We start from the raw sequence: 144,179 nt of genomic DNA on the forward strand, positions 1-144,179 counted from the left end.
GTTGGAATATACTGAGCAGAGAGAGCAATCAAAGCAAAGTGTCAGATGAATTACAAATTTCAAAGTTTGAAGTGTGTTATGAGCCATTTGTATAAAAATAATGCATAACAATAAATACAATGTTTATGGCAGTAAGGGAGGACTATGAAGTTGAGTGAGTAGTTATGGACAAGGTCATAGAAAGCCTTACATACCAAACTAAGAAGCCATGTGCAATGGGGAGCCACTGAAACATTTGAAGTAGAGGAATAGATAGTCAGACTTGATTTCAGATCTACCACTTTATTTGTTGTGGGGAAGATGCAGAACAAAGTAGAAAAGCCTGGAGGGAGGTAAATTAGGAGACTATTCCTTCAGTCCAGGAAAACAGGAAGGACCAAACTGGATCAGTGAAATAAAAACAAAAAGTGGCTAATATATACAAGAAATAATCAAGAGAAAATTCTATGTATCAGGTGATTAACCACATGGTGAATGGTGAAGAAGAAGGAGTTAGAAAGACAGGTTTTTTCATGGAGATTGAAGAAATGTTTATGTTAATATCTAAGAGGGGAGTGAGATGTTTTGGAGATAACTATGAATCCTGACTAGGATATGCTGATTTTAAAATGACCATGAGACAGCCAACATCATATATATATATAGCAGTCAAGTGAATATGCAAATCTGAAACTTAGAGGTAAGGAGAAATAATTGTCCAGAATGGACCCTGAGGGAAAATTAGGATTTGAATAAAATAGAAGCCCATGAAGGATATAAAGAAGAAAATGTCAAATAGATATGGAGAACCAGGAAAGGGACTAGAATGTTTGATTACTCATTGAGAAGACAGTAGAGCTAAGTCCCAAGAATTGTCACATTAAGATGTAGGCTGAAACATGTCTACTGAGTCTGGGATTTATGGATGACTTGGGCAAGAACAGTTTTAGTTGTAGGGGTAGAAATGGAAGCTAGATTATAATGAATGGATTACATGAAACAAAATATAGAAAAATGAATACAGACTATTCAGGTAAGCGGTTTGGCTGGCAAGAAATTATATGAAATTGAGTTTTGGTTAAGAAGGATTTCAATATATAAGCATCCTGCAGATGAGGAAGCCATTACTTAGTAAGGTTAAGCAATTTATCTAAGAACACCTGATTGTAAGCATTACACTCCAATACATAACTTTGATTCCAAAACCTATCCTTGGTTTAAACCAAATAGATGGCACAACATCAATGACATAAATAACAAAGTAATTAATAATATCATCACCCTAATCATCTCCTTTTCCCACTATACCACACTCCATTATAGCCTTAGTCAAACCTTGTTTTAAAATGATAATTATGGGGCTTCCCTGGTGGTGCAGTGGTTGAGAGTCCGTCTGCCGATGCAGGGGAGACGGGTTCATGCCCCGGTCTGGGAGGATCCCACATGCCGCGGAGCGGCTGGGCCCGTGAGCCATGGCCGCTGAGCCTGTGCGTCCAGGGCCTGTGCTCCGCAACGGGAGAGACCACAACAGTGAGAGGCCCGTGTACCACAAAATAAATAAATAAGTAAATAAATAAATAAATAAATAAAATGATAATTATGGCAACAAAGGAGAGGATCGTTCAAAGAGGAGAAGCACTGCAGGAAGTAAAAAAGGGGCAGAGTGGAAGAGTTATCAAAGATGATCTCAGGGTTTGTAGCTTGGTTGACTGAATTAATGATGATGCTGTGAAAAGGAAAAGACAGCCCCAGAAAAGGAACTGTATGTTGGGAAAGGAAGGAGGAAGTGGGTGTGATGGAGAAGATTGTGGGAATAAATTTTTACAGTTCCTTGGCATTCGCCAGTCTTGATATTCTTATCATACACAACAATGCCTTTGAGAATTGTAACACTTGACTCATTTTTCATTAGTGAAATGAATTTCTATAATCAGTGTTGCATCAATTACAATATGAACAAAAGTCTAAATTTTAGCAGAGAGCGGTTAATTTGAGACCAATTTAGTTGGTTATTGGTGTCATTTTTTAGCTAAAATTTAAAGTGGTGGTTAGTTCTGAAGAAAAAAAATTGCAAATGAAGTGTTTTTCTTATACATTTATTGAAAGAGAAATTAATGAATGGCTTGGTTGAAACCTTTGGGGAAAGCTGTGTGTTGTCTAGTTTTATGTGAAAACCTTGTTTTTCCCTCTAAAGAGAAAACCTTGATATTTTAATCATCATGTTTATCAGAGTCCAACTATGACATGAAACTCCTTACTTGGAATTAGTCTGGGTGGCAGTGGGAAATTTGCAGAAAACTGTTAAAGAAGAATGAAAGATAACTAAAACCATATAATTTGAACCCAGTCTTAATTTTAGAGTTTATACCCATTCTTTTTTTTTTTTTTTTTGAATTCGGAACCTTGGAAAATAGTTATTAATTCAAACCCTTTCATCTAAAAGCCTGAATAAGGGAGCCCAAAGAAGGATATACATGGCCATTAAATTAAAAACTAAATTAAAGGGCTTCTCTGGTGGCGCAAGTGGTTGAGAGTCTGCCTGCCGATGCAGGGGACACGGGTTTGTGCCCCGGTCCGGGAAGATCCCACATGCCGCGGAGCGGCTGGGCCCGTGAGCCATAGCCGCTGAGCCTGTGCGTCCGGAGCCTGTGCTCTGCAACGGGAGAGGCCACAACAGTGAGAGGCCCGCGTACCACACACACACACACAAAAAAAAAACTAAATTAAAAATTAATACTTCTGACTTCATGTCAAGAGCTCCATTAATAGTTGCTTCAGAAATCACAAAACAATAAACTAAAAATATAGCATTAAAATTAAGAATATTTGAAATTCATATTTTTTGCATTATTAACTTTAATCAGGGAAATGGTATTTCAGTACATGTGTTACCCACCCTCTAGAGTTGATCCCCAACAAAGGTCCTCCTGCTCTGTGTTCCTCGAACCAATAGAAAGAGGCTCAGTTCGGTTCTGAAGCAAAGGAAAGCTTTATCTTTGATCAAAGAACAGAGAGGTCGGAGCTCTCTGCTCTAAGTATGCACTCTTTCTGACAGGCTGTGGGCGGGGCGGCTGTATAGGGTTCTGTTCCAGGCAAGGGGGCGGAGCTCTGGCAGAGCGGGTGCAGCTGCGCTGCTCAGGCTCCAGATTCCAGTGCTGGGAGCAGCGTGTCTGCACGCGACCCACCGCCGCCATCTTGAATTGCAGTGTCGTGCATGGTGCTTCTGCTCACAAACTGCTGAGCTGAGGTGTTATGTGCAGTCGTTTCCTACAAGGAACTCTGGTACGAAGGGCCAGACGAGTGCAAGGCCTCTGCGCGTCATACTCTATGAGCAAGTGAAACTGGACTAAGCACAAAGGAAAAGAAAAAAAAAAAGGTCAGACTTTGTTACCCAGATTCTATTGTCATTTCAGGGAATTGTCAATGGGCTTTGCTGGTGACACGTGGTTCAGACATCTTAGGTATGAGTTTGAATAAGTCCCAGTGTTTTTCTTCTGTTTTGTAAAGTGTTTATAGATCCTGATGGCAACATTCACGCTCATGATTTTATTTCTACTACCTCAAAGAATTAAGGCCAGAACAGTGGCAGAAATCATTTGTAAGGCAAAAACCTAGGTTTTAAAAAATCTCAACTCTGCATTTGTTCTCCTGATATTCTTCCTTAACAATCGCTGTGACAGCTACCAGTAAAGAAAGGGTCAGTATTAATTACAGCAGGTTTAGCTTTTCTGCATATTGCATGAGACGTGAGGATAATAATAGTCTCCTATCTCGGTACTTTTGCATTATGTTAATGATCGTCAGGAAGGCAACGTGCCAGGAAGACGACCCAGGCTTCTGTTTCTGCCTGAGGTATCTGCGTTTTAATCCAAAATATCTATGTTTAAATTCAAGTCCCCGAAGAGACTCAAATGAGTCTACTCTGTCTTATGAAACACTTCCTTGTGCCAGGGAGTGGATTTTCACGCTGTGATGCAGTCAGACGTACTCTATCCAGTTCTATAGCAAGTGTTCCTTAAAGAGAAGCTTCTGTACTTTGCTTCTTCACTGGATATAGCTTTGGCAATGGTCCAGTGAGACTGAGAAAATACTCTCAAATTAGGCATGGACTGGTGATAATTGCTAATTATTGAATGCCAATGGATGAGAAAAGGAAAATCCATGTAATGGCAACGGTATGGTATGTAAAAGTACCAGGAACACTGTCATAGTATTCAAACCATCAGTCTTATAAATAGAGGGCAAATTCAATTAGGCTAAGTAGATGGTTATTTAACAATAGTCAATAAAATATTTCTTAACCGTATAGTAAATGAGGCTTATATTTAACCACAGCTTAGTATATTCCAGCGTTAATACCAGGGCAATTTGTTTTCATAGCTTGATCTAAACAGCACTTTATGTTGACACTTCTATTGCATATTAATGAACTCATATCAAATATGCATGGCAAATAAATACTATGTTCCTGGTAAACCTTTATTCTTTCCCCGCTCTCTTGATCTTTTCAAGTGAAGTGCTCTTTTCACAATATATTTCTTCTCTCATAAAAATGCATATCACAACATTGCAGCTAAATCTTATTTCAATATTTTTGCAAGACAGAAAAGAGAAATCTAGATCAGCATAAGTGCAGACTTGCTGCTGTTTTAAAATGAAGCTTGCAACTCTACCTCAGTTGGCCTCTGAGCAGTCAGTTGACTGAGAAGGACCCTCTAACAGAAAGGATTAAAGCTTCCTGAAAGTCCTTAATCTGCTGCCCATATGGAAAAAAACTGTGGCAATGCATACAATGCCACCAATCAGAATCAGGCCTGGCGGTGATGGCTGCTCTTGGCTTTGTATGCATGAGAGCATATAGGAAACAGAGATGCAGTGTGATGGGGCATCTGGGCATGGCAGCAAGGTATTGTTAATCTCTCCCAAGAATAAAGTAAGGAATATTACAGACCAGAAATTTGGGTGGTTGGATGTGCCTTCACTGTTATGAGGTCGATACAAAATAGTATTACAAGTGACTTTGATTTCAGAGATTTGAAAGGGTCATGTATTTGGCAGGTCCTTAAATCTCCTATTTAATCCATACTAAAAGCACAAGTAAAAACTGAACAGTGGAAAGAAATTGGTGAATACATGCACAATATACTGCCTAGTGATTTTTGGCAAAATCATGTTTAGACTGTGATGTTGCCATGAGTGTCACTTTCGCTGATGGAGCAGAGGATCACAAGTTGCTCCCCAGGATTTTAGAACTGGCATGTGGTTCAGCCAAACAGAGAGGAAAATAGTGATTTCTTCCTTTCTCTGCTGACAGATCTGAAGATAGAAACTGCTCTGCAGTGTTTGTCCTGCCCAGAGACAGAGTATGCTGTCTATAAGGGTTTTCCTGGTAATTAAATTTTGAAAAAGCTATGAATCTCTTTATTTATACTGGGTAACTTTTGAGACCAGAAATAACAAATGTTTGATTCTTTAGCTCAATGGACTTTGAAATAAATGTTTATTTTTGTTCATCTCCAGCTTTGGGTATTTTTTGAAATGCAGCTTTAAAGCTAGCCTTCCTTGTAATTCACTATGGGATGTCTTTATACACTGCTGACAGTAATACAACTCATTTTGGGTGATTAACTTAACCCTCAGTATTGCAAGTGTCGTGCTGCATTAGCATATGTTTCAAGGAATAGTTGCAGTGTGAGAAAATTGCCTGTAGGATTATTTGCAACTAGGAACCTGTGAAATGTAAAATAAAATTGAAGACTATAAAGTAAAACATCAAAGCTACCTAAAATATTAATAGCCAGCACTCTAAAATGTAATTTAGAAGATTGCATGAGGTAGTGAAAATTACTAATTTAAAAACAGAGTTAAAAAAAAACAGGCAGGAGTTTAGAACACCAGACAATAGAAATTCATTTTGTTCATACTATAAAAGGAGTTCAAGAAATATTGAAACCTTATCAACTGAGAGGGTCCAAAGTTCGATATTTGACCATCCTGAACTTAAAAAAAATATGAAAGCAAAGCTGACATTGTCTCCACTTCACAATTCAAGGGAAAATATATTGTACCCATAGTAAAATATTGTAGTGGATCCAAAGAGCATTTTCAAGCCCCCCTGGAAATTTTGTTTCATTGAAGCATTTGTTTTTTAACTTTCTCTGTGATATCTGCCTATGGTCCAGAGATCATTTCACTGACTATGTCTTAGATATTTTCTAGGTACAAAGCTAATCTTTGAGTATTTGTCTTCTCACTAGATTTTTGTTTTGAGAGGAAAAGTGTCAAGTGACATGGTGAATGTACTTTTCTTAAAATATAGAATTGGTTTTCTAGGCAGAATGCATGGATTTTGGAGTCATATGCGATCTTGTGCATGCCACATTCTGTGTGACCTTGGGTAAATTATTTAACATCACTAAGCCTTAGTTTACTCATTGTAAATAGGTTATAAAGTTACCTCAATGTGTTGTCAAAGATTCCATGAGATAACACATATAAAACTTTAAAATTTTTTGCTTGGTAGCAAATATTTAACAAATGGTGATGACATTTATGATTCATCGTTCAAGATAATAGTTTCAGAGGTGGCAGACAAGGCTCTGTACAAGACGGCATGGAGCTCCATGTGAAGATTATGATGTGGCAGACCTGAGGGCTTTTTATGGTACTTTTCCACACTGGAAAAAATGTTCTCTGCTTCGATCTGTGACAGGTCTAAAGGGAGAAAGGGGAATTTGGAAGAGAAGAGATGAATGGTGGGAGAAGGAAAGAGAATTACACTTCTTGCATCTGGGGACTCAGGGCTCATGCTCTGTGCCTAAATTTGTTGTTCCTCTTTTAGATGATGCTTATCTCATACAGGAAAAAAAAAGTAAAACTGAGCATGTATGTAAAGCACATTATGTTTCCAAATATTTTAAGATGTCTAATGAAGTACAGGCTATACTCAGAGTGAAGAGTGAAGAATGATTGGAGCAAGTGAGCACATTAAAGAAAAAACAATAGAAAGAAGGAAGGAAAGATTTTGAAAAAGGAAAGAAAGCACACATGTGAAAGAGGTTAAAAAATAACTAAAAGAAAAAACCAAGAACAAAAATGATAGAGATAATCATAATGATGATAATACTGTTTTATGAACACTGGCTATATGCCAGGCTCTGTACTAGGCATTTTAGTTTAGTTTTTTTTTTTTTTAATTCTTGAGTTTTGAACAAAGATCTTATTATTTCCATACACAAGTAGGTGAGTAGGTTCAGGAAAGTTATGTAACTTATTCAATATACATAATATTTAGAAAATCAGGATTTTAGGAAATATGAGGAAAAATGATTTTTAATCATAGGTATCAAATGAGATCATGTTATATGACTTGAAGAAACCAGAATATAATCATAGGAAAAGTCACCATGAAAGTCATTGTAAAGTTTAAATTAAACCATTGAATTGTGACAGGAGTACTGTTATTATAAAATATATACTATCATTTCATACATGTCATGTAAATCATGTTTATATGCTATTAATTTTTCAGATTATTATTATTATAGCACAAAGATGGCATACATTGAGTTTAATTACTATGCACATAGAATTTTTTAATATTAACTGAGCAATCTTTAGAAGTGTACAACTTAACAAAACATGCTGAAGATTTAATAATATGGTGAACACAATACCTTCCTTTTTACTTTGGCATCAACATCTAGTTTCTAGCAGGTTGTGTTCTGTGTTCAGCATTGTACTAGGACTTTGTGGACCTAAAGGAAGAAAATTTGTGTATTGTCACTGAGCTTATATAATAATTTAGCTAGGGACCATGAGAGACATGAAATGCCATAATATAATATATATTAAGAAAGCCATAATACTGCCATACATATATACAAACATATTGCTATAATATTAAGAAAGCAAATAATTATAATAAAATATGTGGATCAATCAGTACTGGTAACATTCAGAAATAAGTCATTGTGGCTGAAATATTTGGGAAAGATTTTAACAAATTTTAGAAACTAATTTTTAAGAGGTCATATAAATTAAATACTAAAAGTACTAAAAGGAGACATTGGGAAAATCCTTTATAAAAGTAGGAAAGGCCTAACCATTATTAAAAATCTAGAAGTCAAAAAAGAAAAGATATACTGTATAAAAATAAAGATCATCTGCTGAGTTAAAAAAATGCCTTAAGCAAGGGTAAAACTCAATCGGTAAACAAAAGATCAATGCAACCAGTATATGTGACAAATGGGCCAATCTCTAAACTACATAGGTAGCTTATAGAAATTGTTAAGAAAGGGATAAACAATCCAAAAGAAAAAATGGACCTGGGATATGAAATGACAGTTCATCAAAAAGAAATTACAAATGTTTCTTAAGCATATGAAGATTTGCTTCACCTGATTCATGACATGCAAAATGTAAAATACTTTGCAATACTATTTTTTACTTATCTAAACTAGGAATGGAACCCCAAATAAACCACATGAACTAGTCAGGAAGGCAGATTCTCCAGAGGAATTTTGATGTAATGTCGTAGCATAAAAAGAGAATGCTGGGTAGCAAACAAAATAAAATATCTGGTATAAATGCTAAAACTATAACATGCCATCATTTCATCATGAGTACTTTATGCCATGGGTGTTTCTAATGAAGAGGTTATGTATTCTGGAAAGGTTCAACATATTTTGTATACTCAAATATGTTTTAAGACTGTTGCTTTCAATCAGGACGGAGTAAAAGGACATCAGATTTAATCTGTCACTTGAAATAAAGTGGACAAAATATATTAACTAGAGTTTTCAACACACTGAACATTAGAGAATGAAGAACAGTGATCCTCAAGAATTGGGAAACAAATGAGATAAGCCCTATAATTGCCCCAGTTTATTGCCTTAAGAGAATTTTCAGGTTGCAGTGCATGGAGGGAGAACCCAGGCAGTGCCTGGCAGATTTCCTGAGTTGGAGAGAAGCAGCTGAGAATTTAGGGAGACCAAAGTGAGCAAAAACCAACCAACCAAACAAAACATACTTCTAGATGTCTTCAGGGAGTCCTCCTTGAGTAATCAACAAAGTTCAGCAAATATGCATGAGCAAACTGCTGGAGACCAAGGAAAGAACTACCTGATAGCATTAGAAGCAACAGTACTCAGAGCTCACACTGGGCCAAGAATATTGCTTATTCCCCTGCCAAACTGGAAAATCATGTAGTTCACAGAGTTGGATAAACACTCAGAAGGGTCTTGCCTCAGTAGAGGGGGAAAATTAGACATAGATTACTATTTTACTTTAATTTAACGAATCTTAAAAGCAAGACCCAAAAGGATCAAGCTGTTTCCAAGTTACTCAACTGAATCCCAGAAAAAAAGCCCAAGAATTTTTGAAAAATTTAAAAATATCCAGCACCCAACAAGGTATGATTCACAATTTCTGGCATGCAATCAACAAACTATCAGCCATGAAAAGAAGCAGGAAAATGAGATCCATAATGAGGAGAAAAATTAATCAATTGAAACCAACCCAGCTCTGAAACAGATGTTAGTATTAGCAGACAAAGACATTAAAATAGTTATTATAACTATACTCCGTATATTGAAAAAGCTAGAGAAAAGATTGGAAATGTTATATAGAGACATGGAAGATATAAAAAAGAAGGAAAACCAAATTTCTGGAGATGAAAACTACAATGTCTGAGATGAAATGTACACTGGATAGGATTAATGGCAGATTAGACATTGCAGAAAAAAGAATAGTTAATTTTAAGATCTAGCAGCAGAACTTATCTAAAATGAAAACCAGGGGAAAAAGACTCAAAGAAAACAACAACAAAACCAGGTTACCAGGGAGCTGAGGGACAACTTTAGACAACGCAATGTATGTATAATTAGAGTCCCAAAGGGGAGGAGGGAGGAAAAGGGTCAGAAAATATTTGAAGAAGTAATGGCAAAAATTTCCAAATTTGATGAAAACTATAAACCCACAGATCAAAGATGCTCAATGAACCCCAAGTAAAAACTATATCAACACACAAACTAATCTATTTACTTAAAATGAGTGATAAATGAAAATATTGAAAGCAGTCAGATAACAAGATCTGATGTACAGAGAAACAACAACAATAAGAGGATTTCAGGCAGATTTTTTTTTTTTGTCAGAAACAATATAAGTGAGAGGACAGTGGAGCAACATTTTGAAAGAAAAAAAACTGTCGAGGATTTCTATAACTAGGTCAGCTTCTATTTCACCTTTGGAGAAGGAGACATCTGGAAAGAACCTTGTAATATGAAAAATACCAAACTGCAAATTAATGACTTTTCTTGAATTTACCAGAGAATTGCCATGGGAAATCTTGGGAGTAGTGAGGCATTGGCAGAGAGAAATAGTATCCAAGCATTTGTTTACCTGGGGCAGATATCACTGGCTGTTATAAAAGCTAGTAAGAATTTACAGCTAAAACTTCTTAACAAATTACTAAAGGTGGAATGTGGGCTGACATGAAAGTGGAAAGCCCCTAGGACTTCAAATATTACAGTGTTCTCACACTCTTTCCTTAACCCCACAAGACACTAACAGGGATGATGGGGCAAGTCCTGAGATGGGTTTACTCATGGTGCTCTTTGGGGAAAGAGAAGAGCAGTCACTGCCAAAACTTCACTCAGAACATTTTTCCTATTTCTCTTTCAGATCAAAAGACTTAATCTTTGAGGGTAGGTGCTGGTGATGAAGAGCAACAGAGAAGTGTTCCTTTAGGGTGCTGGTGGAAACCCATTGTAATTTAGGAAAGGGAATTTTTAAAAAAGTACTACCCATGGGGAGGAGCAGAATATGTTCCAGGTTCAACACTACAGTAGGAAGAGGGGCAGGAGGCTTGTGAAGGATACACCCCGGCTGGACTCAGACACTGTACCAGCCTAAGATTGTCTTAATCAAAACTTTAGAGAATGACCCCTTACTTCCCCCACACTCAAGCAGGCTAACAAATGTTGAGTGAAAATAACAGTGGAATACAGCTGAAAGAGCAGCAAGGAACAGATTCTCTCTGAAGAGAAGTGCACTAGGAAAACACAATATGAAGGTGGGAGCAAATACTTTAAAAATCATCACTGGCAATCATCCCACACCATAAACCCAAGTTATCACTGAGGGAATTTGAAGCCTGTGGTGAACCGAGGCCAGTCATAGCAACAGCAAATCTCAAGCACAACCCAACTTCTGAATAGATTAACATAAACCCTTTGCTAATAGGCTATCAGAAAAAAGATATGCACATTTCCAAGCATAAAAATATTTATCTCAGTATCTACAATCCTACACAAGATGTCTGGCTTTCAGCAAAAAATAATGAGGCATACAAAATGACAGGGAAAAACATTTGAAAGAGACAAACCAATCACCAGAACTAGTTATGTTAGTTATAACATAGATGTAATTATTTGACAGAAAAATTAAAATGACTAATATGTTAAAAGATCCAATAGAAAAGTTAGATTGCATGCAAGATCAGATGGGTAATTTCAAGAGAGAGAAAGAAGCTAGAAATAATCAAATAGGAAATGCATGAAATAAAAAAGCATGCTGACACAGATGAAGAATGTCTTCCTTGGCCTCATCAGTAGACTTGACACAGACAGGGAAAGAATCAGTGAACTTGAAGAAAGGTCAACAGATCATACAAACTAAAACAGAAAGTACAAAGAGTGGAGGAAAAAAAAAAAAAAGCCACCCAGAACGGAGCATCTAAGAGCTGCGGGACAATATCAAATCGTTAATGTAGGGCTTCCCTGGTGGCGCAGGGGTTGAGAGTCCGCCTGCCGGTGCAGGGGACACGGGTTTGCGCCCCGGGTCCGGGAAGATCCCACATGCCACGGAGCGGCTAGACCTGTGAGCCATGGCCACTGAGCCTGCGTGTCCGGAGCCTGTGCTCCGCAGTGGGAGAGGCCACAACAGTGAGAGGCCTGCGTACCGCAAAAAAAAAAAAAAAAAAAAAAAAAAAAAAAAAAAAAAAAGGTTAAAGTAGGCACCATTGGAGTTCCGGAGAAAAGGAGAGAGAATGGAGTAGTAGAAATATGCAGCTGAAAGTTTTCTAAAATTATTGACAGACATTATGCAAACTAGTCCAAGAACATAAGAGAACATGAAGTATGATAAATACCATAAAACCATAGCTAGGAGTTTCATATTTAAAACACTGAAAATGAAAACAGAAAAATAGTCTTGAAGGCAGCTAGAACAAAAAAGATACATATGTCCAGAGGAATAAGATAATAATTACAGCCAACTTCTCATCAGAAACCATGAGAGCAAAAAGATAAGTAATATCTTTAGAATGCTAAAAGAAAATAAAAACAAAAACAAAGCCAGTCAACCCACAATTCTATGCCCAGAAAATAAATCCTCTAAAAGTGGAGGAGAAATACTTTCTCAGACACATAAAAATGGAGGGAATTCATTCCTAGTAGACGTACTCTATAGAGCATTTTAAAGGAAGTTTTTCAGGCAGATATTATATCAATCAGAAGGAATGAGGGGTTTTGAAATGAATAAATTAAGGTAAAATTTAATTTACATAACTATGTATTTTATAGCTTAATATCTCTAAGAGATACTGATTGTTCAATCAAAAATACTAATAATATAATGTGAGTTTAGCGTATATGTTAAAAATATGACAATGGTGCAAAGAATATGAGGGAGAAACTGGGATTGTATTCTTAAGAAATCCTAACACTATAACCGAAGTGGTGTGTTATTTGAACGTAAATTCAGATAGTTTAAAAGTGCATATTGAAAAATCCTATGGCAACCAATTTTTAAAAAATATAAACAATAATTCAATCAGAAAGATTTAATAGAATCATAAAAATTGATCAGTTAACCCAAGAGATGGCAGAAAAAATAGAAAAAAAGAAATAAAGGACAATATGATCCAGCCATTCCACCTCTTGGTATTTATGGAAGTAAAATGAAAACATTTGTCCATAGAAATATTTATATACAAATGTTCATAGCTGCTTTATTTATACTAACAAAAACCTGGAAACAATCCAAATATTTACCAACAAATAAATGGATAAGCAAATCATGTTGTATTCATACAATGGAATATCACTCAGCAATCAAAAGGAATGAACATTTTGATTATGTATACAATGACATGGATAAATCCCCAAATAATTATGACTAAAAGAAGTCAATCAAAAAAGGAGTATGTTTTTACTTGTATAAAATTCTAGAAAAGGCAAACTAAGCTATAGTGACAAAAAGTAGATTGGTGGTTGCCTAGAAATGGTGGCATGGGTGTGTAGGGTGTAAGAGATTATAATGCAGTAGAAGAAAACTTTCAGGGGTGTAGGATATGTTTATGGTGTGATGGTTTTATGAGTGTGATGGTTTCATGAGTGTACATATAGTCAAAACTTAAACTATTAAATATGTGCACTTTGTTGTGTGTTAATTATACCTCAGTGAAACTTGAGAAAATATGACTTAGGCAGATATTATAGTACCTTCTGTTTTATAACAACTGTAATTTAATTTTTCCTCCAACTTTACTGTGCTTCTATGAATTTGTTCTCCTACTTTTCTCATTCAGAATCAGAATATCATGACTAACTTCACCTATGCAAAAATTATGGCCCAAAACTATTAAAAACTTACTCTACAGCATACACTACTTAGTAGTACCACAAAGTCTAAAATTATGACTTTTGATTTCCATCTAGTGTTCTTTCCACTAAGTCATTATGTGGCTAGTTGCTCACCAAGTCTCTTTCCTCTTCTTCTTAGGCACATAGCTATATTTCCTGTATCCTCCTTTGCATTGAGATGTGGCCAAATAACTGAGTTCTAGCCAATGGCATGTAAGCAGAAATGATAAGCATGACTTTCAGACCTGATCCTTAACTGTCTCTTGTACATGGCATTTCTTGTCTTTTCCCATTGTCTGGCTGAAAGAGGACCCTTCCAAGACCCTTGGAGAAGGCAGAGCCTTTGTCTCTAAAAGTTCTAAAATGCCTTTGTCTCTAAATTAGAAGGTGGAAAGCTGCATGCTAGCCAGGAACAGTGGAATTAGACTGTTATGTGAGTCATGAATTAAATTTTATTGGGTTAAGTCATAAAATTGATGGTTTGCTATAGCGTCCATATTATCATAACTAATATATATTGTTAATATTACCACCATTAATAGAGGTAATAAAGGGAACCCTTAGGATGGCAGTGTTTTTCCCTGGACAAGCCTTTGATGAGCTGTATTCACACATGTTACTCTGGTGCCATATTCACAACAGATATATAATAAATGCTTTTTAGCTTTCTTGACTTACTTTGTTCCCTTTTCTTTTTGGAATACAGCAACAATGAAACAGAGAATATGCATTTATTTGTTTTAATTAGCATTTCTTTGTCACAAAATTAAAAAGTAAGTTTTAGAAGTTTTGTCAATACAGTTGTTTCACAGTAGCTTTTTCTATTATCTGTAAGAATAAGAATCATGTAACATTGTGATTGAGAGAAATAATTACTATTGAAATAGAATGCATATAAGGATTTGTAGTTACTTTCAGAAAACTTATTCATATTTTTGATCAAAATTCCATTACACAATTCCAAATTATGTTTTCAAAAACAAATTACAAAACAAAATACTCTTCTTTACTGCAAAATCATCTTGTAAAAGGATTATTTTCATGAATAGGGGTATTTCATTTCAATTTGTGGATATTATTTCTAAAAAAACCTCTTAAGTGGCTCTATTTCTCTATAGGATTTACTAAAACAAACTTGACTGCATGAATACAGAAGGAATATAGCCACTTGATTCTACAGTCCAACTAACTGGTAATTGTTGAAAAGCCTACCCCATGGTGTTCCTTTTCTGGGTAGATTTGGAGCTTCAATACCATCTCCACTAGGCACTCATACCACCTTGCATGCAGCATAACCACAAGCTCTAAAGTCAACAGCACCCCAGACGAGGAAATAAAGGATTCTTTTCTCAAATTGTAAGAAATAGCCTTTCCAGAGAAATTACTACAATCATAGCAGAATTGCAATTCCTTTAAGGAATAAAAAAGGAATGCATGTTATACAGTTGGGAGTCTATGAGTTTAGAGTGGGAGATGTGAAATGGCCACTCCAAGATGTAGAAAGCCCTTTGTATGCAGCACATAAGGCTTGTTGAATCAAGCCCTTACTTCACAAGTACAGATGGGTTCAGAAAAAAATGTGAGCTAACTCAGTTCAGAGGATAGTGTTACCTGGGGGCTATGTACTTTATACACTGAGATCACAGATGTTCAATGAGCATTGAGATATTCTTGATGGAGCTCTGTCCTTACTACATTGTCTGCTTATTTATTAGCGATACCTATTAATTACAGAAGTAGACACATGTTTAGTAACAAATAGACTCATTCCATAAGTACTACAAGTGATATCTTCATCGAAAGAGTGGAGAGTTTAAGAAAGAGCTTGAATAGGTTGGGAATACTCCAAAGAGAGGTTGAAGAGAGAGCCTTGAGGCAGTTCACAGGTTACAGGCCTTCAGATGAGTGAGAAGCCGTTCAAAACCCTCCTCTATACCTTATTCAAAATATATCAATGGACTTAATATGAATAAATCAACTCCATTCCTCTGCCCTGGAAGATCATAAATAGAAAATCAAAGATCTAAAATCAGAGGGCTATAAAGGACTTAGAGAAGTAACAGAGTCCACCGGTTTGCCTCCCAGCATAAGATGGCATCTAAGTCTAACAAGGTAGGTGATGAATATTCTTAAAGGTAGCTGGTATTTCACACTGTTCGAATGCATGTCCAACTACCATTTATTAAAAGAAAGAGCTTTATTTCCCCCCCATACTGATACCAGTGGCAGAACCATTCTAACTAAAATATGTGTTAAATATCAGAAGCTATCAATGTTCTTATAGAGGTTTATATTTCTTGCACTTCTCAGTAACATTAGGCAGCGTGATTTAAAATTGTGACTTGTAAATCATTTATCTGTGCATTTAGGGGACAGACTTTTTAAAATTACACTGCTTTTACTTTTCTCCCTGTCCACCAGCAGTTATAGCTGGGATCTTTTACAATTTTTCCTACTTTCCTTTCCTCTGCCTCTGTCTTAATCCTAAGGCCATGATTTGGAATTAGGGGAATTTGGTATAATTGAGCAAACCTTGGACTCCTGAGACTTGTCTGAGTACCGGAGGAGCAAGTAAGCTGTTTCAGGGTAGTGTGGTAGAGGCTTTCACAGAGTCGCATGCAGCAAATCACTGATGGGTAAGTTAATTTTTATTGGAGAGTCAGGGAAAGTAGTGTGGAAGTGATTTGGCCAAGAGGACAGAGATATGGATGGGTGAAGGAATTAGCTACCAGGAGTCCCACAAAGGCTGGAGGGGCTGTTATGGACATAGCTGGAACCAGAGTGATAGATACACTGAGAAAAGAGGAAATAAAGCTACTTTTATAACCCACCCCAACTGTCCCTTTCTCTCAGTGGTGCATTCTGATGAGCCATCCTGGGGGCCCAGAATAGCCATCATCTCTAAGGTTTAAAAAGCTATGTCTCTAGTTTAGATTTTGGTGGCAAGACCAACTTTAATTTAGGTCAAAAGTTGACCTAAGTTTAGGAGAAAGATACACGGTTGTTAGTCAATCAGAAGACTAGGTGGCAGAGTTCTGTTTTCACACAGGGCGATGTCCAATGGTTTAGATCCCAAGCCATCCAGGAGTCTCCGTCTACCTGCTCCCAATCCAGTGCAGTGCATTATTGCATCACTTCCTTAATATGCTGATGAGGTTGCACAGTGCTGATATATTGTCTGAACTGCCCTTTCTTCGAAGCTAATCTGAGCTACAGAATTAGTTCCAAAATTATTGGAAGTTGTCTTGAGTTGCAAAGTCAGTCTCCCTTAATGATGATTTATTAGGACAGCATTTATTCCATAAATAAGAATAAGAATAAAAAAGGAAGTGGAAGCCCAGCTGGACTCCTTCACTGTTATCAGAGCAGCAGACATGTTGAAAGTACAGGTCACTGTGTCAGTTGGTTTCCACCTTGTATTCATGTGCATCCCAGGCTAGTGTCAGAAGGAATCTGTCTCTCAGGCTAAGCAGGGATGTGAATAGCAGGGAGGGGTACAATGTCAAGACTTGCCTGGCTCTTCCCTAAGATTTGCATTTTCCCAAGTACAAAAGTGTTGTGCAAGTCCGGCTTCAAGGCTGATAATGAAAATAAAACTGACTCCTGTCTTAAAATATAATAAAAAGATAAACAAACAAATTCTCAAAATAGAGAAATAAATAAAGGCAAGAACCAGGTCTCCAACCTGAATCCCAGACTTCTACTGAGCTCTAGTTTTAGGCCAGGGTTTCTGCTTGAGCATCCATCCTAAGAAGATGTTCTCCTTGCCATCTTCCACTACACATGGAGAGAGCACTTTTTCTTCATCTTGGATTGTCCCTAAATGTGTAAATCATAACAGGATAGGAATGAACTTTCATGACAATGGACTTAGCCTGTGCAGCTAAACATTTCTTACCAATTAGGCCTGCTCACTAGTTCTATTCTTATACAGCTATAGACTCTTCCCCCATATATATAAACTCCTTTCTGTGAATATTTTCCAAACCTCTCTGAGTCTCCAGAAATAATGAGTATGTGTAATGGTTGGTGTGAAAAGGGGAAAAGCCTGGTTTGGAAGAGAAGGTGTTCCAGGTCAAGAGTCAGTTTGAGGAAGCTCCACTTCATTTTTTACCATGTAAGCATCAGGACAATGAATTTTTTTTGAAGTTAAAATGTATTGTCTGAAATCTACTTCATACAAAATGATTCCATTTAAAACCATATTTCAGAGGTCTATTGGCAATTTAAACTAATAATTTGTAGATGATTTTTCTAGCACTGTAGTTCAAGGAACAACTCCTGTTATCCATCTTTTAATGGATATGTCGTGTTCTGCGATACTTGATTTGTAAGGAGTTATTCCCATATCGTTGTAGTTTTCTTCTTTAGACATAAGATCAAAGTAAAATCCTTTAATCTTTAAGATTGTGGTTAGTTCCATTAAGATTTATTGAGTTAGTTTCTAGGTTACTCTTTTTGTTAATATGACTTTTCACAAACTAAGTGGTCTGAAAATAACTAATTATATAGTGTGACAAAAGAAGTTTATACAGTTCTCACTCAAAAGTATTGTGCTGAAAGCACAGTTTTTATTTTATTTTTCACAATGTAAAAATTAGAGGCAGATTTTAGGACAAATAACGGCCTCAACTTCATATAGCTTTCTTCTCTTTTTGGGGCTCTCATTGCCTTTGACAGATGATGTTGATTCAGTAGGAGAGTTCTGTTGTTTAATTTGATATCCTGACATTATAATGTTTTCATCACGACATCTAGTTGTCCCAGATCTCTTCATGCTGTTTTCTGGGAATGACAGAGTCAAAAAAAACATGCCTCTTTAAGCTGTCATTCTGCTTAACTCCTCCTCTGCAATTACATTTGCATGCATAGTACATCATAACAAATTGGATGTTGCAAAGACTCACGACAGGAATTATGTGAGCTTGTGGTAAGAGATGTAGCTGATGTAACATGAGAGGCGGAGATTGGAGGGTGAAAGAAAGAAGAAAAGAAAACTAATGAATGAAAACCACCATAGAAGATGGCAACTAAAATCTATCTTCTCATCTTTTTAAGGCCAGTGATCAATTGCCAGAAAGTAAATGAAAAGAGAAAATGCAAAACCAATTTTGTTGCTACCAGTCTGCTAAGAGATTAAAGTTAAACAATCTATTTGTTTCTAGAGGGGAAGATATTCATCAGTTTTTAGACAGTAAACGTTACTATGACATTGAGGAAATCTCTTTATTTCACATGTTAACCTGAAAAAAAGATGGAGTGATATTGAGGTTGTAATTCAAGCTTATTGGAAGTGTTTTCTAGTAGACTGGAAGCAATCTTCTTGACTGAATGAAGCTAGGCTGAAATTACAGTTATCCCCGTAAACACCTCAGCTACTCTGTTCTGCTCCTACCTTATAATGACTGGATTAAAGTGTTTTTCTTATGTGATTGTATGTCTTCTGGCCTCCTGACACATGAAATTGGCCAATTTAGAAGCACTGGTACCTGCTGGTCATCGAAAGGCCATTGTCCCTGAAGTGCTATTCGTACATGTTGTACCTTGGCCAGTAACTGGGGCAAAGACCAGGTCCTTCTCTAAAAGGTTTGAATAGCCACTTTCAATATGATGAGGGTCAGCCAATATCTGCTGCTGATTTTAAATGTTTCACTTAGTCTGACAGAAGCAGAAGAAACAGGAATTGGACTCCTGGTCCCCTCCATTTTTGTCTTTTTTTTTCTGTCTCCATTTTTTTTAACTCATTTTTGATCTGTTTTCTACAAATATATAAGGGAAATAATAAATTTTCAGTAACGTAGAAGTTGGATTAAGTTGAGGAGAAGCTCAAAATAAGAAAGTGGTTATGATACATGCTACAAATCTTTGCTTTCTGTGCTGCTCTCCTCAGCTTCTATTTCCTTTGCTTCCTCTCAGTCCCATTACTTCTCTTCTCATCTCAGGCCAGGCATCCCACTCTGCAAGGAGAAATGTAACAGATTGCTTCAGTGAAGCATTTGCCATTCTCCAGGTTTTTTCTCATCATTCTCTTACAGCCTTTTTCCAAAGCTCCTGACAATGTGGAAGAACTCCCCAGCCAAACATTTTCTGGCATTCCATTGGTTCCATGGCAAGGTCTGAGGAAGCCGATCAGCCTCTGCTAGGATGATAACCGTCATTGCTTATAATGTGTGCTTCGGTATTTCTCATCACAGCATGCATCTGTTGGGGAGATAAAAGGAGAGATTTACAAATATATAATCAGCAGATACATGAAGACTGTTGAGGCAAAGTAGACTAAGAAGGAAGCAGATCCATATTTTCTTGGGGGTAAGAGTAGATAAATATGCTGGCTTTTGTATGATTAGGTCATTACTAACCTGGAGGCTGTGTCAGTCCTTGGAGGAAAACCATGGAGAATATTTGGTAACGAACACATTTGGTTCACAGAGGGGGTGATTCTGAGCCAGATTGGAAAACATTTTAAAATGGAATATTGCCTGCATAAAAGAGGCAGAAATTTCAGCTTTGCTGCATAACAGGAGTTCTCTAGTGGATCCTTCTGCATAATGGAGCTGTATGGTAGGTCTATGGAATATCACACTCTGATGTCAGGAAAGCATACATATCCTTAGCCAAATGTTTGCATGTGCATTCGAGCATGTACTGTATTATTTAATCATTTTCTCCTGGGCCCTTGTGCTCCACAGCCCCAATTGTATAAGGAAACTCACTTTAAACCAGTGGGGTTTCTGAATACTAATGAAGAGTTAATAACTTTAGTCCTTGAAATACTGTTTGAAGTCTATCTTTTATTAATCATTATCATTCTCTTTCCCTACTCCCTAAATTTCCTTCATGAAAAACATGGGAAATTTTGGAAACCTTCAGAATAAATGTCAAAATAATCTCATATTTGAGGCTTTCCTTTTACCTTAACTAATGTAAAACTGATAAATATTATTGTGTCTCCACATCAAACACATTTTATTGATGAATTTATCCAGCATGTTTTAGAATCCATAATTCTTAAGGAAGGGAAAAAAGATCCTAAACTTGAGGGGAAAGCAACAAATACCAAGAAATTAATTACCTATCCTTTGTCTGACAACAAGAGAAACTCAGTGTAGTGATTTCTCACTGTGGACCCAGATTTCTAGAAAACTCCACATAACCAAGAGAAGCTCTGTGGGTCACACTAAGTCATCAGGATATTGGAAGGTTGCATTAGGATGACACTGTCCAACAGAGAGGAATTGCATGCCCTGGTAAGAGATTAAAAATTTAATACTCTAAGATATTATATCAGTCCGGGCCTCTCTCTATTTCTTTCCACTTTCTCTCTCATATTGCCTAGTTGTTTTCTCCTTTCTGCTCTATCTATAGTGAATATCTTGTACTTAAAAAAACAACAACACATTTTTTAAAGGAATTTTTCAGTCTTTTCTTTTGTAAACTGATTATTTCTATGGGCTAAATTATCTTAAACATGAAACCTTCCTTTCTATATGCTGGAATTAGAGGAAGGAATTAACCTGGGTGCTAAATACTGTGTTTACAATAAAGCAAAAGGCATTGGTTTTTTGGATAGAATTAAACAAATGGTTAGAGACGCTAAAATAAGAGTGGCACAGAATAATGTCAATACCAGCATCTGACATGCAGGGTTCCTTGGTTTAACATCACCTAAGCTATTTTAGGACACAGCTACATGTCTTTAATGATTACAAATCTTCTTTCATCTCTAGAGTGAGATGAAAAAGAAATTATATCTGTTTTTCTTCATTGTCTAAAAGGTATACACGTAATCTATATGATAAACATGTGGCAAGCAACTGGCAAATAAATAATTCAGTAATGTTGAACAGGAGATACATGACAGAATGCCATTCCCCACATCCCTCCTCACCCTTCTCCCTTTCCATCTGCAGTACTCGATACCAGCATGACATCCATTGAGTAGGTTTGTTCAAGTTGAAATTTAGGAAACTTCTCAAGTTCTATTATAACTCCAGAAACAAAACAAAACAAAATGAAACAAAACTTGCTCTTTTGCTTTTAAAATACTATATTCCCTTTTTGAGAGACAAGTTTAACCCCTCTCCCAGTCAAAAGATTTTGAAATTCAGATAAAGCTGAATTTGGAGGGAATTCCTCTCTCCCTGCTTACATCTCACTTCTTAGAATTTCCATGAGTCATTTATTGTTTTAAGGGTTCATAAAAAAATACACTTGGTATTGTACCAATTTAATGTTCCAAAGGAAACATTTGCCCTTGAGATTCTTCTAATATGCTTCAGTTGGAGTCAATGAGAGAGTTTATGTGCATAATTTTTTCTGTCTTTATGGGATTTTCTCTGTGTTCTGTCTTATAGCAATTTGGGAATGAGAAAGGAAATGACAATCAATATGGTATTATCAATTTCTGTTAATCACCATCAGCCTTCTGTCCCTCCCTCTAACTCTTGCCATCCTCACGCACAATCTTTTATGACACTAATATATGATAACACTACTTCACAGCCCAAACATAGCATCGTGGAGGAAAAGAAACAAAAAGAAGCCACTTTAGAACAACTATTTGTTTTGTAGCCAAACCTCTCTTCAGTTTTTCATGCAAAAAAATACAAATTATGGCAGTTCAATTTTTTTCCGTACGGTCAATAGCTAGTCACATTACTAATTTATATGATAGATGTGCTTATATTTATCTGATAGAAATGACTTTTCAATTCTTAATTTAGACATATTTTGAACAGTGAAAAGAAAGTACTGAAAAGAGTCAGAAGTTTATAATATTGTAACATCTTATATGCATGCAGCTTTTCCTCTGTGATGGTATTGGTGAGCAGATACTAACAATAACACTTGGAGAACTTTGTTATCCAATTTTGTGTGCATTCAACAGGATTATGAGCTTTTGATCATACAAATGCAAAAGAGATTTGGCAGTAACAGGAAACAACATAGTTCTAGAAGCACAATTTCCATTTTATTAATCTGAGATAGAACTACTTTTTCCAAATTGCTACACAGCTTGAATTATCTGTTCAGCTTTCTCTGTTTATTCCTTGCACCACTAACCTCAGAATGTCAGTGGTTTACATAAATTCACAATCCTATGAAATCTGAAGGGTCTGGAAGTCTTTGGATGCTATCCACACAACTAAGTTGGAGCCAATAAAATTTTTAGCTTTCTTTGTGGGTGGTCTCTGTTAGTCTTCATTAGTGACCTGTGTAAGTTGGAAGCGATGAAGAAGACTCTTGAGATTTATTTAAGGTAAATAATTTTAATAGCTCACACATTTACTAGAAATCTCTCTAATATGCCTTTGAAATCCGTGCTAAAATCCTCTTTTTATATGAGAAACTCTTAAAAGGAGCTGTCTCAGTTACTTCATTACTTCAGCAACTAACCCTCTTGAAAGGACCCATCCAATTTTTAATTCTACTCCACTTTATAGTGCAGTGGATGACAAGGTCCAGGGTAGTAGCCATTACGAAAAGATGCAGGTCTGGGATTTGTTCACAAAGGGCATTCTCCCACCTCTCCCACTGCCTCTTTAGTGCTATGTCACCCTGAGGCTCATGCCATCTGGATGAACCTCCAATTGTCTTCTGTTATGTTCCAGCTACCACATCTCTTTATTGAGGAAGTTGGCATCATCTGAGTCCTCCTCTCCACCACCACTCCTGTTACTACCATGGACAACTTCAAGCTCCACATGGAAAGTGCACCTGACAACTAACTTCAACCTTCTCAAAAAACTTTTTTCTCTCTCCCATCCTCTCCCATGGCTACAACTGCCCTTTGTCAGTACCCAGGACTCTTCGACTTTATTATCCCACTCACTCACAACAGCAAAACAACCTAGTAGCCCTCCAGTACCTTCAGTCCCTTAAGCCCACCCAAATTTCTCTTCCATCTTATTAGTATCTCCAGTTCTTGGAGAGGCTGTCATTATCTCTTTGACTGCAACCTCATGTTGCAATAACGTACAGGCTTCTTTTGCTAAACCTTCAGACTTTGCTCATCTTGTTCTTTTGACAAATCCATTCAATACTTCTTCAACCTGAAGGCAGGGCTTGTATCTGATTGAATTTTGAATTGAAGGCAAACACTGCAAGTCATAGGGTTACTGCTCAGTTACTGTTTTACTAAACTGAAATGGAAAGCAGATATCAGTAGGAGACTTCAATAAATGAAACGTAAGCTTCAAGCCTTGATGACTGGATTAGTAATGGTACCACTGGCAGAAATACAAACTTAAGAAATGTTGGGTTTGAAAGGGGACACATTGTGGAATTGTGGACTTATTTATCAGATTTGAGGTGAACATGAATATTACATTTGTTTTTTTTAATAAACAATTTGAGTTGAAAGTAAATATTGCATTTGAAATGTTTCTTAGAAATTAAAAATGTAAGACTGGCAATTGCTGGAAAGGTGAGACTGCAAATAGTGATCTGAAGTGTTGGAATAGCTCTCACTTCACAACAACAGCAGTAAGGGAGATTGACTCTGCAATTCCTATATTTAATACTTTGCCATGGGTTCCTTTATAAATACTACCTCATTTAATCTATTTAATCTTCATAGCAACAGAAAGGGAGAATATTATTATTTTCACTTTACAGGTTAGAAAACTGAAGCTTGAGGAATCTATTTATAGAGCTACAAGATATCTCAGTGGAAAGTATAAAGGAACAGAGTCCAAGGGACATAGACAGTTTTAATGTATGAAGTTGCTCAACAAATACTTCTTGTTTAATTGATTTAGTAGACTTGCAAAATTTCAGGGAAAAGAGAATTTGAAGAAAAGGCAGTTTTCAATGCTGAATGCCAAATGTTCCAAGGAGGTAAAAAAAGATGAAGACTAAGAAGAAATAGTTGGTTGTTATTCCCAGCCCACTCGCTGGTAATCCTTGAGAAAGCAAGGTTCAGGAGAGTGAATAGAACTCAAGTTAATCACATGACACAAGAGAACCATAACCTAGAGAAATATGGCAGTGAGTAGATGGAGAGCTTGAAGGGTTAGGAAGTTTAAGTGAAGATTTGCCTTAATTTCGTTCTGTGGTTTGTATTAGTTGATACAGTCTAGGTAGCCCAGGTGATATCTCAGTGGGGTACCCTGTGGTAACAGAAAGGTCACTGCAGGATTGTGAAACCAGGGCTCAGGAATCAGATGAGAGATTGTGTGGAACTTATACCCACCCCTAAGTGTGTCAGATCAGAGTATCTCTTCAGCTCCCAACCCACTGGCCAGAAGAGTCAGTGGCCCTAACCTACCTTCAAGGGAAGCTGAAAAATGTCAGGGGTATGTTCAACACTGGGTGAGCCCACCACTCTCTGCCACAAGAGTGAATTAAGTTATATTGCCTACTGAGATATTAAAACTACAGTGTACAGGTCGGACTTCATAACCGGTCTTGGACTGTTTTAGTGTGAAGCAGGTGATCCTGGAATGACTTCCAAGTTCCATGTGGAAGTTTCTCCAAGTTAGGCTTCAACATGACCTTCTCTCCTTGCTTGCTGTAATGTCTTTCCCCCTTTAACAAGTTAAAACTAGGAATGGTAATTTTAGAAAATCTTTTCCCACAAAATATGTGTTAACATTTGGCAGCCTCAAAAATGTATCATTTGGCATGAGATTGCCAGATTGCTTGCTGGCTTGGGTAGAGAGAGAATGAAAAGTAGCTTTCTACCTGGGATGAAACAGGTAGATAGAAAATAATAAATAGATCAGCAAGATTGGCGCCCTCTGAAGATTCTGGGATTGAATCCTCTGGGACTGAAGCCTTATTCTTTGCCTTCCTTTATTACTGTTTACAAGTTTGCCAAGTCTGCATCCATTTCATATCAGTGTCAGCCTTCATTCAGCTAACCTGAGGAATAGAACATAGTGTGAGGACAGGAGGTCAAGGCTGTGTCTCTTTTGCTCCCTGTGAGCCAGTGCGCGGTCACTCACACTGTGTTTTTCAGTTTGGACTCTGAGCTCATCATCCAGATTTCTCTAGTGTACAGTACATACAACGGTTGATATTCCTCTCTCTCCAGGTCTCGGAACACCATCAACCATCCTGAACAAAGCCCTGGAAGCCGTAATAAAAAGGTTTTAAAACCTCAGAAAGGAGAGCCTGCTGAAGTACCACCACAGTCAAGGCAAATTAGTATCACTCAGTGGAAAAATCAGGCTCTCCCTTCCATAAAGGGAGTACTTACAAGTCTGCCTTCTGAGGCATCACAGATTTCCCAAGGCCCTGTGGACTAGCGAGTTAGGCCCCATTTTAAGACAAATGATCTGATATAATATGATGATCCATGGGCAAGCAATCAGAAGAGAAAACATTGATAAGCTCTTGGAAAACAAAACACCAACTCCTCTAGGCAAAAAGGAAGAAAATGTGGATGAAGGCCATATATAACATACATGAATAACATTACTGCTCATGGAAGATAGTAACTTTCTCTCTCTCCTTCTCTACTCTCCTTGCCTTCCTGCCTTCCTGCCTTCCTTGACTTTGGAATCCTTATTCCAATGATTCTTATGCAGAAGCCCAAAATATAAGCTAAGATTGGTGACAAGGAGTAGGGTGGTTTGTGGGTGGAGCCACATGATGCTCCTGGCCTGGGGTCCTCCCTGCCCTCCTCCCTGCACCTAGCCCACTGCAGACCCCTGCTGAGACAGCTCTGGAGAAGTCTAGGATTCCAGAGAGCATGGTGTGAAAATCACTGATCCAGGGTAAGGGCTGCAATAATACATTCTTACTTGTGTACTTGGATAAAAAGAAATTATTAGTTTATATTTGCAATTCTGCATTTATTTATACCCATATTAATAATTTTCCATTTATTCCAAATCCCTGACATCTAGGTTCCTGTGTGATCTTACCTCTCCCTATGTTTCTAATATCATCTAGCTACATTCTGCACCTTACTTTCTATGTGTCAAGAACTCATCCATGTTGTTTTCTTTGACTGTAATCTTATGCTTTTCATTCATCTGAGTAACTCCTACTCATCTTTTAGGTCTCAGCTAATGTCATTTCCTTAGAGACCTTCACCAAAACCTGAACTATATTTGAGGCCTTGTTTTATGCTCTCAAAATGTATTCTTCCTTTATAACACTTTGTCATGATTTCAGTCATGTAAGTCTTTGTGTAATTATCTGCTTAATACCCAGCTCCCCATTAAACTCTAAGCTCTATGCAGGGAAGTTTACATGACTTATTAATCACTTTTTAACCAGGAATTAACAAAATGGTTCAGAAATGAGAGTTCAGTAAAGACTTGTTGAATGAATGTGTCATAACCATATGAGGCTTCCCATTGGCTTCTCTTTAAGATCAAATAAAAAGTTGCCTTTCTTTCATATATTCTAGTATATGTTTCCAGTTTAAATCTTATAAAAATTGGGGTGACAATACAACAATCAGATTGTTTTGGGCATATATAATGGTCCTGTATTTGGATGGTGCTTTTACTAAAGTGCTTTTTTTGTATGGTAGCATTTAATCTTCACACCAACCCTGTTAAGAATGTAAGCCAGTTATCATTATTTTTTTTAAATGAAGTTCTAATTTTTTAAATTAATTAATTAATTATATTCTTGACTGCATTGGGTCTTCTTTGTTGCACGCGGCTTTCTCTAGTTGAGGCCAGCAAGGGCTACTCTTCATTGTGGTGCACAGGCTCCTCGTTGTGGTAGCTTCTCTTGTTGCGGAGCACAGGCTCTAGGCATGTGGGCTCAGTAGTTGTGGCTCGCTGGCTCTAGAGCGCAGGCTCAGTAGCTGTGGCACATGGGCTTAGTTGCTCCATGGCATATGGGATCTTCCTGGACCAGGGCTCAAACCCATGTCCCCTGTATTGGCAGGTGGATTCTTAACCACTGTGTCACCAGGGAAGTCCTCAGTTATCATTATTATCTTGTGTATGAGGGAACGAATAAATCATCTGAGAAGCTGTATGTTGCCTTCACTTCTAAAGCTAACTAGTGACAAACCTAGAACGAGACTCACAATTCCTAGCCTAGTGATAATTATTTTTTAAAGTACATATATAGGAGTATCCCAACTTGGAGCTTAGTCTATGAGTAATTCAGAAAACCAAATACCATATATCTAAGCTAAAGTAGGTACCATTGATGCATGTCTTCCCTTCAGGTTCTAGCTTATCTAACTGAGTGAACAAACACCTTGTCCTCTAGAGGGTTTCTGGATATACAGTCAAATTGTTATGATATATACATCTTTATGTATACAGAAGTATGCTATTCTCTCCTCACAAACCTAAATGTGGCTATGCAAAACTGGCTCCTTGCTAAAACACGTGGCAATTACAATTGGGACATCTCATTAAACAACTGTATCCCAAGTACTTGGACAGGATAAGACTGAAGTGCCTCTATGAAACTATTCTGTTAAATGGAATTTCAGTAACCAAAAGTCTTAAAATGTGAAAAATATTCAGAGGAAACCTTGTTAAAGGAATTAGTAATGAGATACAGAAACATGTTATCTGCAATTTGTGGGCGTGAATCCGGACTCAATTAATAGTAACCAAAAATCTGTTGCATTCGGGAATTTCAGATACTCTAGTGGAATAATTTAGGATGGCATTCCTCTGCTAAATGGATCATTGTACATTGACGTCTTTGTTTTCAAAAACAACATTTTCTATGTGCATGTGTTTTCTCTTCTGACTCCGTTTACATAATGATGACAGGTACTTCTCATGGCTTACTCTTCTGACATTGTTTCATGCTGAAGTTCATCTGTTCGCAATACATTGAAACTCTACTTTAAGGCTATATGCCTCTGAAAATACTTTCATAATTAAAGTAAATCTTTACAAGATCCCACCCAAGAGAAATTAATTTCTAAGACAGCAATTACTTATTGTTCTACACAGTCTTATTTGAAGAAGGTTCTAGAGTCTTGGGGCTCCAAAGACAGCTTCATAAGAAAGCACCATCGAGTTCTCATAATGCTCTGGAAAGACTGTGGCATATTGAGAAGGAGATCGTTTTGAGCTCTCTCGTATCACCAGGACATACCCCAAAACATTTACTGCTAGGTGGGAAAAGAAAAAAAAAAGAAAGGTCAGAAAGGGAGCTGGGAGAAAAAAAAGGCAAAACCAAGAAGAGAGCTATTGGCCTTGGGTTTGCCCTTGCCATCCTCAACACACACCTCTGTTTTAGTTGGAGGGCATTGAGGAGTCTCTAAGATATTGATGGCTCTAGGCCAAATAGAGAAGGAAATGAGACAAAATTGTGTGAGGTAATACATTAGAGAAATAATATGTTTATTTCCAGGCCTAGATGATTCTGAAAAATTACCATTGCAATTGGTAGTTTTACAGATAATGCCAAAGAATAGACTAAACCTGGCCACAGAGCCTCAGCTTTATTGATCCCTAGAAATAGTGGATCTAGATTAAGCTTAAGGCATACTAGCTGAATTTGAGGAAGTTTGTAATGTCTTAAATGCCACTCCCTCTGTTGCGTCTGTTCACTGGTGGTATAGATCACTTCACTTAGGAAAATAAGCACCTTCCATGAGCACTCAATTTAGTTGTCTGAAAAAGTAATTGGAGAAAAACAGATTCTTGTTCAGTCTGAAATTCAGAAGAAACTCTTGGCAGCTTTATGAATGATGAGAGTTCCGCTTTCCCTTTTGAAATTGCTGGCCCTATTTTTGATATCCATAAATTAAGCAGCTGGGTGGGTGTTGTTGTTTTCTCTTTTGCAATTAAGCACACAGGTCTCACAATGCACAGTAAGTCCCTTAGAAGTGTGTCTAATCTGTCTACTCCCATTAAACAAAACTGGATAGAGGATCATAAACAAAGACTCAGTTACAATACATCTGTACAAAGCTGGAGAGTTAAGTTCCAAGAGGTTTTACATTGGGAAAATCCCCAAAGCAATAAAGAGACAAGCACAAACATGTCCACACTCCAAATCGTGAGGCAAAGTCTGATCTCAAGCCAACATGCCAATTCAAAGGATTGGAAAGCTTTTGTTTAATAAAACATTCAAATAGCTGTGTTCACAGTATTACAGGTTGCTTATAATAATTATTTCACTGAGGAGGGACCACACGAATTTATTTTATAATGCAATCTGCTAATTTAAAATGTCCACCATCTTTCTGTAATGGTTTCATGATTTGAAGACTCTATCGACCAGCAGAATGTTGATTTTTTCCTCACTCCTGTACAGTCTCAGAATAGACCTTTAACCAAAGCTGTGAGATATTAGTTCTTTTACAATAATGATAGACCTCAGTCACCATATTATTCCTTTAAATTTGGGGCAGGAAGCACAATCAATATCTTTGTGCAGGTCTAACTACTTACTTAGAAAAGAATTTACTGCAGTCAGAGTCATCCAGGCTGGGAGTTATGGCACTCTCTGGTTCACCTTCACCTCAGCATGACAGAACAGGCAGCAACCTGGAGCATTCACTGGGGGATGAGGCTTGGCTGTGTTTATAAGTAACACCTGTGTTTATCTGTCCTTAGAGATGCCAGATACTCTTTTGTCAAAAATAGCTAAGCTTCCACAAATATGCTAGTCATTTCTGAGGAAAGCTTATGGCATCATTTTGTTTTCTAAGAATTCTTCTTTCTCCAGCTTTGTACACTTAGTTAGATTTGAATAGAATTAGAAGTGTTTAGAATCAATCATTCTAGGGCTGAGTTTCTAAACCTAAGTGATAGAAATAGCAATTTAAAAATGATAATCCTCTTAATTTATTACAGAAAGAGAGTCCCTTCTTCCCTCCCCTCGTTTTATCTCTCTGTCTCTCTCTCTCTTTTTCCCCAAGCAATCATGCACATGTTTTTGGAGGCATAACAGCTCTAACCCATCCAGAAGCAGATGCATTGAAATGCCTCACTACTGTGATCTCAGTTCAGGGTTTACTTTGGACCTTGAGCTCATTAGGGAAATATTTGACATCTAAACTCCAATTATTTAGTAGTCACCAAGCTGCAAAGGCCACACATAACTGCCTGCAACTGCTTATAATTGGAGAGGATCAGAAGAATGATAGCAGAGGACTGCAATTCTCTTAATCTCCAAAGACAACAATACCTCAGGTCATGGTTCCTTTCCAAAGTATCCTGAAAGGCTGGGAAAGAAGAGAAGTCCTTTCAGATTAGAAGAAACTAAAATATTTCTTCAGATTGTAAATATTGTAAAGTCATCTCAGCAAAGTCTTACAGACCTACTTTTGTCTATTCTTTTTTTTTTTTTTTAACTGTGTACAAAGCATTCTTCTTTTTCTCCGGAAAGATTCAGTTATTGAATAGCTATCTGGCTCTTCCTCTCCTTTGTTCTTCTCTGTCTCTTCCTTGTCCAGTCTTGATTCTGAGTCAGTCTGCCAAAGTGTTTCATTGCCAAGGGGAGACATTTGTTTCCCAAGGGTTTTGTTTGTGAAAACAAATTATTTCTTCACTTATATTTCTTTGAAAATTGTTTTGTCTTTTAATGTTCTGTAGTTGAACTGTTATTATCAATATATTATCTTTCTTTATCCTTCTGGAGGCTGCTTTATCAATACCTTCTTTTTTTTGAATATTTATATTGGGCTATAGTTGTTTTACAATGTTGTGTTAGTTTCTACCGTACAGCGAAGTGGAGTTCCCTGTGCTATACAGCAAGTTCTTACTAGTTATTTATTTTATACATGTTAGTGTATTTAAGTCAATCCCAGTCTCCCAGTTCATCCCACCTGCCCCCCCCCCCCCACTTTCCTCCTTGGTGTCCATACGTTTGTTCTCTACATCTGTGTCTCTATTTCCGCCTTGGAAACCAGTTCATCTGTACCATTTTCCTAGATTCCACATATATGCGTTAATATACTATATTTGTTTTGCTCTTTCTGACTTACTTCACTCTGTATGACATCTCTAGGTCCATCCACGTCTCTACAAATGACTCAACTTCATTCGTTTTTATGGCTGAGTAATACTCCATTGTATATATTTACCACATCTTTATCCATTCATCTGTCGATGGGCATTTAGGTTGCTTCCATGAAGCTTACAATAGTGCTTACAATATTCACCATTGTAAATAGCGCTGCAGTGAACATTGGGGTACATGTGTCTTTTTGAATTATGGTTTTCTCTGGGTATATGCCCAGTAGTGGGATTGCTGGGTCATATGGTAATTCTATTTTTAGTTTTTTAAGGAACCTCCATACTGTTCTCCATAGTAGCTGTATCAATTTACATTCCCACCAACAGTGCAAGAGGGTTTCCTTTTCTCCACACCCTCTCCAGCATTTATTGTTTGTAGATTTTCTGATGATGCCCATTCTAACCGGTGCGAGGTGATACCTCATTGTAGTTTTGATTTGCATTTCTCTAATAATTAGGGATGTTGAGCAGCTTTTCATGTGCCTCTTGGATACCTGTATGTCCTCTTTGGAGAAATGTCTATTTAGGTCTTCTGCCCAGTTTTTGATTGGGTTGTTTGTTTTTTTGATATTGAGCTACATGAGCTGTTTATATATTTTGGGGATTAATCTGTTGTCAATTGATTCATTTGCAAATATTTTCTCCCATTCTGAGGGTTGTCTTTTTGGCTTGTTTATAATATCCTTTGCTGTGCAAAAGCTTTTAAGTTTCATTAGGTCCCATTTGTTTATTTTTGGTTTTATTTCCTTTACTCTAGGAGGTGGGTCAAAAAAGATCTTGTGGTGATTTATGTCAAAGAGTGTTTTTCCTATGTCTTCCTCCAAGAGTTTTATAGTGTTCAGTCTTACACTTAGGTCTTTAATCTATTTGGAGTTTATTTTTGTGTATGGTGTTAGGGAGTGTTCTAATTTCATTCTTTTACATGTAGCTGTCCAGTTTTCCCAGCCCCACTTATTGAAGAGGCTGTTTTTTCTCCATTGTATATCCTTGCCTCCTTTGTCATAGATTAGTTGACCATAGGTGCGTGGGTTTATCTCCAGGCTTTCTGTCCTGTTCCATTGATCTATATTTCTGGTTTTGTGCCGTACCATACTGTCTTGATTACTGTAGCTTTGCAGTATGGTCTGAAGTCAGGGAATCTGATTCCTCCAGCTCTGTTTTTTTTTTTTTTTTCCCTCAAGATTGCTTTGGCTATTCAGTGTCTTTTGTGTCTCCATACAAATTTTAAGATTTTTTGTTCTTGTTCTGTAAAAATTTCCATTGGTACCTTGATAGGGATTGCATTGAATCTGTAGATTGCTTTGGGTAGTATAGTCATTTTCACAATACTGATTCTTCCAGTCCAAGAACATAGTATATCTCTCCATCTGTTTGTGTCATCTTTGATTTCTTTCATCAGTGTCTTATAGTTTCCTCAGTACAGGTCTTTTACCTCCTTAGGTAAGTTTATTCCTAGGTATTTGATTCTTTTTGTTTCAATGGTGAATGGATTGTTTCCTTAATTTCTCTTTCTGATCTTTAGTTGTTAGTGTATAGGAATGAAAGAGATTTCTGTGCATTAATTTTGTATCCTGCAACTTTACCAAATTCATTGAGTAGCTCTAGTAGTTTTCTGGTGGTATCTTTAGGATTTTCTGTGTATAGTATCATGTCATCTGCAAACACTGACAGTTTTACTTCTTTTCCAAGTTGTATTCCTTTTATTTTTTTTCTTCTCTGATTGCCATGGCTAGGACTTCCAAAACTATGTTGAATAATAATGGTGACAGTGGACATCCTTGTCTTGTTCCTGATCTTGGAGAAAATGCTTTCAGTTTTTCACCATTGAGAATGATGTTTGCTGTGGGTTTGTCATATATGGCCTTTATTATGTTGAGGTAGGTTCCCTCCATGCCCACTTTCTGGAGAGTTTTTATCATAAATGGGTGTTGAATTTTGTCAAAAGATTTTTCTCCATTTATTGAGATGATCATGTGGTTTTTATTCTTCAATTTGTTAATATGGTGTATCACATTGATTGATATGCATATATTGAAGAATCCTTGCATCCCTGGGATAAATCCCACTTGATTATGGTGTATGATTCTTTTAATGTGTTGTTGGGTTCTGTTTGCTAGTATTTTATTGAGGATTTTTTCATCAATATTCATCAGTGATACTGGTCTGTAATTTTCTTTTTTTGTAGTATCTTTGTCTGGTTTTGGTGTCAGGGTGATGGTGGCCTTGTAGAATGAGTTTGGGAGTGTTCCTTCCTCTGTAATTTTTTGGAAGAGTTTGAGAAGAATAAATGTTAGCTCTTCTCTAAATGTTTGATAGAATTCACCTGTGAAGCCATCTGGTCCTGAACTTTTGTTTGTTGGAAGATTTTTAATCACAGTTTTAATTTCATTACTTGTGATTGCTCTGTTCATATTTCTATTTCTTCCTGGTTCAGTCTTGGAAGGTTATACCTTTCTAAGAATTTATCCATTTCTTCCATGTTGCCCATTTTGTTGACATACAGTTGCTTGTATTATCAATACCTTCTTTATTTTCATGGAGGAATCCTAATGGTTTCCATACATTTCATAAAGAGGGTAATATTTATTTGCAAATTATTAGTTTTTCATTATAAATATGGATTCTAAAATTTTTTTAAAACTTATTCATTCTACATGATTCCAACTATATTACATTCTGGAGAAAACAAAACTTTGGAGACAATATAAAGATCTGTGATTGCCAGGAGTGGGGGTTAGCGGGGTGGGGGGAGAAGAACAAACAGAGCATAGTGTTTTTTTTGGGCAGTTAAAATATTCTGCATGATATTAAAGTGATGGATACATGTCACTATACATTTGTCCAAACCCACTGAATATACAACACCAAGAGTGAACACTTATGTCAACTGTGGACTTGGCTGATTATGATGTGTCAGTGTAGTCATCTTTGGTGAAAAATGTATCATTTTGGTGAATGATTTTAAGAATGGAGGAGACTATACATGTATGGGGACAGGGGTTATATGGTAAATCTCTGTACTTTCCTCTCAATTTCCTTGTTAACCTAAAACTACTCTTTAAAAAAGTATTTAAAAATTCTTCACTGAACATTTTGTTGTATTTCTTTCTGTATCTTTTTTCCCCCAACATAGATATGTTTCCTTTCCTTTAATGCTATAGTCCAAGAATTTCCCTATCTCTTTGAGAGTACAATGAACTCATGTACCTATGACTCCACTTCAACAGTTATCCCCATTTGACCAATCTTTTGTCATCTCCTCATTTTTAAACCTTGTATTATAATGTAGTAGCTATCATTCCATTTACATAACTCTTCCCCTATTGTTGAATATTAGATTATTTCTAGTTTTCCATTATGAAGCAAAATGCTGTGATAAACCAATTTTTTTACATGCTTTGCCTCCTCACGTTTAGGTTTATTTCTTTGAGTTCAAAGGCTACTTTTCATACTCTTGACATGTATTGCTGAATTACTTTCTAAAAGCCTTGAGCAATTTTTGCCTTCAACCACAATTTTATTTTATGTAATTAAAAAATTATAGGTTAAAGATGGTTTCTATTTGGTTTACTTGGTTTTTCTTTTACTAGTGGAAACCCTGAAGAGTTTTGTATAGTTTTAATTACTTTTCATTCTAGTTGTGCTTCCTCATCTGTGAGCTGTCCTTACCCTTTGCTCATCTATTTATTGGGTTCTCTGTATTTTTCAAATTTTTCATATGAAATCTCTAGATAATAAGGACATTAACCATTTGAGAGGGGTAATTTTTAAAAGACAAACTGGACATTTTTTTTAAAGTGAAAAGCTAATGGTAAGATATTTTAAATCTGTAGAGACTTGACTTGTCAAGGTTTGAACATACCTGGGTGAACACAGTGGCTGGTTTTATGGCCTCAGCAGTGTTCTTAGCAGAAGTATCCTCTAGGGTCGTTGACAAATCTTTTATTTCTTGACATTGGAATGCAGATATATGAGGATATGTGGACAAACTTAGAGAAAACTATGTAGAGAAATTTAACCCCTCAATCTCAGAATTATTAAAATGCATTTTAAAATAATGCATCTCCTAAATAACTATCCTCTATTTTTTCATATTCCTTTTAAATATTGGGTGAATCAGGAGGAGTTTTCAACGAGTCTGTGATAGGTGGTTTATGATTCAGGACCTGTTTTGGTAAGAGCTATGCTAGTATGTCTGGCACCAGTCCTAGACCTGCCTTTGATATTTAGGTGATTGTTTACCCACAAATATGCAATTACTGTTTATAAATGAAAAATGTACCTTTAGCTGCCATTTCTTCTTCACTTGCCCCCTGACCATTAGAAAGAAGAGTGACAGAGAATAGAACTTGAAAGAAGGAAAAGTGACAGAAAATATGCTCTGAACAGCTATGTGTGGTTGGCACCATGAGAAATAGCCCCGTAGGTCTGAAAACTCTGTTGTCATAATGGGAGGCGGGGGTCTGCTGAGGATAAGCTGTTCCTTACACTGTAGAATGTGAAAATATATGTCTGATTACAATGCTACGCAGATTAATGCATTCAGTGGTCATTTCCATCAGCTCTGAGAAGAGCCTTGCGGAATAAATTCAAGTGCATATTTTTGGAATACCAGATCTATGAAGGTTCCTAACCTTTCCCTTTTCCATCCTCTAGTGTCAAACTTACCTGTTCTTGTTCTGGGTGATCTTGTTCTTCAAGGACTTCCTACATGATTATAGTTAATCAGTTAAACAAGACTGTAGAATGATATTAATGGCTTATAATGATTTAATGTGATACATCCCCAGCCTCACTCAATAACACAGTAGTTGTAACATTTTGATACCTCAGCTCAAAAATATGACTCATGGTGGAAGTTTAAGGAACTGTGATATGCTGGTGGTAAGTGTAGTAATGGTGGCAGTTTGCAGTTTGATCAGAATTTGACAGAGGATTTATATCCGTCTTTCGAATTTTCTATCAAGGAGGTCACCTACTTCATCTATAGAGAAATGCCATATATATATATATATATATATATATATATATATATGGCACATATATATATATATATATATATATATATATATATATATATATGGCATATAGACTTTCTCAGAATTTCTCTCCCTCCCTCCTCTCTCTCTCTCTCTCTCACACACACACACACACACACACACACACACACACACGATTTATGTAGGGCTTAAGCTAAAAATGCCTATAAGAAAATTTAGTTTTTAAAGCCACTAAATTGCAATAAAAATTAATAAAAAAAGAAAATTTATTTTTAACTCTCTTTAGCACATATAAAATTTAAAAGATGCTGTTGTTGATTCACATAAAACAGAAAGTTTTATTTATTCTCACTTCAATTCTAAGGCTACTTCTCCATCTTTGTGGAAAAATAAATTTTACTGAAGGGAAAAAGTTGGTCATTCTGCCAATACCTAGCAGTATAATCTAGGCATGTTCCTTAACTTCTCAGAGCCTCAGTTAACTTATCTGCAACAGAGGATCAATAGTACTTATCATAGAAGATTGTTTTGAGAATGAATCAAGATAGAACATGTTATTACACTATACACATTTTAATAAGCTGCTGATGACATAATTGATGCTAGAACTGGATTGTGAGAATTGCAATTTAAAAAAGAAAAGGAATTTGGAAATTCTGACACATTGAATTCTTTTCACTATTTGTTTGCTAGAAATAGTTATATCAAAGGTGATAAAAACCATAAGGCTAGGTTTATGAAGTATACTTGGTTGATGACCTCTAAAAGGTACATTTACTTATTTCAAAGCCTTGAACAAATAGGTTTATATGAGGTTGCATTTCTTGTATTGTATTCTTTGGGATATTGTGAGTTTCTTCTAGTATCTCCCTGTCAGGAGAAATGATTTGTTAACAAATTTCTGGGGCAGCTATGAAGATGAAAGCTGTCAGTAACCTCCCATTAAGTTCCAAGCTTCATCTAGCATGGAGAATGTGCTAGTCTCTGTGATGGATGATCCTTCCCAAATGCTGCATTTGAAATGGCTTTCTATTGTGAATGGTTAATCTTATTGAGTTCAAATTGAGACTTTCTCAGAATTCGCATATCATTTCAGTTTTGAAAGCTAATCCAACTTTAGCTAAGATATTTAGGACTCAATTTTTAAAATCATACTTTTTATACTATTATGGAAGGTATTTGTATAAGACAGTATTTTCTCATTTTGCAGAAAAATTATTAATATGATTTTAGATGAGTGCTTTGTATTCAGTACTAGATCAGTGAATCCATTTTGAGGACAGTTGAAATAATATCAATAGTTGAAATAATGCCCCAAATTTGTGGAAATTTAATATTCCATTTTACTTGATCATTGTAAGTGAAGGCTTCTTAATTGTTTTGGTTAACTGTTTGACATTAAAATAATTTCTGTAAAGAGTTTGAGATCAACTCTTTCAGGGAGATGGTCTTCATTTGAAATTGCATCAGTGGAATATTCCTCACACAAGATTGTGGAGTTTTTCTGTTGCGGTTATGGTTTAATGAATGGGAAACTTTTCAGATATTGGTCTGATTCTCTGCACCAGGTTGATGGAATTACAATCTTTGTCATCTGAATGAAATGAGTTCACCACTTGTGTCCCTTGGAACCTAACTGGTAGAAGGGTTGGGTGCAGCTTTGGCAGTGAGTGCCCTTCATAGGTGGATTCATTTTTTTTTTTTGGCGGTATGTGGGCCTCTCACTGTTGTGGCCTCTCCCGTTGCGGAGCACAGGCTCCGGCTGCACAGGCTCAGCGGCCATGGCTCATGGGCCCAGCCGCTCCGCGGCATGTGGGATCTTCCCTGATCGGGGCACGAACCCGTGTCCCCTGCATTGGCAGGCGGACTCTCAACTACTGCGCCACCAGGGAAGCCCCATAGGTGGATTCTTAAAGCCACCTAGAGGTCAGCTACTTCTCTGTAGCATACAAAGGATCTAGGATGTTCTAGATAATATTTGCCTAAAGTAGGTGGATAAAATGCTTGGACTTACTTGAGGTGATCTCACAACCCTTGACATTTAATAATGGATAGAAAAACATAATGATTAATGACTGGGGCTTTGGACTCAATAGATTTTGGTGCAAATCTTGCTTCTATTGCTCAGTCACTGAATGGCCTTAGGCAAATGTCTTACTGCTCTCCATCTCTGTTTTCATGTCTACAAAATAGAATTAATAATTCCTACATCTGAGTGTTTTTAGAATTATATAAATTCACACAAAGTACCTAGTAGAATTGTAGACTATATTGGCATGTGATAAACTGAAGTTTCTTTAAGTATATATTTCCCTAGGTAAACTTTTTCCTCGCTTAACTATCCTTTCCCTTTCCCCACTATTATGGACTGCCAGAAAGAATGCTATTTGGTGTATAATAGAAAATGTTTCTCGGATTTTTCTCCCACAGAGAACAAAGAATACAGCAAAAGGACCTCTATTCTTGTACCATCATTATTGTCAGTGTCTGACCAATGTGGAGCAAATGCATGGCAATATTTGAATGCCCAGCTATTTCCTACAGCAGCAGTCAAGGTCAGAATGATACTATTGGCCATCAAAATGTGTAATCTGTTGGATCTTAAAGGACTTTAACTAGAAATTCTTCCCCTTCTCATATGCACCATTCTAAACGCCAGTCTCAAAGCTTTCTAGTTTCTCTTTAGACTTTTATTTGTGGTCCAACACACTGTTAGTGTGCCTTGCCTTGAACTATTTGAGGTTCATTGTTTACTTTTTTCTTCTTTGGAGTGTATTTCAAGCATGTTTTGCATAGTGGTCTTTTGTTAAACTTCTCAGAGGCCTTCTGGCTCTAAGACAACAATGAATTAGAATTTAATGTGTTATTATTTTTCTTTGCTGTATTTCCATCTTAGTATCTGAGATGGCTTCACCCAGGAGTGCCAAGGCTTTCAAACACCGGACTCTAAACCCACCACAACACTTCAAATGTCTCTCAGAATTTACAAAGACCCCTAAATGAACCAGCTGAATGATTTTTCCAGTGTTTCAGAGTCTGAAACACAAAGCTTTTAACCCCTGAAACGTTGTACAGGGGAAACATAAGCAGAATGATACATGTTGAATTTTCCTGGCAGAAAATGGCAATTTGATAAATGATGCCTGCTCCTAGATTACTTGTATACCCCCTTCATTTTTTATTTTAGTAAACTTTAACTTTCTCACCTTCCTTTCTTAAAAATAATTCCTTATTTAATGTTTATCTCCACCTACATGTGACTCTAAAGAATGACCAATTTAAAAAAATTATGAGAAACAATGATTATTATTTCCCTTCCAGATTATATATATTTAGTAGCCAAACTATCTGTGTTGAAGAGACATCTAAACTCAATATGGTTTGGTACACTGGATACAGTCAGAGCAGAAACAATATAGCTCATCCCTAAATTATTAGTTTATTTTTTTAAATTTTATTAATTTTTAAAATTAATAATTTAAAATTGTTATTAATTAATTTTGATTAACTTTATTTAAATTAATGCCCTTAATAATGCTACATCTTGACTCAGTTTCTTGGATGGTGTACACTTATTACTGCTCAATTACATCTTTGACACAATTTTTAAAACCTGAGCCTAAAATTCTGTTGATGGATTTATTCTGTGATGTTATACATTGATGAAAACAGAACAATGAGACCCAGAGTGTCCAGTTACCACATTGGTTCCGGCAAGGCAGGAACTGCACTCATGGCCATGCACTGAGAGCACACCTTTTGCATACCAGTTGCACTGATGGATATTTTGGTTTCATTGTCAGGACTGTCAGACCGAAACTCTGATCATGAGTACCAAGAGGCCTTTCAGAGTTATGTTTATAAAATCCTTAGGAACTATTGGATGAAATGTATCTTTGGGTTCAACATATACATTTTACTAAAGAATCTACATCCACAAAATTGAATAGTTCACAACATAAGCAGTGTAGATTATGAATAAATCAATTTCATGTCATAACATTTTACATTACAGAAAGTTACTCCATGCTGGAATACTGTAGCATGTTTGCATTATGGGACTTTCGATTCTAATGGAAGATATTGTGGATAATTTTATGTACTACAAAGTGGCTGAAGTTTTTTTTTTTAAATACTAAAAAAAACCCCTCAGATAAAAGTAGGAGGACAGTTTGTTGTGATTGTGGCAGAAGTTGAGAGATTGAAATTAAAACTTCCCTAATTGTAACTGATCTATTGGTGATGGGTGCAAGGCAACTGTGATTAATTCTTTGCTCTCTTCTAGAACTGCTGCCTTCCTTGCTTCTTGATTTTTAAATCTAGACCAAATGTTCTAATGAAGCTTCTTTTTGTAGTATGTAACCATTGGCCTACAATCCATCTTACAAAGGAGTTTCTACAGGCCTATAAATTACGACCATCAGTATTGGAATATTAGTTATTCATTCACCAAATTGGTTACCTTAAATGCCCTCCCCACCTTCCTAGTTATCTTGAACTCCAAGTCTTGGCCTTTCTTGATAAAGAAATCTAAGTGATAATTTTAATTAAATTTTATACATTCAAATACTGCAGTAGGCAGAGTCAGAGTCCCAGAAACTAGGATTCTTAACAAAGAAATTTGCAAATAATGCTTAGTTTTGTTTAAGTTGATTTAGAGAGCAAAGAAGGGGAACTGTGATGCTTGAAAACTGATGACAAAATAATAGTGGAATCTCATGAAGAATTGGGAAAACAACTCTGTGCTCCAAATAGTTATTTACAAAAGACTATTAGCTGACCTGTTATTTTTTCTTCAATGGTTATACATTGCACTCTACTTTATAAATGAATAAAACACTTGAAGACATACATAGGATAAAAATCATTGTTCTCAGCTTTTACACCATTGTCTAGGCTATTTGAGACTTTGTCCTCTACCTTCACATCAGTCTTTTGTGATCTGTGCCAGGTAAGTAAATTAATTGACTGAGTATAAATGTGTAAAGTTTTTCTACCACCTCTTGAAAACGATGAAACTGCAGAAGACAATAGAACTTGTAGCAATAGCAGTGAAATGGCTTACTGAAGTGAATTAGTAGGTTGCACCAGATTTCATTGAGCTCTTTAACATATGTTCATCTATCCAGCTATCTATTTATCTATCTAATGTGTGTGTTTACACACAATATGTAAATGTTATGCAAAAAGTATGTAGAAGCAGATGCCTTACAAAGATCAAATGTTATTTTTTATATGTCTCTAAAGTCTGTGTCTCATATTAATACAATGGATTGTCAGATTTTTCCATTGTTCCACTTCAAAGCATGCAATTATATTACCTTAATTGAAAGCACTGGTGTGTTTTCACCAAGGATGTTTATTTGTATTCTGACTACTGAGATATAAATATGGGACCATTTGCTATTTTTAGTTTTCTACTAACATGGATTTTTTAAAACCTTTTTGTCTTTATAAACAGACACATTGAGTTTATTGTCAGTTCAAAACTCTGAATTTGAAGTAGAATAATATAAAAAAATCTTACTAGTTGTGGTACTGAAATGAATCTTTATCCAAGGGTTGTGATAATACAGAGCAGAAAGTATATCAGACAAATCCAGGGACTTGCTGACTTACGTATTATGATAAATCCAACTGGCATGGATTTTATCCAACAAGCTTTGGTATCCATTAGACCAGAATATTCTTAACTATTTGGTTATCTCTGATCAATTTGGTCAGCATGAGTTTAAAATGCCTTTTGATAGTCACATGCTGTTAGTGAAAATACAGTTTCCTCCAAAACTTTTTGAGGATATAATCTCTCCAGGGATTTTAGTGGAACAACATTTTCATCTTGTCAGGTAATATCAGTATCAAATTATACTAATTCTCACCAAATAGGAATTACAGACATTTCTTTAACCCTGTGTATGACAGCAGGGCTCTTAATCCAGGCTGCATAGATTCTGCCTTTCCTTACATCTGCGGCTTCAGTGAGATGAATTAATCAGTTAATCTGAAGTTGTCTATGCCTTAGACTGAAGTAAATATCAATTCTGGAAATGATTTAGCAGTTTTAGCACTGTGTTCCAGGTACCACTTCAGGCACTTTACATCTATAAACTCATTTAATCTTTGTAACACACATGACGTACATTTGATTAGTTTTCTCATTTTATAGTTGAGAAAACCAAGGCAAAGGGAGATGAAGGTACTGTGTGCTCTTATAACACTGAGGCTACTGTTCTTTAATTAACAAAAATATCACCACAAATAATTAATATATATTGAGTATTCATTAAAAGACAGTCATAGTACCAACATTTTGTTTACTTTTTCACAAATTCTTTCTTCAACGCTAAGTAAATAATCAATTCCACCCAGTGATTTATCTAAATGGAGAATGCAGCAAAGAGCTTCTTTAAAACTGAGGCAGTGGTGAAATGACCATAATTTGTTCACTCATTCATTCATTCAACAGATATTGTATTTATTATACATCTGCTAGGCTCCAGGCCCTTCCTGGGCATGAGGGATACAAAGATTACAAAGATCTTCAAGGAGATTATATTATATTACACAACCAAGTAAATAAAATCATTACAGATTGTGGTGCATGTCCAGAAAAAGATACAAAGAAGGACTTCCTTTATATGCAGATAGACAGAAAAAGCTTTTCTGAGGAGATGACATTTCAAATGACACCTAAAGAGTAGTTCAATGAAGAGTCAGGAGAAAGGTATGAGCAAAATTGAGAAAGCAAGAGCTCAAAATGTTTCAACTTAGGGAAGGCCAGATGGCTTGAGCATGACAATGAGCATGGGTTATATACATCTGAGATGAAGCTCAAGAGGGTGAAGCATCCAGGTCTTGCCATGGTGGTAGAGACAGCTTGACTAAGAGCTCTGTCAACTGCCCTGATGAGGTCCATCAGCACAACACAACCTCAGTGACATTGACTTTGTTCTTGGTGGAGTGCATTCCATGGCAGTGATGGGAACTAAGATTTACCAAACACATCTTATATGATAGTCCCTGTACTACATATTTTTCTCATTTTGTGCTTACAATCCTATAAGTAAAATGCATCTATATTTACCTAGGAAAACAAACAACAAAGATCCAGAGTAGTTAAGTAACTTATCCAAGGTCACATGGCCATGAGTGAGTAAGGGAGTCTAAACTTGACTCCAAACGCTTGAAGTCTTTCTACTATGCCAAGCTGCTTCCTTGTGACAGTGACAAGGCAGGATTCAGAGGATAAAACTGAATGATCCCACGCCAAACTGTCCAACACAGAAGAGCCAGGAAGTTCTAGGAGGATGTGGTGCCTGCCTAACATAGATTTATTGGACCCTGGGAAGGTGGGGTCTGCATTGGACATTTGTGGAAAGCAGCTGCTGAGACATAGAAAGCAAGGGTCAGAGCTTCTTTGAACCAGAGTGGAGGCTTGGAGAGGACAATTATTTCTCTTATTTCCCTGGGGCATATGTCCCTGGATAGTGTTTATTAGCAACCATGGGGAGGAGTGGCAGGTAGAAATGGGTTATTATCAGTGAAGCTTCAATCAAACCAGTCTAGGTCTCATCCTTAATTTAGTATCTCCACTTCTGACCATGCAAAGTTATGACAGACTTGAGCATAGCCCGAGGCTCAGAGAATGTTTTAAGAGCATGACATTGGTCTGTGTGCAATGACATTCCAAATAGACCTAAAGAGCTAAGTGGGAATTTCTAGTTGGTTTGGGACTGAAAAGTTAGAAGCTCTGTAGTGTCCCCTTGGTATTTACATAATTTCCCCCTTTTGTATTCAAATTACATATGCATCATTAAAAAAAAAAAAATAGGGCCACTGCTTTCTCTCTCCAGAAATCTGAGCACTGATATCATATTGTGCTTAGTTGTTTCATCAGGAAAGATAGTTTATAGGACTATGAATTCAAATAGTGGTCGACTGCTGCTTTTTAAATCACCAGGATCCTGAATATTAACTTCATATGTGCATATCTTTTTTTTTTTTTTTTTTTTTTTTTTTTGGTACGCGGGCCTCTCACTGCTGTGGCCTCTCCCGTTGCGGAGCACAGGCTCCGGACGCGCAGGCTCAGCAGCCATGGCTCACGGGCCCAGCCGCTCCGTGGCATATGGGATCCTCCCAGACCGGGGCACGAACCCGTATCCCCTGCATCAGCAGGCGGACTCCCAACCACTGCGCCACCAGAGAGGCCCATATGTGCATATCTTAAACCATAATTAAGTTGAACAGCAATCTGATGGAAGGTTCCATCTTGTAATGCTCAGACCTTATTCTCAGACTCCTTTGGGACACTACAGTTTTCTTTTTTCTACTCAACATCCTACATTTGATACACCTCTTTTGGGTTATATTTTACCGTGAAGTTATTTTAATTTAGGAAACTTTAAAAAATTGAAATAGGTTCCTCAATTTTGGGGCAATCTAGTAGGATGAAAAAGTTGTGTAATAGAGTGGAATAAGGTGTGCAGTGAGCATTTTTTTTTTTTAAAGTTCCTGGCAGGTGAAATGCTGTGTGGAATTATTTAATTGATTCTTTGTTAATTGATCATCTCTAATGAAAGAAAAGAGGGACTCAGAGAGAAAAATTGTGTGCGATAGTGGTATATTTCCATTTTTTCTTTTTAAAAGAAGTTTTGTGGAGTTATGAATTGAAAAATTCCTTCAAGTAACTGCACTTTCCTGGGACATTGGCAAAATAAACTTCTTTCTCCCCATCTGTCTTGGGGACTTCTATCAGGCAAAAAGGTTTAACATGGGGTGAATAAGTTATCAGAACCTCGCAGTTACTCAGCATTGACCTAAACTAGAGTAGTCCTTCCCAAATAAGGACCACATCTAGTAACATAGTGATCTGGGAGATTTCTAAATCCCCCTGAGACTTGCATGCAAAAATTCAAACTCAGTGGAAATGGGATGTGAGGAGGGTAATACAATATAGACTATACCATGACAGAAATATGCAGAGTGCTATAGAGGTACAGAAGCAAACAAACAAGCAACAACAAAACCCTCCAAAAAGACATACTGAGTTCAGCCCATGGGTGTAAGGGAAGGATTTCTGGAGGAGAATTGTACTTGACATGTCTCTTTAAGAATATGAAAGACTTAGGTGACAAAAGGGGTAGGGAGAGTGCTATGTGCAGAAGTAACTTAATCAGTATGGATGTGGAGGTGTGAAGGGTAACTTATGGATGGGGACATATTGGAGGGCTGTAGTAGATGAGATGGAGAGGTTGGTGTGGGTACCATGAAGAAGGCCACAAGTAACATGCCAGGGTGCTTGGATTTTTTGCTCTAGTTGCTGTAGTCCTGTTGAGTCTGTGCAGGGGAGTGGTTTGTTTAGATTTGTGTTTTAGGTCAATCAGTTATTTATAGTGAGTGGATTTCAAAACAGTGTGCTGGAAGCAAGGAGACCAGTTGGAACACAATAGCCATATTCTGGGCCCTTAATTAGAGTGGGAGTTACTAGAATAGAAAAAGGAGAGGGTTTGAGCAATATTAAGAGGTAAAGTTGTAAGGTTTAGACTGCTTGTTCATTAATCTTTAAATTAATATTCATTGGGTGCCTGTTATGTGCCAGGCACCAGTCAAGGTGCTTGGATACATCAGTGAACGACAGACAAACATCCCTGCTACCCTGGAGCTCACAGTTTAGTGAGGAACATGGGAAGGAACAAAAAGTAAATGTCTAGTATATTACATGGTGATAAGTGCTACAAAGTGGAGTAAGGGAATAGAAACTGTGGGAGCAGTATTACCAGATTTAGCCAAAAAAAAAAAAAAAAAAAAAAAAAATGTGATCCCTGATTAAATTTGAAATTCAGGCAAACAATGTATAAATTTTTACTATGGGTATATTCCATGCGTTTTGGGAGATTTACTTAGACTAAAAAAATATTTATTGTTGATTTGACATTTAAATGTACCCAGGTGTCCTGTATTTTATCTAACAACTCTAGTGTGGGTAGAGGTGCTATTTATAGAGGATAGTGAGTGAGTTCTCCCTAATATATGGTCTCTGAGTATTGCCCAGAAGGAAGTGCAGAGCAAGCCATGTTGCTATGTCTGAAAAGAACATGCTGATGAGGCAAAGGCCTGAATCAGGAGCAGGATGTGCTTTAAAGATTGCAAGGAGGCCAGTATGCAGTAAAGAAAAGGTAATCATAGGAAATATTCCAGACTTCCTGGGGACAGAAGTGAATACAATTATGGGGATTCTCTTTCTAAAAAAGAACGTGAAGTTACAAAAATTTGTTGTGAGTAAATATTTACTTAGAATAAGATAATTTACAAAAATTACAAAATTAAAAACATACAAAATACTGCAAACATCACAATATCCAGAGAAATAAAATGTTACCTTTATTAATTAACTTCCTGACACATATCCCAGTAATACATTTTACCTACATTTTTGGCTATATATGTTATAATCTTCTCTTCTTATTAAAATAATATTGTAATATCATTTTCTGTAGAGAGAGGAAAAACATATAATTCAGTCTTTCCTTTAGCACAGCTGATCAAAATTTTTGCTTTATTATTGATAATTGAGAAATATTTCCTTTAGCTAAATAATGTTGATGTCAAGTAAAGTTTCAGATTTTTGTCAAATTTGGGGAAAAAATCTCTATCAAACTTTCTTCATATATCAGTAGTAAGATTTCAGGATATTTCAAATTTTCTGAGGCAGAGACTGATCTTCGATAGTTTTTGAATCAATAGCTCTCAAGCAGTTTGTTGATGTCCTTGCTGTAGTAGTGTATTATAAATTTTATATTTGTCAATGTCAGGATAGAGCTGCAGCATGGAGTATATTTCTAAAAGAACAGCAGTACTTTGAGTAGGCCTCGATGAGAACTGAATCCTCCATGTATTATATTACATAGACTAGCTTCAGGTTCCATACATTTCAAACTCTTTTTCTCCTCCATCTTCCCAGTGCTCAGCACCCTAGCACCACTTCATATTGCAATAAGATTTCACGCTGCACTTCAGATCATGATACCCAGTGAGTTGGCAGTTAACAGTAATAACGACAGCTTAAAAGGGTGGCTAGCAACATCTTAACGGTACATGGAAGTGACTGCAAACTACTAGAGGAATAAAGATATTCCTCTAAACCCAAACTCTATGTATCCTCATGTCAGCTTCCCCTACAAATATGATTATGTTTAACAAATCATGAAGAGAAATGTGACAGACAATACATGTGAAGTCAGAGTAAAAACGGCCAGTTAACTGGTGGCAATTAAAGTATCTTTTATAATTTTTACAAAAAATGTGATCACATGAGCACTTTGTGAGGTCCTGTCCCAGGGGCTTTGAAGATTCCCATCCTAGTGGGGGGATCTTCATTAATTTCATGGTAAATTCACCTCTGCAATGATTAGCATCTATATGATTCTAATAATAAACATTGAATATTGATCTAACCAAAAAGATATTTTGAGTTTTATTAATTTTACTCTGCCCATTTTAACATATCTAAAAATTAGGATTGTCTTGTAATAAATGATATCTTACAAAATTTTTGGCCAGACAGCAATTCATAATAAGATTGTCATTACCTATGCAAGAATGCACATCAACAGGTGCCTGCATCTTGGTGTACTGGAGGTGCTCTATATATTTGATTTGGTAGTGGCTACATGAATATATACATATGTAAGGAACCAGTGGTATGGGAATAAAGTAAAGTGGTGAACTAGAATTATTTAGTGATATTCCCAAAAAGGAAATGGAAAATCTACCTAGCTATACATAATGCAAAACTGGATTAAGAGACTAACATCACAGTCATTCAGTATTTTAAGAATTATTTTATGAAAATGGCACTATCAACATTATTGATGCTACAGAGAGTGGTAGTCTGGAAAAACAGTAAAACTGCAAGTCAAACAAGTGATTTGCAACAGTCAGATTCTGAATTTGAAAAAATTAGGCTTACCTTAAAATAATTTATTTTGCTTATATTTTCAAGTTGAGTAAGTGATACATGATAAAACCTATGTCTGGTTAATTCTAAAAGACTTCTTTCAGTAGAAAGTCTAAGTGATAAAAAAGTTTTGTGTCATAGTTTAATTGGTAGTATCTTTCTTTGTTAGTGGTACATAAAATGATAGTGCATCTTAAAAAGTGATGGCCTCTTAGATAGATAAAATACAGTAACTATATTCAGAAGATGGGTGGCATAGCTGCGGATGTATGAAGGTATGGATGAGAGAGTGGTGAAAATGATGTAAATTATTATCTTTTTTTAGGATGAAGTCAATATATATTGCCTAAATCTGAAAAAAACAGGAAATGACAATGCAAGTGTATTATTTGGAGATAAATAAGATTATTTTGTTAGTTTGTTAGGGCTGCCATAACAAAGTTTGACCAACTGGGTAGCTTAAGAACAGAAATTAATTTTCTCATAGTTCTGGAGTCTAGAAGACCAAGATCAAAGTGTCAGCAGGGCTGGTTTCTTCTGAGGCCTCTTTCCTTGGCTTGTGGATTATTACCTTCCTATTTTTGTTCACATGATCTTCTCTGTGTGCCTGTCTGTATCCAAATTTTCTTTTCTTATAAGGACACCAGTCATAATTTGGTTATGGCCTACCCTAATGATCTCATTTTAACTTAATTACCTTTTCAAAGACCTTTTCTCCAAATAAGATTATGTTCTGAGGTACAGAGAGTTAAGGCTTCAGTATATGCATTTTGAGGGAAACACAATTCAACAAATATCAAACAATTCACCTAAATGATTAAAAAAATTTTTTTCCACTGAAGAGGATAATACGAGTTACTGTTGTTTTCTGAACAAATTTTTACTTACCATATACAACCTTGATTTAAAAAAATGCAAAAAAAAAAAAAAAAAGAAAAAGAAAGAAAAGCAAAGCAAAAGAGAATCAAGTGTTACCAAACTCAGGTCCAGCAGCTTGCTGCTCGGAAGTCAATATTCAAGAGGCAAGTGCTGGTAGAAGCAGAGGGTTGCTTTAATCAGAAAGCTGGCATTCTGGGGGAGAAGGTTGACTTGTGTCCCAAAACCAACTCCCAAGATTCTGCATAGCCATGAAAGTTTTTTTTTTTTTTTTTTTTTTTTTTTTCTGTACGTGGGCCTCTCACTGCTGTGGCCTCTCCCGTTGCGGAGCACAGGCTCCGGACACACACAGGCTCCACGGCCATGGCTCGTGGGCCCAGCCGCTCCGCGGCATGTGGGATCTTCCGGGATCGGGGCACGAACCCGTGTCCCCTGCATCGGCAGGCGGACTCTCAACCACTGCGCCACCAGGGAAGCCCTCCATGAAAGTTTTTAAAGGGAAAAGGGGAAGTAATCTCAGTTAATCATTGAGATAGGGGATCAGACTCATTGCCATCTCCTACGGCGCACAGGCTTGTCGATGCCTCATGATCTTTCTTTAGATGCTATCTCATTCATACATTTTGCTAGTGAGGTCACTGAAGGGGAAGCTGGTGAAAAGATCTGGTGATCTGTTAATTACTTATTCTTCATTTTTACTTCTTTGCTCTAAGGAGAGAACCAAGAGTTTAGGTAAGGTATTGTGTGATCAAAAGATTTGAGAGGTGTGCTTGGGCCTGAGATGAGTAGAGCATGGGGGTGCCTGGGTTAAAAGTTAGTTACAATATAGCTTTGCTAAAATGACAAGACAAAATAAGTGTCTCCTGCTGAGGGTGGTTTCCTGCAAAGAGCTGCTTATAAATCCCCACTTGTCAGACATCATCCCATTTCTATGGGATCATGGGCAAAGGTCTGTCTTTTGTAACTTCTTCATGTTGACATAGGGCACCATATTCTTAGAGTGGTAGATGTCGATGTGGGTCTGTAGCATCTCTTTGCTGGCAATTTTAGCTGCCTGCTTACACATATGAGCAGAATAAGCTACAATTACTTTGATGCCCACAAAGATATAGATTATTATGAGCAATCGTGTTAACACTCTCCTGAGGCCAGTTTTTGGAACTTTGCTAGCCATAGATTCAGTACTGCTCAAGATGGAGGAGCTTATGTCATGGCTATAGTCTGTCATCATGCAGTTAGCTTTTTTTCTCTCTGGTGTCAGTTATTGTATCTGTAAAACAACTTAGGAATGTGCATCAGACACTGAGTCTCTGACTCTGTTGTCCTAATCATCAACTGCTTGTACCTGCTCTTTTGTGACTCAGGGAGGCCTGGGAGACTTCAGCTTTTCTACAAACAAGGGGCAGGGGACATACAGGGGCCTTTGTGCTTGGTGGTAGGGGAGGGTCGTAGGGGTTTTGCTCAGTTTCAAGAGGAGAAAAGCTGGAGACAGTAAGTAGACTATCTTTTTGGGGAGTATTGTTATAAAGGAAATGGAGAAACAGCAGTAACTGGAGAGATATGTTGAGATAATTTATTGTTATTTTTTAATAGAAGTGTGTGTGTTTATGGGAATAATCCGAGAGAGAGATTGAGCCCTCCTGTTGAGAAGGGAATGGAGACTGAATGGAGTATACAGTGGCTGACTTCAGGGGACTCAAGGTAGGTGGGTCCTAATGTGGAGGTGAAGGATGTGGAGGCAAGAAGTATAGAAGGTCTTTTGGATTACTTCTGTTTCTCAAAGAAATGACATGCAAAATCATCAGCTGAGAAGGAAGACCAGAGATGGGTATTGGTCATCTGAAGAGGGGGAGAAATTATGTAATAGTTATTTGGAGAGAGAATGAACTGACTGGCGAGACACTGTAGGACTGCTGAGAGCACGCTGGAGTTTAGTGGTCATGAATCTAAAGTGAAGCCCGTCAGTATGTGGTGATTGACTATATGCTGGAGATGAGGAATGTTATTGAGGAAAGGAAAGCACCTAGAGTAGCTCCCGAGTTCTTGCCTTGAGCAATGGCAAGAACAATCAGGGCATGCAGGTGGGGACACAGATATGGATTAGAGAGTAGGGACGGTATGAATTCAGTTTTTTTTTTTTGCAGTACACGGGCCTCTCACTGTTGTGGCCTCTCCCATTGCGGAGCACAGGCTCCGGACGCACAGGCTCAGCAGCCATGGCTCACGGGCCCAGCTGCTCCGCGGCATGTGGGATCTTCCTGGACCGGGGCACGAACCCATGTCCCCTGCATCGGCAGGCAGACTCGACCACTGCGCCACCAGGGAAACCCCTCAGCTCACTTTTTAAACAGATCAGATTTAGGCTAAATGGCAATTAGAATAGGACCTAATCCATGAGTACTTCTTTGGTGTAACTACAGGATATCTAACAGAGTCATACAATACAATTTATTTGCACATCACATACTTCATAACACTGAAATCTTGAAATGTTTATAGTTAAAGAATCCAAAAAACAATTATAGAAATCAATAGTGTCAAGATAATGTTTAGGGAATAAATTAAAGCATTCAGTCATATGCCCAATGGCAGAGGAAAAAATGCTTTAAAGGGAACTATATTAATACATTTTTAATAGTATTATACATCATAATATGTAATATTATGAAATTGATCAGATTGACTTCATACAGTAATGCATTTTACATAATTTTATTAAATTATATTCACATTCAGTGCTTTATAATCATTTAAAACAGAGATGTCATTTTAAATTTTATAATGTGCTAAATAGTTAAATAATTCAATATGAAAATTTAATGTACCATTTTGATAACATACCAGGATTTATAGAAAATTAGTTTTTTATCTTTTATTCCTGAACCCCTAAAATAAAGAGTGTCAGCATATGAATTCAATTTGTATTTTCTCTTATAAAGGTTTCCCTTTAGTAGATTTAAAATACAATAGTTTTGGGGAATCTAATAAAATTTTTAGCTTCAAAAATTAAAATGTGGGGGCTTCCCTGGTGGCGCAGTGGTTGAGAGCCCACCTGCCGATGCAGGGAACACGGGTTCGTGCCCCAGTCCGGGAGGATCCCACATGCCGTGGAGCGGCTGGGCCCATGAGCCATGGCCGCTGAGCCTGCGCGTCCGGAGCCTGTGCTCCGCAACGGGAGAGGCCAAAACAGTGAGAGGCCAATGTACCACAAAAAAAATAAATAAATAAAAATAAAAAAAAAAATAAAATGTGTTCACTTAATCACAGTTTTCTGATCAATATATGGATTTATCCTATTGTGCCCTTTTGGAAGAAGGACTTTCTTCCACCTCCAGGATAGGTCATGCACAACAAAGTATTGGAATGTGTAAAATTTCTTGCTTATTTGTTATGTGTTTGCTTGTGTATGTTTGTGTGTGCATAGCTATGTTTAATACAGTTTCTCTAGTCTTGTTTATTTACATCTGGTACTTCACCATCATTTGACAGAGATAGCCCCTGCTGTATTGTATGTATTGTATATGCTATCTTTTTTCTTCCTCCTCCCATCATGCCACCTTTGAATTACAGGCTCTGTGAATAATACTAGGTGAATTCTTTCCTTTGCAGCTGTATACTAACACAGCTAATCATCTAGTAAATTTTGGGTTACTCTATATACTTAAATAGCTTTGCTATTAAGAAGGCAGGATTTATAGCAATTCTGTTCACAAACTTTGGAGTTAGACAATTTGGGGTTCACTCTTCCATTTTCTAGTCATGTGATTCTGAGTAAATCACTTAAGCTTTCTAAGCCTCAATTTCTCATGTGTTAAATAGGATAATAATATTAGCAGATAAAAACTACTGTATATAAAATAAACAGCAATGTCTTACTGTATAGTACAGGGAACTATATTCAATATCCTGTAATAAACCATAATGGAAAAGACTATGTACCTTGCTGTACACCAGAAAGTAACACAACATTGTAAATCAACTATACTTCAATTAAAAAAAAAAGAAAGAAAGTTAAAAAAAAAAAAAGATATGGTCTCTTTGATCAGAGTCAACTGGACTAGGGCTAGGACCTGAGTCAAGCCATGCCAGTCAAGGTCCTTCCCTAAAAGTTTTTAAACTAAAGCAGGAGAAAGAGCTTTATTGGATCTATCTCTGAGAGTGGAGCTAAGAGGTGAGGATCAGAAACTATTGGCAGCTTGTAAAGTACCACATGAAGGGATCACGCTGTTGGAGAATATGGTTAAAAGCAGAAAAAATCATTACTTTAGTCATTTATTTTACGTTTGTCAAGCACTTACTTGCTAGGTAGTGATGAGCACTGAGGACACAATGGTGAGTAGAACCAGACAAGACTCCTCCTGTTTCTTGGAGTGCCTCAGTGAATGAAATGTATAATGTTGGAGACAGGAACTGATGGAATAAACACAACCATGAGTGACTGATTTCACACTAAGTGCTATGAAGGAAGGGATAATGGTCTAAAGACAGCATTGACTAGAGAGTCAGAAAAGTCTTCTGTGAGTAAGTTACACTTGAGCTGATATAAAGAATCAGAGTGGCTATCTAGGCAAAGATGGAGAGGAGTGTGGCTCAGGTAGGAAAAATGGTGCGTAAAGAATGTAAAGAGGAACAGGCAGACTTAAAGATACTAAAAGAGGGCTTCCCTGGTGGCGCAGTGGTTGAGAGTCCGCCTGCCGATTCAGGGGTCACGGGTTCGTGCCCCAGTCTGGGAAGATCCCACATGCTGCAGAGTGGCTGGGCCCATGAGCCATGGCCGCTGAGCCTGCACATCCAGAGCCTGTGCTCCGCAACGGGAGAGGCCACAGCAGTGAGAGGCCTGCGTACCGCAAAAATATATATATATATACTAAAAGAAAACTAAATGATGGAATGATTCAGAATATAGACTATGGGCTCAAAATGCTTCATTTCAAACAGAAAGCATTCAGTAACTAGCTGTGGCTCTTTGGGCAAACTATTTAATGATGTTCTGCATCAACTGCATCAGGTGACACAAGTTACATAGCAACCTCAGTGTGGCCTATGAGGACTAAGTGAAATCATTTAAGTAAAGCACTCAGCACAATGTGTTCAGCATACACTAAGAGTTCACCGTACATTTGCCATCCCAGAGGGTGAGTGATGTAAGAAGAGGCTGAGAGGTAGCCCAGAGCATGAGTTTATTTGATTTCCATAATGGAAAGATCTCAAAATCTGCAGAGTAGAAAAGAGATTTGATGAAGACAAGATGTGATTTAAAAAAAGAGGGAATTCCCTTGCAGTCCTGTGGTTAAGACTCCACGCTTCCACTGCAGGTGGCAAGGGATTGATCCCTGGTCAGGGAACTAAGATCCCACAAAGAAAAAAAAAAAAAAAAGATTAGATGTAGTGAGACAATCGCTATGCTACAGGGCTAGGTGATAGCAGCTTTGATATGGTGGTGGCAATGCAGGGGACAGATTTTAGAATGTTGGGGAAGTGAATTCTACAGGACTTGGAGATGGGAAATGAATGTAAAGGAGAAAAATGTATCAGGAGTACCATGGAAACTCTAAGAGATGAGGAGGTGGAGGGATAGATCATACACATAAGTACAAAAAGATATAATGCAGGATAATAAGTCTTCACCAATGTAGGAACATTGCTAAGTGAGCACAGAGGATGGAACATGTTTGGTTTGTAAACAATCTGAGGATCCTTAGGAATTTCCATTATAGAGTTTGGAAATTTGCTGCTTTTTTTTTTTTTTTTACTTTCAAAATAGGGAGAGAATCATATTAGGATTATTTTCTTATGCTTCCCCCTAAAAAATCAGGTAGTAATGCACCCAAAGCATAACATTTAAATAGCTGTTTGAGTGGTTTGTCTTTATGTTTTATTGTTTTATCACAATTCTCCTATACTTTGAAATACATCATTTAATGCTGATTTCTAAATACAAAACATAATTAGAAAAAGTGAGCATTTCTGATAGACAGATCAGATAATAGATATTGGACCCTTGGATCTCCCCAAGCAGAGATGACTCTTATCTTTTGTGGGGAAAGTAAGCTGAGAAGGGGAAAGGAAGGGAAGTGCTCACTCCATGCTCTTCGTCCTCTTCTGGGAGAGAAGTATTTCCTTCCCTGTGTATGGAAATTTGAGGAAAAGGGATTAGCAACCCCTTCACAGCAGAATGATAGAGCAAGTTAAAACTAAGTAATTGATTGAGTTTCCAGAAATTGAACTTCTGAATGTGTGGGTGCCACATTTTAGTTTTAATAAAACAACAAAGACATTTGGTATAAGAATACTTTCTTCTTTAATAATTTGAATTGTATGCAAACAAAAATCGATAATCAAATTTTAAAATGAATACAAATTTATGTTTCTTAAAATTGATTCAAAATATATATCATTGATGAATAAAAACTAGCTGTGGTAAGAAACTATAGTTTTATTAAAATGATAAAATCCTTTGGAGGAAACAAAAAAGCGGGGAGCAAGATCACACAATCTTTAGGATTTTACAAAAATCCTAAACTGTAAGCTCCATTGCTTATGTTGGATATGCAAACACTTGATTTCATTTTTAAAATGCTATGTCTTTTAAATTTTTTTATATCATGACTAAAGATGTCAATACTTAAAGAATTTATTCTCAAAAAATTTAGAATTTCAAAATTCTTATTCATATTGATGCCATGATGTTCTATTGTGAAAATGAATTTTGATCATCTTAATGTTCACTTACTAAATGTTTGTTTATATGCAGTATAGTATTAGTTTTCTGTTGATGCCCTAACAAATTACCACACATTTTGTGGCTTAAGACAGCACACATTTCTTATCTCACAGTTCTTTAGGTTAGAAGGCAAACATGGTCTCACTGGGCTAAAATCAAGGTGTCAGTAGAGCTGCATTCTGTACAGGATAATCTGCTTCCAGGTTCCTTCAGGATCTTGGTAGAATTCAGTTCCATGCAGTTGAAGGACTGAGGTCCCCATTTCCTTACTGACTTTTGACCAGGAGTCCTTTTCAGCTTCTGGATGCTGACCAAGTACCTTAATCTTCAAAGCTGGCAAAGGTGGGCCAAATCATTTTCAGATTTCTTTCTGACCTCCTCTTTGACCTCATCTCTTCTACTTCTTTCACATTTCTTTGACTTCATCTGGAGAAAGTTCTCTGCCTTTAAAGGCTCATGTGGTTGGACACACTGGGATAATCTAGAATAATGAAAATCTCCCTGTTTTATGGTGCCTAGCCTTAATTACATCTACAGAGGCCCTTTGCCATGTAACAGTGTTACATATTTAGGGGCCTAGGGATTAAGGTGTAGAAGTCTTTGGTGGGGGGCCGTTATTCTGCCACCACAAGTATGTATTCTGAAATAGTTATTTGTTTCAATTTTTGGAGTGTCCATAGAGTCTGAGAAGTTTTTTACTAATAAACAATTAAGAAAATATATATAACATATGTAATGCATTTTTATAAGGAAATTTGTAAATCATACTTATATTAGCTAACATTGTTTTATATCTTAAATTACCATTAAATTACATATGTTTGGTAACTCCCTTTGAAGTAAATGAGCAACATTTATTCTCAATAAAGCTTCCATTTTAACTATTTTAAATATCATTAGCACAAATTCATTATAAATTACATTCCAGATTTCATACAGGGTTTATTTACCCAGCACTTGTTATATATGAAAAGTTAACTAAGATAATATTAATATTAGTTTTAGTAAATGCCCTGCAGTTAACTAGAATCTACTTAATATGAGAAGCAATTCTTGCTTTCTTTTATAATATTCACAATGGACAAATATCAAATCCATGTTTAGTTTATACTTATTAATCTAACCATTTAGACTATTTTATTTTTATTCTAATGATATATGTGAATTCAGAAGTGTAATTTAAAATACGTCGACTTTAAATCTTCAGTGTTTTATGTCATTAATTATTTTAAAAGATACATAAATTCTCTGTAATTATCCAGCTTATCACTATTTTAATGTAACACCCTCTTTTAAAAATGTAATTTGGATTTTTGGCATTAGTCCTTGATTCATATTTTATCCAACCTCCACAGTCTTGGATATCCCCTGCAGAGATGGATCCATTCCTAACAAGGATCTTTTTTTCAGAACTTGGTAATGATTATAATACAGATGACAATCCCTGTCACTCTTTTTAGGCTGTAGTTTTAAGAGACAGAAAGATGCTCCCTGATCCTTCTTAAGCCCCTGTTTAAATGTAAATTAGAAGAGACCAATTTACATTACTTATTCCAGGCATCCATATGCAACACCAGATTGCAAAAAACAATATTTGTAAGAAGCTATCCCTCTATTTATCTTATGACACTCATCACTATGACACTTTAGTGCTTGCGCTGCCAAACTAGAATCATTTCAATTATCTACCTAAGGGAAAACCATCCAAAACAGTCAGCCCTTTGTGTCTTTCAGAGCTAAATTGAGTAAGTGGAGAATGAGTGACTTTTTAGTGTTCTTGGTCTAATTAGATAGCAGTTGGTCAAAGGGGTTATTTGCATCTTTTCATGAATGAGAGAGATTAAATGCCCTTAGCTGGATTTTGAAAGGCAGAAGAGGACCTTAGATGGCCTAATATCACCTTTTCCACTGAAGATTTTAATTTTTAAAAGGTTCCATCTTTAGGTAAATGAGGGGACAGTATCATGGACTGAAGGCAATTATTAGCAGCATTCAAGGGCAAAGAAGAAAGAAAAGTAACAAGACCGTCCCCCCAGCCTTTTAAAGGAAGGTTAGGGCTTCCCTGGTGGCGCAGTGGTTGAGAGCCCGCCTGCCGATGCAGGGGACACGGGTTCGTGCCCCGATCTGGTAAGATCCCACATGCCACGGAGCGGCTGGGCCCGTGAGCCATGGCTGCTGAGCCTGCGCGTCCGAAGCCTGTGCTCCGCAACGGGAGAGGCCACAACAGTGAGAGGCCCACGTACCGCAAAAAAAAAAAAAAAAAAAAGGAAGGTTAAAGTAAAAAGAAAAAAGAGCTTCACCTGTGAAAGGAGAAACTTCCTTTCTCTAAATTTTCATCGAGTTTTCTAGTAAATGTTAAGTTTGGTGATTTTGTGTACTATTAATTTAAAACTGGACTATGGACATTCTTTCTTATCAGCAGAACTGCAGTTATTATCACCAAATATCATTATCATTTGAAAACAAAGAGGCCAGGAAAACAGAACACTCTCCTTGTTGGTTTTAATGAATAAAGCCTCACTGATATCATTTATATAAGGTGTCACCTAAAACTCTTTGAATTGTAATCTTTCTTCATTCCCATTTATAATCTGTGGAATTTTAGTTCCCTGAGCCTCACTGTTCTCAGCTGCAAAAGTGGATCAATATGACTCATTTCATAGGTTTGTTTAAATAGCTAATTGAAATTATGCTTGTGACATCTTTTGCATATATTTATTATCTAAGATGCTATTATTATATTATTTATTTTACTTGATGCTCATAACAAATTTGTGAAATAAGCAAGGAAAGGATTATTATTATCATTTCACAGTGGAAGAAACTGAGATTTAGAATTAGTTAGAGGCTTTTTTGTATGTGATAGAATGTCCACAGTGATTTCCACCACTCATTGCTGCTTCTCAGCCATGCAATTTTCCATATAGATATGAAAGAGACATAATTTAGAGTATCTTCTTGATTTGAAGATGTTCAGTCACCTACCGTCTGCACAGCACACTGCTAAAGATGCTGGAGGAAACACAGAAGCATAATTATTGTACACACTGCCTATTCAGTAGACATGGGGTCTCTTCTCCTGCTTGGTTCATGGTCCTTCCTGGCTCAGAGAGTTCGCTCAAAAGCATAGTCATGGGGTTGAGGTCACCATGAATACAATGTTGCTGATAATGTACATTCTCTTAGAGACTAAGGACTTGGTGTTAAAGCTGGCTTCCTCCTCTATTTGATCTTTAGGACAAAATCTCTTCTCATTGCCCATTATGTTTTCCCTTTCCTATTTTTTCTCATTGAATAGACTTTCATTGGAAGATAAACTGTTAAGCCTGAGCTCTCTAGTAGATAATGCATTATTTCCTCTATGTGTTTGTTTGTTTATTTTTTAAAAAAATATTTATTTATTTATTTTGGCCACGCCGGGTCTTAGTTGCAGCATTCGGGATCTTCGCTGTGGCACGTGGGATATTTTAGTTGCAACATGCGGGCTTCTTTGTTGTGGCATGTGAACTCTTAGTTGCGGCATGCATGCCGGATCTAGTTCCGTGACCAGGGATCGACCCGGGCCCCCTGCATTGGGAGCACAGAGCCTTACCCCCTGGACCACCAGGGAAGTCCTCTTCTATGTATTTATTTTAGTGACTCTGAAAAAATCCAATAACGAGCCTTGAAAGTGTAAGTTTAGATGATTTTTCTTTCCATCTCAGTATTAAAATTAGCCATCATTTGGTATTTACTTAAAATGTCAGTAAGACATTTGAATTTTTCTTCCTTGATATAGAGTTTAACCAAGAATGGTTAATGTTTCAAAGGAAACATTATTTTAAAAAAATAATGGATTAAATTAAGAAGATTGTACATGATATTCTATAAAGTTTTTCTTCTATAGCTTTTACAACATTAAAAAGAGCTAGCATTATCTTTAGAGTGACAAAGGAGATAGCAACCTGAGTATGTTGTATCACATAACATGAATGTAGATCGAATCAAATGTCTACGTATTTGGGTGTTTTATGTGGTGTGTGTGTGTGTGTGGTGGGGGGAGAATTTAGTGAATTAGAGCAGGATGGAATTAAAAGTGGGAGAGAGAATAAAATCAACATAAAATGGAACACACAAAGTATCCAAATGCTCCAAAACCCTAAATCCTGATTTTGGTCAGAATCCAAGGGAACACACACTTTATATGTTTCTTGCTGTGTATTTTCTCCCCCTGCTTGTTATTCCCTTTCTATTCCATTATATCTGGTTTAAATCTGTTGGGTAATAAGACAACTCTAGTGAGCTATATTTTTTCTTCCAGTTTAACTTCTATATGAGGTCTATATAACCAGAAGAATCTGTCAGGAGGCAAAGAGCATGACCCACAGCATAAGAATATTTCTGATTGATAGAGAACCAGGTTTGTTATAGTAAATTCCAACAGCCACTTTTCTTGGGTTGGTTCCTTATAGTGCAGTCTTAAATATGTATGGCCATCTTGCCAAGGAGACGGGGATAGTTCTCTCTCTCTAATTGAAATTGCGTAGGGAAGACACAGGAAATACCCATTCACAATATAAAGGGGAACAAATAAAATATTTTGAGATGTACATCTCCAAATTGTAAAAACTACATGAGATTGTCTTTATTCCTGATTTTACATACCCATTATATTTTAGAATCCCAAATATCTGATAGAGCAGAATGAACTGTTTTTTAAAGATATGTTTATGGGGTTGTAGGGAACATTTTTCTCTCATGATAAACTGTCACCAACCATACATCTGTATTTTAGAGCTGGAAAGTGTCATAAACCACTGAGTATAACCCTCATTTAATAGATATGTAAACTGAATTGTATATGGAAACAGTAACTTGCCTAATTTTGCATAGCAGTTTAGTGAAAACTTCTGAATAAGGACATATTTAGGTTTCCAGGGAATCTTATATATTAGAAAAACCTAAGAAATTTTCAGGAAAAAGAAGAGAAAAAAATCCTAAAATTATTGTTCAGTGAGCAAGATGTTCTAATTTGACTCAGCTAACAATAGGAACAATCTAACTACTCTTTTCAAACCTAAGTGATATGTGGCTTCCTGATAATACAGTTCTTTCAGCTGTACCTACCCAACATGGCTTTTTATGGTGAATGTCACCTCACAGCTGAAGCAAGTTTATGGGGCACTGCAGTTCCCCGGGTGCTCTTTGTTCAGTGGAGAACCAGAGAACTTCAGTCTCGGGAACTGTGAATCCACCAGCTTTCATCAGTCTGAAATGCATTTTAAATCAATGTCAGGCTGGCTGCAAAATTTATGTCGCCAACTTCATAGTAACTCCACCTGCCCCATAGTCCTGTGAGTACCTATGCCAATTACACATGATAAAACATAAGACATAGCAGAAACCACCAGTTTTTTGCTATTTTTGAAAAAAGAGATGAAAATGCGGAATCAAACACAATAATTCTAATCAGTGTCATAGAGCAAAAAAACCCCCAAAAAACAAACAAAAAAAACCACCAAAACTCCTCGGTATGTTATCATGGATGTAAAGAAAGTATATACATATAGAAGCTTTATGTTGCTACACATGCCAAAGTGAAACTATTAAATTTTGGTGTCTTCCCTAAAGAATGCTGAAAATCTTTCATTTTCTTTTGTTTGGTATTTCTGAAACCATCTTTTCTCACATGTGAGTTTGGTTAGTTACTATTTCAAACATTATTATACTGAAAACGTTATTATACTAAAAATTCAAATAAAATGATTTTGCCTTTGGTCTCAGATTCCACACGGGATTCTTCAATCATCAGTGAGGAAGGTTTGATTTTTTCCATATTGAAACCAGTCTCTTTAGTGCTTCAGGACTAGGACTGAAATATCTCTGGTTTTAATTTCATGTCACTAATGTCATCAGAGATGGTATATTTTGTTCTTCATTATTTCCCTGATTGGCAATTACCTGACCAGAAGTGGTAGGTACTTCATGAAGCAGTGCTTATCAGTCATCTGCCTGAAGGTACAATTTTGCTGAATATGGTTTTGCTACAGTGACAAATGGGAACACAACTTAATGGCCTGATAATGTGCTTTGCCTTACTGGCGTTGCTGGGAAAGTTGTAGACAATTTGGTTGTATTGAAAGATGCTTTCATATTGTCCAGATTAGAGGGAGAATTAAGTACTGGCTGTAACCAGAAAAGGGAATAAGGAGAGAGTAAAAAATAAATAAATCAGGAGAAACAAGAAAAGGTGACTGAGAAAGGGAGTGGAAGCCAACTTACACATCTCTCTGTCCGTTGCTTGGGAGACAGAGGGAGGGAGAGTAGGGAATAGAGTTTTATTTAACACATTGGGAAGCGACAGAGGGCGTTGATTAAACATGCAAGTGTGGAGCCAGAATACCTGGGCTTAAAGCTTATCTTTAACATTTCCTGCTGTGGGAGCAGTGGCAAACTGCTTAACCTAAGTAAGTCTCAGTTACTTCACTCCAAAATAGGGCTACTAATAGTACTTACCTTGTAGATCTATTGGGAAGGTTCCATGAGATAAACTGTGTCTTGATCTTTAGTCCAGGGCATGATCCTCTATAAATGTTGGCTGTTATTACTATTAAATCTCAAGAGTGTGTTGTGCTTATGATTCAGGAAGCTCTAAGGAAAACTGTAAAGCCAGAGAAAAAGAATATAAAATTATTTTTGTTGATAAAAGGGATTTTATACAACAAATATATGCTACAATGGCTACAATGTAAACTTGCTGGAAATAACTTTCAAAGAGTGTGGGATTGCAACAGTCAATTTTAAGTTGGAAGAAAAGTAGTTATCACTTTTTAGGTACAGGTAGAATTACCTAATGGATTCCATACATAATGTAAAACTGTATGCCTGGCTTGCTTTCCCTGGCTCCATTTGAATGGGGAGAATGAGAAATCTAGCAGAAGATGACTTGGCATTTGGAGCAGCACAATTTTATACTCATTGTCTCTGGAGACCCTGGTGAGACAAGATACTGTGAAAGTTGCTGGAAAGGGGACACAAGTTTCTATCCATTCTTCTTAGGTTAGTGAAATCTTGAGGCCATAATTCATCACCAGACTAGGCTTAACCTAACGGGAACCCTCTGCTTTGGTGGTTAAACTGTCTGGTGTAGACTAAGTGGTAATGTACAGGTACACTTATGATGGGGATAGATGGGCAGGTTTCCTTATGGGTTGCAGTTTCTATATTATAAAAATTGTTATAAACATTTTTCTCCCTGGCAGGTTATAAGAATTGAAAAAAATATCACTTATATATATATAAAAAAAAAAAAACCACCTAGCACAATGTTTGGTACATAGTAGTTGTGCTACAACTGTTAATTCACTTTCCTTCACCTATTGGTTTAGAATTTCTTTCACTATTTCTTTAGAGGCTTTCTTCCTTATACCCTATTGTGACATCCAGTTGACAGCATGATGATTTCTCATTCATTGTTCTTGCCTACTCAGTCAAAAATGTACTGCTTTTTGTTGGACATTGCATATTCCTTTGTCCACTCTCTTGGTCCTCTGACAGATGTTCTTATCGGTTGCCTTCTGTGTTCAGGATCTTCCTTTGACTTCTCTGGGTTCATTTGCCCCCACACCCTCTACTCTGCTCTGCTTTAATGGACTACATCAGTGGTCCACATGCTTCCTGGCTTCTGGCTGGGTTTGACCAATAGATAAAGAGAAAACAGTGAGTATGAGGACTTTATTTCCTCAGCTCCCTTCCCATGGGGTCACCAGGACTGATTGCAGCAGGTTAAGTAGTCCTTTCCACATAGTTCTGTCTCTTCATTCAGATTAACACCTGCTTTCCCCTTCCCATCAGACCTGAGGGTAGCTCTTCACTGTTACTAGATCAAGATCTTTATAAATATCTCCCTTTTAAACTCTTCTCTAATTACCCAGTTTGAACATGCTGTCTCTTTCCAGCTGTGAGACATGGAAGGATATACTGCCTCTGTACTGGGATTCCACCACTATTGATCTTACTTCTCTATATTCATATGAGTACCTATCTTACATCTAAAAAGTTTCAGATCTGTAAGAAAATCAAAGCACATTTAAATAATACACATGTCAGTATAGATCACTCTGGTTTCCAGGTTTCACTGGTCTAATTACTAGGTGACTGAGTGGGTGAGTTTCTAACCTGTAAATACATTTTTCATGTCTTAATATGAACCTGGAACCTGGCTAATGATATAATATATTTTTTGGAATTTAATATATAATGGTTTCCTTTCAAGATATCTTGTTTAGAAAGTAATGGCTGATTGTCAATGGACTTTATAAATAAGATGATCTCAGATATGGCCTTTCAGGGTAGAATTATAAGGAGGTTTCATGTTCTGAGGGTACTTGTTTAATTATACACTTATATCACTAACCCAAACATTAGATAAAATGATAGGTTATTTTAGTAAATTCTAAATGGAATTTACTACTGTTTTTAAAATTTTTTTATCACTTAAAACCCCAAAGATCTGAAATCAACACCTGAGTAGAAATGTATTCAAGAATATAAAACATACAAGGAAAGGAGGTTTATTAGAAATTAAATGTCCTCCTTAATTAGATCTGGTGTTCACATCTGAGGAAAATCAAATGGCCTTTAGCAAACACTTTACAAGCATGCTTTTTGTGTAAGGAAAGGTAGATGACATAATGATCAATTATGAGACTGACATACTATTTTCTTTTATCTTTGGCTGCTCTGCTAAAATTCAAAGTACTGTGTTATACTACAGCATATCTTTTAGGTGTGTATTTTATTTGCTAATTAATGTTGGTAGTTCCTCAATTTGTAGCCAATATGGCACTAGGCATTGCATTAGAAAGATATTTGTTGTGTACTGACATGTACTATTAAAAAACAAAAACTAAATTTATTATATTTTCTACAGTGTTTTTATAGAGGATTTTTAAAGAGGCTTTTTTGATTTATATGTATTCTCTGGGGAAAATAAATGTTAAGACAGAATTTGACATTCTGGTATAAAGAACTGTATATCCTTGCTTGTATGATAACTTCAATATAACCATCTTAGGTAAAATTTGCAAAGGTTGTCCAAATGCTATCTTTTTTCCAAGTACAGTATTGCGTATGTAACATGATATTTGTCTTAATCAGTTATATATTAAAGTAACATAACATATAAAATATATTTTATTATTGGATATATATATCCTATTTATTGATTTATTCAGCAAATATTTATTGAGAATCTCTGATATTCTGGGCAGTAGAGCTACTAAAGTGAGCTCAACATGGTCTCTGCCCTCAGGAACATTACGTATGATTAAACATTTGCTGTAGATATGAGCAAACTTATCCATAAAGAATACAATCATTTAGGACAACTTAAAGACAGAAATAGAAAAGTTTTTTTAAAAATATGTTAATCAAGCCTTTTTTATAAAAAATAATAAAGTTATTTATTTATTTATCTATTTTTGGCTGCATTGGGTGTTCGTGGCTGTGCACGGGCTTTTCTCTAGTTGCGGCGAGCAGGGGCTACTCTTCATTGCGGTGCACGAGTTTCTCATTGCAGTGGCTTCTCTTGTTGCAGAGCACAGGCTTTAGACGTGCAGGCTTCAGTAGTTGTGGCACGAGGGCTCAGTAGTTGTGGCTTGTGGGCTCTAGAGTGCAGGCTCAGTAGTTGTGGTGCATGGGCTTAGTTGCTCCGTGGCATGTTGGATCTTCCTGGAACAGGGCTTGAACCCTGTCCTCTGCATTGGCAGGTGGATTCTTAACCACTGCACCACCAGGGAAGTCCAAACCTTTTTGAAAACAGTGGATTGCCTCTCAGCTAATCTCAAATAAATTTAAATACCAGGTCTTGGGGTATCTTTTTTCTTATTCCTACTTTGAATCAATATGGTTCTCTTCTGTCAACAAAAGTTAAACAACTTCCTTCCTTGGATCCTTAGTTTATAATTTAAAAAATAGATTTCAGTTACACTGTTAATGTTTTTACCACCTATAGTATTATATGGTTTGACCTTATTTAGATGTCATTAAATAATATCTTTGAGGTATTTAGTTTTTCAAACATATCTTTATTTTTCCTAGGAGTGACGGCTTTTTTATGTTGTTAGGAAAAATGGTTTCATTTTCTGAACACATTATCTGATTGCTAGATTTATATATTCTGTACAATTTACAGATTAAAAAAAACCCAATGAATTGACTGAATAACCCATTGTCCACTAATATGTTCAGGAGATGCCCAAATAAGACCTGAGCAAGCTATGCATAATGACAAATTGGCAGAGGGCAATTTGGGAACCTTACTGACCTCCCAAGACAGTGTCAAAGGTTTCATTAATTTTACAACTTATAAAAAGAAATAAAAAATAATGGAAATATAACAATTATTATAATGTGATAATAAAAATAAAGAAAATAAATTATTAATGGCACAATTAAATGAAAATATGGTAGAAAATGTAATATAACTAGAAATGATACAACCTATAACCACACATTTAAAAAGGCATTTCATTGCAACTGTTCACAGCATGGTCACCCAAGTTGAATATCATGACATGGCTAATGGTTCACTTGATACTTCCCAAAGTTTAGAGAGCAGCAGGGATAAGAAAATTCATTTGTCATTTGAGCCCTTATGAATGACTAAGAGAATTACGTTCTCCTCCACATTCAGCAGGCAATGGCAAGAAGAGTGGGAGGCAAATGATGGAGGCCCCTGACATCTAACACAAGAACTGAAAGATGTACAGCTGTTGATGAAGGAAGGAAATGTTGTCGTTTAGTGTGGGTGGAGAAACAGTATCTTCTGGAAGGGAAAAGCAGGATCCTGGCAGGAAGGAATTTCAGATCACATAGTATTGAAATCACTGATCCTGAAAACAGTACAGAAGTAGCCTTGAGTCTTCATAGAGTGTGTGTTCTGCAATAATCAACTCAGCGGTGGTTCTTCCCATCTCACATGGATATGTTTGTAAAACAACAGTGCCACCAGTGGAATTTGGTTATCAAACGTGGCTGTGTAAAACCATTCAGAGGGAAGGAAGAACAGACCTCCTCTAAAACAATTTTGCTTCATTAACCAGAAAGATTGTTTGGAAAACTTTAAAAGCAAAAAAAAAAAAAAAAAAAAAAAAAAATTACAGGAAATAATTGTTGAAAACTTTAACAAAATTTTCATAAAGACTTTAAAAGATTAAATTGTAAAAGAAGATCAGAGATTGAAAATACTGCTAGGGATTAAAAACTGCTTATTGAAGAAAAAACAAATAATAAGAATCTATGGGCCATTTTCTATATGATGAAAGGTAAATGGATACTCTGAAGACTTTACTGTGAGTGGAATGTTCAGTATATTTATGACCTGTGGACAGGGAGGATGACGGGGAGGGGGAGAGGGAGGGATAAATTTCTAGATCTGCCAGTGTTACAAAACTATTTAGATTAAGGATTGGTAAGCACCCAGAACCCACTTTCAGATTTAAAAAATATTTTTGAAATCCTTATAATATGTAAGGAGTTTTAAAATCCTTGAGAGTGCATACACATAATAATAATTTTATTGCTTATCTCATTCAGTAGTTACTATATTCAGTCTCAAATAAGCCAGTATTTTAGTCACTGACCAAGAAATTTCTATAAAGTTTGTGAGGTGCAGAAATCCTTCAGATGTAATATATAAAGCATTAGTGAGGAGAAATTATAAAAATTATAACCCTATAACCCTTTCAATTTTAAAATGAGTTATCTGTGTATTAAGTGCTGATGGTGTAAGTTAAAAGTACATAGGGAGAGCTTAAATATATGAGTGGGGCACAAAATGAGTACCCTTATCTTCCATTTTCTCTGGCCACTTTCAGGCATAATACAGATCAATTAACTTTCTAATCCATTAATAAATATGGTTTCTCACCTGAATGTGCTGAAATGAAAGTCTAAAAATATCCTGATTCAAGACTGCAGTGGTTTCTTATTTTGCCTCCTTGCTTCAGCTCACAATTTATTGCTGAAATCAAGCCATACTGTATCTAGTAGTAACCTTTGTGTGTTTTATTCAAGGGTTGTAACCTTTGTATGCCTTCTTGAAAAAAAAAGTTGTTTCCGTGATTATGTTCCTTGAGACATAGGTGAATTTATCTAGAAAATTTATAATAAAAATGCTGTGCAAGGTATTGGACATCTGAAGGAGACATGAGGCAACATGGAGTGTTAAATATGCTGGAATGTAGAAGAATCACTTTCTGAATGTGAGCCCTGCAATATCCACCACATGCCAGAGCTAACCTCTGGGAATAACATACTTGTATTCATTAGAAAAACAAAGTGGGTGATAATGGACTAAAATTATGGAATCTTCAAATTAGACAGTTTTACTATGAGCAAATGATGAAAGAATTTTCTAAAGTGAAATTACGTAGAAATTTCTGCCAGCTATTATAGAAGAGAAACTTGTAGAAATCATCTGACACTTTATGAAAATATAAATAAATTTTAAAGAAGGGAAAAAAGAGAAGAAAGCTAGGAGAAAAAAAAAGCTGGGAACTAGAACTTTGTAAGATTTAAATTTAGGAGCTAAGTCTTGTCAGTTTTTATTTGTTAATAAGATTGAGGAAATTGGTGGCAAGTATAGATGGTAAAAAGACCGTATTCTGGATTCAGCCTTCAAAGGGTATATCTTTTTCATGGAATCCCTTTTTTCTTTCTCGACACTCTTGCAGATGATTTAGTCCACTGTTCCAACTTTAACTTGCACTTACAACCTGGTGACATTTAAATAAATATCTCCAACCCCAGTATCTCTCAGAAGCTCCAGATCCGAATTTTCAAGTGTTTACTGGACATAGGTACCCAAATGTTTTACAGGCATCTCAAACCCAACCTGTTTGTTGCTCCCCCATTCCTTCTATTTCAAAACTTCCTGTATTCATATCTTAATTGATGTACTGCTCTGTACACAATTACCCAAGCTAGAAGTATCAAAGTAAAATCTAACCACTTTCCCTTTGTAGCTCCTTAAATCCAATCCACCAGCACATTTTTTTCAGTTATATTTTCATAAAAATTTTACCAAGTCCACTCCTCTTTTTTTTAGACAACATTGCTCTAGAGACCTTTATCATTTATTTTCTAGATGATTTCCATAATTTCCACTTAACCGTACTCAGTCTCTCCCCTTCTCCAGCCTGTGTTCCATATAACCCCCAGTTATATTTCTTACACGGACATATGTATGTCTACCCATTCTTCACAAAAACTATTTATGATTCCCAAATTCCTAAGAAAGTGGTCCAAATTCTTTAGCTTGTACTATACACTCCAGGAACATTGGATTAATTGGTTATTCCATGGGAAAACCTGGTTTGATGCCTCATGTTCTTGCTCTAGAAATCCCCTTTCCTTAGAATTACATTTTGTCCAGTCTCTTCTTATGGAACTTGTAAAATTTCTGGTTATCCTTCAACTCCCAAATCAAATACCACCTCTTCTTTCAGACTTTTTCTGACTCTCTCTTGCAGAGTTATTCATTCTGCATTCATTAAATTTGTATAATATCTCTGTTAAAACATGAACCAAATTGTATTAGAGGTTGTTTTTGTTTGTTTGATTCTATCTATATAATTCTCTGTTCCATTATTTCTCTCTGACTTATTTTTTTAATCCTAGAGTTCTTTTTATAAAACTACAAGATCCTTGAGGTCAAGGACCTTTGTATATGTGCCAAGCAGAGGATTAAACATGTAGCAGGGCCTCAGTAAAGGTATAATGGATGAACCAGCTGAGAGGGAGACATACAAATAAGAACCTGAGAGATCTGAGCATTCACCATGGACTATGGAAAAAGTTGTTGAATAAGAATAAGTAAAATGATTTCTAACTGATACTAAAGTTCAGCTAAGATTGAAAACCTTCATAATGGGCCTAATCAACACATGCAGTGCTGGAGTTAATGGGGCAGAACAACAAGGGAGAAAAGAGAATTTAAGCTTATGGAAACGTTGATACAGTCGAAGTGTTTATCCAAGGGGCCCCAGAGTAGTTAGATAAATGAATCAAGATGGAATAAATTGATCAAAGTGAGCCTAAGACCATGAGCATTCTCCACTTGCATGAGTTTCTGGAGAAGTGGCACCGTCATGGAAATCCAGTTTGTATGTAAGGTGAAGGGTAGAGGTAATGTTCTAGGAAAAGATTCACATGATCTCTAAATTTCTTGGCAAACAAATGGGGATGTTAGTAAAATTGGTGGCTGAAAAGCCACAGAAAAATATGCCTTGGATCTGGGTTTTTGATGACTGGATTAAGTACATTAATAGGTAGATAGGTGCTGCAGGAAAAGTGCAGTTCAAGGGGAAAAGATGGGCTCCAGGATCCAATTGGAAGTAATGTCACTGCTCTCCTGCCTTAACATTTTTTCTCTAGTGAACCTATCTCACTAGCATAAAAATATTTTTCCTGTAAAAAAATCTAACTTCTCGTTACTTACTTAACTCTCCATCTCACCCTTTACTATTCCTAACTATTGTAGCAAAACTCCTTGAAAAAAATCATATTCACTTTCTCTCATTCTTCTTTTCCACTGTGTCTTGTGCCTGAGATTTTGCTCCCATGGCTCCGTTGAAACTTGTCTTTTCAAGTTCACCAAAGGTTTCTAAATTACTAAATCTAAATCATAATTCTTGGTCTTCTTTTCAACTAACGTGTTTGACAAAGTTAATCACTTGACAAAGTTGATCACTTCCTCTTTTTCACTTTTTCACTTGACTTCCAGGATACCGCATTCCCTTGGTTTTCCTTCAACTTCACAGATTGCTCCTTCCCAGTTTTCTATGTTTGTTGCTGGTTTCTACTGTAAACTTTTGCACACCTAGGGATCAATCCTTGGATATGTTCTCTCTCTCTCTCTCTCTCTCTCTCTCTCTCTCTCTTTCTCTTTCATTAGATTATTCTCACTTCCTAGATTATCTCATGTACCGTTATGGCTCTAATTGCTATCTATCACTGATAACTCCCAAGTTTATATTTTCATTTCATGTATCCAAAACCACATTCCTAATCTTTCTCCTCAACTTACTCTTGTTGTAATAGTTCTCATCTTGTTTAATGGTAATTTTATTTTCCTGTTGTTTAGGTTAAATAATCCTGATCTTTCTCTCACACCCCACATTTAATCTGACAGCAAAATCTATTGACTCTAATTTCCGAATATATCTCAAATCTAGCCACTTTTTACCATCTCACCACTCCTTTTCTGGTCAAAGCTACCCGCATCTTTCATCTGATATGTTTCTATGACCTCATAAATGGTTTTTTGCCTCATTTCAAACTATTTTCAGTATCACAGCCAGAACGAACCTGTGTAAATAACAATCAAAAAGCCTAACACTCCTGTGCCCCAAACCCTTCAATAGCACTTTACCTCTCTGTCTCATTCCCCCTATGATTTTATCTAACATGACTCTCACTCTCTCATTTTGCTTTAGCCTAGCCTCATTGACCTTCTTAATTCTTGAGACACACTAAGAAAACTCCTGCTTCAGTGCTTTTGACTTGCAGCTTCCGCTGCCAAGAGTATTCTTCTTTAGGATCTCAAAATAATTTGCTCTCTGACTTCCTTCAGCTCTCTGCTCATACGTCACCTTCCCAGTGAGGCATTCCCTGGCTACCTGATCTACAATTCTAAAACCTCTCATCTCTCCTTCTCCCTGCTTTATTGTTTCCCTTAGCACTTGTCTACATAACAAGCACTTAGTGCCTATGAACAAGGCACTGAAGAAATATTCACTTATTTAATGCTTAAAACAACCCTTTGAACTTGACAATATCATTAGTCCCATTTTACAGATGAGAAAATGCAAATACAGATTGGTTAAGTGATTTGTTTGCTGTCAAGATAGATTTAAACTCTGGTTTCCAGGCTCTGTATGTTGTGCTCTTAACTACCATACTAGACAGCCTCTCACCATGCAAACATTTTATTCATATTAATTACTTATTTTTTAGATTTTCTGTATCCCGAACTAGACTTTAAGCTCCATGAAAGAAGAATTTGTTTTAATTGTGTTTAATTGTATAGTCGTAGGGCCTAGAATAATGTCTGTTGTATACTAAGGACTCAATAAATATCAGTTGTGTGAATGAGAGAGTTGAGAAATAAATCCAAACTTATACGATCAACTAATTTTCAGCAAGGTTCCAAGAATACATAGTTGAGAAAGGATAGTCTCTTCACAATAAATCGTCTTTGGAAAATTGGATATCCACATGCATAAAAGTGAAATTGTACTCTCATCTTACAGTATATGTAAAAATCAACTCAAAATTGATTAAAGACTTAAACCTAAGACCTGAAACCATAAAACTTCTAGAGAAAACACAGGGAAAAAGCTCTGCAACATTGGCTTTGGCAATGATTTTTTGGATATGACACCAAAAGCACAGGCAACAAAAGCAAAAATAAACAAGTGGGATTATATCAAATCAAAAAGCTTCTGTACAGCAGAAAAAAAAAAAAAAAAAAGGGCTTCCCTGATGGTGCAGTGGTTGAGAGTCCACCTGCCGATGCAGGGGACACAGGTTCGAGCCCTGGTCTGGGAAGATCCCACATGCTGCGGAGCAACTAGGCCCGTGAGCCACAACTACTGAGCCTGCGCGTATGGAGCCTGTGCTCTGCAACAAGAGAGGCCGTGACAGTGAGAGGCCCACGCACCGCGATGAAGAGTAGCCCCTGCTTGCCACAACTAGAGAAAGCCCTCGCACAGAAATGAAGACCCAACACAGCCAAAAATGAATATAAATAAATAAACAAAAAAAAATCATTAAAAAAGTCAGCAAAATGAAAAAGCAACGCATAGATTGGGAGAAAACATTTATTAACTATATATTTGATAAGAGATTAATATCCAAAATATATAAGGAACTCATACAACTCAGTAGTAAATAACTCAAATAAAAAATGGGCAAAGGACCTGAATAGACATTTTTCCAAAGAAGATACACAAATGCCCAGCAGGTATATGAAAAGATGTTCAACATCACTAAACATCATAGAAAATAGAAAACAAAATATCACCACACATCTGTTAGGATGGCTACCATATAAAAGATAAAAGTAAGTGTTGGGCTCCCCTGGTGGCGCAGTGGTTGAGAGTCCGCCTGCCGACGCAGGGGACACGGGTTCGGGCCCCGGTCCGGGAGGATCCCACATGCTGCGGAGCGGCTGGGGCCGTGAACCATGGCCGCTGAGCCTGCGCGTCCGGAGCCTCTGCTCCGCAGCAGGAGAGGCCACAATGGTGAGAGGCCCGCGTACCACAAAAAAAAAAAAAAAAAAAATGTTGACGAGGATGTGGAGAAAAGGGAACCTTTGTACAATGTTGGTGGGAATGCAAGTTAGTACAGCCATTAAAGACAACAGAATGGAGGTTCCTCAAAAAATTAAAAATAGAACTGCTATATGATCCACCAATTCCTCTTCTGGGTTTATATCTGAAGGAAATGAAGTCAGTATCTCAGAGATAACTGGACTCTCATGTTTATTGCAGCCTTATTCACAATAGTCAAGATATAGAAACAACCTGAATGTCCACTGATGGATAAATGGATAAAGACATTCTGATATATCTATGTTGTTGCAAGTGGCAGGATCTCCTCTATCCTATATGTATAATGGAATATTATTTGGTCTTAAAAAAAGAAGGACATCCTACCGTTTGCAAAAACATGGATAAACCTGGAGGGCAGTATGCTAAGTGAAATAAGCCAGAGACAGAAAAATACTGCATGATCTAATTTATATGTAGAATCTAAAAAAGTTGAATTCACAGAAGCAGAGAGTAGGATGGTGGTTACCAGTGGCAGGAAATTGGGGAAAATGGGAGATGTTGGTCATAGGGTACAGAATTGCAGTTATGTAGGATGAATAAGTTCTAGAGATCTAATGTATAGCATGATGATAATAGTTAATAATATTGTATTGTATACTGGAAATTTCCTAAGAGAATAGATTTCAGGTGCTTTTACCACACACTAACAAAAATGGTAACTATGTAAGGACATGGATATATTAATCAGCTTGACTGAGGTAACCATTTCATTATTATATGTATATAAAAGCATCATGTTGTATGCCTTACACATAAACAATTTTAAAGATAAAGTATGTGTGATAAGGGGAGAGTGAGAAAGGGAATAGGATAAATATGAGGCAGTGAGCGCATGTTTTGTGCTGGACACAGGATGCAAATGGAAATCAGGAGATTTGATTTACACTTTAGCACCTACCCTAACTATTTGGATGACTTTTAGCCTTCATTTAATCCCTTGGATGATTGTTTTCCTCACCTATACAATGAAACTTGGAAGGTATGAAGCTTATAAATCTGTGATTAAGTCAATTTTGAACTTACTGGGCTGGAAGAGAATATGATAAAACCACGCCTGGATATTCTGCAGCATCAGTGAATAGAGAGATTGCTCAGGCTAAGTCAGAGCTGGAGACTGAGGTGGGAGTTGTGGCAGAGATGGCCATGTATTCACTAGAACACTTTTCCATTTGGTCCTTGGTATAATTTGACTCCACACTTCAGCTTTCCTTTCAGTTAGGTGTAATGATATCACTGAATTTTGACCAATATAATATGGGCTCAAAATGATGGGTACATCTTCCAAGCTGTGTCCAAAACAAAAACAAGAGAAAACACATTCCTGGATAATACTTTATGTTCTCCCCCCCTTTTTTTTCTCATCTATTAGCAAGAGCACAGAGTATTCTGTGTTCTGTGAAGGATTCTGAGGTCTCATGGGTAGAATAAGCCAACTGTAGGAGAGCTGCCCTGAGAGGTGACTGACCAGGAACACCTTGGTGGGATCATTACATAACCAAAAGTTTATGGTTTGGCCTTCTATGAATAACACAAGAATCATCCACATGGAAGGGATAGCTGAAGATAGTATTTCAATAACTGAAAGACTCAGAAGAAAGACTGAAGAATAAAGAACTAGGGACAGAGTCCTGAGAAACACAACTGAGGAATGTAAGAGAGAGAAATGCCAACCAAAGAGTGAAGAGTAGGAAAAAAATTTAAGATGGCTCATCATCACTGAAATCAAAGCAGAAAAGAATCTTCAGAAAAGAATAGGTCAAGATCAGTCAGAAAATGTCATATAGAATTACTAGAAAGAGGTTATTACTAAATTAATGGAACATAATTGGTAGAAGTTTATTTAAAATGGAGTAATCTGAGCCTTTTTTGGTGAAGCATAAGAGCCAATATGGAGAAACTAAGGAGAGGCATGGTATTATCATAGAAAGTAGGAAGGAATAATTTTTATAGTACAAGTAAATGGAGCAAATTAAGAGAAGAAGAGAGAAATTTTCTTTGAAGGGAAAGGTAAGAGAACAGAGAACAATCCTGAAACAGAACATGTTTTATGATTCATTTCTGCAAAGAAGCAGTGCTCTGACTGAAGCTGGGAATGAAAAACAACACTTACATTTGTTACTATGGATTGGAGCTATGCTGTAAAAGAATCATGAGAGGGCTTCCCTGGTGGCGCAGTGGTTGAGAGTCTGCCTGCCGATGCAGGGGACACAGGTTCGTGCCCCGGTCCGGGAAGATCCCACATGCCGCAGAGCGGCTGGGCCCGTGAGCCATGGCCACTGAGCCTGCGCGTCTGGAGCCTGTGCTCTGCAACATGAGAGGCCACAACAGTGAGAGGCCCATGTATTGCAAAAAAAAAAAAAAAAAAAAAAAGAATCATGAGATAATTCTAAAATCTTCTTGATGTGACCCCTGGCAGTTTCCAATTACAAATAAAAGTATAGAAGCAAGGAAGAAGAAAAATTTACATGCGCCATAAAGTATTTGGGGGCCATTTAAAATACATCAATCTCTTCCAATGTTAATTAGGCAACTAATTTGACTTGGGTGGCTATATTAGTGTGAAGAATTGTGAACAAATAGTACAAAAGACATTTTCTCTTTTATAAAGTGAAATGTCCAACCAATGACAGTAGTAAGAAAAGCAATTATTAACCTAATGTCCTCTTATTTAAGCACAGTAAGTTAGTGAACAATAACTGACCATGTTCATGGTTTATTGTTCTATTTTCCTTCTTAGAAGACATATTTAATAGGCTGCTAGTAAGATCAAGAAAAATTACTTAGTAAAAGAAAGATACAATCAGTCACATTTGACCTCTCTGGGCCTTAGTTCACCCCATGCAGTTTCACTAATCACCAAGGTCCATTCAAATTATAAAAAATTCTAATTCTAGAGGTGTAGCACTTTTCATTGATTCAAACTGTAGAAAAGATTACTCAGTCAGATGAAAAGAGGTAAGCAAGTGACTATTTTTTGATATTAGAGGAAAGAAGTATAGCATATTTTCTAGACTAAGATAAGCATGAACATTGGTAAAAAGTCCCTTTCTCCTCTATTTCTCCAGACAAGGACTAAAGGCTACTTTCTTCACATCTTAAAATGCCTAGCAACAACCTAAATGCTGATCCCAATTCTGAAAATGTTATTGTTCTGTTTCTTTGGTTAATACTGAATGACATTTAAGAAAATGTTGCAGAGGAAAAAGATACAAGGTCTTTATTTGCAGACAAGAATCAATATGATAAATGCTGTCACATTTGTTTTCTAAGCCCCTGCAATGGCTTGAGTGATTATACAATTTGTGCAAACTTGAGAAGTAATAGTATTGGTATTTATAATACAGCACCATGTCTACTTAAAGGCTAGTAGAATTTCTGGTAATATTCTGCATGACATAAGGACTGTCTCAGAAACTGATTCCTCTTTTGCTGTAAACCAGCTATGTCAACTTCAAGACTTGTGTGTGTTGATATCTTGATATAGTCATATTATCTTAGTGCAAACAAGAATTCTAATTGTAATCAGTTAACATAACTGTTTCAATGCATTTAAGAAAGATATTGTGTAACCTAAATAAAGGAGCATTTTGTTAAGAAATTCTGTAACAATCGGCAGTAGTAACCCTGTAATTTATTAAATAGAAATCTTACATGATTTGGCTTAGCCATAAAAAGTGTGTCAAGTCAGGGAAAACTGCTAAGGGGGTGACTTCAGCCTTGATCACCTTGTTTTATTCCTTTTGTGGTTTTGAGAAAATGAAATAAACCTTGGTAGGGAGCAGATCAAAAGTTTAGAGAGAGGAGATAGCATCATTTTCTTTCCTGATTAGTCTATGAGGGCAATTAAGCAAGAGCTATAAAGCAGAATTTTTCTTTTTTTCTTTTTTTTTGGGGGTAAAATACGACATGCTATATAATCACAATCCTTTTGAATGCTGTTTTACATGTTGAGATGCCTAAGGTCTCTTACTAATTGGGATATCTTTGCATGGGACTCATGTTGGGATGACATCATGCTGAGGCGACCATGTGGGGTATGAGAACGCAGTAAGATACTTCTTATACTTTTACAATTTGTCTGTGCATTTTAAGTTTTGTAAAGGTCAATCCACCTATTATTAAGCATTGGCTTGACCTATTTGTTAATCATGCTTCATATCTGTTATTATAGATCATGTAAAAAGTGGTGGCTGCCTATCTGATTCATGGGTCTGTTTTTCGTACTGGTGCTGTGGACGAGGGCCCACATGCACAGGGCATAGGAATTTTTCGTTCAGCTAAAAATTATTAAAACTAGCTATGGAAAGGAACCACCTCTGTTTTAAAAGGTATTAAGGTCTGAGTGGTTCCATGTCAATATTATAAGGTAGAAAAACATTGGATTTGGAAGACCTAGGTTCAAATCTTAGCTCCATTATATAGCAGCCAAACAAGTCACTTAATCTGCCTGTGCCTCAATTTTCTCACCTGTAAAATAAGGATATGTTCCATAGAATTTTTCTGAAGTTTAAATGAGGAAATGTATAGACATTTATTTAGTACCAAGCTCTCATCCAGAAGCTGCTTGATCTTTATCTTGAGGAAGTTCAGAATGAACTTCCAATTTAAAGAATATATAAAGATCTCACTCTGCTGAGCAAGGGCAGAGTTAGTGTGCCAGCAGGGGACCAGTTTATAGGTTGGAGAAAGTGTGGTCTTTGGGAAATGGATGGGAAAAGCTGAAGCCAAATGGAAATCATAAACAGATTTTGTAGCCTATCTGGGCAGGGTTTATTCAATGAGAAAAAGCTCAGATCAGGCAGTAGGGCAGAGTTAAGAGGAAACAAAAGGATTTTGACTAGGAGCCTGGGTTCAGCTCATAATCAGCACATGTCTGGTGGATCTATAAAAATGTGGGGTATCACTTGTAATTGAGGATAGAGCCTTTCTAACCTTTGTTCTGGTTATGAACAGCTTTCCAGGTATGGAGAGGCTAAAGACTAGTGGGTTTAGGCTGTGCAGAAAGAGAGATGGGGTCCTGCTATCACCAATAATAGCAGTGAAAGGCTGTGTATGCTGAGTGGTTTTCCCGGCTCAAACAAGCTCAGCTTGGCTCTCCAAATTTCCATGGGATCTTAGGTAACAAAGATTTCTGAATTAGAGTGACTTCTGGGATTGTGTCACTGGAATTTCCTCTTATCCCTGGTGGTGAGTGGTGATTGGCACATTTCAGGAAACAGTTTGGCATAAAGCTTAAACATATATATGGGCTTTGGAGTCAGATAAAGCTGATTTCAAATCCAAGATCTACCACTTATTAGCTCTAACCCTAGTCAATTTATTTGGATCTTAACAGTAAAATGGGGAGATTAATCCTAATATTGTTATTTGCTTGTGATATTTCTGATATTATTAACTATTACAATTTGGGAAGGGAATAAACATGTAAGAAAAAATGACCATCCACTGAAATATCATCTCTTCTTTGGATTCTACAGATTATGTCCAAGAGATGGAACATGCGTTCTCAGTTGTTCAGTGTTTATTATTTAATGGCGCATAATATGTAATCTCAATTGCATTTCCAGGTGTCTTTGATCACTCTGTGTACCAGGTACAAACACGTTTATAGAGCTAAATTGTACTTGTCATTACCAACGTTATTTGAATAGATTTTTCAATGGAATTAATGTTGTTTCTTAATGAAAAGATGGATTGGTAATAACAATAAGGGTGGGTTTTACTGAAACATTTGCTCTCCTCTTCTCCTTTCTTCCTCCAGGAGTTTCTTAGGCATTCCTATCAGCATGAAGCAGGTAAGGATCCCACTGGGCACAGGGTAATCCTTGTGGATAAATGGTCCATATCGAAAAATCTGTTGACATCGTCTAGTGACAGCCGCCCAACTACCTTTCTCCCTATTGTGAGAGTCACTGGCTGAATCATCAGAAGTTGATTAATAGTATTTGAAAAAAAAGTAGAATATGCTAGGGTGTAGGAAATAAGCACTGTCATACACACTGCAGCTGAGAATGAAATTGGCACAGTTTTTTTCTTGAGAGTTCTGTACATATATTAACAATCTTAAAATACGGTTACTCTTTGACACAGCAATTTTGCATTTGTGAAATTATTGTAAAGAAACAATCAGGTAAGTGTTCAAATAGGCATGTACAAGGATGTTCATTCCAGCACTGTTTATAACAATGAAAAATTAGAAGCTAATGGTCAACAAAATGGTTATGGTACTTTTATCTGACAGAATAATATGTACGCTTTTAAAAATGTTATAAAAATTGCATAAAGATATAGGAAAATGTTCGTAAACTAATGTCAAGTGAATAAAAGCAAGATAGAAAACAGTACGGTTAGTTAACATTTGTTTTTGTAATAAAATATTTATGTCTATATACTAGGAAAAACTGCAGGAATATGTATCAAAAAGCACAAGAGTTGCATTAGTACTATTATAGGTGATTTCATTTTCTTCTTATGCTTTTCTGTCATACCATAAACATGCTTTAATTTTGTAATCACTTAAAGGTAATTGAGATATTGAAAGCATGCCTTTTTTTCTAGAATTATAAATGCCATCAGCAGGGATTTTTAGAAATCTCTTTTGTTCATTGCTGTATGCCCAACAACTCAGAAGAATATCTAATTGTAGTAGGAACTCAGTAAGCAACTGTTTAATAAATGAGTTCTCACTCTGTTCTTTCTTCTCAAACACTACCAGAGATCTAACACCTTCTTAGGATGGTAGTGTTGAAATGAATAGGAGCTCAGATGACCCAGCTCCCCAAAGAATCTTAAAGTACAGAAAAAATCCCAGAGATTTAAGGTAGTATTTTAATGCTTTAAAATACCCTCAGTTTAGTTCATATTATTTGTGGATTTTAAGGTGGGGGCCATGTGTCAAAACAAAGAGATAACAAATGGCTGTTCATAAAAAAGTAGTTATTCATTCATTTATTTATCCATTTATGCAACAAAAATTGAAAGTTCTGGGACTATAACAGCAAATATGTAAATACCTGTAGTTTATATTTGTTGTGGTGTTAGTTATCCAGTATCTCCTATATACTCTAATATTTGGGGAATTTCTCAATCACCTAGGCAAATTCCAGAAACTTAATTTTCAAACTTTCCTTACTACTAGGGCCCAAGAATTTGATCTAGATTTCTTCCATTCCCAAGCACGATTCCCAAGCACAATTTTGATTAGGGGACATATTACAGGAAGAAGAAAGCACAATGTAGAATAATTTTTCTGGTGAGGGTGACTGGAAGTTAGCCAGTATTATGTAGGTTTCAATAGTTGCACCTTGGGATCTACATAGGCAGGGAAATCTGGCATTCCCAGCAGCAGCGGAAAACTGTCTTGTTATCAATGTTTTCATCGTAATTTGAATATTGTCCTGGTTGGATAGCCTCCAGTGATTCTTTGGCCTTCACAGGGATCCTATGAATTGCCTAATACAGTCCCACAGTGTGTCACCTTCTAAGAGGAATAGAACACCTAATACAACATTTCCTATCATCTTGTCTTCTACCTTAGAACAGCCACCCAATTCCAGTGTCATGCCAAACACTGCCATCACCAAACTCCAGTTTCCAGTGTCCCATTCCTTAATCACCATCTTTTTTCTCCAGGCCCTCCTTCAAGTTTTCCTGCCTCAATAATTCTTTGAACCTTTGATTCTACCCTTTTCACTGTCCATCGTTACCATTCATGTCCTCACTTCCTTCTTTAGTTGGCTACTCTATGGTCCATTATTATAATAGTTATTTCACACATGTTAATTCTGACTGATCTCATTTTACACTCAACACTCAGAATATCAAAAGGCCCCTTAGTGCTGCCCAACTAGCCTAATATCTCTGATCAGTCAATCATCTCTTACATATCTGAGACAATTTCTCACCACATCCTTCTCCTCACTTCTCCCCATCTATTGGATGCCAAAGAGACTGTCCCTATAGTTGTACCACCAAGTCTACCACCTCACTTTTGTGTGCACCCAAGTACTCTGCATCCCTGTCCACTATAGTCTTGAACTGTCCCTGGTCCACAAAGACTGCCCCATATTTTTACATCCTGAATCTCAACATATCACCTACTAAAGGACCAGGCAATTAGCCCCTCTCAATCTGAATCATTGACATTTTCTTAACTTGGTTGTTCCCATCAGTGTAACATATACTGTAATATATCCTAGTACAAGTCCCCTACATATGAATGAGTTCCTTTCCCAGAGTGTGTTCATAAGTTCAATCTGTTCCTAAGTCCAACAAAGTTAGCCTAGGTACCCAGCTAACACAATTGGCTATATATAGTACTGTACTGTAATAAGTTTATAATATTTTTCACACAAATAATGCATAAAAAACAAACACAAAAAATAAAAACATTTAAAATCTTACAGTACAATACCTTGAAAAGTACAGCTACATCACCACTGCTTTTATGCTTGCTTCTGGACATCCTGGGCTTGAAATAAAGATATTGTACTACTGTATTCTATACAGTACTCTACTGTAAAGTGCACAAAAGCACAACCACTTGTAGAGGATGCATGCACGTGACAATGTACGCCAGACATGTGATTGGACACACGAACACACGTTAGCATCTTTGAAAGTTCGAGACTTGAAGGTTCATATGTAGGGGACTTACTGTAATAATTATACACTGACCTCACTACATTCTCCAGTGAACTAAGCATTTCTCTTCTCTCTTCTGTAGAAAACTTCCTCAAAAAAGTTGTCAGTGTTCATAATTTTCACTTTCTTTCATCTGCAGTTACCCCAGACAAGCTGCCACCACCAGTTTTCACCTGGACCACTGCAGTAGCCTCTTCTGTGTCTCCTTGCTCCCTCACTGGCACACCTATACTCTACTTGGAGCAGCTAGAATGAGCTTTTTGAAATAAAAACAAAGTCAAGTCACATCTTGCTCATAATTTCCCAATGCTTTCATCTTCCTAAAATAAGCTGTTAAGTCCTTGCCAGAGCCTATAAGAGCCTGAGTTGGCACCAGGCTACTTTTCTGACCCCATCTCCCATTTTTCTAACCTTCCCCACTCCCTCTGTTCCTCCTCCTTTCTTCAAACATTCAAAGAATGCTCCTATCTCCAAGCTGGTGAATTTGCTGTTCCTTCTTCCTTGAATACTCTTCCCCTAAGTGGTCGCCATCTCCCTCACTTAATTCAGAATTCTGCTCAAATGTTACACCTCAATGGAGGATTTTTCTCCCCACTCTAACTATAGTAGCTATATCCTGATTGCTCTTTGCTTACCTTTCTTCAAATAACTTATTGCCTCTGCCATATATTATGTATTTGCTTATTATCTACTCACTCCCTATAGAATATTATCTCCATTAGAGCAAGAATATTGTTTTGATCATTGCTGTATCTCCAGTGCTTAGAGGCACTGAATAAACATTTGTTGAATGAGTACCTGGCATGCTACAAAAGCAAAGAGGAGTGAGTGTCATACTCTTAAGAGGTTCTTTTTAGAGGAGGTGATTTTGGAACAAGTATTGAGTAACGGGACATGTGCCAACAAGTGAAGGAGAGAGGAGAGAATATTGTTTAAGAGTGAATGGTATGTTCAGAAGCACAAATAACTATGTTTTAATTCTAGAGAGAAGGATACTTCCTTTATAGATAGAGCCTAGGAGTGGGTGGAGTGGGGGAGAGGGGTTTGGTGGGTTGGATGGAGTTTTCAGAGATAAACCCAGAATGGTACACAGTATGATAAATGGGTTAGGCTTAGTCTTCCAAAGTTTAGTGGTATAACTTTATGAATACAGTACCATTCCAAAGATTTTCTCTACATTGTTCATATGCTTATTTTACTGAATACTGGAAAGAAAATTAAACCACTCTGTATTGCTCTGAATAAAATGGTGCAGAACTAAAAATCCAATTGCCTGATTTATGTCTTCCTTTCTGAAAAAACACCTAATGCTTCTAGTATTTTTCAGCCTCCACCAAATGGTATAGTGTTATATATAAATTATGCACATGACCTATGTTTATATGAAGTGACAAATCAGAGATCAAATCATTCTTTATTTGAATGAACACTGTTGTCTTGTGTCAATCTGATTCGACAATAGTAAAGGAAGAGGATTTTTTTTTATCATACACAGTGGTTATGAACCCTCTGTGATTGATAAAAGCTGTGGACAGTATAACCAGAAAAATATGCTAAACAGACATAAGCAATTTTGAATAAAATTTTAGGAGATGTTAGATGCCACCCCAAGGACGTTCATGCTTCCCTCATATCCAATGGCTCGGTTAGTATTCCCCTTTCTAACACAGTTATTGATTGCACATGTGGTACCTAGTAAGTCAAAAAAGTATGAAATGAGTCAACTATTTTTAAAATTAAATACTTGAGAGAGATTATTAACATATGAATATTTTGAATATTTTTGATGTCATTATTTATCCAATGTGTTCTTGAATGGTTTGTAAAAACCTTTGATTCTCTAAATATACAAAAAATCTTGGAAAATAGTCCCTCAATAAGAAAACACAATAGGCATAAAAATAGTATTTTAGATTAACAGAATTTTTTTAAAAAGGCAGAATTAGAATATTTCTAAATTGTTGATGAAATGGTGAAACAAAACTCAGTTAAGATATTTAGTCTCAAAAGTTTGACCTATAGACCAAATGAAAGGAAGAATTTTATTGGTTAGAATATTGGAGGTTTGGCTGCAAGTATCACAAAAATATAACTCAAAATGCTTAACACTAGAGAAAGTTTACTGTTATACATATAAATAGTTTTGATATAGTATGACTTCAAGGTTGAATAGTTCAGCAGTTCAACAACATCATCATCATAGATGAAGGCTCTTTCCACTTTCCCATTGTCACAACTTCATGGAATTGTCTTGGTCCTCAGACCAGCTGCCCTTATAGTTGCAGTATGGCTACTGCAATTCCAGCAGTCATATCCAGATATGTCAATTGTCAACATCCAGAGAAATAAAATGGCAGCCTTTTCTTTGTGTTTCTTTCTATAAGTCCCTCCCTTTAGACTCAAGAACCCCTTGTTAGATTGCATTGGCCAGAATGGGTCATATGCTTATTTGTAAACCAATCATTGTTAGGGAGAATGGTGTATCCTTAATAGAGTTAAATTGCTCAGGATTTGCTCCTAAGCTGAGAATTTATTATATTATATTATATTATATTATATATATATATATATATATATATATATATGTATGTATATATATATGTATGTATTAACCTACTTTGGGGCTCTATCCATCCAGGAGAGGATCTACAGATCTGTATTGTTAAGTCTGGTGTGTTTTTTGGGAGTTTGGTTGGTTTTGATTGGTTGCTTGCTTTTTGTTGGCCTAAGCTTTAGACCTTCTGAATTATAATATCTAAGGTAGGGCCTGGGTATACATATTTGGAAAATCCTCACTGTTGAGAATGGAACTTTTTATATTTTTCTTGTGTAATTGCATCTAATCTCATGATCTTCTGACCATCAGTATTCTACTGTACTGGATGAATCTGTCAAACTCTGTAGGTACCAAATTAAACTTAGAATCTCCAAACAAACTCATCCAACCTGACCCTCCCTTTCCCTTCAGTGTCCTCAATCCCATATATACACGTATTCTTATGTAACATTTTTTGGGTTCTACATTTCTTCCTCAATGCAAGGTATTACCATATACTCAGTTAGCAGTGAGCTAGTCTCCCTTTTACTCATCTTTCCTCCACAAATAAATTAATTAGCGTTACTCATTACTTCTGATTTCACTGCCCCAGCTTTAGTTCAAGATACCCTCATTCTTTTTTTTTTTTTTTTTGCGGTACGCGGGCCTCTCACTGTTGTGGCCTCTCCCGTTGCGGAGCACAGGCTCCGGACGCGCAGGCTCAGCGGCCATGGCTCACGGGCCCAGCCGCTCTGCGGCATATGGGATCCTCCCGGACCAGGGCACGAACCCGTATCCCCTGCATCGGGAGGCGGACTCTCAACCACTGCGCCACCAGGGAGGCCCAAGATACCCTCATTCTTTACCTGGTGTATTGCATTATCTCTCTTAGCAGATTTCCTTGTCTATCCTTATTCTCTTCAAACCAGTGTTTGATGCTATAAGTCAGAGGCATCCCCAGAGTCCTTGGTTAAAGTGCTTCAAGGATTCTGTTTCCCTATAGGATAAACTTGAATCTATTTTGGGCATCAAATAAAGAGCAAGGTCTTCATGACCAGGCTTCTGTTTAGTTCTCCCACTGTAATCACTGCAGCTCCCCTTTATGCCTGTCTTCACTTTAACACATGTCCAGTATGACGATGACCATGCTTTTTCATGCTTCTGTAGCATTGTGCATACCTGGGCTACTGACAGAGCTTCCTCATTTGACCCCTGGCTCTGGTATTTTCTTCTTTCAACCCATATTTTGCACACTCTGGTAGTTGTTGGGGAGATACACATGTACTCTAATTCTCTCTCTGTCTCTTAATCTTTTTTTGTGATCTTAGTTAAGTTACCTCCCTGTATCTTAGTTTGCCCCTTTGACTTGCAGGGATGTTGCAAGGTTTAGACTTAATATGTGGAAATGGCACAGCACAATTTCTGGATATCTACACAGGCATTTTCTAACTATGGGTTTTACAAACCCATGTTTATGAAGTTAGACCAAAGTGTTTTATATAGCAAAATTCACACACTTAAAATTATTTGGCTTTGAACAAATGATGTATTATCTAAAGATACAAATTTAATTCTGTGTGGCTTTATCGAATCTCTACTTTTTTGCTAGATCTGGAGGTAAAAGGTAAATAAACTCTTGGCACTTACAATCTTGTTTTTCATCAACATCACAAACTCTAAAACACTTTTTAGGCATTTATATACTTTTGATAATGATAATGACTTCTGTAAAATATTTTGTAGCATCACATCTTTTTTCTCTTTTTTGGGGTGGCCTCAAAGCCAGTAACTTGAAAACTGGCTTAACTTTTGTAAACAAAAGCATCATAATGCTTTAAAATGACCATGAATTGATCCATTTGGAGAGGTAATATTGCAAACTATAGCATTAACTTAACTCAAAATAAAAAAAAAATTCTGTAATGATCTATGAAAGAGAGTAAATAGCACTTTAATGAAATTTTAAAACAATGCCAGTATTTGCAAGAAAAAAGGAATCATAAAAATGGACCATACTGTCTTGAAACAGAAACAGGGCTTATAGCTAAGTAAGATTTAAGGACAAAGTGGGACAAATTAATCAGAGACATTCATGCTCAATAGGCAGAAATCGCTGCTAGGGTGAAGTGAGATAGCTGCAGGGGCTCATGGGCAAATCTCTCCCTAGTTTGGAGAGTGCTAGAAGGAGAGTGGCTGAGGAGAGTCATTTCCTTCTGCAAAGATCTTCTGAACATTGTCCTAATCTCACCCTCTTGGGAAAATAGTATACACAAAACAGTTGACATTGTGGGTGATATATATTTCCTAGGGGTAGCCTCTCAGGAAAAAAGGAGAACCAGCCACTGGATTTATCTTAGATGAGTAATAGAAACTAGGGAATAATCCAAGGAATATTAGGATAGTATAAATATCCAACAGCAGAGGAAAGTTTTATACAAGGTCCAGGGAATTAAAATGAGAAAAAGGGTGAGAGAATTAGTGAAGTCAAAACTTAGTTCTGGTTTTAAGGGAAAACAACTAGAGTCCAAGAACTCTGCTATTCAGAAATAAACTGCTACAAAAAGTGGTTGAAAGCTATGACACAGAGAATGCACTAACTTCCAGATGACAGAAACTAAGATATATTGCTCCAGACTGATCTTTTGTCAGAGCAATATTGAATGGATACCTATTTGGTCTTTTTCATCTCTTGCTCTTTTTTTTCATTTCCAGTTCCATTATTCTATGAATATACAAGAAAGGGAAATATAATACTGTTAAAGCTCAGGTATGATTTATTGACTCACTGTATCTTTAAGATAACACATGTACATTGTGTTCTTACACTTGATAGCACAATTTTTCATGAATAGTTGTGAATAGAGTAAACAGACTCATAAAGCCTGTTTAAACTGTCAGTGTATAAGTTAATGCCAGTGGTGTCTTGGGGCTGCATTAACTTATACACGTAATTTTTCTTCCTTCCTCTTCCCTCTCTCCTCCCCTTTTTAATTAATAGATGTTCTCACTCATGAGCATTTAGCATTGCCTTGTGTGCTTGATGTAGTTCCCTTTGGGGTTTCCCTTGTGGATGTAGTAGAAGGACATGGGGGAAACAGTTTGATGAATCACAATTTGTTGAAGGCAGTTATGGTAGCAGTGATAGAGAAATGGAATATTTGCCAAATGCCAGAGGTGAAGAAATAGGACACACATGATTAAAGTTGCCATAAAATCAAAGCTGTCAAAGCATCAAAAGCTGTAAAAAAGAAATATTCTGGCAACGTCAGTCCTCCCACACATCCAGGGGTGCCATGAAGCATATTACTGAAGAAAGTCCATTAGGAGCTGAGGAAGATTTTTTTCCCATTGACTATGAAAACATATGCTGGGCTATATATGTTCTTTGCGCCAGGAATTTTAGCTTGAGACACCTGGGAACTGCAACGTTAAAACACCATTCAGAGCACAAACACTGACAGCCCTGTTTGAAAGGTCTAAGAAAGAAAGGGGGGAAGAGAAGGTGGTAGGAATGGTGAATTGAGGAAGGAGATTCAAAGGCTGAGGTGGACTTTGAGGGACCCTGGTAGAGGACCTGGAATCTTGCGCTGAATAACACCTGTATTATCGTTTCATAAAGATAGTGTTACCAGACAGCCAGAAGTATAGAAAATGTCCCATTTCTTTCCCAGGATCCACAACTATGGTGCAGGTGGAATCTGCTGAGTGATATGTGAAACATGTGTTTAGAGAATAAAATGGAAATTATTCCTTAGCTGATGAGATCCACCTACTTTGGCAGGAGTGGTTGGTTAGAAAGAGAAACAATATGTCAACTTCGTAGAGTAACCTAAGTACCTAGGGAGGCACCAGGAAGGGGTCACAGTGACTGCTTTTGCTGCCCTGCCTGGAAAACTCTGCCTGATTGCAAGGTAAACTCCTAACATTAGGTAAACTCCTAACATTCTGAAGTTGTAGTAAGGGTTTGAGTGGGAGAGTAGAGAAAACTTAGGGGCTAACCAAAGAACAGATTTGGAGTATAGTTAAAACAGAAACAAACTGTGTTATATAGCTTCTGTATGGAAAATATATACAAAATTTTTTAAAGCACAGTTTTTTTTTTTTTTTTTTTTTCTGCTAGGCTACTAGTGCCATAGTTTAAAATACTTTTTCTAACACATAAAAGTATTCCACTGATGCTTGGGGTGAATTTAGTTGCATGCAAATGGCCTGACACTATGAATCCATGACCACTTGCTAATGAAGAGCTCATTTTCCTTTCCTACAAGTTTTTTTGATATCTCTAGTAGTAGTGGTGATGAGGTAATGAGAGTAAAGATGCAAAGCTGGAGAAAATTGAAACCCCCTTGTAGTACATGTTTTCTCCTCCTGTAGGAATATTGTAGAAGTCTGAAAAGCAGAATACACTGTGTTGACAATCAGGTAGGAGGGACACCAGATAGGTCTCAGAAGACCCTCTAGGGTATCGATCTTCTACAAATTCTTTTTGTTGATTGGTGTCTAAACTTCCCAGGAAGGTTCCTCTTACTGACACCCAGGGCTACTTTGGCCACTTGATTACTTTTAACTCATGAATCCTGGTCAAAAAATAATAAACACGCCTTTTCTGAAACTGGCTTTATTCCTGGTGTGGAGCTCATACATAAGAAGAGACTGGCTGCCTACACAGCTCTGTCTACACAGCAGACTAGGGAAATTCTCACCACTTACCAAATTTTGGATCTTGGCAAAGTCATCTACATCAGAGCTCTTATTTGAAAAACAAAGGAACTGGCACCAGATATTTCTATAATGCCTCTTCTGGATGAAAAGCTTAACAATTTTAAGTAAATTAACTTCTCTGTTTTCCTATCTGTAAAATCGAGATATTAAAATTAATCCTTCTTTCTTCCTAAGGTTGTTGTAGACCTGCCTGTTGCAAACTTTATAATGTATATAATATATATAAGTACAAGCAATCATTATCATCAGCATAATCATTATCATTACCATTATATCTTTGTTTTTAATATTTTCCTTTAAACATGAATACTTCCATTTGGGAACCTGTTTAATTTCTTTGAATGGATTAAAAGAAGAAACAAAATGTATTTTAAAATGCCTTTTGTAAGATTTTACTTTAATTTATTCTTTAGAAATATCTGAACTTAACTTGCAATAAAATATGTACATGTGTGATTGTAGTCATTTCCATGGCAGCAGATTGGGGGGTGTCAAACACAAAGGTCTGAGACTTGACTGCAGGTTCAAGCAGCAGGAGAAACTGGTTTGGGACCAAATAAGCTCTTATTCAAGTAAAACTGTTGAAAAACACTACCAGGGGAATACAGAAAATAGCTGGGGGAGGAAATTGCTTTTGGAATAAATGTTCTGTTCTTTCAAGTTTGCTCTGGTAGAAAAGTGTCCCTTTGAAGAGACTTAATGGAACCATTAGAAGGACCAAACATGAAATATGTCATGAAATCTTAAAAGGTTTATTTTATAATCATTTTTCCTAAAGGTGTATGTGGAAGGAAAATAAATGAAGGAGATGAAATCTGCACTCTTGTACAAATGCACAAGGCTATTTGATGTAGAACAATTACTTATGTCTAAACCTATTCCAAATATGCTATCTGATCTGTGCTTTGCCATGTTTCTTGTTTTTGTTTATGGATCCTGTACTTATCCATATGTTTGGACATCAAGCTGAAGTGCTTGGTTTTCCCTTGACTTACTCATTTATTGAACATTTGAAGTTACTCCTAGCTCTTTAATTATAGCCAATTCAAGTTCTCCTCAATTTTGGTGAAAGCTTTTGACATAACTTGCCTTTCTTTTACTTATCAGTTATTGAGTACCTACTGTGCACTAGGTACTGTTTATTCATTTGTTCAACAAATATTACCTGAGTGGGCTTCCCTGGTGGCGCAGTGGTTGAGAGTCTGCCTGCCGTTGCAGGGGACACAGGTTCGTGCCCCAGTCCGGGAAGATCCCACATGCCGCAGAGCGGCTGGGCCCGTGAGCCATGGCCACTGAGCCTGTGCGTCCGGAGCCTGTGCTCCACAACGGGAGAGGCCACAGCAGTCAGAGGCCTGCATATCGCAAAATATATATATATATATATATATTACCTGAGTGCCTGTCCCAGGTCCTGGGGATGAAAGAATGTATAAAATACATTCCCTGCTCAAAAAAAAATTGCAGTTATGTGGCATTTAAAATCTAGACCATTTAAATACAATAATAAGGGGCTGAAGTGTCTGTCAGCTATGAGGAATAACTAATCCAGTGTTGCCTAAAGGGGGGGTCAAGATTGTTAGATGTATTAATAGTTTTGCTGAGGCATGAAAGACCGGCAGGAATTAGCCTGCCCATTGTGGGGAGTCCTGAAGGGATGCAGAAAAGGGGGGGTGAGGTATTTCTAGGCTTAGAATAGAAGAAGGGTGGATTATTCTGTTAGGGTGGCCATAATAGAGTATCACAGATGGAATAGCCTAAACAACAGAAATTTATTTTTCACTGTTCTGTAATACTTTCTTAGAAGTCTAAGATCAAAGTGCCCTCAAGTTTGTTTTATAAGGCCTCTCTCTTTGTCTTGCAGATACTGCCTTCTTGATGTGTCCTCACCATGACCTTAACTCTGTGTGAGTGTACTCCTGTTGTCTCTTCCTTTTCTTATATGTACAGCAGTCCTATTGAATTAGGACCCCACCTTATGACCTCATTTTACCTTTATTATCTCTTTAAGGCACATTGGGGGTTAGAACTTCAACATATTAATTTTCATGGAGCACAATTCCATCCACACAGAAAGTAATGGACTTAATTTTAGCAGTTCAGCATCACTTAAGTTTAGTCAATGAAGTAAAGGAATGAGAAAGATAAAATGCTTGAATGTCAGACTGTGCATCTAAGTTAATAAATCTTAGGACACTGGGGAGCCACTGAAGGATTCTATCTGATGGGATGCAGTGATCAGATTTGCCCTTTGTAAGTATCATCTGGCTTCAGGATAAAGGATGAATGGAGTTGGGGTCACTGCCAGAGGCATAATCGGATGCAGAAAGACTAGTTAATAGAGTATGGCAATTGGCCAGGCCAGGGACAGACAATGGTGGCTGCATAAGAAGTGGATAGATTAGGGAGAACTTTGGGAGGTAGAACTGATAGGAATTAATGATTAACTGAGTATAGAAAGTGAAGAAGGATATGTGGTTGATGTTGACTTTGCACTATTTGGGGAAACCAAGTAGATAATGAATTAAGTAACATAGGAAAAGTACTTGGTTTTAGGGATCAGCCAAGGGATGATGTAATCAGCTTCAATGTGATGAGTTTAAGGTCTGTGGAACATCCAGAGGAGATGTCTAGATAGATTTGTAAACCTGAATTTCAGGAAAGAGATCTTGTATGAGATCAGTTTGACATTTTTAGAAATAGGGCAAGTTAAGTTGGAACTGTGAGAGTAAATGAAATTACCTAGATTAACGTAAAATGAGATGAGAGCAAAAAACATGTCCTGCAAATATAAAGGTAGAAAACACTGTCATTTGTGTTATAACTAGAAGACAAGGGCTGCCTTCTTATTGGTAAGCATAAGAAACATAATTCAAATAATAACAATTGTGAATTTGATTCAGTGCTCTAAATAAACAGCAAATTAGGTTTGTATTGTGATTTACCAAATAAATTGCATTACAAAGACTTACTTTTGCTGTACTTAAATATTTTTATTCTCTTTGATTTAAATTTTAATCTCTGATTTGATTTTCAGCTTAAGGTCTTTTAAAAATCTAATCATTATTTTGGTTGCAATAATTTTCCAAGTCTTCCAATTAGTGCTAAGATTATAACCTAAATCCCTATTAACTAGTAATGAACTTTAAAAATTTTGAATAACTCTAATAATACACTCAAATATGGGAAAATTTAACTTTCTAAACATTACATTGCTCTGTGCTTTTGATTTCAAGTTGCATAACTTTAACAGCTGTATCTCAAAGTACCATCTGGAGATGGTAATGCCTATTCTTGTGTGGGGTATTCATCACTGCTGCATCACATTCATACTAGTCACACACACACACACCTCACACACACACACGTATATCTACCTGAGGATATTTACTGTGGTTGTGGAGAAGAGTAAAATATGCCACTCCCAAATATGCCACTTTGTCATATTGGTTATTTTGAATTAAGATTACTTAAGAAACAGTAGGTGCAAGAAGGACACTCTGACCTTCCTTTGTTCTCCTGAAAGTAGGAAATAAATATACCCCAAGGGAATGGTACCCTCCCTCTACTAGGAGGTAGAGAGACTGCCTTATCACCAGAGATAGGGAATTCAGGGCCAAGAAGACTGTATAAACAAACCTTGTTACTTCTTCACTAATTAGGTACCTCAAACCCAAACCCCTTTGTTTTGTCAATTCTTCACAAATTTATTATTTCCTTGTCTAAAAGCTGTAAAAGCTGCCTGCTTTGGTCACTTCTTTGAGTCTCATATTTTTATGAGCTCTGTACCTACAAAATTATTTTTTTTCCCTGTTGATCTGTCTTACATTAATTAAATTATTAGACCAAGCCAAAGAACTTAGCCAGGAAGAAAGAAAAAGTTTTCCTCCCCTACCATTGTATGTTGGCTTCAGGGAATTGGTGAGACTACCAGAGAAAGGAAGAGATCTGAACAGCTGGTTACGGTGATTCTTAAGCCTTGACCCATTCACTCCTTGAGCATCATTTTACTGCTTCACACACTGTGCTAGGTGCAGTGAATACAGAAAACAGCAGTGAACAGAATTTGCATGGACCCTGTTTTTTCAGAGCTTACAGCATATCTACTATGTGAACACTCCTGAAAATACTGCTATACAAACCCTTTCCCTATTAGTTTAAGACTGGGATGGTGCAGCCCTTTTACTTGCAGCTGTCTATGGAGCAGGCCATTGTAATTTGGCTTTTTAATTCCATCATCATCATGAAGCCTTGTGGAAGGCAGCTATTTTGTGCTCAGGATCTTGCCTCACAATGGCTTGGACCAAGATCAGTAGCTGCAAAATCATTTGTTACTTGGCCCAACAGGGTAAGAATCAAGACAGTCCTAGGGTTCTCTTTGAATAGTTATTGCCAAATCTCTGTTTATGGCTGTACCTCTCCAGTCTTGAATATTCAAGAGTATAGGATGTATTAGTTGAAGCAGGAGGCAGATGTGAGATTGGTTTTTAGTTAATAAAAAGTGACTTGACGGCCCTTTGAACCATATTAACTGTGGTAAGAATTCCGAGGCATCCACTACCCACTTGAATGTTGATTTCCACAGATTTTTCATTATCGTTTTAAAAAAAAAATCAGACTAACTAAAGGTAAGCAATGCTACTGTATGTGATCTATATTATATACTTTAAGGAAATGTAATGTAGTTGACATAAAATGGAAAAGACTTTAAAATATGTACTTAATGCTGTGGTTGAGCTATAAATAACATTGTGCCTCCATTTAGAACATTTGGATTAAAAAAAGCCTAGAAAATTTTCATATTAATTTTTCTTTCCCAAAATATGAAGAGAGAACTATTAAGTAAACGTACAATCACATTAATGAGAAATACTTCCAAGTATCAAATGAATGACTATTTTCATTGTCCATTATTTTTCATATTTGCCATGCAATAGATTGAAAAAACACAATTAGAAAATTTAGAAATGCTCAAAACTGGAAATACATATTGTTATGTTGGCCTAAGAATGTCATGATTTTTCCTCAGGGGATCACTATTACACTTCAGTACCTTGATAGATCATAGATTTTAGGTTATTATCAAATGCTGACAGAAAAGGCTGTGATTTGAAAGCTTCCTTAAGAATTCTATGTATAATTTCTTTTAACATTTGACAGAGTTTCATGACATTAGAACTACTAAGTTCATTGAAATTCAACATTGGCTGAGCTTCTTGCATACACTTCTCATTTAGAGATAACACTTCTGTATCCTGACACAGATTCAAAATGAATACCTCAGAAAAGAGAAAAAAAAAAAAAAAAACAGAAACTACAAAAAACTCATTTCAAAATAAAATCAAATGAACCAGAGCAAGTACCATATTGGGAAACATTTTAAGTGTGTGTGGAGGGGGAAGGAGAAGATTTAATTGATAGAAAACAGACTTTTGTACTCAAGTTCAAACAACTCATCTCTTCTGTCCTGTCAAGACAGTACCAAATAAATTTAGAATGTAAATAGTCATAACTCAAATTGCCCTAGGGCTGTTTTGTTAACCTCCATAGTTCTAGAATATATGATTAAAACTATAACTATCTCACAAATATTAACCTTTCAATAGCTTTTGCAACTTGTTTTAAGATATGTATGTCCAGGAATTCTCCAGTCTGTTGATTTTTTTTCCCCTTTCTATCCCTATGTGGACATATTTATTCAATTTCTATAGTAAACCACTTTAAGATAAACTGGGAAAATTGATTCGATTTGACAACTCTTAAGTATGATCTTATGTACATTTGATATCAGGCTGCAAAATAATCCAGAAGCTTTCCTACCATCCCCATTGGATTTTCAGAAGAAGAGAAGAAGAAAAATTTGTAGATACTGCATCTTCTAAATGGATCACATGACCAGAAAATGGCACACAATCTCACAAGACCAAGATAAGAAGTAGATACTAAAGTGCTTGCTGATTTTTAGGAATTACATTTTGTTAAACAAAGATGGGCAACATTATCCAAAAAAAATAGGCACATTTTGATTTGGTTGAGCTTATAAAGAACAAAACATTAATAGTTAAATAGTTAAATCTTTATGAGATTCTACCCATTAAAATTGTTCAAAACATATAGAACATTTTAATCAGTAACATTATTTTCATAATTCCTAAAAGGTGACAGGATTTTCTCTGTTGGGGAGACATTAAAATGTATACAATGAATACATATTGCATGCCTATTATGTGTCAGACATTATGCTGTTTTTCTAAATAAAAATAAAAAAGGGACACATCCTGACACTAGATCTCTGTGCACTTTCTATAGTCTTACAATTTTCTGTATATCCTCTAAAATCTCCACCCTCCAAGTATATAATGAATAATAAGTTAATTAATTTTCAGTTTACAGATACTGTCTGATAGTCTATCATGAATGTCAAACTTGAAATTTCCAGGATGAAATCATAGTTTATGCTATGGGAACAAAAACATAGAACATTTGCAACTGTGACTGTCCTACACAAACTGAAATTTATAAAGCCCATCCCTATGAGCAACCAGGAAGAATGCCCTTTAAATTAGTGTGTTTGTGTGTGTGTGTGTGTATGTGTGTGCATGCAGGCCCCTGTGTACACTCAGTGAGTACACACACACTTTATGAGTGTTAGAATTATAACAAAAAACCCATTGCACCTTTGAAATGTCTCCTGAAAGAGCCCAGTTTCTGGTTTCTATTTTGTACTTCTAAGTGTTTTTTAGATCCTTTGGAATGCCTTGTCTATAATGGCTGTGCCATTTTTGCAGCTTAATCTGTGCCTTTCTTGCAACTTTATTTCTAATTAGTTGTTGCCTTCTTAGAGATGAAAGCCCTTTTGCATATTGAAGGGCAATGTGAACTTAATGAAAATATGCTGATACAAGTTAAAGATGTTTCTTTATATGAGTAAGGGCGTTGAAGGTTAACCCTGACCTTCTCAGAGGAAAATTGCTGTACTGTGTTTCAGTTAAAATCATGTATTACCATATTTCTTTCAGCTAAAGCAGGCACATAATTTCAGGGTGAAAAGAGCTGTTTTCTTTAGAGTTACCTAAACAAAAGTCGGTTTAAATGGATAGCTGCAAAAATAAATCTTTGGCAGCAATAACAATACTAGGAGAGAATGTGGTGTGTTATCAAGAGTCACATCGGTGCAGAGGATCTGCCTTCCCCTTTGTTTTTCTTTAGCTGGGGAAATAATGTCCCTCTGGCAATAACTTCTGAAGTTACTTTATGTATTTTGAAGTATCCATAGGGGACACTGTGATGTGCTGCCCAGATGCCCCTAGAAGGAGTATTGTTGGCTCCACTGCTGGGAGCACTATAGACAGAAATCTTTCAGGAATCCCCTTTTGGGGGATTATTGCCTCTGCTGGAGAGTGGCCCTGCCCATGCCCCGGCTTTTCCAGGGGAGCCCCCATCAGATGACTGATAAGGTTGGAGGGATGTAAAGGTCTGGTCACCTCAGCCTAGCTTGGGGCAATTTTGAAGAGCCGTTCTAGTCTTAGGGTTGCCTGAGAAAAGATGAAAGAAAATACAATGAACAGTCAGTCCTATAATCATCACGTAAGTTCATTCATTTGCCACGTTTGCTTTGTCTTGTGCAAACTGCTAAACTTTTAGAAGTATGTTTCAGGCATTACGATTCATCACCCTGAAATACATTAGCATTTATTTTCCAAGAACGGGGACATGCTACTGCATAGCTATAATAATATTGTCATTCCCAAAGGGTATAACATTGATACTATGCAATCATCTGACATACAACCCATATTCTGATTTTCCCAGTGTCCTAATAATGTCATTTATAGGTGTTTTCCCCACTGAGAATCCATTGAGGATCACACAGTGCATTTATTTATCTCTTTAGTCTGCTTTAATCTACAACAGCTTTCCCACTTCCTTTTTAAAAAAATCATATGATATTAACATTAAAAAAATAGTTCAGAAAAAGGGTTTTGTAGGATATCACACCATCTGGGTTTGTCTGACTCTTTCCTCATGAGTGAGTTCATATTCAACATTTTTGGAAATAATACTCTATGTGATACTGTGTCCTTCTCAGTGCATTGCATCAGAAGGCACATAAGGTAATTTTACCCCTTTCTAGGTAATGTTAAGTCAATGACTTAAAGGTAATGTCTGTTAGACTTCTTGAAGGTATCTGTTACCCTTTATAATTAATATGTAATCTCTAGGGAACTCTGTTTCACCAAAACTTCAAGACTTTGGATTTTATGTTCTCAATAACCTTCTCTAATGGTTTTAGCATCCATTGGAAAGCCTTCAAAATAGTGGTTTTCTATTTTTCCTTCTACATATATTAGCTAGAATTTTTTCCTTTTCTTTCTTGTTCTTTTTGTGTGTGGCAGTGGAGGGGAGGAAGGACTCATGAATTAAAACAATTTAATGTGTCATAATTCATTAAAATTATTTCATTTTTATATGCTCAAAATTTTCCAAATTTAGTCAGTGAAAACCCCTTAATTTCTTTAATAGTTTTTCAGCACTTGCTTGCTTTCAGTCACAGAAGGGTATTCCATTTCTTTGCCCACATTTGTGATCAGTTATTTCTCCAAATGGTTTTTACAAACCAAGATCTGGTACCACTCTGCTCATTGTTACTGGTATTACATTTCTTGGCATTTTTTTGGAGCAGATCCAGGAAATAAACAAAAAACAAAAATCATTTGTTCTTACAAAGATCTCAGGTTTCTTCTCATCCTGCTCTCCTACTCTCCTACTTTCTTCTCTCAGTGTGAAGTCTATTCCCAAGTAACAATCTATTTACTCATTGGCTCTATCATCTATCTATCTATCTATCTATCTATCTCTCCTCCCCCTTCTCTTCCACCTCCTCCATCATCATCATTATTGTCTACCTAATAATTGAAAGACTTAGACAAAATTCTCCAAACCACACCCCTTACTGAGTAAAATTCAAGCTATTTTTGCTGCCTTTGTAGTTAGAATATATTCAGGGTGTACAGCTAAAATACTATAGTCAAAGATATTTAAATTAATTCTGTTATTCCCATGTAATTATATTGTCCATTTGATATATCCATTTGTTTCTATATGTAGTTAATTTTACTGTTTCTTTTTGGCATCCTTGTTGATTTATTTTTGAATGTATAATATGTTTTCATCTTTCAAAATTTATTTTTTCTTATTTCCTCCTCCTCTCATTATTTTATATAAGAATTGTTGGTGGTTCATTTTCAATTTCTTTTTAATTTTGGTTACATGATAGTTTTTTACTATGATTGCCTTTGATGAATAATTAACATTGTCCAGTAATGTATGTCCATACAATGAGGACTTTGTGTTTACCCTTTTGGGGGAGAAGATGAGAGCATTCATATCTGAATGAAGGATAGGTGCATATAATTTTAAATAAATTTTAACAAATTTATTAAAGCATTATATTTTATTCTGTTACATAGAATTTCACATATGCTTAGAAATGTGTGTATGGCTGTTGGGTCGTCAAAAAGGATGCGCTGTGTTGGTTAATAAGCTATTGTCTCTCAGCTCCCAAACCCCCCTTGCATATTCTTTTCTATCATGCTGGCATTCTGAACAGTATTTCACCCTCACCGTGTATTGTTCTGTTAGGTTCTACCACTGGGTGCCACAGGAAACTGGAGAGAAGAAGGAGAATGGATAAAGGACTTTCTTCCTGTTTATTTGTTGTCCATTTCTGAATTTCTCCAGTGACAACTCTTTATCCAGAGAGTGAGAGATCTTTCTAGTAACACGTTTCCAGGTTATAGCTTCTTCTAGTACTTTCAGACTAGCCAGTAAGAACCCAATTTTCAGTAGTCTGTGTCCCAGCTTCATGGTGTTTCTCTTCAGAGCCCCTGGAGTTCTAGCACCAACTGGGGAGTCAGTCCCCTGTCTTCAGAGAAATGTGTTCCAGTCCTGCAGATTCCCTCCCCCAGTCTTCTTTGTTTTCCTAGCCTTTGGGGTGGGAGCTTCTTTAGGCAGTTACCATCTCTGTTACCTCAGTGTGTCATGGTTCCCTTTTCATTCTTCTAGCATTAATGTAGGCAAGCTCCTAAATTATATTGTCAATATAATTTATGTGGTTCCTGTTTTCCTGACTGGATGCTAACATATAAGGTATACTAAGAATATTTTTAGTCATTACTTAGCCTTTCTATATCCACACACACCTGTAGGTAACCAATATCTTGGTTTATTCTTCCTATATTTTATTTTGAAAAAATAAAGAAGTTTATATTTATAACTAAATCTAAACCTACATGTAGGAAATGACAACTTCTCATGAGGATCTTTTTTTAAATAAACATCTGTAAAGTACTCTGTCTTGTGAGTTATGATAGTTATTCAATCATTCTCCTATAATTGGGCATTTGGGTTGTTTCCAATATTTTTGTTTCAAATAATACTTTATGAAAAACCTTTTATAGTTTTTTTTCTCCACATTTTTGGAGCTATAATCTTCAAGGAAAATTTATAAAAGTGAGATTACTAAATTGAAAGGTAAATGTATGTATAATGTTGTTAGATACTGCTAAATTCCTTTTTATAGTGATTGTCTCATTTTGCACACTCAGGAACAGTATAAAGAGAATCTATTTCCCTAGAGTTTGTGGAAATAGTGTATTCTCAAGCTTTTGAATATTTGTTTTCAATTCGACAGATGAGAAACTGTATCTTTACAGTTTAGTTTTGATTTGAATTTCTTTCATTATGCTGGAATATATTTTATACATGTAAGGACAATTTTTATACTATTTCTCATGAACTATTTATTTCTTTCACCCTTATTTTTGGTTTTACCTTTTTTTTCTTTTCAGTTTTTTAGAAGTTCTTTATAGGTCAGAAAGTTTATCACTTTATGTACTATATATATTGCAAATGTTCATTCCTTCTTGGTCGTTTGCCTTTTGAATTTGCTTATAATTTTTTTTTGCCATGCAAAATATGTTAAATAGTCAAAATTGTAAACATTTTAATTTACTGCATCTAGATTTTGAGTATAAAGGAATTCAATTGTGTTTTATTCAAATATTTATATGGTTTCAAGTTTTTGGTACATTTATATATTGTGATGGTTAATTTTATGTGTTAACTTAGCTGGGCCATGATACCCAGATATTTGGTCAAACATTACTCTGGATATTTCTCTGAAGGTGTTTTTGGATGAAATTAATATTTTAATCATGGACTTTGAGTAAATGTGTGTGGGCTTTATCCAAGGAGCTGAAGGCCTTAATAGAAGAAACACTGATGTCCCCCAAACAAGAAGGAATTCTGCCAGCAGGCTGCTGTTGGTCTCAAACTTCAATTCTTCCCTGAGTTTCCAGCCTGCCAGCCTACCCCATCAGAGTTAAGACTCAACAAGCTACAGCTACATAAGTAAATTCCTTAAAATAAATCTCTCTCTATGTGTATATATAGCTTCTATTGGTTCTGTTTCTCTTAAGAACCCTGACTAATACACATACCTTATCAACTTGGAATTTATTAAGATGTTTGGTGGTATGGATCCAATTTTATCTGTTATCCAGATGGATATCCAGTTGTGTCAACACCATTTATTAAAATGTCTATCATTTTTCAGTGATTTGAGAGCTCACCTTTATCATTAACAAAACTTTATCATTTACAAAACTTTCATCTGTACTTGAGTCAATTTCCAGACATTTTACTCTGTTCCACTGGCATATGTATTCTTGCAACAATAACATATTACTTCTTAAATTTAGGAAACATCATAATATATTTTCATTTCTGGTAGACCTATTGCCCTTTCACTACTCTTCTTTTCTCCCCCGACCCCCAAACTATTTCATCTTATCATGAAAAACTTTCAAATGTTCAGAAATGTATTAAGAACTTTACAGTGAACACCCATATACCACTGCCCATATTCTAACATTTTGTTCTAAACTTACTTTATTACATATTTATCCATCTGTCCATCCATCTCTATCCATCAGCCAATCTTATTTTTTGATGCATCCCAAAGTAAATTGCAGACATCACCATGATCCTCCAAATACTTCAGCATTCATAACATCAAATAGAGTTGAATATTTTTTAGAGTTGTCTTTTTTTGAAGTAAATTTTTTACAGTGAAATGCTCAAATCTTAAATGTAACATCCAGTAAGTTCTCACAAATCCATATACCTTGTAATCCAGTAAAGTCCTCTCATTCTCCTTCCCAGTAAATCCCCACTCATACTCCTGCCTCAAAGGAAATCACTATTTTGATTTTTTTTTTCCCATGACAAATTAGTTTTTCTGGTTCTAGGACTTCAAATAAATATAATCATACAGTAAGCAAATTTTTGTGTAAAGTTTCTTTCATTCAGCAGTATGTTTTGATAGTCATCCATGTTGTGTGTATGAGTAAATCATTTCTTTTAATTGTTAAGTAGTATTCCATTGTATGAATATACCACACTTTGTTTATCTACTTTTTACTGATGGGCACATGGACTATTTCCAGTTTTTGGCTATTTTGCATTAGCTGTTATGAACACTATTGAATAACTATTTGGTGGACTTATGTTTTCATTTCTTTTGGGAAAATACCTAGGAGTAAAATTTGGGTGGATGGGGTAGGTGAATGCTAGTTGTGTAAGGAACAGCCATTCTTTTATCTCATGTGTGTGAATTCTAGTTGTTAAACCTTTGGTGTTGTCAGATTTTAAAATTTTAGGTGATCTAGTGGAAGTACAGTAGCAGTAGGGTTCTGTGTTAGGTTTTATTTTTAGTAGTTTTTCTCACATTTTTCCCCAAATAAACGTTAGAATAAATTTGTCTAGCACCAAAAAAATAAATGTTAATGTATTTTGAGAGATCATTTAACATCTGTGTTATTTGAGGAAAATAAATTTGAGGAATAATCCTTTCCAGTGATGAGGAATGCTTTCCATTTTTTTAAGTCTACTTTTGTGTCATTCAGGGTGTTTTTAAAGTCCCTTCTTTTTTCCCCCACATTTCTTATTACATTTGCTCCAAAATATTTAATTTTTGTGTTGTTATTGTAAATGGGTTTTCTTTTCAATTTTATCTTCAATTCGTTATTTTATATCTGTATGTTTATACACTTTTATATAAATATTAATATATATTTACATACTAATTTTAATCCTGCCACTTTAATTAAGTATTTTCTTGTGTGAGTTGTTTTATTATTAATTCTCTATCATTTGTAAATAGAGATAATTTAAGGGTTTTTTTTTTTCCCTCAAGTGTTATGATTCCTAATAGTGTTCAGTTTTTCAATTGAATTGGCTCTTTTTCTTTTTGCCCTGAATGTAACCTTGCCTGGTACTAAGATTGCTAACCCTGCCTTCTTTTTGTTTGCATTTATCTTGTGTGTCTTTCCCTATTATGTTATTTTCAATCTTTTTGAGACATTTAGTTTTGGGTTTGCATTTTTTATAAGCTTTGTTCAACCTGATACTCCTTTTCTTTTCTTTTCATAGGAGCTTAGCCTAACTATTTATTAAAGTGACAGATTTGTTTGGGCTTTTTTCTTTCATAGTCCTTTATATTATGCTTTCACTTTTTATGGCTTCTTTTTTTTGTATTATAGTACAGTATGTTTTCCCCTTGGCTTTGTCTTATGTGTATATTCTTTCTGATAAACTGTAAATTGTACCTTTATTGTCAGTTCTTTTAGTGGTTACATTTACACAATAATTTTATATAATACATATACTACTCTTCATCTTTAGGCAGTAACTATTGAATCCCTATTTTGTGCAATAACAAAATTGTTATAATTCCAAAATCTCTTCTCTTTATTTCTACTTTGAAATTACAGATCAACATAGTCTTTTTCTTATTTTGTCTACTATATTCCTTTACATATTTAAATACAATTGTATTTCTATTATATTTTTTATCAGTTTTTAAAAATATTTTTATTCTTTATTAAATATGAGGAAATAAAGTACACATATTGCTTTCCATATTTTTTTCTGACTTTTGCCTCCAATTTTTTGTTAATATATTTTTGCTTTATTTATATGGTTTGGGACATTTTCTTTTGATTTTACATCCATAATTTCATCAGATGTTTGATTTGTTCAATGTCCTAACCAATTGTTTTCCCATATTTCTCTATTAATCTTTTCACTGACTCCATTGTTCTCCTTAAGAAGGGCTCATAGGAATTGGAATTCCTGCACATGTAAAAATGTCTATCTTCTGCCTTCGTTTGCATACACAGTTTCCTGATGATAAAGTTTTTGTCTTATACTTTCTTTCCTTGTAAGCATTGTAGGCATTTGCCAATCTCTTTTACCACTGAAGAAGACTGAACAGAAGACTCCAAGGCTATCCTGAATCTTCACTCTGTTGGTGACTTTATCTTTTTGAATTGAGGCCCAACAGAGGTTTGGTTTTTTTGTTTGTTCGTTTGTTTTGTTTTGTTTTTTTAGAAGACTAACAATTCTTCCCGTCTATGTTTCAGTGTTGATCACTCTGAATCCATTTTTTCCTAAAAAGTATATACCCTTTTACTCTGTAGGTTAGTCTTATATTTCTAGAAAATATCCTTGAATTGCATATTTGAATATTTTTCCATTCCAATTGTTGCTACTTCTTTTTTTTTTTTTTTCCGGTACGTGGGCCTCTCACTGTTGTGGCCTCTCCTGTTGCGGAGCACAGGCTTCGGACGCACAGGCTCAGCAGCCATAGCTCACGAGCCTAGCCGCTCCGCAGCATGTGGGATCTTCCCGGACCAGTGCACGAACCTGTGTCCCCTGCATCGGCAGGCAGACCCTCAACCACTGCGCCACCAGGGATGTCCCATTGCTACTTCTTTTGAAACTCATTGTTTTTATGTATAGTGTTCATTAAAAACAAACAAACAAAAAATACCTTGACCTCCATTTACTTGTTTTGTCTTTTTAGAAGACATGTTTTCCTTTGCATCATGGTCAGTAAAGCTTCAACAATTGTTTTGTTTTTCTACTTGGCTTCTTTCCTAAGCTCTCTCTGCTCCTATTTCTCTGTACCAATCATTTATTGTCCTTAAGCCCTATATATTTGCTTTGAACTCTTTGGTTATTTTATTAATTTAAAAAATTGTTTGGCATTGTAATTGTTTTTGCTTTTTTGGTGGTTGTTTCTAACCTTCATTTATTACTTTCTAGTATTTTGAATAAGATCCTATACTGATTCAGTTTGATTGTTTGAATAAGTTTTTCCTGGCCTGTTTTTTTGCAATCAGTTGTGTGAGAAAGGGATCATGGCAGTCCTTTGGCTAGTAGGGATTCACCTTGGTGCACAAAGAAACCCAAGATGCCTTGTTGGGTATATGAGAGATTTATTTTAACCATGACTTTTCTAGAGCCAGTAAAGATCAACAGTTATGGATGCTCCAAAATCCCATGTTTCTCTCCTCCAGTCTGTCTCCAACCTCTCCAATCATACCAAATATATTTGTGTGTTTCCTTGCAGAATCCTTGGTATACCTTGGCACCATATGGTATTTTCCCGCCAGCCTGGGTGTTCCATTTCCTCTGTTTTAAACAAAATATTTTAAACAAAAAAGGTTATTGTTTTGCTCCTTGGATGCCATCCCTACTTAAGGATAATTATGTTCTGCTGGCTTTGTTTGAGATCTGTAGGTTTTCTCATTTGATCTTTTCCCATGCTTCTCTGCTCTTTTGCTACACTTGGCAGTTCTTTGGAAAATATTGAAGTTTAGGGTTAGAATGTCCTATAATTTTGGAATGGTAAAATATTTGTAATTCCATTCTTCATTATGCTCTTCATTTTTCAGTGATTTCTAAGAGGAGGTAGAAACAGGGTTATTAAGTACTCTGTTCCCTGACTTCTTAGTACTGGAGGGCTACCATAAATGTAATGAATCTTAACTAATATAAAGAATCAATAACAAGGATGATGCTGAGACCCTGAGGTATTTGCTTATGAATCTACTGCAGACTCAGAGATGCTTAAGGTTTGTGGCATAAACTTTGAGGAATAAACTGAACCTTGGCCTTTTGTGTGTGAGGTATAATTTATATAGAAGAAAATTCACCAGGTTCGAGTTGTACTTTTGCTCTTCATAATTTTTCTGTATATCTGTTTTCTCATAATCACCATTTCCTTTTTTTCTAACTTACTACTATGTGTTGTATCAAATAAGAACTTTTGACCCATAAGTAACAGAAAACACAACTCAAAATGACTTAAACCAGTGGTTCTCAAACTTTAAGGGGCCATCAAGATGACTTGCCCAGAGTTTCTGATTCAGTAGGTTTGGGGTGGTGTCTAGGAATTTCTGACAAGTTCCCAGGTGATATGGATGCCGCTGATCTGGGCACCATACTTTGAAAATCACTGGGTTAAACAAATAGAAGACGTATTATCTTGTAGTAAAGAATGGTAGGATGCCTTAATGGCTGGTTAATGTCATAGTTCAACAATAATATTATTTTTTCTTCTCAGAAATGTAGATTATCTCCCTTCATGGAGCCTGTTGGTCATAGCACCTCAGGGCACAAGAGTGTTCAAAGTCGGGGGAAAAATAAAGACCTAATCCAATCTGTCTCTTTCAGAGCTACATTTTCATGAAGCACTCTCATTGGTAAAAAATAGGCAACACAATATTTTCTATTCCTAGTTACTAACAAGGAGGCTGTACCTACTATTCATCTTAGGATGTACTAATCAAGACTTACCTCCTGGATCTGGGCCCAGCCTAGATAGCTAAATGAGACCAAAGCTTGAGGCTGAAACTGGTGGAGCTTAAGTTGCCTAGGTGGGGAATGTAGCAGCACTATAAATTATTGTATATGCAGATTTCCAAGACCTTTTTACAGTTTGGGCCCAGTCTTTCCCAGTTTATTTTCATCTGTTCAGTAGGTAAAATCTAAGTGTTAAGTGGCACATTAACACTTCCTTGTTAATTAGCAAGAACAACAATGTCTCAATTGATTCTTTTAAATTCACAAGTTCTATTCTTCCTTCTTTTAGGGGAATCAAACTCTATACAAACTATAGCAATAGTTGTGCAAAATGCTTTCTTCAATATTTGCCTTAGTTTTTATTTTTCTTTTCTGTTTCTGTAACAGATATATATTTTTTCTGATTCTGAAATAAACTTGGAATAACTTTTCTCCAGCTGAAATTCTGAGTTGTCCTTTTTGTTATTGTTTTTGATATTTCACCATTTCATTTGTTCATGATTAATTCACAATGACCTGTTCCCTCCAGGTAATCACAATATGTTTGTTTTATAATAAAGGGACCAGAGAATTTTGTAATGGAACTTAACTTATGTGAAATAACTATCATATCTAATATTATTATTTTATGTACATTTGTTAAAGTACATACACATGCAAATAATTACCTTGATAAAAATGAACATGCTCATTAAGCCACCTATCAGTTCAATAAATTGAACATTACATGAATCCTGAAAGTCCCTTATATATGCCTTTCTCACCAGCATCCCCTCTCTTCTGCACCACAGGGGACATAGATTAGTTTGCCTCTTTTCGACCATAATATAAATGGAATCACATATATAGTATGAACTCTTTTGTGTCATGCTTCTTTTGTTCAATCTTGTGTGTGAGTTTTTTCTTACTTTTTCATGTGGCAAAGTGGTTGCACAAAATTATACCCCCAGTAATATATGGAAGTTCCAGTAGATTCATATCAGGGCAACACATAATTTTCTATCTTTTTAACTTTAGCAGTTCTAGTGAGTGTGTCTAGAGATAATTTTGGTTTTGTTTTGCTTTTCTCTAGTGACTAATGAGGCAAAGTTTTTCATTCCATGTTTAATGTCTTTAATATATATAAGACTATTAAGATTTCTGTTTATTCTCATCAGTTTTGCTAAGTTGTGTTTTTAGAGATATATGTCTTTTCATCCAAATTTTCATATATGTTGGCTTACGGTTGTTTATAATAGGTTCCTATTATCTTTTTAATCTGTATAACATCTGTATTGATGTCTCTCTTTTACTCTAATATTTATTATTGTTGTTTGTTTGTTTATTTACTTATATTTTTTGCTCCTTTATTTTCCTAGGGTTTTGCTACTTTTATTTGTCCTTTCAAAGAACATAATTTGGCTTCATTGGTTTTGAGATCTTTTTTCCATTTGGTTAATTTTCACTTTTTTCTCCTATTATCTTCTTTTTACTGTCTTTGAGTTTAACTACTCTTCCCCTAATTTCTTGAGATGGATACATATATAATTTACTATCAACTTTTTTTTTCTCTTTCAATATATATTTTAAGGTTTAAATCAGTTTTGATTTTAATTTAGTTCAAAATATTTCTAATTTTTATTGAAATGTCTTCTTTATCCATGAATTATTTAGAAGTGTGGTGCTCAAACATTTGGGGATATTCTAGTTATCTTTTTTAATTGATTTCTAGCATAATGCTATTGTATTCCCCAAACAAACTATGTATATTTTCAACCCTTTGAAATTAGTTGAACTTGCTTTATGTCCCTGCATGTGGTCAGTTTTGTAAATGCTCTGATGTTGTAGGATGCAATGTTCCTTATACAACAGTTACATCATTTGTGAGTCATGTTGTGCAGATTTCTATATATTTCTATATATTTCAATGTTCAGACATTTATTTTTATCTGCTTATCTAATTGAATATTAGAAAGGTATACTATAATCTCCTTTTATGATCATATATTTTTTATTTCTTTTCACTGTAACCTCAAATGGTCTTTCCTCCATGTGCATGTATCCCTGACCTTTTTTGTGTGTCCAAATTTCCACTTATAAGTAAACCAGTCAGATTGGATTAGAGCTCATCCTAATGGCTTTTTTTTTTAACATAATTAAATCTTTAAAGAGCCTGTCTCCAAATACAATCACGTTCTGAGGTACTGGGGTTAGGGTTTCAACATAAGAATTTGGGAGAGCACAATTCAGCCCATAGCCATGTCACTGGATACTATATCCCTTACTTAAATTAGTAGAAATAAATTTTATTACACATTTTCTTGGTTGTTACATTTCTTATAAACTGGTTTGTATGATATTCTTTCTTATGTAATACTTTTGTGCAATTAAGAAATTTCATTCTGTATCTCAGGCACATTTTAAAATTTTATAATAACTCACATCTGGATACCTCATGATACTTGCTTTTTAATAGTTAGCAACAAATATTCTTTCACTAATTAACATGTGAAATTCACAAAGAGAATACCAGTATTTGTAAAGGTTATATATAATACAATGAAATATTGAAATAGTTCCCTGTATCAAGACATTCAGACAGACCTAGGTAATTTGAATATTTCCTAAATTTTAAAAAGTTTACAATCCAACTAATTACCCATCTTTATTTAGGTCTATGTGATAAAAAAGTGAAAACTTTTGTGTTTTCTCATGAAGTGGATAAGTCAATTCTGAATAGAAATAATACAATAATTACTAACATAAACATCAGTTTTCATCTCTCTTGCTCACGTTTATAAAAAGTTGAGTGCATAAATTCCAGCCTGATCAGACAAACATCTTAGATGGTATGGCAGATTACTATGAGATTTTAAAAAATAAAATAGTTTTCTTTCTTCCTCATCTCTCTTTCAAATGCGTAAGGCCCATGTGATTGAATTCTGGCCAGTTGAGTTTAGACAAGAATGTGGACACAACTTCTAGGCGTAACCATTTAAAACCTCCTGTGGTCATCCTCCTGTCTTTCTTTTTCTGTCCTTTTGCTGAGTGGAGAGGGGCCTGTGGATCTAGAGGAAGGCAAAACTGTAAGATAGAAGGAGTCTGGCTCCATGATTGATAATATGGAAGGCTGTTCACTGACCAGGAATATGTAATTTATGTGAATAAAAAATAAACTTTATTGTACTAAGCCACTAAGATTTAAGGTCTTGCTTGTCACAGCAGCAAATATTTTCTTAAAAGGTGCAAATGGTCAAAGTGCAACTTGATATAACTCATGTAACTTTCTTTGTTGAAAAGCTCTTTTAAAAATTATCATCTTATTTTAAAGCACTTCAGAGAACTTTAAAATTTTTTTTCTACTTGATTAAAATTCCATCCATATTATATGTGATGTTCATGGAAAGCTAGACATTTCTCCAACTGCCTATTCTCCAATCTTAACAGTCTCTACTCCACTTCACATTATTTTGCCTCTAGTTTGACTAATTTTCCATTTATTATTCCTCAAACATTCAAATAATTTTCTCCTCTATTCATTTGCTTTTCCTGTGGTTTTTTTCCATATGCTTATTTAAGCTTGGCATTATCTGTGAGGCCTTGGTTTTAGACCTAATCCTCAATGAAGTCCTGTGATATTTATTTTCTGGCACTTATCAAATTGTTCTGTGGTATTAGGAGAATGGAATCTAGTCTTTATCAAGAGCATCTAGTATACTACTAAGTATTATAAATGTATTTAATGACTGCAATCAACTGAGTGCTTACCATGTGCCAGATGCCTCATACACAAATTCTCATTTAATCATCAGAATAACCTATCAAGTACATTTTTTAAACTCCCACTTTATAAAGGAAAAAGACTGAGGGATTATAGAGGTGAAGAAATTTACAATCCTGTTGAAATTTAACTTCAAAGATCAATCTTTCCCCACTATACCCCATGATAATTACTTTTCATGGATAGTTTCTTTAATTAAACTTAAAACACATTTTTTTTTTTCCTGTAGTCAGAAAGGGTGCTTTACAGTAAAGTTGCTCAATAAATATTTGGTAATTAGTATCTATGTTTGGGTTCATTTGAGAGCAGATATTTATTTCAGGAATATGTACTAGGTTTAACCCTGTGCTTAACTTCTGGGTATAAAGCCAACTAAAGTCAACCTCAGCATTGAAATGTATAATCACAGCATTAGTCTGGAAACCTGGGACTCCAACCAGGTATTCCCCTAGATTATAACCCAAATTCCAGGCCAGACACTGAAAAATCCAAATTTCAGGGGATTATTCCATTTTTAAATAAAGTGGTCAGTGTACAGCCAGAGAAAATCTAGACCAGAATTACACTGTTAACGTTTGTTGAAGTTCAAAGTTCCCGTGTTCACCTGCAGGAACCCATCGTGACATTCCATCCATAAAGTAATAAGTACCCAGAATTTTCGTGGTTGATTATAGCCTTATACCAATTTCTAAACTGTGTTTCTCTGTGAAAGGGAATTAGCAGATGTTTAAATGAAGATCAAAATGAGAAAAGTCTAATTAGGGCTACATTCAATTATAATCCTACTTTACTTATTTAGCATTATTTGAAAGCTCATCTCATATATTTTGGTCACTGAAAAATACTAAATTATTTTAATTCTTAATATCATTATATTCACAATCTCTTTTCACATTTTCATGAATTTTACACATTTATTATTTTATGACAATTTATATATTTTATGCATTCCTGTTTTCAGAAGAAAAATTGGTTGTAAATAAAGTAGGATAATTGCTAATGTATATTCTATGACTTTAACGGCCTTTTCTTCCCTGTGGACCATTATTAGTTTTCTCCTAAAACCCTTCTAATTAATCAAAAGAAAATGAGGGTTTTTCATTAATATCTGAGCATCTTTTTACCTTAATTTGTTCTGAAGTGCATAGTGTCATGAATTGTGAGTCTGAGTCCCTGGACAGATAAGGAAAAAAAAGAAACCTCCATGTTTTCTTACATAGGTAAAAGACGGCCACTTCATGATCTAATAGATTGTAATGGTGTTGTTGGACTTTCTTGTGGTAAAATATGTTTATCCAGGCTTCTTTGCTCTTTCTGCTTAACAGTCCTTGGGAACAGGGTGTTCATAAATGTGACAATATCAGTTTCACTGACAGATTTTTCAAAAAAACAAAAGTTATGTCATTTGAAAGTTTCATCTGGGTGTAAGGAAGAAAGTAAGAATGCATCACCAAGAACTGCACTTTACAGTGTGTACTCAGACAAGAAAACTACAAATAGAGAGAAATAGATGTCATTAACTTGTGGATTTCAGAAAATGAAAACAATTAGTTGTCTCTGGGGATTTTTTTTCATGAGAAGGATGCTTTATTTACAATTAAATCCCTCTCCTGATGCCAAGAATTACAAAAAAGGTATTAGAAATACTTTGAGATATTTGAGAATAGTGAAGGCCCAAATGAAATAGGTACACTTTTTTTTTATTCTTTTGATTTTAATTTGTATAGTTCCCCAAATATGAGAGGGATTATCACTTAAAAACATAAATGTTCAGGCCGAGCAAAATCCCAAATGAGGGGAGGTTATGGAAACATCAGAAGAGCAGAGTCCATTGTCACTGGGTATTATGCAAACCACAAACGAAATTACCACTAACATGTCTTATATCCCAAACCGAATTCAGTGTAAGAGCAGAAGAGAAATGATAGCCTTTTGGATTTCCTGACTGGAAAGATGAGTGTAAGTCTGTACCTGGAATCTAATTACAGGCAAGCCACTAATAAAACCATGAGATACTTGACAATATGAGAGGGAAAATTGTACAAACAGAAAATTTATGACAGTGATCCACAGCACTGATGCAATAAAGGAATCTAGTTTGAGTGACACTTCCTGAATAGTAATAAAAAATTAGAAGTCCAAGTCAACCACCTGGGATATTATCAATATTTACTTCTTATTTGGTTGTCAGTTTCATGTCATGTCCCCAAACCTCCTTTAAGGGAAAGAAAAGAAATGTAAGTTCTCCTCCCTACATAAATTTAAAACATAAGTCTTTAGTCTTTAGGACTTTTTTATTTTTCCACAGGCAAAGGCAAGGGATTTGCTTTTGTCATTCTTGAGAAAAGCTGCTCTGTAGTTAAGAACACAATTTTAGAGCAAGACAGGCAAAGAATTTGATTCCAATTTTTCTATATGCTAGAAGAATGTGATCTTACCTGTCTATGTATTAATTTCTCATTTTTAATTTGAGGATAATAATAATTACCTGAGAAGGTACTGTGAGAATTAAACTAGGTATTATATTAACTGTGAGATGCAATACCTTACAAATAGTAAACACTCAATACATGGTAGCTAAAAGAGAGAAACAGAGACAGAGACATAGAGAGAGAGACAGAGAGAGAATAATTTAATTTTGGTTCCAAGGCAGCTTTTTGAACAAGCATTATTCAAAAGATCTGGTCTTTTTTTTTTTTTTGGTGATACACGGGCCTCTCACTGTTGTGGCCTCTCCCGTTGCAGAGCACAGGCTCCGGACGTGCAGGCTCAGTGGCCATTGCTCACGGGCCCAGCCGCTCCACGGCATGTGGGATCTTCCCGGACCGGGACACGAACCCGTGTCCCCTGCATTGGCAGGCAGACTCTCAACCACTGCACCACCAGGGAAGCCCCTGGTCTATTTTAAGCAGAAGTAATGGATTACTTTTTTGAAAATTATGTGTAAAATGATTATTTCTCTACATAAAATTCTAATTTATCACTGGTTTAATTAAATAGTTTTAGTTCAACTCTGTAATTGAAGATTGATCTTTATTTGTTAGTGATCTGCTTTTTATTGAAGTATAATTGACTTACAATAGTATGTTAGTTTCAGGTGTACAACATAGTGATTTGATATTTTTTTACATTATGATATGATCACCACTGTAAGTCTAGTGGTCATCTGTCACATACCATCTGTTACCATACAAAGTTATTACAATGTTATTGACTATATTTTCTATGTTGTACATTACACTCCTGTGACTTGTTTTATAACTAGAAGTCTGACCTCTTAATTCCCTTCACCTATTTCACCAATTCCTCTAACTTCTGCTCCTGCCCCATGACCACCAGTTTGTTCTCTGTATCTATGGTTCTGTTCCTTGTTTTGTTTTTTAGATTCCATGAATAAGAAAAATCACATGATATTTGTCTTTCTTTGTCTTACTTATTTAACTTAGTATAATACCTTCTAGATCCATCCATGTTGTTGCAACTGGCAAGATTTCATTCTTTTCTTATGGCTGAGTAATATTCCATGGCATATATTGGGTTGGCCAAAAAGTTCATTTGGTTTTAAGTAACAATAAAAGACACATTTTTCATTTTCACCAAGAATTTTATTGAACAATGTATTCACTAACTGAATGAACTTTTTGGCCAACACAATATATACCATATCTTCTTTATCCAATCATCTATCTATGGACACTTACGTTTCTTACATGTCTTGACTATTGTAAATAGTGCTGCGATGAACAGGGAGGTGCATATATGTTGTTGAGTGAAGACACTAGTCTTCATTTCCTTCAGGTAAATAACCAGAAGTGGGTTTACTGGATCATTTAGTAATTCTAGTTTTAATTTTCTGAGAAACCTCCATACTGTTTTACATAGTGGCTGTAACAATGTACATTCCCACCAATAGTACAGGAGGGTTCCTTTTTTTCCACATACTTGCCAATACTTGTTATTTCTTGTCTTTTCAATGCTAGCCATTCTGACAGTTGTGAGGCAGTATCTCATTGTGGTTTTGATTTTTATTTTCCTGATGGTTAGCAACGTTGAGTATCTTTCATATGTCTGTTGGCTATCTTTATGTTTCCTTTGGAAAAATGTCTATTCAGGTTCTCTACCATTTTCTAAATGGATTGTTTGTTTTTGTGATATTGAGTTGTGTGAGTTCTTTATATATTTTGAATATTAAGCCTTCGTTGGATATATCATTTGCAAATAACTTCTTCCATTTAGTAGGTTGCCTTTTCATTTTGTTGATGGTTTCCTTTGCTATGTAAAAGCTTTTTAGTTTGAAGCAGTCCCATTTGTTTATTTTGTTTTTTTCCCCCTTGCCTGAAGAGACAGATCCAAAAAAATATTACTAAGACCTATCTCCAAAAGGGTATTGCCTTTGTTTTCTCCTTGGACTTTTATGGTTTCAGGTCTTACATTCAAGTATTTAATCCACGTTGAGTTACATTTTGTATATGATGTGAGAAAGCAGTCCAGTTTGATTCTTTTACATGTAGCTGTCCAGTTTCCCCAGAATTATACATTTAAGAGCCTATCTTTTCCCCATTGTATAGTCTTGCCTTCTTTGTTGTAGATTAATTGGCCATATAAGTGTAGGTTTATTTCTGGGCTCTCTATTCTGTTCCATTGATCTATGTGCCTGTTTTGGTGCCATTACCATATAATTTTGATTACTGTAGCTTTGTAGTATAGTTTGAAATCTGGGAGCATAATACCTCCAGGTTTGTTCTTCTTTCTCAAGATCATTTTGGCTATTTGGGGTCTTTTGTGGTTCCATCCAAACATATGTTATTAATCATTAATTGATGAGATTCTGAAGAACATTTCCTAACTCTCATGGTAAGTTATAAAAACAAAAAGCTAAATATACTGGATGAAATACCATGTAAAATTACTGTTTAATGTAATTAATAATTATCTCTGTAAGAGTGGTTAATCATTGATTAACATTTTTGTTCTTCAATACAATTCAATTATTTTTCCCCCAAGTGGATCTGTAAGTTTATGTCTTTCTCCATTCTTGGCCAAGGATTGAGACCACAGTCAATCTACATAAAGAAAACAATAATGGTCTGAAACATTCTCATTATTTTAGGTTTGGTAGATTTCAGAAGCCTCTACTCTATGTGCCTTAAGTTTTTGGAGCAGTATCACTTTTGATAATTGATTAAATTTTAGGAAGCTTTACTGAGGACTAATATCATGGGATGTTTAAAAAGTGCAAATTTTATCTGCGGTCAGAAGCGAAAATCTACAAAATTCAAAAGCAGTGCAATTCTGCAGGCTGAGGCAGAGGCAATTCCTGACATAAATAGTATGTAGGGTCTAAAAGCAAAACAAAACAAAATCAAAAAAGCAAAACAAAAAACAAACATACAAATTGGATACCATGCTCCATGTAAAGAGAAAAGCCATACCTAAGAACTTTCATATAACATGATAGGTAGATATACACAGATAATCAATTAATAAGCAATCACTTTTTTTTTCCTTTTATATCACTAGGCTTGGGTAAGTGGAGGGAAGAAATCTGAAGAGGAAGGAGAGAATTTAAAAGAGAGACAGCAAAAATTCATAGTTCTACTTTCTTGCTTTTCCATTTTTCTTATCCTGGATAGTGGGGCCACATAATCTATCACCCAAGGAATCTAACCAAGACCTGACTTAGTTCTCAATTGTCAGAAATGAAATTAGTTACAGAACTACATCTCTGGAGCAGTGTTTTCCTCCATACCATCTTTGATGTCTTGGTAGTCCACAGTTATTTTCCCAACTGTATGGAAAAATAAAAATAGTAAGTCATGTATTTAGTTCTTTTACCAAGTGACTTGCAATACTATACACTTTTATTACAATGGAAATTGAGCTACTTATTAGTAAAGCACTGAGTTTTTAAAGGTTACCAAATTTTGATATCTTTAAGCAAAAGCCCCATGTTAGTAGAGCATGGAAGACCCTAGTCCAGTGTTTCTGTAAGGGGTATGGCTGCCACACGATCCTTGATAACTTTGTAAAACCCCTGTTCTGTACATGTACATAAAACTGAAGCATTAGGGAAGAATGCTTCATCTTTAGATCATCTTGATTTGGTGATGATTTTCAGTTGCTACTTTTATTGGTAGTTATATATTAGTTGAATTACTACTAAGTGTGTCTTTTAAAACTTTCATTTATTTTGCTATTTTACTATCAATTTGATTTTTATTTTGTTCTTTGTAATTCTGTATTGAAACAAAGAACCCTCTACATACCCCAGATTCCAATGTTGGAATGTGGGAATGCAAAAAATAGTTTGAAGACCACTGTTCTAAAATTTTTTCCATTTTCTTTTTAGTGTTAGAGGGAAGAAAGTTTTGCACTGTAGCCTGAAATAAACCAATCCCAAATTACAGGGCTCTCTAGAGCTCTAATCTCTAACTAAGTCTACTTAGACCAGATCACCCTTTTCTGAAGAAGGAGGGATTCTGGCCTTGCCCTACTGGTCCCACCTTATTGAGCTGGTTAGAAATCTGGCCAGGGTGGAGCAATCAGATTTGATTGAGAAGATATTTGGAGTTGGTATTCAGTGACATTAGTTAGGATCTGGTAGTACTTGTTTGAAAACATGGTCTTCATAATTCCAAAGTGCAGAAAAAGGCAACAAACTGGTTTTCATTAAAACATGGGTTCTTTGCCCTGCTTAGCTAATGTTAGAGAAACCAATCTTAAGAGTCTTAGAAGTATCCACATTTTAGTAAGCACTCACAAGTTCTTGTGTCACCAGTGGAAACAGTGACTTCCTCAGTTCTTGCCCTTCTTGAGGGAAATAATTCAGTCAAGAGACATAGAGCAGTTTTAAGTAACAAGAGTTTTATTAAGCAGAGCAAAAGTATACTTCCAAGAAGGATGAGAGCAGGCTGTCTGGAAACCAGAAGCAGCCACACAGTGGTGTGGGGTTGGGTTTTTTAGACTGGTGGTCCCTCCCTGTGTCCTGCAGCATTTGACTGACAAGTTAATTGACAGTTTTTGGTTATATAACTTTTCTCCTAGTATGCAGGCACTTACCCATAAGCACCTAAGCAAAACCCATGGTGGGGGTGGGGGGCAAAAACCACAATGCTAATTTATTACAAATACAGCATAACGAACCCCAGGTTACCTTGAATCACCTTTTAGGTCTTGGTGCACCTGTGCCAACGTGTGCTGGTGGTTTTATCTTGCTTGGTCCTGATATGGCTGGAAACCTAGTGGTGGTCCTTGACTATAAGAGGGAGGATCCCTGGCTAAGCTCCGACCACCAGTGTCTGGGTGGGGGAGGGAAAGACAAACCATCCAGGATGGGGCAGGACCTACTCATGTCTGACTAACCACCTAATGCCTGCATTGATAAAACATGCTGATTAGCGAGTGGGTCCATTTCTAGCCATGACATTTGAACAGTAAAAATGGTTAATGTCAATCCATGGGAGGGATATATTATCACTAAAGTGACAAACCAGAGTTCTATTTTTACTTGTATTTCTAAAGGTAATGTGTTTAAGAAGGGTCTTTGTTTTTTTCAGTGCCATTCACAAGTGAAAGTGCCCATTCAAAAACAAACCAACTTTTACTTATAGATGGTTTAGTAATGGTATAAAAATGGCAGACAAAGCCTCTTAAGTTAAGGAAAGAAGCCCAAGTGAGAGTAGCATCCATATATATACACTACCAAATGTAAAATAGATAGCTAGTGGGAAGCAGCAGCATAGCACAGGGATATCAGCTCAGTGCTTTGCGAGGACCTAGAGGGGTGGGATAAGGAGGATGGGAGGGAGGCTCAAGAGGGAGGGGATGTGGGGACACAAGTATGCATATTGCTGATTCACTTTGTTGTGCAACAGAAACTAACACAGTATTGCAAAGCAATTATACTCCAATAAAGATGTATTTAAAAAAAGCTTACTTGAGAGAATTTGCCTTGATTATGCCTAATATACATGTATATGAAAGTTAAATTAGATATGGTCCATAAATTTGATAACTATTCAGATGATTTGCCTTTGTCTCTGATGTAACAGAAAGTGATATAAACTTTGATATATAATAGACAACATATATATGATATGTAGGGGAACAGAATTTGTCACCCTAAGATATGACTCTTTGGCATGTTAATTATTTTAAGGTTTTTTGTTTTGTTTTTGTTTTTGTTTTCTGAGAAACAGCAGATAAGGGAAAGGACTCCAAAACCCAAGTAGGATTTGCAGTTTTGTAAGAGACATTTACGTTTGTAAGAGAAATCTCCATTTGTAAGAATGTCTCCCTCTCTATAGTAAGCGGAGGATGACCACTTCTCTAGAAACTCCTACCAATGAAGAAGGCATCGACTTAAATCTGCATCACGATCACTCTTGTTTACTGTGCTTTTCCTGGTAAATTCCCATAAAGGACTCTTCCCATCCCCAACATGCTCTTTTGTCTTTAGCTAAAGAAGGTATTTAAGGGGAGGGCTTCTGCCCTCTTGGTAAGTTACTCAGTTTTTTTTAGATCTCTCCCATCAAACAACTTTTGTTTGATTTTCTCCTGCTAATCTGTCTTGTGTCAATTTAATTCTTAGACCAGCCAGAAGAACCTGGAAGGGTAGAGGAAATTCCTTCCTCCCTGACAGATACATATGCACATGAATATAGATAATACTGAAGATATGTTTCTAAATCTTTTCCAATTCCAGATATAAGAATTCAAGATTTTGGTGTTCCCTTTATTTATAAAATAATATTTGGGAAGTCTCTAGGGTAAAGCAACAGAAAAATAGAAACATGATATCTTACTATTTTAAGGAATAACAAATTAAATTGTCCTAAGAACAGCTCTCTGGCACAGCCTGATTCAAACTGATTTAGGCAGATTGATTCAAACAATTCAAGATGTTCAATGATAAAAAAAGGTGCCCCAACTTTTTGGTTTTCTTAAGAAATACTAAAGATTAGTACCATTTTCCCTACCTCAAAAACTTTTAAAAAATATTATTTGAATAAACATAGTCTTGGTGGCAGATTTGTAAAACTCACCAGTGGCATTCAAGGAGGTGAATAATAAAGATTAGTACCATTTTCCCTACCTCAAAAACTTTTAAAAAATATTATTTGAAGAAACATAGTCTTGGTGGCAGGTTTGTAAAACTCACCAGTGGTGGCATTCAAGGAGGTGAATAAAAAAAAATTAAAGAGGAAATAGGAGCAACAAAAGGAATTCTACTGGGAAAAGTGCCTTGTTGAAGATCCTGACAGAATCTGAAGGTTCTCTTCCAAGTGTGGGGCGGAAGATTGCCAATCCATTCAATCACACCTTAATCCATCACTGCTGGGTTGGACCTAGAGCAACATAGATTTTTCTGTACCCCCTGCCAAGAGTCTAATAATCCACATCCTTTCTTCTGAAGGGTAGAAATCTCAATAGGATTGGAAACAAGTCACGGAAAAGGTGCCTGTGGGGGGCTTGTTTCATTATAATAACAAACCAGCTCCTGTTCAAAGAGAAATCACACTGAATTCCTTGCTGTCTTGTCCTAGTTGATTCTTTTTTTATCCTAAATATTTACCTTAATCCCTTTAAACTAAGACCCTCTCAAAGGAATAGCTGCACTTCCTTCTCTATCTGGAGACTACCCTCTTTTGTGGGATTCCTTTAGTTGTTGCTATAGGTTTACTCTTCTCTCTAGAGAGGGTTTTGTTGCTTTTTTACTTCCTGGCTCTACATTTTATTTTCATTCAAAACTGTTAACTTGAATTTAATTTTCTTTTTCATGTGGGCTTTTTAGAGACCCATATATAGAATCCTTCATATGTGGACAACCTGAGAGAGCTAAGTAGGGTAAATATTTACATTATCTATGTAGACTGTGTCAAACCTAGAGAGATGAAAACATTCATACTGGGCTTACAGCATCCTTCATTTAGCTACAGAATCATTGTCATCCTGGTGTCTAACAAGTAGCAAATGATTCGAGCAGCTCTGAATATCTCTTTGGAAATAACATTCCTTTGGGAACTCTGCCTAGATCAAATGGCCCTTTTCTGAAGATGAAGTGGATTCTGGCCTTGCCATACTGACCTCCACTTACTGAGCTTGGTATTCATCTGACCCAGGCTGACCAATCAGATTTGATTGTGAAGACACTTGGAACTGGGATTCAGAGGTACTAGTTAGGCTCTAGTAGTAATTGAACTGAGTGTGAAGGCTGTCACTCTGGACAGCCATGTTCTGAGTCTGGAAAAGCAGAGAGAATTGATCTGAAGGGAAAAAAAATAAGGCTAATGTTCAGAGATAGCAGGCATAAAAGTCTAGGGGCTCCTGAGAGACACAGAAGAAATCAATTATAACCTTGTTATAGTCCCAGTTTATCACCTTAGTTCCTGGTGAGGCCCCTTTACTTCTTTATCTTGGGATCTGTGTGATAGCCCTGTGTCCCTACAATAAATCTGCCTTTTGTTTACACTTGCTCGGTCAGGTTTCTGTTATGTAAAATGAAAGATCTATGAATGAGACAATTGTTTTCATGATGGTTATAGAATCAGGCTATGTCTTAGCCAGACTGAACTATAGGTATCTAATTCAACTCACTAATTTTACACATGAGAAAACTGGGGCCTATGAGTAGAGTAACGTGCTCATGGTTGAAGAAAATAATTAATGGCAAAAGCAAGGCTAAAAGTACAGATGAGTGGTAAGAAAGGGTGGCAATCTCCAACATACACTGAAAAGTGTGATGGGGCAGAGCCCTGAAACTGAAGTCAGAACAGGTGAACACTAGTCCTTTCTTAGAGACTCACTAGCTGTGCAACCTGGAGTATGTTTCTTTTTTCTTTTTTTTTTTATAAATTTATTTTATTTATTTATTTTTGGCTGTGTTGGGTCTTCCTTGCTGTGCACGAGCTTTCTCTAGTTGTGGCGAGCAGGGGTTATTCTTCTTGGCGGTGCGTGGGCTTCTCATTGTGGTGGCTGCTCTTGTTGTGGAGCACAGGCTCTAGGCACGCAGGCTTCAGTAGTTGTGGCACATGGGTTCAGTAGTTGTGGCTTGCGGGCTCTAGAGCACAGGCTCAGTAGTTGTGGCACACGGGCTTGGTTGCTCTGCATCACGTGGGATCTTCCCAGACCAGGGCTTGAACCCGTGTTCCCTGCATTGGCAGGCAGATTCTTAACCACTGTGCCACCAGGGAAGCCTCTGAAGTATGTTTCTGAAGCCTTGGGTTTTTATCTGTTAATGAGAAGGTTGAGACATATGTTCTATCTGGTCTTTTCTAACTCTAAAAATCCTATGATTCTAAGCCATGTCTAAACACAATGTGAATTGGGTATCAGAGGTAATTATCTAAAAAATGTGAATATGAATATGGTTGCTTAGGGAGGGAATAAACCAGTTCACAGAGGGTGAGTGTCCAAGTGTTAAAGTGGAAGCACTATTTTACAGTCCAAAGCTTCCTACTGAGGTCAATCAGGAGGTTCCCAAAGTGGTATTTTTACTTTGTGTGTTTCTCATATCAAATCAAGTAGTAAACTGATTATGTGTGCAGACAGTGGTTTTGTATTGAGAATCTGCCTGGAAAGCATCCAGAATAAGAAGTGTGCCAAAACAGCATTTCTTCTTCTAGAGAGTAGGAAAATTGAAAGGTTAACTGTAAAGTGATTTCGGCTCTTAGCTCCTTTAGAAAATAGAATGAACTGAAATAAACCAGTCTCTCTGGCTCCAACCCTCCCTGCCTTGATTCCTTCTTTAATTCTTTTTATTTTCCTGGCTAATGATATATTTGTAGAATGAATGAATGGGAATATAAGAGCTTTTCTCATTTTTACTTATAAAAGATAGAGAACAAAGAGGTTGTCAATGGAGTGAGAAGTCTTTATCTCCAAAACTAAGCTCCTGACAACACATAAGATACATGCACATCATCATATACATGAGACCTGGAACAGCATAAAACTCCTTCCTTAATACATACCACACACCGTCAAATTCCCTCTGCTTGCAAATAGAGATAATTTCCCAGTGGGGTACATCTCTGTCTTATTTCTTTTCTCTTCCTCTTCCTGAGGCCCTTCTCATGTGTTTTCTTTTCTTTTTTTTTTTTTTTTTTTGCTTTGACTATTCTACTGAATTGTTTTTCAATCAATAATAAATATGTGAATTACCACAGTCAGTAACCTTTCTGAAGGTCACATTCTACTCACTACTTTTGCTGATTGGGTAGATTTGTAACTTTTCCTTCTTAGAGCTCTTTTACCTTAGCTTATACCTCATTGCAATTTCATGATCCAGTTAATCCTGACTACTCTTCCTTTCTGTTTTCATTGATTCTTCTTCCTCTTGTCTCCTCCTAAATATTGCTATTCTTAAAAGTTTCCCTTGTTCTTTTCCTCCTCTATTAAGCTCTTTTGGTGTTTTATCAACTTCTGTGATTTATCTTAAACTACCATTCAGTGAAGTGTGGAGGAGACTGCGGGTGCGTGGGAAAAGTGGAAGAGATTTTGGAGGCCGAATACTTAACCTGTTTGTAAGTTGTGTGATGCAGGATAACTGATGTAAATTCAACTTTAATATTCTTGAATAAAGATAAATATTGCTCAGTAGTCCATATTATGTGAACCTTTTCTTGTGTGTGTTGGTTTAATTTTTTTTTTAATAAAACTGAACAAAATTTATATTGCAACATCTAGGTAAATACCATGTAGTTCTGATAGTACATGTGGAAACAAAAGACTAAAAAAAGAGTGCCTATTAATATATTAAGTATCCTGAGAATTTTCACACATCTTTCAGAAGCTTTAGACTTCCCCAGGAAGTAAAAAGATATTAGTTACTTGAGTAAAACCTATCCAGGTGTAAATGACCAAGGAAGCTTAACTAAGTTACACTTATAAATCTAAAGTTATTATCCTCTCTTCACCCCTCAAATGTTTCTCCTCTAGGATTATAATTTTCTCTCAGTAGTTTCATTCATTTTCTAGTCGTCTAGTGGTGATCCACAGACTAAGTGAAGTGTGTATATCTGAAGAATTTCAAAATCAATAGCAAATAAATGTTGAATCTCATCAAATTTGTGTTATATGTTTTCCTCAGAGAAATAAATCTAGAAGTAGATTTAAGAAAGCCAAAGATGAACAATCAAGGAATGGAATACAGAAAAAAACTGAGAAAAACTGGAAGCGAGAATCAGGAAATCAAGTTATAAAGCCCAGAATAGAGAACCAAAGCAAAAAGCTATACCCCGTAATTGATATCTAGTCTCATAGCGTTGTGGTCGGAAAAGATACTTGATACAATTTCGATTTTCTTAAATTTACCAAGGCTTGATTTGTGACACAAGATATGGTCTATCCTGGAAAATGTTCCATTAGCACTTGAGAAGAAAGTGTATTCTGTTGTTTTTGGATGGAATATCCTATAAATATCAATTAAGTCTATCTTGTTTAATGTATCATTTAAAGCTTGTGTTTCCTTATTTATTTTCCTTTTGCATGATCTGTCCATTGGTGAAAGTGGGGTGTTAAAGTCCCCTACTATGACTGTGTTACTGTTGATTTCCCCTTTTATGGCTGTTAGCATTTGCCTTATGTATTGAGTTGCTCCTATGTTGGGTACATAAATATTTACAATTGTTATATCTTCTTCTTGGATTGATCCCTTGATCATTATGTAGTGTCCTTCTTTGTCTCCTGTAATCGTCTTTATTTTAAAGTCTATGTTGTCTGATATGAGAATTGCTACTCCAGCATTCTTTTGATTTCCATTTGCATGGAATATCTTTTTCCATCCCCTCACTTTCAGTCTGTATGTGTCTCTAGGTCTGAAGTGGGTCTCTTGTAGACAGCATATATATGGGCCTTGTTTTTGTATCCATTCAGCCAGTCTGTGTCTTTTGGTTGAAGCATTTAATCCATTTATATTTAAGGTAATTATTGATATAGATATGTATATTCCTATTACCATTTTCTTAATTATTTTGGGTTTGTTATTGCACTGTTGGTGGGAATGTAAATTGATACAACCACTATGGAGAATAGTTTGGATGTTCCCTAAAAAACTAAAAATAGAACTACTATATGACCCAGCAATCCCACTACTGGGCATATACCCTGAGAAAACCATAATTCAAAAAGAGTCATGTACCACAATGTTCATTGCAGCTCTATTTACAATAGCCATGGAAGCAACCTAAGTGTCCATCAACAGGTGAATGGATAAAGAAGATGTGGCACATATATACAATGGAATATTACTCAGCCATAAAAAGAAATGGATTTGAGTTATTTGTAGTGAGGTGGATGGACCTAGAGTCTGTCCCACAGAGTGACATAAGTCAGAGAGAGAAAGACAAATATTGTGTGCTAACACATATCTATGGAATCTAAAAAAAAAAAGTTCTGATGAACCTAGGGATAGGACAGGAATAAGGACACAGATGTAGAGAATGGACTTGAGGACACAGGGGGAAGGGTAAGCTGGGATGAAGTGAGAGAGTAACACTGACATATATACACTACCAAATAGATAGCTAGCGGGAAGCAGCTGCATGGCACAGGGAGATCAGCTCGGTGCTTTGCCACCACCTAGAAGGGCAGGGTAAGGAGGGTGGGAGGGAGATGCAAGAGCGAGGGGATATGGGGATATACATATGCATATAGCTGATTCACTTTGTTATACAGCAGAAACTAACACAACACTGTAAAGCAATTATGCTCCAATAAACATGTTAAAGAAAAAATATAAAAGCTATACCCCCAAACCCAAAGTTCTGCCAACTTAGGTACTGTTCCAGTTGGCTTTTAATTTTTGGTTATTCTGTGTGTTTCCCCTCTTTGGAGTTCCCTATAAGTATCTGTCGTGGCATTGATAACTATAAAATTTATATTTAATTTTTCCTTTTGTTTTACTCTTTACATTTATATCCATTTGTGTCTTTCTTCACCGGTTCTCTTAATTCACTATTTTTCACTTTTTCTGCCAGGGCCGTTATTTAGGTACTGACCACCTTATTTTTAAAATCTGGAATAACTTTTCAGTAGATAAATCATCTGTGTTCTCTATATTGGGTCCCCACTCCAGATAGCCCATCAAGCATACCTCACAGCTCAACTTGTTATGTTCTAACAGTATGATCATGGCACTTGCCTGCTCAAAAATATTTGGAAATCCCTCATTGACTATGGTCAAAAACTTCCAATATCTCACTTTTGAATTTAAAGTCTTTCAAAATCTTTCTTTACCTACCTTTAAATCATATCTCCTATTGCCCTTCACTATGGCCTGTTTCAGAAATTTTATCTCCTTTTTTCATTCATCTAATATGTCTAACTTTTTTATGCAAATTCCCCTTTCTTGGAGTCCTCTCTCTATCATCGCTAGTTATAGAAGTCTTATGCTTCCTGAAGATCCAATTAAAACAGATTTCACATTCATTCTACAAACTTTCTTTTAATGTGAAACATGTTTTAGACTTTGTGCAGCGTGCTGAGAAAGCAAACAAATGTCATCGTTTCTTACTAAAGTAGAAATACACTATATGATATAATATATAACATGTAATATATATATAATTATATGCTATAATATATTTTATATTTTGATAAGGAAATACAGTAACATACATCATAATGCAGCCTGGGTTAGGCCCTCTGCAAGGGTTACTCTTAAACAGTGTACTGAAGGAGAAGGAAAAGTCTACCAGGTTAAAAAAAAAAGAATCAACTGGCGGCTGGAGATTTTTCCATTCAAAGATACAGCAAGTCTATTAAAACACGAGTTGTATGAGAGAGCACAGAATTCTGAGAGTATATTAAGCAGTTTGCTCTAGGCAGAAATAATCTTTTCCGTCTCTAAAGTATCATTCATACTACGCATAAGGCATTCTTAATGTGCTCCTTGCATTTTGGGTTTGTCTATTTCTTTCTAAGTCTCACAAAAGTCAGGGATTATGTTATATGTCATTATTATTATTTCTTCCCAGCACAGTAGAGTACACTTAGTAGATGTTCAATATGTGATAAATATTAGTTGAATGATTAAAAGGACCCTAGACTGAGTGGGTTAGTTCTTGTTCACAGGTTTGGTTTTCCCACTATTCCCCTAAACTGAGGAAAATAAAAAAGTGACCTTTCAAGGGGCACTGTGTCACTCAAACAGAAGTGTGAAACTACAAACAAGCTTTGTAAAAAGAAAGGTAGAAGGTTTTGATGGTTTTTTTTTTTTTTTTACTTAAAAGGGCAGATCAGAATCCTGTTCTGTTTTTCTTTTACATGGAACTTTTGGTTTTTTAGTACAAGAAATTTAAGTTATGCAGAAATTGAAAAGTTATTTTGACTGGCGTCTTGAAAGAGCATGACACATTCAGGATTCTCTTCCATGTGGGAATGTTAAATTAACATTTCTATTACTGGAATGCTGTAATTTTATACTTCTAATGTTCTAAAGGTTAGGAAACTCATAGAGAAGGCTAACCAAGTACCTTAATTCTGCCCACTTGGCGACTGTAAGTAGATTTGTGGATTACTTATAACCCACCTTTGGAGAACTCAGTGGCTGTAGAGCTTGTTTTTGTGTGTAAGGAAAGTAAACTGAGGTCCTTCTGATATATTGTTTTGTTAGGTGTCTAACATGTTCTTTTCAGACCAGAGGAATAAAATACGGTGAGAGCAGAACAAAAGTGGACACTTTATTGTGTTCACGTTTCCTTCAGTTCTGCCACTGACCATCCTATTGAAGCTGTGATCCTGTGGTTAACCCAGCCTGACTACATGAGGCCACAGCCTATTGGAGGCAAGACAGGGTCACATCAGCACTGTCGCTCTGACTTACTCCTGCATTAGCTACATTCTAATCCTCCAATTCCTTCCACCGCCTTTGCTAATATGTCTCTCTCAACTGGCTCCCAACTTCTTACCAAACCTGCCTCAACACCTTCTTCTCCATATCTTATTTTTCTAAAAAATGTCCATGTCTGTCTTAATGATACTACCATTTTCCCACTACCTAGGCTAGAAAACGTGGAATATGATTTAGACTACATGCATATGCTATATCTTCAATGTCTGGCAAGTTTAACTCCTTATTTTCATTTCTATGTTATCTATTTTGGGTGGACTACCTAGCTTTTACTCCTCTGGGTCTCTGTGCTACTTTCCTAACTGCTTTTTCTGCCCCTTGTTTTCTATATTTTTCCATTTGCCATATTCTTTGAAGACTGTTCCCTCAGATGCAGATTGGATCAAAACATATTCTGCTATTCAACATCCTTCAGTAGCTCCTTATTTCTTCACAAATTACATGGAAATTCTTTTCTCAGGCATGCAAGGCCATTCATTGTATGACTTTCATCCTGCTTCTTGGACAGTGTAATTACATTTAGAAATGGCCTTTGTAGAGAGATATGTGGATTCAAATTCTAACTCTACCTCTTACTAGTTGAATGACTTGAACAAGTTACTGAACCTGCAAGTGCTTCAATTTCCACATCTATAAAACAGGGCTAATGGTACATACCACAGAGACCTGCTGTGAAGATTAAATGACTTAGTAAGGTGAAGTGCACTGAACAAGGTTTTGGACATGGTGAGCAATGATTAAGTGTTAGACATCATTATTAATATCTTTCATTATTATCTCATAATACTTAAAACTTATCAAATCAAAAACCTTTGAACTACTTGAAAGACCTTAACATTTTCATTTCACTAATGATAAAAGTGAAGTCCAAAGAGGTTAAATAAGTTTGTTGAGGCAGGGTGAAGACCATACTCCTGTCTTCCGATGAGTGTTTTTAAAGCTTCTGGGGCTCTAAGGGCCTCAGTTATTGGTAACTGGTAATGACTAACCTTGAAATCAGTAATTCATTTCACAAAGGAAATATAAATTAAATATTCATGAATCCATGAATTGGTAGACTAAAAACCAAAGAGAGAAGAATGATACAAATGGAAATCTGATTCTGTAAATGATAATTTTAGACTATTTTTCTCACATACATATAGAATCTGAGCAACTAGTAATATGATTGCTTCAGGTTTCAAGTCTGAGAGCTGGGTTTGTAAGCATGTGAGGATGTGTAATGTTATCTTAGAATGTGTCTGCTTTTCAAAGTCCATATAGCAAGTTTTAATGTTCACTTTATTTTTAAAATATTATACACACATTTTTTACTCTGCATTTGCAGTTAATCAAGAATTCACTCTATTGGAATTTTGATTGTTCATTAAAAATCTCTCTCCTTTGTCAGAAATTAAGAGCAGTGTGTGCAAGTATATCAGTTTTATTGTCTTATTTGTATGCCAAGACTCAGTACACACTGATCAGCTGCCATCACTGTTTACCTACTCTACTAGGCTAAGCTGTCAAGTTACTACCATATGTTATTCCATGATTCATATTTTCCAAAATGCTCTGATTATCTGAGACTTAAGTTTAAGGTACATTGTATAGAAGGAGGGCCCTATCCTTTCCATTCCATGTTGCTAGATCATATGGGCACTCTAATTGTTCAGCTCACTTTCCCTAAACGTTTGGCATATTATAACATTTCTCTTTATTTGTTATTTAAATAAGTAATCCCAATATTCACATTGGAATTTTTCTTATAGTAATATTATCCATAAATGTGGCTGGATGAAATATAACATAATTATAATTTCTCTTCTTTCTGTTTTTTAAAGAAATAATAATCTATGAAAGAAAAAGAAAAGGAAAGTCCCTAAAATGACTGATAGAGTATAATTATAAAAGTTTATAGAAAATAATTTCCTTTATTTCTCAAAAGACACTTGACAAAATAATATACCTTTTCAGTATCTACTGTGTGTCACCTATTTCATCTCTAAGCCTTGCAGCAATCCTGCAAATTCGAGGAGTATTACTACTATTCAGGAGACAAGGAGCTCAGGCTGAGCGGTTAGTGGTTTGCAAGGGGTTAGGCATATGCCAGAATCTCAATTTATTCTCAGCTGTGCCTGACTCCAAATTTTGTTCTTTCTTTATCACGGCATAGAGCCTCCACATATTTCATGTTCTGTCAAAAAAACCTCAGAAGTAAAGTCTGACCCCACTAAGTTGGGGTCTGGGTTAGGGACATGTTGACTATACATGTTTCTTTCTACCATTTGTACCATTACCATTAACAAACACAAATTTTAAAACTTCTTTCTCTTTTATTTTTTTTTACATCTTTATTGGAGTATAATTGCTTTACAATGGTGTGTTAGTTTCTGCTACATAACAAAGTGAATCAGCTATACGTATACATATCCCCATATCCCCTCCCTTTTGCTTCTCCCTCCCACATCCCTATCCCACCCCTCTAGGTGGTCTCAAAGCACAGAACTCACCTCCTTATGCTATGCGGCTGCTTCCCACTGGCTATCTACTTTACATTTGGTAGCATATATAAGTCCATGCCACTCTCTCACTTTGTCCCAGCTTCCCCTTCCCCTTCCCCGTGTCCTCAAGTCTATTCTCTACGTTTGCATCTTTATTCCTGCCCTGCCCCTAGGTTCTTCAGAACCTTTTTTTTTTTTTTTTTTTTTAGATTCCATATATATGTGTTAGCATATGGTATTTGTTTTTCTCTTTCTGACTTAAACTTCTTTCTCATTTATTTGGAATTACCCTTCTTTCTTTTTAGAGTATTTAATAGTTCCAAATTAAAAATAACAAATTTTGTAGAAAAGAAACTTGGAATTTGAACTGATTTGGTGAGCATACGGCAAGGAAAATCTTCTCCAGGCTATGAGAAGTTATTACAAAAAGGAATAAATAATTTTAAAAAATTATGAACATAAAGGCACAACCCTGAAGGTAGCATGAAATCATGCTCTAAGTAAATTTTGTAGTATGAAGAAAGCTGAAAAATAATAGGTATTGGAGTAACCCACAAGAAATGAAAATATCTATGTATTAAAGTAAGGATAACTAGACTTAAAACTCTAGGTGTTCAAAACCTAATTCTGTATAATCATTATGAATAAGGTCTTGCAAGCTCTTAAATAAATAAATAAATACCTTTAAATTTATTAATTTTTAATTAATAAAATAGTACTAGGAAGGAAGAAATAAGAAAAGGATCGAACTCTGTCCTGTGACTTACATTGGATTTAGTAAAACATATTACAAAACCCTGTATAATGGAACCAGGCTAGCTTTGATATGTTTAGAGATCAGGGTCAGGATTTTGACTGTATAAAATTACAAGGCAACAGTCCACTTGCCTAAATCAAATTTCTTTCTCATAATCAGATTTTTTCATCTGTGCCTTTGGGGATTAGAAGAATTTCATGGCACACTCAGGAAATGACATCAACTCTACTCAGTAGCAAGGTATCTTGAGCTAAGGAAGTAAAAAGATATTCAAATTATTCTATCTTTTCTGAGTCTAGCACAGTGCCCTGTGACAGAGCAGGTACTCTGTAAACATAGATTGAATTAATTAATGAAAAATGAATACCAATCACAGGTCTGTCACTGTTCTAAGAAATGAAACAAATTAGAAAGTCATTGACTTCAAAGAGCTAATAGTCCACTTCAGGGAACAAAAATAAACAATAAAACATAATGCAAAAAGCAATTTGATAAAGTTATTCACAAGATACTATGGAAGGAAGAAATTTAAGTAACCCAACTTAAGGAGAGGGTCTTGAAAGAATTTCTCTGTGTTTGAGTTGAATCTTAAAAAAGGTGTAAGAGTTAACAAAAGAGAAGCAAAATGGGAAAGCCTTCCTGGTGGAAACAAGAATGACCAGAGTATTTTTGTATGACTGGAGCCTATGTGTATGTTGATGAATGGCCAAAGATGAACTAGGAAGGTAGTCAGTGTGGTTACATCATGAAAGACTTTATGTACTTAAAAAAAAAAAAAAAAAAGGATTTTTATTCTCAGTATGCTTAGGAAGAATTGAGAAATGTAAATTCAATAATCAGAGTCAGATTTGCATCACATTGAGGTGATTCTCATGGCAGTTTGTGGTGTATGAATTCAAGACTAGAGAAAGGGAGACTTTGGGAGAAACCAAAGGGAAAAACCATGTGAGTTTTATGCACAAAGGTAGTGGCAAAACGTAAAGAGGAAGTGCTAGATTTCCCCTCTATAAAGAACATAAAGATCTTTATGTTATTGGTTATTGAGATTTTGGTGGTAGCTTGCTACTCACAGGTAGCACAACTTGAAATGCTTCAGAAATTTGTATGAGGTATTCAATGCTACCGAAATAAATAAAAATGTTAAAATATGTGGGATTAGCTTGATGAGGGGAGACAGTTTTCAGCTTTCAAGGAAACTGATACTGGGGCTAGAAGAGAGGCAATCCAGTAGGGTGGTGATGGACTAAGACTTGCTTGCCAAGACTTGCTTGGGATAACAAGGAAAGAGGACAGTATACCTAATGAGTTAGCAGCTTAAAGAGGAAAAAATGTGTATTAGAATGTTAGTAGGATACATTGAATGCTTTTTGTGGCATGTGACAAAGCAATATAAGAAAGAGACAAGCTTAGCAAATAATCGGTCAGTTTGCAAGTAGTAATGAAAGAGTACATATAGAGTCCAGAAATTAACAGGCAACTCTATCTAAACCCCTAACAGTAAATGCTAAAACAGATCTGTTTTAAGCTACAAAGGCTTCTTAAAATTCAGCCTACAAACAAGGACAAAATCAAGAGCATTGCTGTCATACTTATTGTTAAAACTTCTAAATGGATTAAGGAGTGCCCAGTAAATTTTTTCAGACGAAAAATGGCTCAGGGAAAGGAGATTAAGTGTACGGTTCTATCATTGAAGCCATATAGCCTCCAGATACGTGCAACTAAGTCAAGAGAGAAGGAGAGAAATGTCTTGAAGAGAATTTTTGATGCAATTGTTGGCACATGGAGCTGTTGAACAAAAAGGAAAAGACATTGATTAAGAAGAAACCAGAACCTGGGTTAACAGGTCAGGAAGTAGACTGAAGAAGCTGCTCAGCCCACAAGGGTGTCCTGTTCATCAATGTCCACTTTAAAATGGCCAGAGAGTATAATGAACAAAGATCAGATCTAAGGGCCACAGAGAACAATGGACTAGGGAACTTTTCCCAGCGAATAGAATTGAAGCCGAGTCAAGAAACATGCCTCTACTCCAGGGTAGGGGGCTGTGGATCACTGTCTACTGTGTGTTTTTCTCACTCTCTCCTTTTCTGAATGGGAGGGTTTACTTCAGTTATCTTACTCCTGTTCCACCATTTCATATTGGTTGTGTAAGAAGCAGATAACTTGTCTTTTATTTTTTACTTGTTTATAGTTCTCCAGATAAAGAGAAGACCCACCTGGATATGCACACACTATTGCACATAACCTCAATGTAGAAACTGCCATATAGAGCCCAGAGCTTGATGCTATGACTGTATGGACCTTTGGAATTTTCTCCCTTAGGTAAAGATGAGTGTATTTTTCATTCAGAAAGCAGGATAAACCAAATATTTGGTTACCCAGAAGGGCAGATCATAGTGGACATTGGTGATATTTGTTAAATATTTCAGATTCTTTCCTTCTGAGGCCATCCTGGCTCCCTCATCGTTGCATTGGTACATGTGACTAATCCTGGCCAATCAGCTGTGAATGACAGAGTCGTATATCATTTGTATAGTGGAGACCTTTATGAATACATTTTTGCCCTCTGACTCAGTGAATAGGAATGTTCAAGATGGTCTCTGTTTTGTCAGCCTGGATCCCAGAGTAAAGAGATATAGGTTAGGATATAGTGGAATTTTAGCATAAATGTGAAATAAATCTTTGTTTTTCTAAGTCACTGAGTCAGGCACTGTTTGATACTGTAGCATAACATCCTATCATCCCTGGTAGATATTGGGTCACTGATACAAATACATTGATTACAGTTCTTTCACTGAGTACACAGAAGGGAACCAACAAATACCTGTTTGAAAGAATAAACGAATGATGACACACAGCTGTTCTAACATTTACTTTAATTAAAGCATATGATATTTTTCTGTTGGACTATGTTTAGAATTATAGGGTTTTTTAAAAGGAATGTTTCTTTTAGATGGTTAAGTCCTCTTTAAAGAAAGATAGGAATTGACCAGTCAACTTTTAAGGTAACATTTGATACTATGTTGTCCATATGAATAAATTATTGTCCTCTAGTTTTCTTCTCTTCGTTTACTAGTGCATCTGATTGATAGAACCTGTGACATCTAGCATACTGGCTGAAATGTGATTTTAGCTGGCTCATTAAGGAAGGTACATTAAAGTGAAGATGCAATGGAGTTGAGCAAACCAAGCAGCTGTATCTGTGACCATGTGAAAAGGCACAGGGTAAAAGAGGACAGTGTGGCTGAGAGCTGGCTAGCTCCAGATAAGAGGGGAGACGATGAAATGATTGTGGGATGAGAAGTAACAGGGATCACATTGTTGGCTAATGAGCTTCATATTTATCTAGAGGACGACAGGAGTCACTAAAGGCTTTAAGCGGGGGTGGAAAGGTGTGGCATGTTTCAGATTTGCAATCTAGAAAGATCATGCTTACAATATTTTGCATCTTCAGCACCTCATCTACCTTCCAAGTCCCACTTCCTCAATTCTATTTAACACTGTTAACTAGGTACCAGCCTCCTGGAAAATGCGTAAAAAGGATTTGCCCTGAATCTGCTTCTTCAGTTATATTATCCATTAAAAGTGCTACTGAAAGTCTCGATCTGGATTTTAATGGTAGCTCTACCCTGATTCAAAGTCACAGTTCAACAACTTGAGATTTTATTATTTCCTCTAATTTGTCAGAAAGTGAGGCAACTGAACTATCTGCAGCTAACGCTTGCAAACAAAATTGCTACTTTATTTTGTGTAGCCATGACACTGATTCTGACACTGTAAGGACTAGCTTATAAGAAAAATGGATCCCATGGGACAAGGTCAGGGATGTCCCAAACATGTGCTGCTTCTTTATCTTGTTACAATGTGGAGGCAGAATATTATAAACTCATTGCAAGTCTTACATTTTGAACTGACTTGTTATGGGTCATCCAGAAATTTAAAATTCAAGGTTTTGGTTTGCTTTGTATAAAATATAAAACTTGTCAGAAACCTTTTCTATAATACATGCCAAATTAATTTGACAACGCATTTAAAAAACAGCTGGTAGGATCTAGACTAAGCCATCTGAAGATTTGTTCATAGAAACAAAATATAAATAGAATGCCACCAATTAATTTGAATACTGGTTCTTGGCATATAGAAACATTGGCTTGGTGCCTTTTGAACCCAAAACCAAGGAAAAGGGAGTGGACTGGACTGAATGTTCGTGTCCCACCAAATTCATATACTGAAGCCTAATCCCCAATGTGGTAGAGCCTTTGGAAGGTGATTAGGTCATGAGCCCTCATGAATGAAATTAATGCCCTTTCTGCAATGTGAGGACACAGTGAGAGCACAGCCACACAGCCCTCTAGCAACAAGGAAGTAGGTACTTACCAGAAACCACATCTGCCAGCACCTTGATCCTGCACTTCCCAGCCTCCAGAACTGTGAGAAATAAATGTCTGTTGTTTATAAGTCACCCAGTCTAGGGTAGTTTGTTATAGCAGCCTGAACGGACTAAGAAAGTGTTTATTATAGTTTCCTGTAAACAATAGTAGAAAGAAGGGAAGAAAGAAAGGAAGAAAGAAAGAGAGAAAGAAAGAAAAGAAAGAGAAAGAAAGAGGGAGAGAGAGAGGAAGAAAGAGAGGGATGGAGGGATGGAGGGATGGATGGAGGGAGGGAGGGAGGGAAGGAGGGAGGGAAGGAAGGATATATTCATGTTGCCCGACACTGAGTAATAAAAATGTAGTTACTTGTCAGAATGAATGTGAAGGACAGTGAGTTTGGGGCAGGCTTGAAGAATTGAGACTATCTGGGGAGCTAAATTATTCTGGATGAAGAAGACTGTGCACATGCTGTTGATAAGCCTATTCACTGACAACAATACCCAATTTCTACAAACTGGTGTCTGGAGATTTCTTAATTATGAATTTAACCTAATATGGATTTGCTGGATGAATTCAAGAAAGACCCACTTATGGCCTAAGCTTACATGTCCAGTGCAAGGTTTAGAGCTTCTGCCATAATTGAAAGGGCCCCTGACTGAGAGACAGGACCCATGCTCTATTATTGACTCTGCCTGTATCACTAGTGCATACATTTGAGCAAAACTTAAACTGTACAGGACACTAAGATGTCAATCTAGCCTATTTATTTCCTCTTTTAGCCCTTCCCTCATTCTTTCTAGTTCATATTTTGAGTAGGAGCTGGGAAAAAAGGACTCTCGGCAGGGGTTAGCTTAGTGAGTATGAGCAAATCATCTTTTCTTCTCATGATTAAAGTCCTGACCTGAGGCAAGTCTTCTCATATTGTCTTTTCTCTTAGGCTGACATAACCAGTGCTCAGCACCAGAGTAGCTTAAGATATCTAATACATCTCTTTCTACTCCACTTAATGCTGTCATCACAGAAGGTCAGGTCTCGCTGTCCTTGCACAGTTGCTGGTCCGATTAGCGCAGCACACTGTAAAGATTACAAGTCCCTGTTCTTGGTGGTGGAATGAACTGGGAGATTGGGATTGACATATATACACTAATATGTGTAAAGTAGATAACTAATAAGAACCTGCTGTATAAAAAACAATTAAATTAAATTAAAAACGAAAGTCCCTGTTCTGCTCCAAGTGTCAGTGATTTAATCAGCTGCTTCAGGTGAAATGCAAAACTACAGACTCAGTGGCAGATGGTGCTGGTGGGGGGAATGCACCCATTGATTTCCACTTACAAAAAATAGTTTCTTTTGTAGAATGACTCCTTAGTTACCCTTTGTCATTATCTAGTAGGACAGCTTCCTCATGACATGAAATTTACCACTTTCTGTTTCAATACCAAGTGAAAATTTCTGAGTCATTCTGATTATCTTTCTCCTTTCTGCTGTGTCCCTTCATCACCCACTGTGGCCTTTCCTTCTGTTATGTTTGCAGGTGCTTCAACTTTCTTTTTCTACAATTTTCAATTATACTCCCACTTTTTGGTTGTTGTTCCTGATGGAGAGATTCAGATATTGCCCACTAATTTTTCTGAAAGCTTGAAAGGGCAAAAATAGACAAACTCATTGAAATAATTTCTTCAAAAAAATATTTAAAGTTCACAAATCCAAACTACTCTATCCTAGTACAACTTTTAAAACAGTAAAGAAATAAATGTTGGGACAGGGTTGTTAGGTAGCTGAAGAGTAGGTTAACACCTGCTTAATTGGAGAAAGGAGAGCTTTAGAAAATTAGTTTTTTTAAAAATGAATATTAAATAAATTGCAGGCTGAAAGACCAGCTCCTCTCTACTTACTCTCTCCACCTCCTTTCCATCTCTCTTTCCTATTTGGACTAAACAGAACCCAAGGCAACTTCTGGCTCTGTCCCAAGTGGAACTTGAGGAGGTCATTAAACCTTTCTGGGCCTCATTTTCCTAGTTTATATACTGAGAAAGTTGGGACAAGCTATTTCTGGCATGTCTCACAACAGAAGCATTCTGTGATCCTATGAAATCTTTGGAGTTGAAAGATTGTCCAGATCACAGATATGGTGTGCCCCAAGAGCATGGCATAGAAAATTACCAGTCTTGATGTAAAAGTAATTCTTTCTTCAACAACAGACCAACAGTAATAAAGGTATATGAGGTTTTAGTAATACTTTTTCCTTCTTGAATTCAGTGAACTATATGCTAAATAACTCTTGAATTGTTTCTTGTTTCATTCCACTTTCATGCAACAGCAGGCTCATAGTAAATTTCACATTATTTGACTTGCTCCCACAGTAATTTATCACCTTGGGGAAAACTGCGTCTAGCCACAACAAATTAAAACCAAATTTGACTTAATCATTTTCATTTTAACAGAAGCCATTAGCATGGCAGAATTAAGAATAAATTCTTTGTTTTGATTATTTGTGTTGAATAAATTTATTGGATTCCTTACCAATTACTCTTTACATTTTCTTGCTGCTGTGGCTCTGATTTGTTTATTAATGATTGAGGTCACTACCTGATTTATGAACAAAAGCAACTGTCCTATTCACAGTATCTCTCATGAAAATTCCTGGTGTTTATTGCTTTGCAATGAAAGCTTTGATGGCGATTAGTGTCAGGCAAGCCGCTAAATATTTATAGATTTGATTCATAAAAGTACCCAAAGTGTGGGTTTTGTGAAATTTGAGCTCTTGTAAGCTTGCTAATTATGTTTTTCATAATAGCTATTGTTTGATGCCCAGAGTGCAGTTGGGGTATATTGGACGTTGGAATGGATCTGGAGTAGATATCAATACTTAACATTCATTGAGAACTTAATATGTGCCATGCATTGTTCTAAATACTATAGGTTTATTTGTGTATTGAGTCATCACAGTCATCCTATGAGGTATATACTTTTCTTATTCCCAATATATAAATGAGGAAACTGAGACCCAGGTAGATTAACTTGCACAAGACTCACAGTCAATAAATCTGGCAGCCTGAATGCACTGCCAGGAAATCTGGTAGTAGGGCCCTCACTCTTAACCAAACTACTCTGTTGCCTCTAACCTAGATGATAACCCTAGCTACACCATTATAACTCTTGCTATGTGTCAGGTACTCTTCAAAGTGTTTTACAAATGTTACCATACTTAAGCATAACAACAACCCTACAAGGAGGTACTATTATTCTCTCTGTCCTACAGATAAAGAAACTGAGGCACAGAAAGTTTTATTAACTTGCCCAACGTCAAATAGCAAACAATGGGGCTTCCCTGGTGGCGCAGTGGTTGAGAGTCCGCCTGCCGATGCAGGGGACACGGGTTCGTGCCCCGGTCCGGGAGGATCCCACGTGCCGCCGAGCGGCTGGGCCCGTGGGCCACGGCCGCTGGGCCTGCGCGTCCGGAGCCTGTGCTCCGCAGCGGGAGAGGCCACAACGGTGAGAGGCCCGTGTATTGCATAAAAAAAAAAAAAAAAAAAAAATAGCAAACAATGGAGCCAGAATTGGATACATCTAGTTCATATTCTGAGCCTGTGTTCTTAAATATTAATTCCTTCGGGCTTCCCTGGTGGCGCAGTGGTTGAGAGTCCGCCTGCCGATGCAGGGGACACGGATTCGTGCCCCGGTCTGGGAAGATCCCACATGCCGCAGAGCGGCTGGGCCCGTGAGCCATGGCTGCTGAGCCTGCGCATCCGGAGCCTGTGCTCCACAACGGGAGAGGCCACAACAGTGAGAGGCCCGCATACCACAAAAAAAAAAAAAAAAAAAAAAAAAAAAAAAAAAAAAAAATTAATTCCTTCAACTTTTCATAGGATACAAATGTTTTATAATTTATTAGTTGTATGTAGTTTTGAAAAGTTTTATCACATATAAACAGTTATAAAATACCTGTTTCCCAAGGCCGCTATGAAGATGATTAAATCAGCACTGATATAGTAAATGATTTTGGCAAGTACAGAATAAGAACGTGGACTCGGATACGTCTTGGTTCCAGTCTTTGCACCCTTTCTTCCTAGTTAGGTGACCATGATGAGGTATCTAGTCAAACCTTTCAGGTCTCAGTTTTTCTAGTGATAGTGCTTACTTTCTAACTAGTTCCCTGTTTTTTTGTTTTTTTGTTTTTCCAGTCCTGTGACTTCACATACCATGTGTACATTGCTGAATCTTAGTGTAAAATTTTTGCTTGAATCTTTCTTCTGAACTTCAAAACATATCTAAAGCAGCAACTCAACATCTCTTCTTAGATGCCTAGTGGTCATCTCAAACTGAACACTTCTAATACTGAGCTTTTGGTCAAATGTGCCTTATTCACTCATTGTCCCTCCCTACCACCATCTAACACCTGCTCCTTTCTCAGCCATCACCATTTAATAAGTGGTACTTCTACTTATTAAGTTGTTTAGGTCAAAATACCTAGAAAATCATTTTTGACTCCTCTCTTTCCCTTATTTCCTTCAACATACACACTGTATTCAAAACCCACCATCTCCAGTATTACCATTCTTGTCCAAGCCACCATCCTCTTGTATGTAGGCTCCTCAGCTATTTAATCTTTCTGTTGTGACTGTTCACCTTTTGAAGATGCCAACTGAGGATGTCACTTTTTTGCTCACACTTCAACGAAACTCCTTACCTACACAGGCTTACATGATCTGAATCCTCTCTCTTTGACCTCACCTATGATTCCTTGCCTTGCTCATTCTGTTCTGGCCACAGTGGTCCTCTTATTTTTGCTCAGGCATGAAGTTTGTTTATTTTTTATGGGTTTTCACCTTTTGTTTTCTTTCCCTTGAAATTCACAGGGCTGGTTTCTTAATTTCATTCCTGTCTATGCTCAAATGTCCCTACCTCGGAGAAATTCTCTTTGAAATTCTCACTTTCTCGAAGGCCCTAAGCTTCCCATCAATCATTTTCAAGTTTTCTTCTTAGCACTGACAATCACTGAACATTATTTTATATGTTTATTTTTCTATTATCTGTCTCCTATACCAGAACATAAACCTTCTGAAGTCAGAATCTTTGTCTTGTTCATTGTAGTATGTATAGTAGCTAGAACACAGGCAACCAGGATATATTTGTTAATTTGTATGAACTCCTTGTAAGATCTAGTAAGCTCAACGTATTTGGCCCCTAGTGATTGTATAGTTTATAGGCTGTCTAGAAAACTATGTCATTTTATGTGTCCAAAAGCACTCTCTTGCTCATTTTTATATATTCAGTAGTCTCATTTTGGATCAATAATTCTGATTTCACTCATGGATTGGCTATCTTTCTGACTTCTAATCTTTAGCTCTGTTTTCTAGCTTCCACTCCTCTCTGTTCATTTGTCTGTGGTATCTATATGGCTGAATAAAACCTCCCCATTGATTGTGGCTCCAGACTTCCTACCTGGAGTATTGATTGCTCTCAAAGGTAGCTCCTGCCAAGAATTTCCTGGCCTTCTGTATATCTTGAATTGCTAATTATTTGACTTCTAGTATAGAGAAGGTCCAATAAATCTTAGCCTTATTTTTTTTTTCTTGATTAGGAAAAAAATTTAAATGCCTTTCTAAGGGGCAGGTAGAACTGACAGTCTTTATTTGCTCCCTATCCGAAGCAAATAAATTCCTTTTTGCCTGAATTCGCTTCCCTAACCAATCCTTGCATGGCTGAGAATAAAGTATTGTATTTTATTAGGTTCTTTAATCCCAACAGCATGTGTATTCTGGAATTAGTCTGTTACCTTCCACTGGTATCCATGATGATTGTCTTTATTGCCGTTTCTAAATATAGGTGACCTTAAGCAGATGACTTAATTTCAGTTTTCTTATCTACAAAATGAAAGATATTTGTAAAGTTCATGGGCTGCGAAGTCAAAAAGATTCAGGTTTTAATGCACTTTCTGCCTCTTTCTAGCTGTATGCCTACTAATATTTAGTTTTATGAGTATGCTAATGGCTATAGCCCATAGATTGTGAAAACTGAATAAGAAAATGCATATTTAGCACCAATATGATCATCAAACTTTAGTTTTCACCCCATATGTCCATGGTCTGCCCTTTTTCTGATTTTCATTCTGGTCGCCTGGGAAACCTCCCCAGACAACTTGCTAGACCCTTGCCATTCTTCTTCCCAGGAAGTTAGACTTTGCTCATGTATCTCCAGCCAACTCTTTGGATCTTTTTTTAATTCAGTCATGCTGGGCTGCCTCATAACTTAGCAAGAATTTTCTCTGTCCTTAAATCCCTACTTTTGATGCCCTTTACAACACTGAAGTCCTATGTCATTGTTCACTCAGTTCATTCTGAAGTTAGCTGTATCTCTTGAACTTTGTGGTTTTAAATATTCCCCACCTTTCTCCCTAGCCACAGGGAAAAGGTCATATATCAAGTTCTTTCATGACAGCCAGTGAAGCCCAGCATGCCACATGGATGTAACCTATAGGAGGCATAGTAATAGCCAGATATTCAGAAGATATCCAGGATAGCTATGAAAGGAGCTATTTCAGTTTTAATTTTGCTTAATTTATTGTTTGCATTAATCCATAGCATTTTAAAATTGTACCCACATACATTTGAGAATTGAGTTTTTCTCTGGCATTTAAAGGGAAACTACTGATAAGTTTATCCCTTTGGGTAAAAGACTTAAGGCGATTATCTAGCTAATCACTTTGTTTTAAAAAATCTAAGATTTCATTAATCATACACTTCCCTTCACTGGAGCAAGAAACCAAAGAGCTGCCCCAGAAAACCACCTGTCAGATGCTTCCTTTTCACACCTAGTTTTCCTAAGTTATTACCTCTTTGTGGCTGTAAGGTTGGAACTGTTTAAAAATTATGTCACTATTAATTACATGCAAAACTTATTGTGGTTAGTCTGTAGAAAAGGAATTGATGACTATGAAAATTTAGTGTTTATACATAAACATTTTACTTAAAAGTTAGAACTTCTGGAGGATGTTTCAGTCCTTGGATATGAGACAATTGAATCAGCTGCACTGGAGGTTTAGAACCTCCTGCAAAACTTAAGATTTCCCTGAAGACAACTTCTTCCTCATTTCCTCTCTCTCTCTCTCCCCCCCACCATCGTTAGTATCTTTTATTTATGGTTAGTAGGCACACATTATTGATCAATACATAGACTTAAAAAAAATATGTTTCTCAGAAAAAAATAGTGGAAAGAACTTTAATGATTTTACGGTGTTTATGTATTTAAATTATCACTTTAATAATTTGTTCTAATCAATCCGAAAGTCAGTGTCCAATTTTGGGGTACAGCTTGAAAAAAGAAAACCTTTGGAACTTACTTTCAAAGAATGTCTTAAAGTAGTATCAAAATCAGCTACAGTTTGCTTTTTTTGAGATTATAATCTCATTGGTACTGTTTACCAAAAGCAAGACAAGAGTCTAAATCTTGTATGGAGTATCTACTATGTTTTTTTTTTTTACTTTTTTTTTTTTTTTTTTTTGCGGTACGTGGGCCTCTCACTGTTGAGGCCTCTCCCGTTGCGGAGCACAGGCTCCGGATGCGCAGGCTCAGCAGCCATGGCTCACGGGCCCAGCCGCTCCGCGGCATGTGGGATCTTCCCGGACTGGGGCACGAACCCGTGTCCCCTGCATCGGCAGGCGGACTCTCAACCACTACACCACCAGGGAAGCCCCTAAGCCTTTCTTTTAAATGTGGAAGACAATAAATACTTTTAGTCTCTAAATGGCTTTGATATGTGGCTAAACTGTAGTAGATTCAGCATGTTTCAGACTTTTGATTTTTTAAAATATTTTTCTATTTTTGGCACTCTACTGGGATTAAAGAAACTTTTTAAAAAATATAATTGCTAGGTTTCCTTTCTTGGAGAAGGAATTATACTCTGATTTTCTGGTAAATATCTGAAGCATATCCATCTATTCCATATCATTTAGTAATATTCAGAGGCACTCTTATCCATAGATATGATGGAACTGGATTTCTAAGTCAGCAATAAAGTTCTTTTCCTAGAGATGAACCTAGAAAAAATGCCTACAATTGTTAAGGTATATACCTTTTATGGAAGGAAATAAGTGTACCCAAAAAATAAAACCAAAAGAAAGAGGAAGTTACCTTAAAAAATGTCAAGAGTGAGTAACAAAGAAGAATATTGAGAAAAAGTCACCTTTCAAACTAATGCACAATGTTTGCATAATAAAGCAGTGAATTTACCTGAAGTTGTATTGATGGAAGTGAACATATTTTCTTGGACAAAAACAAAGAATACAAGTTTTTCAAATTTGTCATTATCATATTTTTGCCCAGTTCCTATTGTTACAATGTCTATGTTTTTTTTCTTCCTCTTATGATTTTGCAGAAAACGAAATAATATTCTCCAACCACTGGTAACTTAAGAATTTTTTTTTGTTACTTTTAGCTTAAAAGACACTTGTTTTAACAGCAATACTTTATATTGGCAAAAATGGATCCCATCTTGCAGTGGTCATGGCAAACTGTCAAAGTCTTAATTTCCTCAGCTTCTTCTTGCTGAGGCTCCATCTCCTGAGAACCCAAATATCCCTCTGTATGCCAAGAAGAGATCACCAAGACTGGTACTCAGGTGGTGAGATAACGTGCCTCTATAATTGCCATCTCAGACAATTCTGATTGTTTAGATCAGTTTTATATTTTCTAGAAGTCTGTCTCTCCAAATGGCACACATCTTGAGGTACTTAAACTCAAGGACAGATGACTGGAAAGTGCTTGGATGAGGAACCAGAGAGAGAGTCAGGAAGCAAGATGACTCTGGCAAGGAGTGCATGGGTTCTTGTCTCTTTTCCTCTCTGTCATTCTCTTTTTTGGTAACTTGTCTTCCTCTCCTTTTTCACTGTCTCACTTCTCTTTCTACCATTATGTTTGCATCTCTAGTTTTGACTCTGTGTAAACTTTCAGCTCCAGAGCTTAAAAGAACAGTCAGTATTTGCAACTCTACATTAATTTTTCTCAAGAGAGGAATCTGATTGGGCTGACTTCCAAAGTAGAAACTTCCCTGTTGCTGAAAGAATTCAAGCAGAGACAGGTTAGTCATCAGTCAATGTAGTAGAGAGAGTTCTAGTTTGGGCATGGAAGATGAACCAGATGACCCCTAATTCCTTTCAGCTCTAGGATTCAAGTAATATATCTTTGCTTAAAACCCTCTCCCTAGAAAATATCTTCCAAAATAAACATCTACATCATTATTTTTTCTTCAATCTCTGTCAGAAGATTTGCTACTGTCATCATTGAAAAATGATGTAGAACATTCCAGCAATTTCAATTCCTCAAAATGCCAGATGTTATAGTATTAATCATATATACATATACATATATACATAAATATATATGTACTTTTACATGTGTAGTATGAGACATGCATGTGCAATGGTACTAGATAAATTCTTTCAAAGAAAGAACTTTTTAGAATGAAACATTTCTATCATAAACTAGTAAAATTCTACATGTAATCCACAAGTAATAGTCTAGGCAATTTAGCACTCTGTCTTTGTGTGGCTGCTCTCATAAATTTGAGCTGGGTGCTTAATACATGTGGGTAGCATTGCTAAGGAAACCACTCCCTTGGTATCCATGTGTGTTTAGCAAGCTTTGTCTTGCTTTTGTATCTGACTTAAAGATACTAAATATTTAAGATAGGACTAACATGACACGTTAAAAAAAAGAACTCAAACCCCAAATATTTTCACTTTCAATTAACTCCCCTTTGAAATATAGATCACTATAAAAGTTTAAGTAAAAATTTAACGACTGCTTCTGTGTGTCAAGCTTCTATCCCTTCAATCAGCACACATTGATTAGAAATGATCTGTTTAGTTTCAGAGAAAAGC

Source organism: Hyperoodon ampullatus (assembly GCF_949752795.1).
Source record: "Hyperoodon ampullatus genome assembly, chromosome: 2".
Lineage (NCBI taxonomy): Eukaryota > Metazoa > Chordata > Mammalia > Artiodactyla > Ziphiidae > Hyperoodon > Hyperoodon ampullatus.